The sequence below is a fragment of the Balaenoptera ricei genome, chromosome 15, assembly GCF_028023285.1.
Source record: "Balaenoptera ricei isolate mBalRic1 chromosome 15, mBalRic1.hap2, whole genome shotgun sequence".
Classification (NCBI taxonomy): Eukaryota; Metazoa; Chordata; class Mammalia; order Artiodactyla; family Balaenopteridae; genus Balaenoptera; species Balaenoptera ricei.
The window spans coordinates 69619985-69741880 of NC_082653.1; the positions used below are offsets into that span (position 1 = coordinate 69619985).

A 121896-nucleotide genomic window follows, 5' to 3' on the forward strand; every position below is an offset into this window, starting at 1 on the left:
AAAGGAAGAAAAATATTGTACTTAAAAGAGCACCAACACCCACTTTTACAATGTTGGCAAAACAAAAATGAAGGAAAATGAAAGAAGAAGCAAATGAAAATACATACCCTGTTCATCAAGAAGAAGATTTAATGGTGTAAAGATGCATATTCTCCCTAAATTAACCTTTATTTTTAACTTTATATCAATAAAAATACATTATGAGTTTTTTTTGGAAGTAGACTCACTGAGTCTAAAGTTCAAATGGAAAAATAAACAAGTGATGCTAGCCAGGAAAATTCTGAAGAAGAAAAGTAATAAAGAAGGATTAACCCTAGTATGCACTGAAGCATATTATAAAGCTGCTTTTATGAAAAAAGTTTGGTACTGGTACATAAAAAGAAAGGCAGATTAACGAAACAGGTTAGAATTCAGAAATAGACCTAAGTACATTTGAGAAGCTAGTATATGGTAAAGCTGTATTTCAAATCAGGGAGAAAAGAAATAAAATCATACAATGCAGTAATCAGTACTGGGGTATTGGCTAGCCATTTGAGAAAATATAACTTAAAGCTGGGTGCTTATCTGACTTCTTACACCAAATAAATTCCAGACGAATAAACAATTTAAATGTAAATAAGTGACACAAAAAATAAGAAAACATGAACATGTGTACACACGCATATAATTTTGAACTGAAGAAAATCTTTCTAAGCAAGCCACAAAACTCAGAAGCTGAACAGGAATGAATGGCAACATAAAAATGAAAATAACTGCATAGTATAAAAACAGCATAGACTAAGTTAAAAGATAGATAACATGCTAGAAAAAAAGTGTTTACAATTCAGACTACAAAAAAACAATTTCTTTAATATACAAAGAGCTCATAAATAAAAAGGAAAATATGAATAGCTTTAAAATTGGACAAAGGATATGAAGATGTAGTTCACAAAAAAGAAATCCAAATTGCTTTTAAACACATAAAAAGTTTCTCAACCTTGCTAGTGACTAAAGAAATATAAATTAAAATGAGATAACAGATTGGCAAAGATAAAAGTGTTTAATAGTGTCCAAAAGGAGTGAGAGGAAATAAATGCTTTCATAAACTGTTGGCCAGGGTATAAATTGGCACAATCTCTTTGAAAGGCAATTTGGTGATACTTACCGCACTTAAAGATGTTCATAACCTTTGACCCAGTTAGTCCACTTCTATGAATCTGTTCCACAGATATCTCAAATACATTAACAAAGTTGTAAATAGAAGAATTCTTTTTTAACAATCACAAATTAACAGAAAAGTTGGAAGTACAGAAAAAGAACTTTTTTCCCCCTGAACCATTTGAGAGTAAATTGCTGACGCAACCTGAAAATAGACCCAAATCCATGCCACATCACCCTGGAATAAATTAGTGCATATTTCCTACGAGCTAAGAAACTCTCCTGCATAACATTAATACAATGATTGAAATCCAGAAATTAACATTGATATCATCTAATCCTCAAACCCTTTTCAGGTCCATAATTATCTGAATGATGTCTTTGTAGGGAAAGGATCCAGTTCAGAATCAAGCATTGTTTTTGTTTGCCATATCTCTTTAATCTCCTTCAGCCAGTCTTTCCTTGATTTTCATAACCTTAACACTTAAAAAAATTACAAGCCAGTTATTTTGAAGAATGCCCCACAATTTAGTTGGTCTGAGGTTTCCTCATGATCAGGTTCAAGTAATGCATCTTTGACAGGAACAGCACAAAATGATGCTGCTGTGTTCTTCTCATTGCATCCTACCGGGTGGTGCTAGATTTAGAAGTATCCGTCTCTTGATGATGTTCACTTTGATCACTCGACTGAGGGGGTGTCTGTCAGGCTTCTCCAATGTAAAGTTACTTGTTTTCCTTTTACATTTTTGAGTATTTTGTGGGAGGTGTTTTGAAATTATGTAAATATCCTGTTCCTTGCCAAGCTTTTTTTGGGGGTGGGGAACAGCTTTATTGACTCACATATTTAAAGTGTATAATTTGATAAGTTTTGACATATGTATACAGCTGTGAAACCATCACCACAATCAAAATAGTAAACATATCCATCACCCCCAAAAGTTTTCTCTTGCCTTTTTGTAATCTTTCCCTCTTGTCTTTCCCTGAATCTTCCCCATCCCCTGGCAAGCACTGATCTACTTTCTATTACTATAAAATAAGCTGTATTTTCTAGAATTTTATATAAACTGAACCATACAATTTGTACTAATTTTGGTCTGAGTTCATCCATGTTGTATATATCAATAGCTCATTTCTTTTAAGTGCTGAAGAATATTCCACCATATAGATTTATACCAGTTTGTTTATCCATTCCTCTGTTGATGGACAATTGGGTTGTTTCTAGTTTTGAAGTGTTACAAATGAAACTTCTATGAACATTCATGCACAAGTCTTTGTATGGACAAATGCACTCATATCACTTGGGTAAGAATCTGGGAATGTAATCGCAAGGTTAAAAGGTAGGTGTGTGCTTATCTTTTTAAAAAAACTATCAAAATGGTTTTCCAAAATAATCGAATAATTTTACATTCCCACCAGCAGTGTATGAGAACTACAGTTGCTTCACATCCTTACCAACAATAGTAAAATGAGTCTTTTTAATTTTGGACATTTTTTATAGGTGAGTAGTGGTATCTTATTGTGGTTTTAATTTGCATTTCTCTAATTACTAAAGCTTTCGAGCATGTATATATCTTATTTACTGAAGGTCTGTTCAAATCTTTGGCCCATTTTAAAAAAATAGGTTGCTTTCTTATTGAGTTTTGTGACTCCTTTATGTATTCTGGATATAAATTCTTTATGTGATTTGCAAATATTTTCTCCCAGTCTGTGGTTTTTCATTCTCTGAACAGCATCTTTTAAAGAGTGGAAATGTTTAATTCTGATACCTTATGGACTGTGTTTTTGGTGACTATGAAATCATTGCCTAACCCAAGTTCACAAAGATTTCTCCTATATTTACTTCCAAAAGTAGTTGAGTTTTTTTTTCAAAGTTTTTTAGTTTTTGTTTTCATATTTAGGTATATGGTCTATTTTGAGTTAATTTTTGTATATGATATGAGGTAAGGGTTGAGGTACTATTTTTTGCATATAAATATCCAGCAAAATTTATTGAAAAGATTATCTTCACTCCACTGAATTGTCTTTGCACCCTTTGCTGAAAATAGATTGACCATATGTGTATAGGTTTATTTCTGGACTCTCTGTTCCGTTACATTGATCCATTTGTCTATCTTGATAACTGCTGCTTTCTAGTAAGTCTTGAAGTTGGGTTGTCTACATCCACCAATTGTTTGGTCTTTTTCAAGGTTATTTTTGCTATTATATGTCCTCTACAGTTCTAGATGAGATTTAGAATCAACTTGTCGATTTTCACCAAACCGCCCCCCCAAAAAACACCTGATGGGATTTTGATTATCATTACATTAAATCTATACATCAAATTGGAAGAACTGACATCCGAATAATACTGAGTCTTCCGATTGATAAACACCATATATCTCTGTTTATTTAGGTACACTTTAATTTCTCTCAGTAATATTTTGTAGTTATCAGGGTATAGGTTTTGCACATGTTCTGTCAGATTTATCCCTAAGCATTTCATATTTTTGATGCCATTGAAAATGGTTGTGATTTTTAATTCCAAATTCCTATTGATCATTGCTATTGTATAGAAATATAAGTGATTTTTGTATGTTGCTTTTGTATCCTACAGCCTTACTAAACCTACTTATTAATTCTAGTAGCATTTTTTAGATTCCATCGAACACTCTGCATAGAAAGTGAATAAAGACAGTTGTACTTCTTCATTTCCACTTTTTTGCATTGACTGGAACTTCCAGAACAATGTTGAATAGAAGACGTTCGAGCAGGCATCTTTGTCTTATTCCTGATATTAGAGGAAAAATATTCAGTATTCCATCATTAAGTACAATGTTAATTGTAGAATTTTTATAGATACCCTTTATCATGTTGAGGAAATTCCCTTCTATTCCTAGTTTGCTATGAGGTTTTTTTTGTTTAAATAAGGAATAAATATTGGATTTTGTCCAAAGCTTTCTCTGCATCTATGAGATGACTATGTGGTTTTTCTTTTATAGTTTTATAATATGATGAATTACATTGATTTCATTTCTGGGATAAATACCACTTGGTTGTGCAATATATATATGTCTTTTTATGTATGGTTGGGTTTGTTTTGCAAAAAAAATTTTAAATTCATGCATTTGTGTTCATTAGAGATGTTGGTCTGTAGTTTTCTTTTCTTGTAATATCTTAGCCTTTGTTACTGGAGTAATTTTGATTTCCTAGAAGGAAATAGGAAATAGTTCCTCCTCTTCAATTTTATGGAAGAGTTTGGTAGATTTTTATATTATTTATTTCTTAAATATTTGCTAGAATAAATGAAGAAACCTTAACCTGGAGTTTTCTTCATGGGACGGTTTTTAACTATAAAGTTAAATTTTTAAATAGATAAAGGACCATGCAGGTCATCTCTTTCTTCTTGAGTGAGTTTTTGTAGTTTGTCTTTCGAGGAATCTGACCATTTTATGTAAGTTGCTGAATTTTTGGCATAAACTGGTTCACAATATTCCCTTATTATCATTTTAATATCTATTGAATTCATAGTGTTATCACCTCACTCATTTCTGATATTACTACTTTGTGTCTTCTATCTTTTTTTCTGGCTAAACATTTATGAATTTTATTGATAAAACTAGTTTATCAAAGAACTAGTTTTTTGCCTCATTGATTTCTCTCTCTCTCTCTCTCTTTTTTTTTTTTTCTGTTTCACTTATTACCACCCTGATCTTTATTATTTCCTTTCTTATTATTTTGGGTTTCATTTGCTTTTCTTTTTCTGATGTCTTAAGTTAGAAACTGAGGTCATTGATTTGAGACCTTATTTTCTAATATAGATATTTAGTGTGCCATAAATGTCCCTCTAAGTACTGCATTAGCTACATTCTACAAATTTTGGTATATTTTCATTTTCATTTTTCATACTTTATGACTTCCTTTTTGATCTCTCCTTTGACCCTTGGGTTATTTAGAAGTGTGTTATTTTGTTTCCAAATATTTGGGGATTTCTCAGATCTTTTTCTGTTATCAATTTCTAATTTTATTCTGTTGAGTATGATAACATGCCATGTATGATTGGAATTCTCTTTAATTTATTGAGACTTTTATGACTAAGGATATTGTTTATCTTCGTAAGCATTCTGCATGCAATTGAAAAGGATGTGTATTCTGCTGTTATTGTGTAGAGTATTCTGTATATGTGAATTAAGTCAAGTGGTTGATAATATTGTTCACTTGTTCTATGTTCTTACTGATTTTCTGTCTACTTGTTCTATCAATTATTGAGCGAGAGGTGTTGAAATCTTTGGATACAATTGTGGATTTGTCTTTTTCTCCTTTCAGTTATGTCAATTTTTGCTGTGTTTTGAAGCCCTCCTAGCAGCTGCATAAACTTAGGATTGTTATGCCCTCCTGATGAAGTGACCCATTATCATTACAAAAGAATCATCTTTTTCCCTGGTAATAGTCTTTGCTCTAAAATCTACTTTGTCTGGTATTAATATAACCACTTCAGCTTTCTTTGGATTGGTGTTAGCCTAGTTTATTTTTTCCATCCTTTTGCATTTGACTTGTTTGTGTCTTAGTATTTAAAGGGGGTTTCTTGTACGCAGCATACAGTTGGATCCTTCTTTTTTATCCATTCTATTTCTGCCTTTAATTGAGATGCTTAGACAACTTACATCTGATGTGACCTGGTAGATTTAAATTTTACATTTTGGCTATTTGTTTTCTGTTTGTCCTGTTTGTTCTTTCTTTCCATTTTCCTTTTTTTTTTTTTCCTGTATACTTTTAGTTCTGTAATTTTTATGACTTCATTTTACTACTTTGTAGGATGCCAAGAACTTTTAATGGTTGGAGGACAGTCTTTTAACAAATGGCGATGGGAAAACTGGATATCCACCTGCAAAAGAATAAAGTTGAACCCTTACTTTACACCTTTTTACTCCTCTGTTGGCTTCTTAGCCATAACTATTTATTGTATTATTTTAGCAGTTGCTTCAGGGTTTACATTTACAGTCTTAACTTATCATAGTCTACCTTTAAGCAATAGTATACATCTTAGTAAACAGACATTACAACAATACACCCATTTCTCCCCTCCCAGATTTTGTGTTACTTGTCTTACATTTTATTTCAACATATGTTGTCAACCCCATAGTATGTTTTTCTCATTTTTGTTTTAAACAATTATCTTCTAATGATATTTAAATAATAAGAAAAATATTTTTCATATTTATCTATGATTTACCTATGTAGGTACCATTTGCAGTGCGCTTTATCATTTATGTAATCTGGATTTCTATCTCGCTCATTTTCCTTCTGTTTGAGGACTTCATTTTACCACTTTTTTTTTTTTTTTGTAGTACAGATCTGCTGGTGACAATTATTTCAGATTTTCTAAGCTTGAAAAGTCTTTGTTTTAAAAGACTTTTAAAAGTATTTTTGCAGGTAATAGGATTCTAGGTTGACCAAATTTTTTTCTTTTATTGCTTGATATATGTTGTTCCATGTCTTCTTGCTTGCATTGTTTCTAACAAGAAGTCTGTTGTTATCTGACTCTATTCCTCTAATCCTTCCAATAGTTCCCAGTCTTGAATTATTTCATGACATGAAGGCACTATTCAGTTCTCAGCTAAAGACCCAAACATGACCCTCTGCAGATCTCCAGAGCCCTCCATGTGTGTGGTTCTCTGCTTTCTGGGGCTCTGACCTGTCAATCTAGCCACCTTGACTGCTCCAGACTCTCAGCTACATTGTCTCAATTCAGGGAGTCCACTCTGCTTGGGTTCCCCCTCCCTGTACCACTGTACCATTGCCTGGAAACTATCCTCAAACAGTAGTCTAGGGCAATCATAGGGCGCACCTCATTTGTTTCCCCTCCCTCAGGGATCACCCTCATTCACTCCTTGATGTTCAATATCTTAAAAACTGTTGTTTCATAAATTTTGTTTGTATTTTTAGCTTTTTCAGAAGGGAGGGTAAATAGTTTTGGTTGCTCCACCTTGGTTGGAAGTGGATGAGGAAGCCCTATTCCTCACCTAATGTTTAATGAATGAATGAATGATATACATTTGTGTCTACGCAGATATATAGTTTCCTATTTTATTGAGAGGGTTGTAATCCCTTACTATCTTTATTTATTTTAGTGTTAAAATTACCCTAAATTTGGTCAGTGGGTATAAAAAAATTTAAACATAAAAATGCTCAATGCAGCATTTCTTCATCAAAATTAATGGACTGAGAGTAAAGGAGATTTGCCCTCAAGGCAAAGCAGGTGCCATTATCACTTGTTCAATTCAGAGAAAAAGGGCAACAATAACTGATTACTTTAGCAGTAAATGTTGAGGGACCTAGTAAGAGGTAGATGTACCTACTTTATCCTCAACAAAACAGTGAAGGTGCCTGGTGGATCTGGTGAAAAACAAAAGCATTATGAAAGAATGTTGCTTGCATCTGTAAGATAAAGCAAAACCCAGCAGATCTAAGAAAGTAAGCAGATGTCTAGGAGAATCTATTTCTTGCTGGTAGTCAAGGTGGTCACAAGCAGGTACCTGGGAGAACAATGATGCTCCTTGACACACCTGGTGGGACTGCTTGGAAGAAAGACAACATTCATTCTTCATCATTCAACAAATATTAATTCAACGTTTGATACCCCTGGGCACCACTCTAGGTACTGGGAATACAACTCTGAACATCACAGACAAGTCCCCACTCTTATGGACCTTACATGGCAGCAGTGACTGGAAAAAATGAGTTATCTCATGAGAACATGTAAGATTCCAGCCCTAAATGCTCAAGGGGTCCTTTCTAGGGGGGCTGAGTTTCCACCTGAATAGGAAGGGAAAACAATCAGTGAAGTCTAGGTTAGTTCTGATACATGAATCCCATCTATATTAGTATGAGGTCCAGAGAACCTCAGCGAAGGTTTATTAAAGTAGGAAACATTTGAGCTGGGATTTGAAGTAGAAGTTTATGTTAAGTATACATAATAGGAGAGATGTTCCACCTAGAAGAAATAACATGTTTAAGTCAGAGAGGCTTTGGAAAACATGAGAAAGTAGCAATAACTCAGTGTCACTGGAACACAAAATAGGAATTCTAAGAAATAGGGTAGGTTCTGTAGTAAGAGTTCTTGAAGAAAGGTTCTTTTATGCTAAGCAAGGGGGTTCAGTTAATATTCTATAGAGTACAGAGATCTCTTTAAGAATTTTTAGGTCCTTCAGCTCCAGTACGCTACCCCTCTGCTCTGTTGGAACCTGTGCTCAACATCCTTAATTACAGCCACTTGGGCTCTGGGGGAAATTGTGGAAAACTAGACAAGTAAAGTCAAAGTGAGTTTCAGATACATTAGAAGGGTGGTTCAGCCGTGTGGCTGACAGGGTCTTGGTGAATCGGCCAGGTGTCAGGCCTGAGCCTCTGAGGTGGGAGAGCTGAGTTCAGGACATTGGTCCACCAGAGACCTCCCAGTCCCACATAATATCAAATAGCAAAAGCTCTCCAAGAGATCTCCATCTCAACGCTAAGACCCAGCTCCACTCAATGACCAGGAAGCTACAGTGCTGGACACCCTATGCCAAACAACTAGCAAGACAGGAACACAACCCCATGCATTAGCAGAGAGGCTGCCTAAAATCATAATAAGTTCACAGACACCCCAAAACACACCACCAGACGTGGTCCTGCCCACCAGAAAGACAAGATCCAGCCTCATCCACCAGAACACAGGCACCAGTCCCCTCCACCAGGAAGCCTACACAACCCACTGAACCAACCTTACCCACTGGTAGCAGACACCAAAAACAACAGGAACTATGAACCTGCAGCCTGCAAAAAGCAGACCCCAAACACAGTAAGTTAAGCAAAATGAGAAGACAGAGAAATATGCAGCAGATAAAGGAGCAAGGTAAAAACCTACCAGACCAAACAAATGAAGAGGAAATAGGCAGTCTACCTGAAAAAGAATACAGAGTAATGATAGTAAAGATGATCCAAAATCTTGGAAATAGAGAAAATACAAGAAAATTTAATGAGGACCTAGAAGAACTAAAGAGCAAACAGGGCTTCCCTGGTGGCACAGTGGTTAAGAATCCTCCTGCCAATGCAGGGGACACGGGTTCGAGCCCTGGTCCAGGAAGATCCCACATGCCGCGGAGCAACTAAGCCCATGCGCCACAACTACTGAGCCTGCGCTCTAGAGCCCGCGAGCCACAACTACTGAACCCATGTTCTGCAACTATTGAAGCCCCTGCTCCTAGAGCCCATGCTCCACAACAAGAGAAGCCACCTCAATGAGAAGCTCATGCACCGCAGTGAAGAGTAGTCCCCGCTCGCCACAACTAGAGAAAGCCCACATGCAGCAACGAAGACCCAACACAGCCAAAATAAATGAATAAATAAAATTAATAAAGAGAAAAAAAATAAAGAGCAAACAAACAATGATGAACAACACAATAAATGAAATTTAAAATTCTCTAGAAGGAATCAATAGCAGAATAAATGAGGCAGAAGAATCGTAAGTGACCTGGAAGATAAAATAGTGGAAATAACTACTGCAGAGCAGAATAAAGAAAAAAGAATGAAAAGAACTGAGGACAGTCTCAGAGAACTCTGGGACAACATTAAACGCATCAACATTCGAATTATAGGGGTCCCAGAAGAAGAAGAGAAAAAAAAAAGGGACTGAGAAAATATTTGAAGAGAGTATAGTTGAAAACTTCCCTAATATGGAAAAGGAAATAGTCAAGTCCAGAAAGTGCAGAGAGTCCCATACAGGATAAACCCAAGGAGAAACACACCAAGACACATATTAATCAAACTATCAAAAATTAAATACAAAGAAAAAATATTAAAAGCAGCAAGGGAAAAACAACAAATAACATATAAAGGAATCCCCATAAAGTTAACAGCTGATCTTTCAGCAGAAACTCTGCAAGCCAGAAGGGAGTGGCAGGACATATTTAAAGTGATGAAAGGGAAAAACCTACAACCAAGATTACTCTACCCAGCAAGGATCTCATTCAGATTCGATGGAGAAATTAAAACCTTTACAGACAGCAAAAGCTAAGAGAATTCAGCACCACTAAACCAGCATAACAATAAATGCTAAAGGAATTTCTCTCGGCAGGAAACACAAGAGAAGGAAAAGACCTACAATAACAAACCCAAAACAATTAAGAAAATGGTAATAGGAACATACATATCGATAATTACCTTAAATGTAACTGGATTAAATGCTCCAATCAAAAGACAGAGACTGGGCTTCTCTGGTGGCGCAGTGGTTGAGAATCTGCCTGCCAATGCAGGGGACACGGGTTCGAGCCCTGGTCTGGGAGGATCCCACATGCCGCGGAGAAACTAGGCCCGTGAGCCAAAATTACTGAGCCTGCGCGTCTGGAGCCTGTGCTCCGCAACAAGAGAGGCCACGATAACGAGAGGCCTGCGCACCGCAGTGAAGAGTGGCCCCCACTTGCCGCAACTAGAGAAAGCCCTCGCACAGAAACGAAGACCCAACACAGCCATAAATAAATAAATAAATAAACCCAAAGTTTAAAAAGAAATAAATAAAAAAAAAAAAAAAGACGGAGACTGGATGAATGGATACAAAAACAAGACCCGTATATATGCTGTCTACAAGAGACCCACTTCAGACCTAGGGACACATACAGACTGAAAGTGAGAGGATGGAAAAAGATATTCCATGCAAATGGAAATCAAAAGAAAGCTGGAGTAGCAAGTCTCATATCAGACAAAATAGACTTTAAAATAAAGACTATTACAAGAGACAAAGAAGGACACTACATAATGATCAAGGGATCAATCCAAGAAGAAGATATAACAATTGTAAATATTTATGCACCCAACATAGGAGCACCTCAATACATAAGGCAAATGCTAACAGCCATAAAAGGGGAAATTGACAGTAACACAATCATAGTAGGGGACTTTTAACACCCCACTTTCACCAATGGACAGATCATCCAAAATGAAAATAAATAAGGAAACACAAGCTTTAAATGATACATTAAACAAGATTGACTAATTGATACTTATAGGATATTCCATCCAAAAACAACAGAATACACTTTCTTCTCAAGTGCTCATGGAACATTCTCTGGGATAGATCATATCTTGGGTCACAAATCGAGCCTTGGTAAATTTAAGGAAATTGAAATCACATCAAGTATCTTTTCAGACCACAACACTATGAGAGTAGATATCAATTACAGGGGAAAAAAATCTGTAAAAAATACAAACACATGGAGGATAAACAATACACTACTAAATAACCAAGAGATCACTGAAGAACTAAAAGAGGAAATCAAAAAATACCTAGAAACAAATGATAATGAAAACACGATGATCCAAAACCTACGGGATGCAGCAAAAGCAGTTCTAAGAGGGAAGTTTATAGCAATACAATCCTACCTCAGGAAACAAGAAACATCTCAAATAAACAACCTAACCTTATACCTACTGCAATTAGAGAAAGAAGAACAGAAGACCCCCAAAGTTAGCAGAAGGAAAGAAATCATAAAGCTCAGAACAGAAATAAATGAAAATGAAATGAAGGAAATGATAGTAAAGATCAGTAAAACTAAAAGCTGGTTCTTTGAGAAGATAAACAAAATTGATAAACCATTAGCCAGACTCATCAAGAAAAAAAGGGAGAAAACTCAAATCAATAGAATTAGAAATGAAAAAGGAGAAGTAACAACTGACACTGCAGAAATACCAAGGGTCATGAGAGATTACTACAAGCAACTCCATGACAATAAAATGGACAACCTGGAAGAAATGGACAAATTCTTAGAAAAGCACAACCTTCCGAGACTGAACTGGGAAGAAATAGAAAATATAAAGAGACCAATCACAAGCACTGAAATTGAAACTGTGATTAAAAATCTTCCAACAAACAAAAGCCCAGGACCAGATGGCTTCACAGGTGAATTCTATCAAACATTTAGAGAAGAGCTAACACCTATCCTTCTCAAACTCTTCCAAAATATAGCAGAGGGAGGAACACTCCCAAACTCATTCTACAAGGCCACCATCACCCTGATACCAAAACCAAAGACGTCACAAAAAAAGAAAACTACAGACCAATATCACTGATGAACATAGATACAAAAGTCCTCAACAAAATACTAGCAAACAGAATCCAACAGCACATTAAAAGGATCATACACCATGATCAAGTGGGGTTTATCCCAGGAATGCAAGGATTCTTCAGTATATGCAAATCAATCAATGTGATATACCACATTAACAAATTGAAGAATAAAAACCACATGATCATCTCAATAGATGCAGAAAAAACTTTCGACAAAATTCAACACCCATTTATGATAAAATCCCTCCAGAAAGTAGGCATAGAGGAAACTTACCTCAACATAATAAAGACCATATATGACAAACCCACAGCCAACATCATTCTCAATGGTGAAAAACTGAAACCATTTCCACTAAGATCAGGAACAAGACAAGGTTGCCCACTCTCACCACTATTATTCAACATAGTTTTGGAAGTTTTAGCCACAGCAATCAGGAAAGAAAAAGAAATACAAGAAATCCAAATCAGAAAAGAAGAAGCAAAACTGTCACTGTTTGCAGATGACATGATACTATACATAGAGAATCCTAAAGATGCTACCAGAGAACTACTAGAGCTAATCAATGAATTTGGTAAAGTAGCAGGATACAAAATTAATGCACAGAAATCTCTTGCATTCCTATACACTAACAACGAAAAATCTGAAAGAGAAGTTAAGGAAACAGTCCCATTTACCATTGCAACAAAAAGAATAAAATACTTAGGAATAAACCTACCTAAGGAGACAAAAGACCTGTATGCAGAAAACTATAAGACACTGATGAAAGAAATTAAAGATGATACAAGCAGATGGAGAGATATATCATGTTCTTGGATTGGAAGAATCAACATTGTGAAAATGACTATACTACCCAAAGCCATCTACAGATTCAATGCAATCCCTATCAAACTACCAATGGCATTTTTCACAGAACTAGAACAAAAAATTTCACAATTTGTATGGAAACACAAAAGACCCTGAATAGCCAGAGCAATCTTGAGAAAGAAAAATGGAGCTGGAGGAATCAGGATCCCAGACTTCAGACGATACTACAAAGCTACAGTCATCAAGACAGTATGGTACTGGCACAGAAACAGAAATATAGATCAATGGAACAGGATAGAAAGCCCAAAGGTAAACCCACACACATATGGTCACCTTATCTTTGATAAAGGAGGCAAGAATATACAATGGAGAAAAGACAGCCTCTTCAATAAGTGGTGCTGGGAAAACTGGACAGCTACATGTAAAAGAATGAAATTAGAACACTCCCTAACACCATACACAAAAATAAACTCAAAATGGATTAAAGACCTAAATGTAAGGCCAGACACTATAAAACTCTTAGAGGAAAACATAGGCAGAACACTCTATGACATAAATCACAGCAAGATCCTTTTTGACCCACCTCCTACGGAAATAGAAATAAAAACAAAAATAAACAAATGAGACCTAATGAAACTTAAAAGCTTTTGCACAGCAAAGAAAACCATAGACAAGACGAAAAGACAACCCTCGGAATGGGAGAAAATACTTGCAAACGAAGCAACTGACAAAGGATTAATCTCCAAAATATATAAGCAGCTCATCCAGCTCAATATCAAAAAAAAAACAAACAACCCAATCCAAAAATGGGCAGAAGACCTAAATAGACATTTCTCCAAAGAAGATATACAGATTGCCAAAAGAAACATGAAAGGATGCTCAACATAGCTAATCATTAGAGAATTGCAAATCAAAACTACAATGAGGTATCACCTCACACCAGTCAGAATGGCCATCATGAAAAAATCTACAAACAATAAATGCTGGAGAGGGTGTGGAGAAAAGGGAACCCTCTTGCACTGTTGGTGGGAATGTAAATTGATACAGCCACTGTGGAGAACAGTATGGAGGTTCCTTAAAAAACTACAAATAGAACTACCATATGACCCAGCAATCCCACTACTGGGCATATAACCTGAGAAAACCATAATTCAAAAAGAGTCATGTACCACAATGTTCATTGCAGCTCTATTTACAATAGCCAGGACACGGAAGCAACATAAATGTTCATCGACAGATGAATGGATAAAGAAGATGTGGCACATATATACAATGGAATATTACTCAGCCATAAAAAGAAACGAACTTGAGTTATTTGTAATGAAGTGGATGGACCTAGAGACTGTCATACAGAGTGAAGTAAGTCAGAAAGAGAAAAACAAATACCGTATGCTAACACATATATATGGAATCTAAAAAAAAGAAAAAACATGGTTATGCAGAACCTAGGGGCAGGACAGGAATAAAGATGCAGACGTAGAGAATGGACTTGAGGACACGGGGAGGGGGAAAGGTAAGCTGGGACGAAGTGAGAGAGTGGCATGGACATATATACACTACCAAATGTAAAATAGATAGCTAGTGGGAAGCAGCCGCATAGCACAGAGAGATCAGCTCGGTGCCTTGTGTCCACCTAGAGGGGTGGGATAGGGAGGGTGGGAGGGAGACGGAAGAGGGAGGAGATATGGGGATATATGTATATGCATAGCTGATTCACTTTGTTATAAAGGAGCAACTAACACACCATTGTAAAGCAATTATACGCCAATAAAGATGTTAAAAAAAAAAAAGACTTTTTAGCAGCAGCAGCACCTGATGAGGCTTACTTGTTAGGAAACCAGTTTGGTAGCAGTGTGGATATTTGGATAGGGGGAGGTAAGCAAGCATGGAAGAATCATTCCTTCATCCAATAAATTTTATTAAGGGCCTAATATGTACTAGGCAACGTGCTAGATGCAAAAGATATAGTGAGAACAAGGTAGTTATTGTCCTTGCTCTCCTGGAGCTTATAAAGAATCTGGAGAGGGCTTCCCTGGTGGCACAGTGGTTGAGAGTCTGCCTGCCAATGCAGGGGACACGGGCTCGAGCCCTGGTCTGGGAAGATCCCACATGCCACGGAGCAACTGGGCCCGTGAGCCACAATTACTGAGCCTGCGCGTCTGGAGCCTGTGCTCCGCAACAAGAAAGGCCGTGATAGTGAGAGGCCCGCGCACCGCGATGAAGAGTGGCCCCCGCTCGCTGCAACTGGAGAAAGCCCTCGCACAGAAACGAAGACCCAACACAGCCAAAAATAAATAAACAAATTAAAAAAAAAAAAAGAATCTGGAGAATCAAAAATTAAACAAATAATGATGGAAGTACTACATTACAAATGTGATCATGCCAGAAAGCAGAAGTAGAGGATGCCGTTAGAATATGTCATTGGGAGACCTAATAAAGTCAAGGCGGGTGGTGGTCAAAAAGTCTATCCTGAGGAAGTGACATGTGGTTGAGAGCTGAAGGATGGTAAGGCTGGGTGTAGAACTGGACACGTTTTAGAAAACGAAAGAAAAGCCCTTTGGAGAGTTCTCTGGTGGTCCAGGGGTTAGGACTTGGCACTTTCATGGCTGTGGACCGGGTTCAGCCCCTGGCTGGGGAACTAAGATCCTGCAAGCCATGTGACATGGCCAAAAAAAACCCCAAAAGCCCTTGGATTGAATTGTCTGGAGCAAGGAGAGAGGGGTGGTGGCTGGAGATAACACTGGGAGACCTTGCAGACCATGTTAAAGATACTAGGCTTTGAATCAAGAGCCCTGGAAAGCCTTTGAATGATTTTAATAAGTTCAGGAGTAAGATGATCAAGTTTTCAATTTAAGAAAAATCACTGAGGCTGCTGAATGGAGAATGATTTCATGTGAACGTGTATAAAGCTGGTGAGGATGTGGCGCACCAGAGCCCCTCCTGGGATTGGAAATGTAACCTGGTGTAACCACTTCAGAAACACTGTACAGCTTCTTATGTAGTTAAGAATGAACTTATTCTGTGATTCAGTATTTCTATTCCTAGCTGTTTATCCAAGAGAGATAGAAACATATGTCTACTGTCCACAAAAAAAGAAAAAAGAAAGAAAAAAAAAAGACTTGTACAAGAATTCAGCTTTATTCATAGCAGCTTTATTCATAATAACCTCAAACTGGAAACAAGTGTCAATCAACAGGAGGATGGTAAACAAACCGTGGTACATTCATTTAATGGGGTAATTCTCAGTAACAAAAAGGAATGAACTTCTGACACATGCAACAATATGAATGACTAGGATATATTCAGCAAGAGAAGTTAGGCACAAAAGTATACATATACGCATACTATACGACTCCATCTATATGAAGTTCCAGAACAGACAGTACTAACCCATGGTGATATAAATCAGAAAAGTGGTTTCTTGGTGTCAGGTGTGTGTTGGGGGCCAGGGGCGGGGGAGATCAGGTGAGTGATGAAAAGGGGCTCAAGGGAATTTTCAGGGCTGACCAACTGTTCTATATAGTGATTTTGGTTACACTGATTTTGGTATTTATTTTGACAAATAACTACACGGGTGTATTTATTTGTCAAAACTCATCAATTTTTTTTTACTTCAAATGTGTGCATTTTATTGTATGTAAACTATACCACAACAAAAAGAGAGGGGAAGAAAAGTGAATCGGTGGCGTTTTCAGGATATACCATGGGGGCTGGCAGTGGAGAAATAGGGGAAGGGAAAAATAAGAGAAGTTTGGAAACAAAGTAACAGTGATACATTGGATGAGTGGGAGGGAAAAGTCAAAACTGACTCAGGTTTCTGGCTGGGGCAGCTTAGTGCGGGGTATTACTGCTACTTGGGGGAAATTGTCTCTTTGGGGACAGGTTTGTGTGTGGTGGGGGGAATGGGACAGAGAAGGAATAAGGCTAAATTCTTTAATTTTTTATTTTATTTAATTTTTGGCTGCATTGGGTTTTCGTTGCTGCGCGTGGGCTTTCTCTAGTTGCCGCGAGCGGGGCTACTCTTTGTTGCGGTTCGCGGGCTTCTCATTGTGGTGGCTTCTCGTGTTGCAGAGCACGGGCTCTAGGTGCGCGGGCTTCAGAAGTTGCAGCACACAGGCTCGGTAGTTGTGGCTCACGGGCTCTAGAGCGCAGGCTCAGTAGTTGTGGCGCACAAGGTTAGTTACTCCGCGGTATGTGGGATCTTCCCGGACCAGGGCTCGAAACCGTGTCCCCTGCATTGGCAGGTGGATTCTTAACCACTGCGCCAGCAGGGAAGTCCGGAATAAGGCTAAATTCTGACACATCAATCTGAGAAGCGTCATTTGTCCCCATTATAGTACCCTTAATCCTGTTAATCGTGCCTTGCTAGGTTGTCACTGGAGTAGCATTCCTCTGCTCTTTCCTCAATCCACAGCAATGGTTCTCCATAGAGTAATATTTCACCTCCACTCCTCAGAGGGGTGGGGGAAAGTGCTGAAGGGGTTTGGCTTGTCACAAAGAGGTGGGATTCAGTGGAGAGGGGCTGGACAGGGACAGTCCCACAAAATGTGGGACCCCCCGACCCCGGACATTCTCATGAGTGAAAGCATGTTTATAATTATCCGAGGACCTAACTCTTTACTTTTTTCAGTGTTACTATACACTTAAATTTTCAGTAATTCAATGTTCCCCTAAATTGAAAGAGAATTGTTCTCTAGTTGTTCAGAACTTGACTGAGAGTTGTTCTGTCTTCCAGATAAATTACATCTCCAGCATCACTACAGTTCTTGGTGTATGAGTAGTTATTTCAGCACTGCTGCATTTGTAGGAGTGATTCAACACATAGGTGCCAGAATCTGCCTACTTTACTGAGTCTTCCAGTGTAGACCATTACTGAGTATTTACATAGTGAAAGACATTTTAGTTTATTTACTTTTCTTTGACTTTATTTCAGATATGTCATTTTATGTGATTTTAAAATTATATGTTAGGTAGCTTATACTATCTATGATGATCATTTAGGGATAGAAAGGGTGGTGTTACAAAATATTTCTTATCAAAGGGAGCTGCGGGGTCTAATTCAGTTGAGAAAAACAGATCTACAATGTAGTGGTTAGTGATCCAGGCTCGGAAGCCAAATTGCTTGATTTTTACCCCTTATTATTTAGGTGACTCTGGGCAAGTTAATTATCCTCATCTGTAAAATGGGGATAACATCATTGGGCTGTGTGAGGACAATGATAATGATCAGTTAATATTTTTAAAGCACTTAGAACAATGCATAATTGGCATGTATTAAGTACCAAATAGATTTTAATTAAATAAAATAACTGTGCTCTTTCCAGGAAATCTCATTTGTGTTCATGTTTTCAATATCCATTTATACATTATTGTGAAAATTTTTCTAAATTTAAAAATATTTTGAGTGAGTTTTGTCTAAATATATATATATATATTTCACGATGGTATTTGGTAGAGACTTGGGAGAAAAAATAATCCTTTCAAGTACATAATTTTTCAAGTATTAGGCTAGTCATTTACCCTTCTTAGATAAGGAAGAGAGGGTTGAAGAATACTTAAGCTCTGGTAACCTCAGAAACCAAAGGAACAAAAAACCCAAGGAAGAAAGACAAATGGAGAAGAGATCTTATTTACGTTTAATTTTGTACAGCCTCTGTTTCTTACTATGCTCACTAAGAAGAAGCAAGAAGCTTCCTGAGATAGTTACAGATTCTTCCAGAGCTATTCCATAAAAAGCTACGGTAGGAAAGTCATTTAATGTTATATACAAATTCTCAAACTGGAAACTTCAACCATAAGGCATGCAACATATTATAATTTCACTTAATCTAGAGAATATGCTTGTTGTAGGAAATGGCATTTGCTTACTTAAACCAGCTATGTTAGTGAAACCCATTACTCTGTAAAAACCTTGTTTCTGGTTTTGTCCCTAGTTGTTTATACAAGTAAGTAAAAATGGTGGCACCAGTGGATTTAAAGCTAAATACAATACGAAGCCTGTTTTCATCCACAATAAGGACCCACAGTTTAAGCCTCCAGCCTGAGACCCTTCCTCTGCTGTTCCCTAGGTGCTGGGTTGGCTGCCCCTTATCTTTCAGCTCTCAGATGAAGCTTTACATTTTCAAAGAAACCTTCTTTGACCACACAATCTATGTAATGTTCCTTTGTTTCATGCTTAGCACAACATTTCTTTCCTTCTGTGCACTTGTCATAGTTTATAATTATACACTTTATAGTTTGCTTTAAAAAGAAAAAATCTGTCTGCCTCTTAAGACTTAATGCACAGGAGTAGTTGCTCCTGTATTGCTGAGAACTGGGCCCTAGCACGGTACTTAGCACATGTATTTGTTGCCCAGACAGACTGGCATTTTAGCATTCTGGGGTACACAGGTGAGATATGGGCTAAAAATATGAATTTGAGAGTCATCTACATTTAAATAGTATTTAAATACAAGAGAAAGGATGGAATTACTTATCCCAAGGAGAAAGTTGAGAGACAGGGGGAAGAGTCTGGAACAAAGCCTTGGGGTTCTCCAACATTTCTTTGGTACAAAGCAAGAGATGATGGCAAAGGATACAAAAACAAGAAATGGCTAGAGAGGTAAAAACAAACCCAAGAGAATGTGCTGCCAAGACATTCTGGAAAAGAAGCCTCTTAAGAAGGCAGGACTGGTCAGCTGTGGCAAATACCGCTAAGAAGTAAATCAGGGGCTTCCCTGGTGGCGCAGTGGTTAAGAATCTGCCTGCCAATGCAGGGGACATGGGTTCCAGCCCTGGTCCAGGAAGATCCCACATGCCGCGGAGCAACTAAGCCCATGTGCTGCAACTACTGAGCCTGCAAGCTGCACCTACTGAAGCCCACGTGCCTAGAGCCCGTGCTCCGCAACAAGAGAAGCCACCGCAATGAGAAGCCTGCGCACCACAACGAAGAGTAGCCCCCGCTCGCCACAACTAGAGAAAGCCCGTGTGCAGCAATGAAGACCCAAGGCAGCCAAAAAAAAAAAAAAGAAGTAAATCAAGAGCAGGATAGAAATGTTACTATTGAGTTTGAGAGCTTCAAGGTCATTTCTGACTTTGATAAGAGCTATTTGGGGGGAGGAGTGGGGATGTCAGGTTAGAGTGGGCTGGGAAAGGAGGTGAGCAACTGGAAGCATCTGGTATAGAACACCTTTTCAAGAAGTTTTTCTGGGAAAGAGAGAAAAAAAAAGAAAAGAAATGAAGCTGGAGAGGAATGAGGCATCCATGGAGTTGTTTTTTGTTTTGTTTGCATTTTTTTCTTATTGTGGAAGTTACTAGAATATGTTTGTATGATGATGGGAAATATTCAATAGAGAGACTAATTATTAATAAAGAGAAAGAATAATAAGAGAAGACCCCTTAGTAGGCTTCTTTTCTTTTTCTTTTTTTTTGGCCACACCATGCAGCATGTGGAACTTCCCCAACCAGGGATTGAACCCATGGCCCCCTGTATTGGAAGCATGGAGTCTTAACCACTGGACCACCAGGGAAGTCCAGTAGGTTTCTGATAAGGAATCAGTGCTGGTTTTCTGTTGTCATTCTTCTTTGACCTACCCCTATGCACCAAGTTTAAGATATAATCAAAAAGTGATTAGCATGACTTCATAATGCAGCCCTGGAGAAGTCATATGTGATTGTGTCAAACCACTCTGAAAAGATCTTCAAGAAATTATATCTTCTCAGCTTCCCTGGAGCTGAGAATTAGTTCCAGGGTTTCTCAACCTTGGGTGCTATTGGTATTTTGGTTCAGATACTCTCACGCTGGGGGGGAGTGGGGCTGTGCTGTGCACTGTAGGATGTTTAGCAGAATCCCTGGCCTCTACCCACTAGGTACCAGTAGCATCCAGTTGTGACCATCAGAAACCAGAAATTGCTAAATCTTTGTGTGAGGGTTAGGGAGCCAAATTGCCCCAAATGAGAATCAATGATTTATTCAAACCTAAGAAAGTCTAATTTTTTAAAAAAAATCAGTTAATCTTAACAGCTGTGTAAATGTTGATAAATATTACATTGCTTTATGCTCTTGTGGAAAACTATTCACAAACCTGGTATGAAAGCATACTGTTCTATATATACATGTTCATTTTTTTAACTCCTAAAGAAATGCTGTAATGTAATTTTTAATGCTTTAAGTAGAAAGAACAATAAAAGAAAACAAACCCAAATATATGCATGGATGAATCAAACTTAGGGATATGGCAAGAAAAGTAAAGTCACTAGCATTTATTTGGTGCCCCCTACATTTTACATTTTGTAAACCAGATTTAAAAAAAAATTTTTTTTTACATGCTCATTGTATAAAAATGAAAAAAAAAAAAGCCAGATACATTAAGAGAAGGAAATCAAAAACTTAACTATATCATCAGTTAACATTTGTGTACATATGCTTTAGGACTTTCTGTGCATCCATTCATTCCTTTATTCATTAACTTATTACCCATCTCCCTGAGAGAGGACAGGAACTGGACAGTCAAGGGAGGTTTTGTTTTCTTTTTAATGGGAGAGATTTGGGCATGTTTTAAAGGCAATGAAAGGATCAAAGCCAGTAGAAAGAGGAAAATGGGATGATCCGTAAAGTGAGGTTCCTGAGAAGGAATGGATTGCAAGCACAGAGTTGGAATCATCTTTAGGGGGAAGAAAGCGTTGTGAGGGACTTCCCTGGTGGCGCAGTGGTTAAGAATCCGCCTGCCAATGCAGGGGACACGGGTTTGAGCACTGGTCCGGGAAGATCCCACATGCTGCAGAGCAACTAAGCCCATGCGCCACAACTACTGAGCCTGCGTGCCATAACTACTGAAGCTCATGTGACTAGAGCCCGTGCTCTGCAACAAGAGAAGCCACTACAATGAGAAGCCCGCACACGGTAACGAAGAGTAGCCCCCGCTCTCAGCAACTAGAGAAAGCCCATGCAGCTACGAAGATCCAATGCAGCCAAAAATAAAGAAAGAAAAGAAAAAAAAGAAAAAGCGTTTTGAGAGGATGGAAAGAATACACACATACGCACAGGAATATATGTATCTTATTGTATATACAGGTATGTATATTGCTGTATCTACCCGTAGGTATGTATCTTGTATCTACATGTAGGTATATATTTTTACTTTATGTACACATATGTATCTTACTGTCTTCATATATAAGTATCTTACTGTATCTACCTGCTTTCACAGTGTGAGCTACTTAAGAACTTGCTTTTTTACTTATTCTATTGTAACCATTTTCCGCTGTGCCATTACTCTTCCTCTCCAGCATTTTTATAGTATCCTAACGCATGCAGTAGTTCAGTTTTTTTTTTAATAGATCTTTATTGGAGTATAATTGCTTCACAATACTGTGTTTCTGTTGCACAACAAAGCAAATCAGCCATATGCATACACATGTCCCCATATCCCCTCTCTCTTGAGCCTCCCTCCCATCCTCTTTATCCCACCCCTCTAGGTCATGGCAAAGCGAGGAGACGATCTCCCTGTGCTATGCTGCTGCTTCCCAGCAGCGAACTATTTCACATTCGGTAGTGTATATATGTCGATGCTACTCTCACTTCACCCCAGCTTCGCCTTCCCACCCCATGTCCTCAAGTCCATTTTCTATGTCTACCTCTTTAATCCTGAACTAGGTTCATCGGTACCATTTTTGTTTTTAAGATACCATATATATGCGTTAGCATACGATATTTGTTTTTCTCTGACTCACTCTGTATGACAGACGCTAGGTCCATCCACCTCACTACAAATAACTCAATTTCATTTCTTTTTATGGCTGAGCAATATTCCAGTGTATGTATGTGCCACATCTTCTTTATCCATTCATCTGTCGATGGACATTTAGGTTGGTTCCATGTCCTGGCTATTGTAAACAGTGCTGCAATGAACAACCACTATGGAGAACAGTATGGAGCTTCCTTAAAAAACTAAAAATAGAACTACCATATGACCCAGCAATCCCACTACTGGGCATATACCCTGAGAAAACCATAATTCAAAAAGAGACATTTACCACAAAGTTCATTGCAGCACTATTTACAGGAGTTCAGTTTTTAAAACCACGTCGTAATGTTGGACATTTTGGCCGTTCACAATTTTTCACCACCATCAACGCAGGACTTAATATCACGACGGTGACATTATCTGTAGCTATCTAGGATTATTTTTTGAACAGAAGTTCATGCAAGTGGAATTGCTGAGTCAAATGGTCTGCCAAATTCGAAGGATAAAAATCGCTTTTAAACCTCACTGTCATCCTCAGGTATGCATTCTTATCTGAGGAGGAAACAGAGAAGCAGAGAGGTTAAATAATTGGCCCAAGGTCAAAAATAATTAGAAGTGGCGGATTTCAAAAGCAGCGCGGGATCATCATGCTGCGGCTGGGGTAGAATTTGCGGTTTAGGCGATTTTTTTTTTTTTTTCTGGTGTGTTTTGGTGGGGGAGGGGCCGGGCAGCAGGGAAGGAAACTTGTGTCGCAGCAAAGAAGGAGGAGGAGAGGGACTCAAGTCAGAATCCGAGGCGGCCGTGCCAAGAAAGGCTGGGCTCGGAGTTCGGCGAGGCCCCCTGCCGCTGTGCGGGGCGCCTCGGAGGCTGTGACCCCCCACCCCCCATCCCCCCAGGGAGGTCCAGCCGGGGGCCGCGCCGCGCCGGGGCGGTTGCCAAGGGCCTACCCCGTCTGCGGCTCTAGTTGCTAGGACCTCCATCTTGAGGCCGGTGGCCGCGGCACCCCCGGAAGGGGTTGCCGAGTGGGGCATTCACTTCCGGTTTGGGGCCTGCAGCGGCGGCGGTGGCGGCGGCGGCGGCGGCGGCAGCGGGTCGGTGTAGAAAATGGCGCTGGTGCAGCGGCTCGGGCCTCTCCCCGCGGCGCTACGGAGGGCTTGAGGCTCGCGAGCCTCACTCGCCGCGCCCCACTTGCTCGTGCACTTTACACACATGAGGTGAGCGGGGCGGGGGCCTCCCTCCGGGCGGGAGGAGCCTCGGGCGCTGCCGCAGGGCCCGCGACCGCGGGCTGCAGCGGCGGCGCCGGGCGTCCCCGAGACCTCGGGCCTCGGCGCGAGGGAAGCCGGCTGCGCTGCTGCGGAGGCCGGACGGGAGGCCCGGAGGGGCCGCGCTGCGCCGCTGGGGCCGGGCCGGGGGCTGCGGCTCGCCCGCGCCGCCTGACCGCAGTCGGGGTTGCAGCCCCGCAGCTTTGTGAGCCCCCACGGGCTCCCCTCCCCCTCCCCCTCCGGCCCCGGCGCGAGCCTCTGCCGCAGCAGCTCCGTTTTCATGCGCATCTCTCTCTCTCTCTCTCTCTCCCTTTTTCTTTTCTGTTCCAGAGAATTGGAAGCTAAAGCTACCAAAGACGTAGAAAGAAATCTTAGCAGGTAAGATGGGCGAGCTTACCGCCTCTCGACCTATTAATCTTGTATTTCCACTCTGGCTCGCCCTTGCTGGGTTTAGAAGTTACCCGGTGTCATTTTCTTTTGCACGCAGGGAGCAGACACGGAGAAGAGGCCGGAGGGAATACTGGATGGAGGGATTGCGGGGAGATGCGTAATTACGCGTGTGTTCCTTTCTTTGGGGGGGGGGGGAACCACAACGAAAAGCAATTCTTGTAAACTTAGTTAAAGCATTCTCACCCTTTTAGAATTTAATTAGGGGACTTGTGCATTAATTACTATTGTAAATGGTTGCAGGCATTGTGTGACTCATGATTGAGGCGGCCCTTATGGCGGGCTGTCAAACTGTTTTGGCTTCCCCGTTATTACTTTGTAACTCAAATTGTTGCCTTTATAAAAAGATACTATGTGTTCGCATTTTTTTTCAACACATTGTAGTCAGGCGGATTCTGTTGCACTGGAAACAGTTTTGCCCTTGAACTTTACCAAGCATAAGCTGCGTTTTGTTTTCTTTTGAAAATACATTTTTATCTACGTTCGGTGTGTGCTCTTTTTATCAGCTGGTAAAATAATTAAAAATCTGTTCCCAGTAAGTGGTTCTCATTCCTCTTGGACCTGAGTGCTTTTGCACTGGTAATTTAAATCATCACCACAAAGGGGTTTTTTGGTTTTTTTAAACGATGCCTTTATGGAAATGTTGAGCTTTATTGAGCTGTAATTGCTTAAGCATCAGGGCATTGCACCGTATTTAACTCTTTTTCACATTCATTTTCTGTCTTACAGTCTTTTCCTTTCTTATTCGCCGTTTTCTTTTGCATCGTATTGGGACACTCAGAGAAACTTCTAGATAAACCTAATCAGTGAGCAGCTTTCTTTCACTTGAACAGAATAAAATAAAATTTCTCTGTCTCAGATCTTAATGTAGTTTGTGCTTGGTGATTGTAAGTTTTATGCTTATGTTGAGGTTCTTAACATTCACAGTTCAAATCATCTGAATATTTTTCAGCATATAGAATAATTTCAAGCTGCTAGTCTTTTGAGTTTTATAGATATTAATTTGTTAAAGTGATCATTAAAGAATCTGTTCAGTCGGTGAAGGATGGACGTCATCGTCTTACCAAATAAGAGATTTTCTGTTATTCAAAATAATTACAGGATCATTTAAAGGAAATTAAACCCGATGTCACTGACTAAATAACTGTTGGATATTTAAATAAGTTTTGTCAAAAGCTATTAAAGAAATGTTAAGATATGAAACCGTTAAATAAAACAGGTTGAGTTTTTAAGGTGTAATTTCAGAAAGGAGCTTGGAGGTGTCAGTCTCTCTTTCTGTTTTTGCTTTGTCAGGTAACTATATCAGTGTAATTCCTATGGAGGTTTTCTGGGACTATAAATTAAAAATGGTCTGTACCACAGGTATAATTTTTATATGCTATTACAGTTGGATAGAACTTGGAGTCGCTGTATCAGCTATGTATCAGAGTCTGAATCCCAGCTTTGGCACTTACAATATGACCTTGACTCTTGGCAAATCACTTAGCCTCTCTGTTCCTAATCTATAAAACAAGAGGTTTGGGCCAGCTAGTTGCTAAGGTCTGTTAGGTCCCTAGGGTTTTATAAAAAGGAATCAAGTGTTGTCCCTGGCCACAGAGAGCATGTGCAATCTAGGAGGGGGACTGTCATGGGTACATAAATAACTAATACAAGGTAGATGATGTAAGAGTCAAAAGAAGATACCATTCCATTCATATACTTAAGGCTCTTCAGTTGGTCAGAAGAAATGAAAAGGAAAAACAACAGGGCACTGTGTACTAAGGACCCTGTGAGAGGGGAACATTTCCTAAAGGTTAAAAGTTTCCTGAGGAGGGAGAGAGATGATTAGGTGGGTAAATGCTTCCTTTCAACTCCATCCTTAGCTCTGTGCTTCCTTTTTCACAAATAAGGAGAGTATATCTTTACCCATTTGTGCTCTCCCCAGGAAGGCATTATCCTATATTCATTCAGTAAACATTTCTTGAGCATCTTATATGTTCCAAATGGAAGACTAGGCACTAGGGAAGGGAAGAATGGAAGTAGCTGAATTTATTGAATGTTTTTTCTGTCTGCCTGGCACACTTTTCTGAAGGTCTTATATTGACTCATCTGATCCTGGAACACTGTGAGGTAGGTACTTTTACTGTTCCTGTTTTATAGGTGAAGACTTTGATGTACAGAGAGGTTAAGTAGCTTTCAGGAGGCCACACCACTGGTATGCTTTGGACTGTATTGTGTTGCTTCACAAGAGGCATGGTTCTTCACCTTGAAAAATTTGAAAAAATCTTTGGGGAGGCACAACCCACACATATAAGCAACACTTCTAGATCAGAATTTCTCAACCTGGGCACTGTTGACATTTTGACCAGATCATTTATTATTTTGAATTCTGCCCTGTGCATTGTGGGATGTTCAGCAGCATCTACCAGAAATACTCAGATGTGACAATCAAAAATGTCTTCAGATACTGCCAGAGGTCCCCTGGAGGGCAAAATCACCCACACTGTTGTAGATCTTCATGTTTCACGAAGATAACCAAACATTTGGATTTTTAACGTTAAATCTTTAAATGTTAGATATGTTTTAATACCATGGAACTCCAAATTCCCATTGTGTAGACCCCGTGTTTGGAAACTCTAGTCTCTGAATGAATGACAAAGTTATATTGCCATTCTCCTTTCCCTTTGCTGAACTGCAAACCCTCAAGACAGCATGCCAGGTAGCCCGTGCCAGTTAAACAAAATTGGCACAATAGATAAGTTTAGTTGCCCACACGAGGTAAACTATCTTAATTTACTGTTGGCCATTAAAATTGTCACTTTTTGTCGGTATCCTGGGCATTCAAAAGAGAACTGTAATGTCTAGATCTGCGAGATTGCCATTGGAACTAAATTTTAAAGAATGGAATCAGTTTTGAAAGGCAGAGAAAAAGGCAATGTAGGAACAACAGCAGAAATGAAGGCACAAAATCCAGAAAGTATAGGGAATTTTGAAATAGCAGTAAGTAGTTCAGTTGGAGTGGCATATAAGGGTGGGGGCAGGTGTAGAGTTTCTTGAATATCAGGTTGAGGACTTTTTGCATAAATCTTACATTGTGGGAAGCTACTAGGTGCTTTTAGGTAGAGTGGTGATAGGATAGAAAAATGATAACTAGTGATCTGGGCAAGAGGTGTGATGAAGACCTGAATTAAAATGGTAGTAGAAAAGAGGGGAGAGTGTGAGATACTGAAGATGTGCAATCTGGGGTTTGGCAGCTACTTAGTCTGTGATTAGTTGTCTAAATGCACGGGGTCTCTATCTTGGCTGAATGGGAGATTGACCCAGCCTCTGAACAGAATAGATGTGAGAACAGAAATAGGAGTTTGGAGAGAGAAGATGGTAAGTTACAGTTTATAGTTGTAAAAAATCTCTTGTAACTCAACTTATCTAACTTAAAATATATATATATATATATATATATATATCCAAAGTGATAGAATCATTGAATATTTAGATTTAGACTATGATCCCAGCCAACATTCTTATCCCTTCATTTTACAGATGAGAAAGCTATGGTCAAGGTTATAGTCTCTAACAAGTGACAGAGCTGGGATTCAAACAGGCCTTTTTGACTCTCACTATAGGGTTCTTACAGCTAGGCAGTGTTTTATATTGCACAATAGAAGAAAGATAACTTTGGTTTCCCTTTTTTTTTCTGAAAATGTGAGAACAATTCCCTCAATATATTTCATGACCATTTTACTAATTTACTATAATGTAGGGTGTGTTGTCTAAAGTAGAACTACATGCTTCATGTTATGCTGATTTTTTTTCTCCCTAAACCAACCATTAAACGCCATCATTTAAGAGAAGTCGTTAAAGATGCTATGTACCGTATAATGTAGCATCTAAATTGGAACGTTTTTATCTGAGACACCTTTACTTGGGACATGCTAAATAAGAAAAGACTAGGGACAGCAGGAGTAAACCAGGGCATTAGGTCTTCCTAGATAAGGTGGACCCTGCTCTTGGAATTCACCAAACTTTATCCGGAAAAAAAAAAAAATCACCTTATGATTTTGTTAAGCTTTTCTGTTGCTTTCCTGTGATGTAGTTTGTAGGCCAGCAATTTCATATTAGTAGGTTTCTTTCTAGCTTTATTTGGTAGCTATGTGGTATATCAGTTGGTAGAATAAATGAATCACAAACTGTAAGCTTAATTTTAAAATGTGTAACAACCCTCTGGAAATTTTAAATATAAACATCATTAAAAAATCTGAGTACCATTCTGTAACTCTTGGGAGTTTTGGCATCTGAAGTAAGTGTGCAAGTATAAAATACAGTCCTTTACAGTTCTGTTTTATGACAACCTCAGAAGTATTGCCCATAATTGGAAAGACTAAAATAGATATGGCTGTATATATTCTTGTCAGACTGACTTATGACGTCTCTCACTCAAAATCAAGAAAATGTCCTCTCATTTACAAAATTAAAAAAATCATTCTAATCTTCAGCAAAGTAGCAAGAATAGTTCAGTGAACACCTGTATCTCCACCTAGGTTTACCAGTTACTAATATTTTGCTAAATTTGTTTTATCATGCCCTCTCACCCCTAAATAAGACAACATGTATCTTCCAAGAACAAGGGCATTCTACATAACAGCAATCAAATTATCACAGTCGGGGAAGTTTAACTTTGTTACAGTACTATTTGGTCCATATTCAAATTTTCCCAGTTGTCGTAATAATGTCTTTTATTTTTTATTTATTTATGGACATTTTTTGGGGGGGGTCGGGTAGCTATTTAATTTTTTTTTTAATTTATTTTATTTTTGGCTGCGTTGGGTCTTGGTTGTTGCGCGCAGGCTTTCTTTAGTTGGGGCGAGCTGGGGCTACTCTTCGTTTTGGTGCGCAGGCTTCTCATCACGGTGGCTTCTCTCGTTGCGGAGCACGGGCTCTAGGCGCGCGGGCTTCAGTAGTTTTGGCTCACGGGCTTAGTTGCTCTGCAGCGTGTGGGATCTTCCCGGACCAGGGCTCGAACCCGTGTCTCCTGCATTGGCAGGCGGATTTTTTTTTTTTTTTAAATTAATTAATTAATTATTTTATTTTTGGCTGTGTTGGGTCTTCGTTTCTGTGCGAGGGCTTTCTCTAGTTGTGGCAAGTGGGGGCCACTCTTCATCGCGGTGCGCGGGCCTCTCACTATCGCGGCCTCTCTTGTTGCGGAGCACAGGCTCCAGACGCGCAGGCTCAGTAGTTGTGGCTCACGGGCCCAGTCACTCCGCGGCATGTGGGATCTTCCCAGACCAAGGCTCGAACCTGTGTCCCCTGCATTGGCAGGCGGATTCTCAACCACTGCGCCACCAGGGAAGCCCGGCAGGCGGATTCTTAACCACTGCGCCACCAGGAAAACCCCTAATAGTATCTTTTAAAATGTAGTTTGTTCTTTTCTCTCAGTTCCTTAATCCAGGGTTGCATTTAGTCATCTGTAATTTCCTTCCATCAGGAGCAGATCCTTATGCATTTCTTCCCCTTTCATGACATGGACATTTTGGAATAGTCCAGACAAGTTGTTTTTGCAGGCTTCCATTTGGATTTGTCTGGTTGTTTCTGTATGATTAGATTCAGGTTAAACCTTTTTGGCAGGAATATCACATAGGTGACGTGTTTGTTCTTAGTGCATCACATCAGGCTGTCTCCCTGACCCCTTTGAAGGAAATTAGCTAAAAGTTTGCCCAGTACTTTTACCTTTACACTAGCTCAGTGTTTCTTCCATTTTAGGATATGCCAAACAATTAGTTGAAACTGAGGTATAATTTTAAATAGTTGAGGTTACAGTAATTACAATCTTTTTTAAATTGGCCAACTATAATGATTGCAGCTTTTTGAAGGGTTATTCTGAAGGTAGCTCTTCTATTGTTAGACATAAAAGTTGCGTGTTTTTGGCTTTCACCAGTAGTAAACTGAACCCTGGTAAGAAAATGAAACATAGGACTGGGCTTGTGATATGCATTCTTCAGAAGAATACCCCAATGAAATTAGAGTGGCATTGTGCCACCAGAACAGGGTTTCTCATCCTGGATTCCACAGAGGGACCACAGGTGGTATGAGGTAGTTTGAAAAACTGAATGTGTGCTTTAAAAAAAAAAAAAAAAAGAAAAAGATGATCCTCAGCATTTATCAGATTTCAAAGGCTCATGGCTCCCCAAATATTAAGAAACATTGTGTTATAGGGAGGATGTTAGAGGAGCTGAATAATGTCAGTAAAAGGGAGATTTTAAGATTTAAAAGAGAGAAAGTAAAATTCGACTAAGGCATAGGTTCTCTAAAAAAAAAACAAACCCAAAAGACCAACAACATGAAAATACAGTTGTCCCTCAGTATCTGAGGGGGATTGGTTCCAGAACCCGCACCCCAGCCCATAGCAAAATCCAAGGATGCTTGAATCCCTTATATAAAGTGGTATAGTATTTGCATATAACCTGTACACATTCTCCTGTGTACTTTAAATCATCTTTAGTTTACTTATAATACCTGATACAATGTAAATACTATGTAAATAGTTGTAAATACAATGTAAATGTTATGTAAACAGTTGCCCATGTATGGCAAATTCAGGTTATGCTTTTTGGAACTTTCTAGAATTTTTTTTGATCCTTGGTTGATTGAATCTGTGGATTTGGAACCTGGGATATGGAGGGCCAACTGTATAGTTTAAATGTCATATTAAGGTGGTCTTATTTTTAAAATGAATTGCATACTCTGTGTGAGCTGGTTATGAAGCAGAAATCCTAACATTTCTACTCTTGTAACTAGGGAAAAGCATTTTGAATTTTAGGCAGTAGTATGTTGTGTGACCATGACTCAGCTGACTTCCCGTTTCAGATGGAATGTTCAAAACAGATTGAAACTTGGTTAAGGAATTTTATACTTTGAACCTTACAAGATATTTTCTGCAAACAGTAATTGATTGGATTTTGTATAATAACAAACAAGATTAAACCAAGTCACTTGTTTTGCTATTCTTACTAGTGGTTTTGAGTCAGCCAGCATTTATTGAACAGCTTGCTGCAGTGATATTGAATATTTTTATAATTTCGGCATCTGTGTTTTGTTGACTTGGGTCCCTTCTTTCTCTTATTCTTTTGGAGTATCCCCCTAAAACACAAGGAAATAGTGCTGTGTGGTGTGAAATATGCACTAATTTAAAATGTATTTTTAAGCATTACTTTGATAATTGACCATACAAAGGCTGTCAGAGAAATATGTTTTACTTAATATTCTTCTTGTGAATTCCTAGGTGATGTGAGGCATATAAGTGAGAATCTTACCATGTAAAAATAGAAAGGGACATAAAATGTGCATTCTCTACACTGCTGCAAGTTAATCATGCTCAAGCCACAGTTCTGAGCCTGTCACTAACTATTTCTTAGAAACCTCTGCTGCCTCCCTAGTGACTCTGGAATTGAAGACCAGACTCTTGTCTGTGCTAAGCTTATCTGTTTAGCTTTATCCCTTCTACCTTTTGCCCTGTCCTCAGTTCCTCGTTCTCTGAATGTCTCCTTCAATTTCTCCCTCAATTTTTTTTTCTAACAGCTTTATTGAGATTAAATTCACATACCATAAAGTTCACTCTTTTAAAGTACATGATTCAGTGGTTTCGTATATTTACAGAATTGTGCAATCATCACAACTACCTAATTCCAGAACATTTTTTTATAGCCCCCCCCCCCAAAAAAAAAAACCCATACCTGTTAGCAATCACTCCCCATTCACTCCATCCCCTGGCAACCACTAATCTATACTCTGTATGGATTTGCCTATTCTGGACATTTCATATAAATAGAATCGTATAATATGTGGCCTTTTGTCTTGCTTGTTTCACTTAGCATATTTTCACAGTTCATACATGTTGTATCACATACTTAATTCTTTTTATGGGCAAAAAACATTCCATTGTATAGCTGTACCACATTTTGTTTATCCATTCATCAGTTGATGGGCATTAAGGTTGCTTTCACTTTTGGGCTATTATGAATAGTGATACTGTGAACATTCGTGTGCAAGTTTTTGTGTGGACGTACATTTTCAGTTCTCTTGGGTATATACTTTGGGGTTGAATTGCTGGGCATATGGTAATTCTATGTTTAACTTTTTGAGGAACTGCCAAACTATTTCCAAAGCATCTGCACCCATTTTACATTTTCACCAGTGGTGCATGAGTATTCCATTTTCTCCACATCCTCACCCATACTTGTCATTGTTCTTTCTGATTATGGTCATTTTAGTGGTTGTGAAGTGATATCTTACTGTGGTTTTGATTTGCATTTCCCTAATGACCGATACTGCTGAGCGTCCTTTCACGTGCTTACTGGCCATTTGTGTATTTGATTTGGAGAAATGTCTATTCAAATCCTCTGCCCATTTTACATTTGGTTATATTTTTAGTGTTGAGTTGTAAAAGTTCTTTATATGTTCTAGGTACAAGTCCTTTATTAGATACATGATTTACAAATATTTTCTTCTATTCTGTGGGTTGCCTTTTCACTTTCTTGATGTCCTTTGAAGCACAAAAATTTAAAATTTTGGTATGGCCAATTTGCTGTCTTAACCATTTTTGAGTGTACATTTCAGTGAAATTAAGCACATTCACAATGTTGTGCAACTGTCACTACCAGTGACTCTTCTTCTTGCAAAACTGAGACTCTGTACCTATTAAACAATAACTCCCCATTCTCTCCTCCCCTCTACCCCTGGGAACCACCATTCTACTTTCTGTCTCTATGAATTTGTTATAGGAACCTCTCTTGAGTGGTTCCTAGAACCACTCGTAATATTTGTCCTTTTGTCACTGGCTTATTTCACTTAGCATAACATTCTCAAGGTTCATACATGTTTTAGCACATTAGCCAATTGATTTTTGTATGTTGATCCTGTATCCTGCAGCTGTGCTGAACTGTGTGTGTGTGTGTGTGTGTGTGTGTGTGTATTCCTTAGGACTTGTATATATAGGACCATATTAACTGTGAATAAAGAAAAGTTTTATAATTTCCTTTCCAATCTTGGTGCCTTTTATTTCTTTTTCTTGCCTAATTTTCCTGACTAGAACCTATAGTAAAATGTTGAATAGGAATGGCAAGAGTGAACATCCCTGTCTTGTTTCTAATCTTAGAGGAAGAGCATTCAGTCTTAACCATTAAGTATAATGTGAACTGTGGGCTTTCTGTAGATGGCCTTTATCAGATTAAGGAAGTTTCCTTCTATTCCTAGTTTGAATGTTTTTGTCTTGTCATGAAAGGGTGTTGGATTTTGTCAAATGCTTTTTCTGTGTCTATTGAGATCATGTTGGTTTATCCTTTGTTCTATTAATGTTGTATTACATTGATTTTCATATGTTAAACCAACTTTGCATTCCTGGGATAAATCCCTCTTGGGCAAGGCATATAGTCCTTATTATATGTTGCTAGATTCAATTTATTAGTCTTCTGTTAAGGATTTTTGAGTCTGTGGTCACAAGGGTTATTGATCTGTAGTTTTCCTTTCTTGTGATATCTTTGTCTTTTGGTGCTGGGTATGGTCTGGTTTGGAATCTAGAATCTGGGGTCTTGAGCTGTTTGGTTTGGCATCTACCTCATTCTGCATTGTGCATTAATAATTGTTTTTACATATCCAGTTCCATTTTTTCTTTTTAATTTTTTCCCACTTTATTAAGGTATGATTAACAAAATCAATTCCATTTTCTTTTTCCCCCCAGCAGTTAGTGCATTGCCCCTGTATGTGTGTGTGTTTTATTGAGATATAATTGACATCTAACTTTGTGCAAGTTTAAGGTGTACAGCTTGCTGATTTGAAATATTTGTATGCGTGTTTACCCTTGAACAACATGGGTTTGAACTGTGTGGATTTTTATATGTGGATTTTTTTTTTCCCACTAAATACATATTATAGTACTACACAATCTGTGGTTGGTTGAATCGGTAGATGTGGAACTGTGGGTTTGGAGGGCCAACTGTAAAGTTATATGCAGATTTTTGACTGCATGTGATCAGTGCCTCTAACCCCTGCATTGTTCAAGGGTCTACAGTATTCCAATATGATTACCACTGAAGCATTAGCTAACACCTCTATCATGTCACATAATTATCATTTCTTTTTTGTGGTGAGAACATTTAAAATCCAGTCTCTGAGCAACTTTGAAGCATATAACATAGTATTGTTGACTATAATCACTATTCTGTTCATTAGATTTCCAGAACTTATTCCCCTTAGTTTCAGGAGTTGCAGGTTTGTACTATTTAACAACATCTCCTCAATTCTCCTATCCCCCAGCCCCTGGTAACTGCAAGTTCAGGTTTTTTAGAGTCCGCATATAAGTGATAATCATATAGTATTTGTCCTTCTCTGTCTGACTTACTTTACTCATCATAATGCCCTTAAGGTTCGTCCATGTTGTTGTAAATGGCAGAATTTTCTTCTTTCTCCAGGCTGAATATTATTCCTTTGTATGTGTATACAACACCTTCTTCATTCATTGATGGACACTTAGGTTGTTTCTATATCTTGTGAATAATGCTGCAGTAAACATGGGAGTGCAGATATCTTTTTGATATCCTGTTTTCATTTCTCTTGGATATATACCCAGAAGTGGGATTGCTGGGCCATTAGTAGTTGTATTTTTAGTTTTTTAAGGAACCTCCATACTGTTTTCCATAGTGGCTGCACCAATTTACATTCCCACCAATGGTGCACAAAGGTTCCCTTTTCTGCATGTCCTCACCAACACTTGTTACACTTGTTACCTCTTGTCTTCTTGATGACAGCCATTCTAAGAGGTGTGTCAATTCCGTTTTCTACCGTATCCTCTCCTTTCTTTGGTCGCGGTCTTCTTTGTGTCCTAATGTTAGTTTAGTGCCATATTTTGTACCTAGTTTCTTGTAGCTAATGTTTAGTGTACACTTATGTGCATCTCTTAAGCACTTCCTCTGCATTACCTAATTTAATCTTCACAACAACCCTCTCAGGGAGGTGCAGTTTAAGACCTCTTATAAACGAGGAGATGGAGGCTTTAGAGAAATTAAACAAGTTGCTTACACAAGTCGGTAGTGGAGTTGAGATTTAAGCCCACACCTCTTTGGGATCAGAGCCAGAGCTCTTAACCTCATGCTGTGCTGCCCAGGAAATGCTTGTTTGAATAGATTGGATTTAAACTGGTCCTTAAAGAAGTAGAATGTGGGTAGAAGAAAGAGTGACAGGAGTGCATGTGTGGTGGTGGATGGGGTTAGAGTGTTAGTAACAGCAGGGAAGAAGGAATTGGTATTAAATTGGAGTACTAACATAAGTAGAACTGGTTTTTGTCCCCAGAACAGTAATTAGTTCTATTTGGAAGAGTGAGATTAACATCTGAAATAATTAGAAAATGAGCATTGTTTAATCAGAGGTCAAGGGTGAGTTCTGTATGAGTTGGAAAGAATTATGAAGGAACTAGTAATTGTTAAGCCTCAAAAGAGGAGCAGATTTAGGAGAGTAGTTTAGCAAACCAGATTTGGGGTCAGCCTTTACCATTGTCTTACACTATACAGGTCACTTAGAGCTTCCAATCCTTGGTTTCTTTTAGTGTCAAATGGGAATAACATAAATTCTGTGTTTTGGCATTGTGGGTTCAAAATGGATGATCTCTTCAGAGCACCTTGTAAACTGTACAGTGCTCCTGTTACTACAGTGGGGGGTTCCAGTTCTTTTAAAATTCTAATATCACTATCCTCGACCTGAGCTTTTTATTTGAAAATAATTTCAGTCTGAGAGAAATTTTACAAGAATAGACAAAAAATTCCTGAATAGCCTCCATCTGTGTTCCTCAAATGGTGATATTTAACCACCTTTGCTTTCTCATTCTCTTTTACATGCGTACTGGGTTTTTTCCTGAACCATTTAAGAGTAACTTAGAGACATGATGTCCCTTTACCCCTAAAAACTTATTTATTTCCTAACATACTCAGCCATAAAAAAAGAATGAAATAATGCCATTTGCAGCAACATGGGTGGACCTATGTTGCTGCAAACATAGGTTATCATACTAAGTGAAGTAAGTCAGAGAAAGACAAACATTATATGATATCGCTTATATATGTAATCTAAAAAAATAATACACATCAACTCATTTACAAAACAAACAGACTCAGACATAGAAAACAAACCTATGGTTACTGAAGGGGAGGGGAGGGAGGGATAAATTAGGGATTTGGGATTAGCAGATACACACTACTATATATAAAATAAACAACAAGGACCTGCTGTATAGCACAGGGAACTATATTCAATATCTTATAGTAACCTATAATGGAAAAGAATCTGAAAAAGAATGTGTGTGTGTGTGTTTGTGTATAAACTGAATCACTGCTGGACACCTGAAATATTGTAAATCAACTATATTTCAATTTAAAAATAAAATAAATATTTCCTAAATTCAAAGACATTTTCTTAGTAACTACAGTGCCATTATCAAAATTGGAAAAGTACTATTCAGTACAGTCTTAATAGCAAATCTGCAGATCTTACTCAGATTTTGCCAGTTGTCTTAGTAATACCTTTTAGAGCAAATTTAAAAAAACAAAACTTCTTTCTGGTCAGAGATTCGATCTAGGAATACAGGCTGCATTTAGTTTTCAAGTTTGTTTAGTCACCTGTATTCTCGAACAGTTTCTCAGTCTGTCTTTGTTTTTGAAGACCTTGATATTTTTTAAAGAGTACAGGTTAGTTATTTGGTAGAATGTCCCTCAATCTATATTTGTCTGATGTTTCTTCTTGACTAGATTTACATTATGTGTTTTTGGCAGGAATAGCACAGGGCTGATGTTGTTTTGCTTAGTGCCTCACATAAGGAGGTGCATCATGTCCATTCATCTCATTGTTGGCGATGGTAACTTACACTACTTGGGTAAGTTGAATACCAACTACTTGGTATATGTCAGGTTTCACCACTGTAAAGTTAGTACTTTCTCTTTGTAATTAATAATTATATTGTTGGGAGTACTTTGAGACTATGTAAATATATTATTTCTCATCAAGATTCTTGCCTGAGTCAATGGATTGCTAAATAGTGATTTTCTAAGTCCATTATTTTTGCTACATTAGTTGACATTCTACTGTATGATCTGTCCCTTTACCCTGTTAATTCATCCATTTATTCATATCAGTAGGGACGCATGGATTCTTCATTTATTCAGTGGGTTGTAATCCTTTACTAGCATTATTTTATTGCTTAGTTTATGAGGCCAGTAGAAGCCCCCTTCAAGCTCAGCCTCCTACTTTTTGAGGAGATCCAGACTGTGTATCATCTGTATCTTCACTGCTATCTCATCATATCCTATTTTCTTATTTTCTCTTCATTCTTAAGATGAAGATATGCTGACTTCACTACCACCTATGCTTCACTACCTGCCTATGCTTTATGGTTCAAAATCAAATGCTATCTAGAAATACACAGTGTTGCTGCCACCCTGTCTTTTGTCCTCTTTTCTCCACATATTTCTATCACAAATAGGTATTTTTATTAGTTTCTGTATGTGTGTGCTTCTAGAATTCCTTTACGCAAATACAAGCATATGGGGGATATATATTCCTATCTCTTCCCCACTTTTAACACAAAAGATAGTATACTGAACCTTAGTGTTTTCCCCAGTTAACTATATACCTTTCAGATCCTTTCATATCAGAATATGGAGGCCTTCCTTATCTGTTTTACAGCAGCGTAGTTATTCCGTTTTATGGATGTATCAATTTTATTTGACTACTTTAGCATTTGCAGGTATGAACTACCTGTGACTGTAAACAAGCTTCTCTTGTGTTACCCCATTTATTATCACCTTCTCTGATACCTTTATTCCTTAACCCCTTTTCTACTTCCAAATAAGTACTAGTCTTCCTTATTTTAAAAAAAAAACTTCAGTTTTATCCTGTTTTTTTTTTTTTCATATCATGGCTAAATTTTTGAAAATCTGATCACTCTTAACCTCTCTTGCAGCAGTTTGGTTTCCATCTTTACTATCTAGTGAAATTATAGCTTTGAAGGTTACCAGTGACTTCCTGTTGTGTGGTGCTAGACTGGCTTTGGTGATTAATTTAGGCATAGGAGGACAAGAAGGAGGAAAAAAGAGGCTGACAAGCAGATAGGAAAAGGGGAAGCAGGAAGGCTGGGAGAATACAGAATAAAGTGTAAGGGAAAAAGTAGGTGAACATTTTTTGGCAGAAGATGTGAAATTATTTTCAAAACTAGCTTGTAACATACAGTTGGCTTCTGTGTGAAGGTGAGCTGACTTATGGTAAGTTGTGACTGATAGGCTAGTTGGGCCCTGTGGAAAGTAACCCCCTATTTTCTATTATCATTTCTTTTTTTTTTTTTTTTTTCCTTTTTAAAATTAATTAATTAATTTATTTTTGGCTGTGTTGGGTCTTCGTTTCTGTGCGAGGGCTCTCTCTAGTTGTGGCAAGTGGGGGCCACTCTTCATCGCGGTGCGCGGGCCTCTCACTGTCGCGGCCTCTCTTGTTGCGGAGCACAGGCTCCAGACGCGGAGGCTCAGTAGTCGTGGCTCACGGGCCTAGTTGCTCCGTGGCATGTGGGATCTTCCCGGACCAGGGCTCGAACCCGTGTCCCCTGCCTTAGCAGGCAGATTCTCAACCACTGCGCCACCAGGGAAGCCCCTCTATTATCATTTCTAACAGCAGCGCCTCCATTTAAAAATTTTCGCTTTCTACAGTCTGGAGTTGTCATTAACCTGTCTCTCTTTTGTCATTCTTATTAATATTGTCAACTATTCCAATTTCTTGTGATTATCTTGGATTTATTCTTTGCTATTCATTTCCACTTGCCACCACCATGGTTCAGGACATAGCAGTTTTACTTGGATTACTGCAACAGTCTTCTCACCCTATTTAGCAAATTTATTTCCTACTTTTACCCAGTGCTTTTCCTCCCTTTTCTATCCCAGTCAACACTGGCCCCTGAAATTGCCATGCTAACAGGTCTCCATGCTTTGCTGGTGTCCATGCCCTTTTGTGCTCCCTTGCTTGAAAAAGCCCACCTCTCTTTAGAAATCCTGCCTCTTCTTTAAGACCCAGATCAACTTCTTACTGCTCCATGAAGCTTTGCTTAGCTGTGACAGCTCATATGCATGTCTTATTTTCCTGAACTTGCTTATGGCCTCTACCAAATGATTTCCTGTTTCCATATTGCGGGTGTGTTCAGTTGTTGTTCCTACAAAATTGTAGTTTAAAACCATGTATTCTACTTGGGTTCTCCCAGTACACAGCAGACTGCTTGACTTTAGGAATCCCCAGGCACATTCTTATTGATTTATTGATTAAACATTGTGTAGGTTATTATTAAATGATTTGGATGCAGAGTCAGATCATCCAGGTACCTTGAGGATCTGCTTCCTTGCTATCCTGTGGATGTGTACTTTTTTTAATGGGATTTTGTTTTTGTTTTTCTAACAAATGATATACTGATCTGGACCTTGACCTTTTTTCAACTCAGCAGTGTGTCTTAGAGATCTTTTCTGTAAGGCCACATTTGGGGGGGTTCCCCAAGACCACCCTCAGGTTTGATGATTCACTAGGAAGGCTCACAGGATTCAGCATGTAGTCATACTCATGGCTGCGAATCATTACAGTGAAAGTATACAAAACAAAATCCGTAAAGGGAAAAGACACATTGGACAAAATCCAGAGGAAACTAGGTGTAAGCTCCCAAGATTTCTGTCCCTGTGATGTCACACAGGATGTGCTTAATTTCTCTGGCATCAAATTATGATAACATATGTAAACTGTCTACCAGGAAAGCTCATTAGAAATTCAGTGCCTAGGGGTTTTCTTAGGGGCTGGTTGTGTAGGTACCCTCTGCCTAACGTGTACCAAAATTCCCAACTGCCATAAAAAAAAGTAGGCTTTCAGCATAACTGTACTGTTTGTACTAAGCTTACCCATATCAGTTAGGGATTGGTGGGAACCTCCCTGAAATCCAGGTTCCTTGACACCAGCCAGTGGCCAACCTTGCAGTCCTTTCTTAGAATCACAGTCTCAAACCTGCTGTGTTAATAACTCCTTTCTGCACATCATGGAAATCTATAACTCCCCTCCTTTTTTTTTTTTTTTTTAAACTAATGCATAGTATTTCATGGTATGAGTACATTATGATTTGTTTAATTTTTCCCTATTGATTGGCTTTTAGGCTGTTATTTCACAGTATCTATTTTTGTACATTTCCTTTTGTAGACACTTAGATTGAAATTGATGGGTCATAAACATAGTGACATTTAAAAGTTTAGTATTAATAGATACTTCTAAGTTGCTCACCAGAGGTCCTTGCTAGTCCATATCCAACAGCAGTTTACAAGAGTATCCTTTGGAAGTGATTGCTTTTAATGATACTCCTTTTGGGAATGTAGGGGAAAACTGACCAAGCATCAGGAAGAGCAGTTCCAGGATGGGCTTTCTAGATCCCAGGTCTGTCTTGCTGCCATTATGGACACTTGTCTTACCCATTCTCTTCCTGTTCCCAAGACACTTGGTTCACACAGTTATCTGCTTCATCTATCTCTAATCTCCCACCTTGTTGCCTTTAATCATTTGGGTGGAGGCTTGTGATCATTTTTGTCTTTTATTATGGAAAATTTCAAACATACACAAAAATAGAACAGAATAAAGAACTTTCATATACCTATTACCCAGTTTCAGCAATTGTCAACATTTTGTCAATCTTGTTTCATTTTTCTGTTTTCCTTTTTTGGGAAGATAGGGTGGGGCCTGGAGTAGTAAAAGCAAATCCTAGACGTGATGTTTTTAAAAAACATTTTTTTGGTACTAATTTACAAAAATAATGCATGTTTACCATAACATTTTCCATGGGGATATGCTTTTTAAAAAAGTCACAATTTCCCCGAACAGTTGGTTCAGTTGTGAGGTTACTCTGATGTCCTAGTTCAGGAGGGTATTTCCTCATGTCTTTCCTTAAATTTGTATAAGGTTATACAAATATACAGACAACTTTAAAAAAATATGGGCTAACACTGTTCACAGTTCTGCAAATTGCTTTTTTTTCATTTAACAATGTTAGGGACATTCCTTCAAATCAATAAACAGATCAACTTCTTTTCAATACAATATGCTATGCTATTATAAAGCCATTTCTTTGTTGATGGACATTCAACTTTTCTGCTTTTCAGCTCTTGTGAACCTTGCAGTGAACCTTCATACGCATATGGCCTTGTGTACTAGTGCTTTATTTCTGTAAGACACATTCTGAAGCATGGGGTGGCTGGTTAGGTTATGTCTTCCTTCCTTCCTTCCTTCCTCCCTCCCTCCCTCCCTCCCTTCCCCCCCCCCCCCCCACGTCCCACCCGCACCACGAGGTATCTTAGTTCCCCAGCCAGGGATTGAACCAGTGCCCCCTGCAGTGGAAGTGCGGATTCTTACCCACTGGACCACCAGGGAAGTCTCAGATTATGTGTAACTTTAATTTTTAAAACTGTTACCACAATACTTTCCAAAAGGTTATAGTAGTTTTCTACCAGTAATATAAACAAGAACCTCTTAACTTTCATTTTTGCCAGCACTGGATATTGTTATTCTTGAACATTTTTGCCAATGAAATTAGCATAAAAAAATAGTGTAGCATTATAGTTTTTTGCCTTTATTAGAAAGAAAACTCAGCAATTTATTTTAAAAAATAATATATTGAATTGGCTTTATACTAGGAAGTACAAAGCTTGGTTCAATACTAGAAAATCCGTCGATAGAGTTAATCTTATCAGTGATCAAAAGACAAAAATTCTGTAACCATTTCAATAGATACAGAAAAGAAATCTAACAGAATATAGCATGCATTCATGACTGAATCTCCGAGCAAACCAGAAACAGAACAGCCTTTTACTTTTTTTTTTTGCCTGCGTTGGGTCTTCGTTGCTGCGCATGGGCTTTCCTCTAGTTGTGGCAAGCGGGGGCTACCCTTTGTTGCGGTGCGTGGGCTTCTCATTGCGGTGGCTTCTCTTGTTGCAGAGCACAGGCTCTAGGCGCGCGGGCTTCAGTAGTTGTGGCACTCGGACTCAGTAGTTGTGGCTCGCGGGCTCTAGAGCACAGGCTCAGTAGTTGTGGTGCACGGGCTTAGCTGCTCCGTGGCATGTGGGATCTTCCCGGACCAGGGCTCGAACCCGTGTCCCCTGCATTGGCAGGCAGATTCTTAACCACTGCGCCACCAGGGAAGCCCTAGCCTTTTACTTTTTAAATATTAAAATTTAATATTAATACTGGAAAAATTTTAATATTTAAGTTTTTGAATACTTACATGGCTCAGAAACTAAAATACTGTATGAAAAGGTTTATACAGTGAGATCTCCCTTCCTCTCGGGCCCCAGATGCCTAGTTCCTTCTGGTTCCTCCCCCACAATTACTGTTAGTTTCTTAGGTGTTCTTTTAGAGTCATTTTAGACACATACAGATGAATATGAATACATAGGCTCTCTCGCTTTATACACAAATGATAGAATACTATATACTCTGTCATGCAGCTTGCATTTTTCATGAGTGTTTTTTTTAAAAAGACAGGCATTTTTGCTCACTTCTGATAGCCTTTTAGCTACTCTCCTACTTCTCTCTCTTCTTAAACAAACAAAAAACCCCCACAAAAATATTGAACTCCTCAAATATGGACCTTACAACTATTCACTAGTTGTGGTCGAGTTGTTTCTCCCACATTGTCCTCCCACAAACATTCATAAAATAAATACTGAAATTGCTGTCTTAAATATCACCAATGCCTGGTCCCCTCTTGTTAAAACCAGTGGTTGTTTAGTCTTTGTCTTTGAGTCTTCTGCAGTTCTTGCTCCTGATTATACACCCCATGGTTTTTGGAACTCCAGTACTTTGTATTTCCTGTAGTACATTGTTCTCAAGTGTTCTTATAAAAGGTGGAAGGAAATAAGAAAAGGATTGTGGAGGCACACAGTCTGGAGAAAAGATAAAAGTGAGAAGATCTATCACTTAACCTATCTAAAGGAAAAGGATTATTCTCTGTGGCTTCTGAAAAGAGAGCTAGTACTTTGGGAGGTATTATGGTGTAGGGGAAAGGAAGGACCATGACTTTGGGAACCAAGATTTGAATCCTTACTCCACTGTATACTAGCCATATGACCTTGGACAAGTCACTTAACCTTTCTGAGCTTCAGTTTCTTCATCTATAGAAGGGAAACCTGTCCCTATCATTTAAAAAAAGTGACAAATGGGAAAATAAACTGCCCAGCATAGTCACTGTAACATTTTAATCACTCAGAGGTTTGTTCTCATTCCTAGATCCAGAACTTGCATATTTGAGATATTTTGCTACTAACTTTCAAGGGATGAATGATTGCTGACTGGAATGTTGTCTTTGTGGAGCATGTGCAACTTAGCATGTACAACATGGACAACTTAGACCTATCAAATCCATCAACCCTTATTCCTTTTGATAGGTATGGTGAAAGATAGAATTAAATATCTTAAATGACTCTCTACTAGCATTTAAATTCTGAAAGTCGAAGTGTTTGGGTATATTTATATATTTTTTTCCAGTTGGCTTTCTGAAGGAGATGTGGGAAAAGTGTGGTTAGTTGGTGGTGATGACGGTGTTGAAGAAGAGAACTTTTTTCTCTTATGCTTCTGGTATCAACTGATACTATAATATTTCCTTGAGGAAATATGGTTCATCTTTTAAGTACTAAAGAGACCAGTTTTAGTCAGGAAAACATTTGCTAATGTCATCAAAAAGTCTTCAAAATGAAGTTTGAGAAGGGAGAAAAAAATTCCGGGTAAATAGTAAAGGAACATCCCGTAGAGTAAAATTATAGTGATGTAGAACAAGGTTAGAAAAGGACTTGTCTGTAATTCACAGGCAAACACAAAGAACAAATGCTAAAGATTCCTGAGTTTCTGCATAATAAGTGACCCTAAATATCTTGACAAAAGTAGAGTGAGTACACTCTTAGAGATGCCACTGAGAATTGGTGAGAGGGGCTCCTGACTAGCCATTTGAGTTGCTTACTCAAATGTCTTAAGTAAGCATTCTTCATTTAAACCTTACAAAAATGCTAGGAAGTAGATGCATACGGTAATTTATCCCCAGTTTTGATGACGAAACTGAGGCTGAAGGAGTTTAGGTATTTGGAGCTAGTAAACAGCTTTGGTTGAGTAACATGACAATGATGTCACTTATTTGCTTTTGTTTACGAATTTACTCTTTCTGTCACATGCTGTGGCTGTCTCAGCCTTGGCTTCCAGGATTACAGTGAGTGAGCTTGCTCACTCTCATTACCTCCCTCACACAGAACGCTAGAGAATGAGTCATGGTTACAGTTGGCTTGAATCTGTTTTGCTACTCCATTAGCCACATGACAGTGCTGCTTTGAACAAAACGGAATGAAATACAGCAACAGTTACCATCCTCTTCTTCCAACTTCTGATTTTAGCAGTTGTATACTTTACTAAATTATCATCAATTTACATAATGTCACTCATTTTGTTTTTCATGGTCTCCCTGCGTCTCCTCTCAGTTTCTTCCATCAGCAAAGCCAACTTAAGTTTTGTGTAATCTCAGTGGAATGCACCTATAGCACCCCTTCTAGTTTTGTATGTATTTGTCTGTGTTTCCCATGTTATCTTCTACTGCATCCCCACTGCCATATGCATTCCAGCCTTAATGAATTATTTACAGTTTCCCAAGTGTCTAGTTCATGTCCCTTGAACCTTCTCTGCCTGGTGTTCATAATGTCCCCTCTGGAAAGCTTCCTCAGGGCAGAGTTAGGTACTTTTTCTTTGTGTATTGATTTTCTTTAAGTATCTCGTGATTTTTGGTTGTCTGTTGATACTATGAATGAAGGTTTAGGTTCTAGACTCTAGGGTAATTAATGTAGGTAACTTGAGTGTGTTTCCTCCAACTTTGTGTAGATTTCATTACCCAGTAGCCCCCTACCTTGAAAGGGCTGGGGGGATGCTGATGGGGAGCCCTGTGTATGTGAAGGGTGTTGATCGTTAGGCTTCACTTGAGAGTTGTTTTTTTGGTTTTAGGCTGGATTTAAATGCATTTGCTACCTGTGGCCATGTAGCCATATAGGAATGGAAAGTGGATGGAAAGAGCTGAGTAGTTGTGGCCTTTCTATTCCTTATGCAGTCTTTGCTCTGTGCCTATTTCTGCTCAACCAGCTCTAATCTTGGAGCCTCTCTGGAGCTCTACCAGAGGATGGCACATACAGCCGTTTAAGACTTCTCTTGTGTTTATTCTTAGGTTGCAGCTTCCTTTGCTCTTGTTTATTCATCAGCTCTGAATAGATTTAGTACCCTTTTCCCTATCATTTCAGTGAGGGAGAGTAGAAAGGAGAAGACAAATACATTTGCCCATTCGTTTTGAAATCCTGAGCCAGAGGTTCTGTTGACAAATTTGAACATTTCTGATTTTAAGAATTGAAACAAACTTATATATGTTAGTGCATTATGGATTGTTTCCCAAGTATTGATAGAATAGTTTAGAATGTTTATAGGATATGAAATTAGTATAATGCTAAAATACAAGTCATCTATTTATGAATAAGTTGTGTTCTAAAAATAGGTATAAAGCTTTTTAGAGCAAGGAGAGCTGAAGATACCCCAGATACCTGGTCAGGAGAGGATTGTGGGGAAAGTTCCAGGCATTGCCGTTAGCTACTAATTGATAATTGGGGCCAGAAGCAAGGTAACTCTGCTCATGAGATGTTGTTTACATTCTAGAATTGGAGGAAGTTGCTTGTTTCCCAGTGTAAAATTTGCTAACTTTAGGTTGTCTTCCTTGATATAACATTAAGATAAAAGCTCTACTACTTGTGGCTTACTAAAGAAAAGTACTGTGCAGTGGCTGTATAGTTAGACTGAGGTTGCAAGTTGTGTTTTATTTCAATGAATGATAAAAGAATAATTTGCCATGTCTTTACTTCTAATAAGAGTGAAAATGAATCTATATGCAACATTACTGTTATTAATTCATTTTGGGAAAGTTAATTGCAACTGTGTGGTTCAGGGATTTAGTGCAAGAAGAAGAACAGTTGATGGAAGAAAAGAAAAAGAAAAAAGACGACAAGAAAAAGAAGGAAGCTGCTCAAAAGAAGGTAGTATATGTATAAACTAATTATTTATATTAAGCAGTTTAAACATAGATTAAAAAAGAAAATTACTCTTATCGGATTATTTAAAGCATCTGATTTAATGTTTTAACTTCAGTGGAGATTCATTTTAATATTTAATGTCTTTGAATATGCATTAATAGTAACTTGTTAAGTGTGTACAATTTAATGCATAGTTATTTGATTTTGCCAATAATTTTTTTCAAAGGTAAGTGCTTTGCATAGGTCTTTATTTTTCGATTAGGTGTTCCTAGGTTTTCATAATACATCATTTTATAGTGAGAAGAGCATGGAATTTGTAGCTGCATAGAGAGGCTTTGAAATCGGGCTCTCCCACATAGCATACAGAACAGTGTGGCCTTCAACTTTATTTAGCCTCTCTGGGCCTTAGTTTCCTTATGTTTTGTAAAATGAGAGTTGAATAAAATAAGTTAATGTAATACATACACATAATAGAAAATAAAGTAATAAAGGAAATAGTAATAAACAATAGGAAACAAAGTGTCAATTTCCTTTTCTCTTTTTATTTAGTACCTGGGCTGATTTTTTTAATTTGCAGATTATGTTAGGATATTTAAAAATAAGCCAAAGACATAATTGCTGCAAAAGATCTTTAACCAATACATTAATCAAAAACTGTAATCAAAGCAACACAAATTGCAGAAAAATAAAACATGCCTGTAAAGATTTTTCCAAATTAATACTAGAGGCTGATGTCAGTTAACCGAGTTAGGCACTCATCTCCTACTACATCAACGTTTCAAGGACCTTAAAAATGTTCCAGAAGACCCAGTGACGTTACTGTTCCATTTCTGTATTCTAATGAAAAGTTATGATTTTAATTTTTAATATATACCTTTTTTGTGCTAGGAACTGGATATAGACTAGAGCAACATAGTTATCTCCACACTATTTAGTAGAGAAAAACAGGATACAAAACTATGGCAGGTAGGGATCTGTTGAAGCACAGAGAGAAGTGCTTAACTCAGCCTGAAATGGGGTAGAGGGACAGGGAAATTTTCTTAGAATAGAAATTAGCCAAGTGAATAAGGAGCAGAATGGAAAATGATTCCAGCAGTATAAACTGAGAATTAAGTGTCTATAGCCTGTATGTGTTAAAGTATGGGTTTTGATTGCAGGGGGTGGTGGTGGGAAGGAGCCAAGTGTAGAAATGTCGCGATGAGACTGGAGGGGTTGGTCATAGCTGTTGGCACTTGTCCCATTTTGGCCATCGGGTGTTGGGGAAAACACCAAAGACATTTTAGTAGAGTGACATAAAAATTTGTATTTTAGAATTGTATTTAGAACCTTGGCCAATTGTGGAATTGGATTGGAAGGGGTAGAAACCAGAGGCTGAGTTATTGGTGAAGGGACTATTAAAAGAATCCATAGAACTTGTTGAAAGGATATGAAGGGAGAGTAACCTAGATTGACTTTTAGGTTCCAGAGTGAGTGGCTGAGTACATTTTGGGAGCAGTTAACCAGGCTAGGGGATACACAGAAAGGGGAAAAGAAATATAATTCAGTTCTGAACTTGCAGAGTTTAGGGTGTGATGAAGCAAGTAAACAGGGGAAGAGCAGAGTACAGAGCACTGTGGAGGATTAAGAGTGATGAGGATGAGTTGATTTAATAGGTGACCCTTGTTGTCGGCCTTTTGTTTACTCAGGAGTGATGGGAAGAGATTCATTGGTAATTGTCATAGGGTTTGGAATAGATTCCTAGTATAGAGTTTTGGCATTGATGATGCCTTAGGCCGTTGTCAGAGGCCTGTTGGTGGTATAGGATGGTCTTTGCAATTTGATCAATCTTTGCTTAGGATTTGTTATGAAAAAGTTGTGTCCTCTAAGTCTAAGGTTGGGAGGAAGGCTTATCAGACTCTTGTTCCGTGTGTGAAGGCCAGTTACTTAATGAAAAGAGCCTCTAAGAAACTTGAGATATATTGAGGAAGATGCTTGAGTATACTTTGTGTAGAATCATTAGTTTGGCAAGCATCTGAGTGATGCATTAGGCCATGTTGATCCCTGCTTCTAAGGAGTTCAAGATTTAGCTGGTAAGTCAGGATGTATGTGAAATGACTAGAGAAGAGGCCTTAAGTTATTATATAATGAAGCATGTTTATTTGGAATTTACTCTGTTTACTGAGGAAATTCTAAGAAAGAGAGGAGTCCCTCGAATGATTTCTTTAGTGTGTTTTTTTTTTAATTGAGGTATAACTGGCATATACAACATTTTAATAGTTTCATTTGTACAACATAATGATTCAATATTTGTGTATGTATTGTGAAATGATCACCCCAGTAAATCTGGTTAATCGTATCCATACTTAATTGGAGAATTTTTTTTCCTGTAATGAGAACTTTAAAAATTTTAAATATTGTATTTTTAAATATGTAATGTGAGTATAATTTTTAAGTTGTAACATATATAAATAAATGACTCTAATTGTAAAGTTTACCTTATTCTTTATAACCAAATCTAAATCACCAAGGCAGTGTCTTTAACACACGAATGATGATTTTCATGGCATTTGGCCCCTCACAAAATCTGAAGTGAGTTCTTCATACTGTTTACCACTCCATCCCTGCCTCACTGAGGGTTCCAGACTCTCACCCCAACTATGTCCCACTGGAACCATCATCAGAGGTGTGGTTCCATAACCATTAGAGAGATGGGGAGGGTTTTTTTTTTTCCCCTTTCTTTTGTCAGATCTTCAGCATTGATAGGGATTCCTATGTATCCTATAGAAAAAGTAATATCTAGTGATTGAACACAATATAAAGGAATATATAATATCTCTAATAAATGTTAAGCTTAGTAGACTAATGCCACTGTAAATAAGACTGTTCTCTAGTTAACCAGCTTACAACTGAATTTGAATACAACCCATTGGTGAAATGAGGACAGCTGGTATTTCTGTAGGCTGTTACCACATAGCTCTTTAAAAACAAAATAAAAGGAAAACTATCCCAGGTTGGCACACTTATAGCCCATATGAAAGATTGTGAGTCACAGGAGTTTTAAGATAAGTTTCCTGGAGCTTGTCTTTTGTCTGTAGTAGGAGCCAGCAGGTGTATCCAGGTAGGTGACAGAGATCTCCATAAGCTAGGGAGACAGGCCCATTTATATAAATGTTGAAACATGAATTCACTATGGTAAAAACAATCTGTTTGTTTTATGTAATCTATGCACACTTTGAAAAAAACTATATATTTTTGTTTCTGAAAAAGACTTCAGATACTATCTGTTTTAATCCATTCATTTTATGTATAAGGAGCACAAGCATTAAAATGAGTTAAGTGTCACCATCAGCGTGACAGAACAGGAATAGAATTGAAATCTTCTAATTCCCCCAGGTTTTCCAAAACTCGGTGCTATGGCTTTATCCTTTTGGTACAGAACATTATCTTATACTCTTACTTTATTTTTCACCAACTAAAGGTGAACTTTAAAGCTGGAAATAATATGGTGGTTTTTATAAGGCATTTAATAAGTCTTTATGCCATGAATACAGAAAACAGATTTAACAGTCCCTAACTGTGGTCTTTTAAAGAAATTTAAATTCAGACCAGAGTTAATTTAATTTCTATTTTAAATAAAAAACTAGATACACAACTCCTTACATAAACAATTAGACACCAAACAAAGCTCAGTGCACTATTTGTACTATGATAGTTTTTCTAATTTTGTTAGTTAGTTAAATATCAATTTAAATATTTAAATTCCTTTAAAATTTTTTGACACAAAATACATGGTTTTTATTTTATTTCAGTTCCATACATCTCTAGTTAATAATAGAAATCAATGGATGATTTTTTATTTTTTATTTTTTGAAAAGCCTTCTGTTTCACATCTAAGAATTATGGCTATTTGCTTATCTTCTGATTCTAGGCTCAGAAAATAATTTGATATAGCTCAGGAATGTAGTTTCTGTACTTAAGAAAAGGGTAACAATAGTAGTAGTAGGTTGTTACCATGGATTTATCTCTAGGTTCTGTTTTTAGAAGAAATTTCTAGATGGAATCTTGAGGGAAATGTAGTGAGGAGGAAAAAGGAGGATGAGAAATAGGTTAATTATAGAGGGATCATTTAGTATAAACTTTACTTTAAACATGTAATTGTAGTTCCTAGAAAGCATATAATGGTTGAGGGTTGGAAGGAGGCACCAACACAAATTGGGACCTTTCGGTTGAGAATGTTTAAAAGTCAGTGTTCATGGATATTTTTGTTATTGTGTTAAAAGCTTGAAGGGATTTTTATAAAAGGCTTTGTGGATCTAAATGTACTCATTTCGAGCTTAAATTAGACTTTCGTTGTAGAAAACTTCCAGTTTCATTCCTCCTTTTTGGAAATTTTAGTATTTACTAGTTATGTCTCCCAAAGGCTGTTTTGTTCTGAGACTAGAGATCATATTCAGCAGTCTAAGTAGCAAATTTTCTCAGTAACCTAAGTGGTAATATAACCAGGCCTGGAGCATTGCACTCATCAAGGGCAGTTAGGTATTGTCTTTACAGTCCTGGCCCTTATTTAAGCTTACTCTTCTCTTTTATTTTTTTAAAAAAATCATTCAGCAGACCTGAGTTCTAGACAGCATGCTGCTTGCTGAGAAATCACAGAAAAGATCTCTAACCAGGAATTATCTCATTTAAAATAAGTGAATCAAACTATTAATTCTTTATTCCTTGTTTTAGTTTCTAATACCTGGCACTGTTAAGACATTTTAGATGATTAGAAAAAGAGGAAAAAAGTAAGACCTGGGAGCTGGGAGTGAGTTTGAGTCAAGTTTGTGAGAGAAAGGAGCCAAAGCACGGGCGAAAGCCGAAGCATAACTCAGATTCAGGGCACTAGGGAATATCTGTTGAACGCTTTCTGTATGTTAGGCACTGTCCTAAGCGTGCTCTCTCTTTTTTTTTTCCCCTAAGCTCTTTATATGAGTTCAATCCTTTTAGCCTCACAACAACTCTGAGGTAGGTGTTTTTGTTGCCTGTCTTTTAGGTGAGGAAACCGAGCTTTAGAGAAGTTAACTAATTTTGACCAAGGTCGCACTGTAAATGGTGGAGCCAGGAGTCAAAGCCAGGCAGTCTGGCTTCAGACTCTGAGCTCTTAACCACTGAGGTATACTTAGGGGTCGAGGAGCTGGGATAAGTGGTGCAGAGCCTGACAGAAACAAAGCACCTGGCATGGACCTGGCACGGGTGTGTCTGCCACTTGTCTGATGCCTTCACTAATAAACTGAGGCAATTGTGTTAATTGCTTGTGGAATCACAGCTCAGGTTTTTTTGTTTGTTTTTAAGAAAAAAATATTCAAAATAGAAATATTTTTGCTTCTCAGTTTCCCAGAATCCCTTAATTCTGTTGTACAAGATCCACAATGATACCTCACGTTTGAATAGTATTATTTATCCAGAAAAGATCTTTTTATATTTTACTTGAGCCCTATAATAGCCCTGGAAAGGTAAGCAGAACAGGTTTTTTTTCTCTTCCTCCATTTGAGGGATTAGGAAACTGAGACCCAGAGGGTTTAAATGACAAGGTCATTTAAAAGTAAGACAAAACAAACCAAAAAAAGTTGAAGTTAATTTTAATATATTTTATATAACCCAATATATCCAAAATATTACTATTTCAACATGTAATCAGTATAAAATATTATCAGTGAAATTATTTACCTTTTTAAAAAATACTAAATAATAGAAATCTGGTATGTATTTTGTGCATATCACTTCACACTAGCTCTGTTTCAGTGGTCAGTAAACACATGGGGATAGTGGCCACCTTTTAGAACAGTGCAGACAAATATTCTTAAAATCACTGACCCCACTTGGAAAATTCTCTTTTTAATAGTTTGAGTAATACACAGGTTCCCTGGACCAACCAACAAAACCTATTTGAACAAAATGGAACTCTTTCAGTTCCGTTTCCTCCTAATCAGGAGCTCTTGGGTTCTATTACTTACATTCTTTCACTAGATCAGTTGGTGTTCTGATGGGCAGACTCCTTTGAGTGTCCCCTTGGTGCTGTTCTCTGTAGATGACACAGTACTGAATGAGGTTGATCATTGTTCTCAAGCAACATGGAGGTTTTCTTCCCAAAGGGGTTGGCATAGTAGATATCCTTCATGTTGTAAGGCCTAGAAGAGCAACACTGTATATCTTGGGGTTTAGTAATGTGGTCATGGTTTCTATGTACTGTAGCCTAGTTTCCTTTGGAAGTAAACCGTGGAAGAGACCAGGTGAGTTAAACAAAAAAACAAAACAACGCACAGAACAACACATAAAATCTGTCTTCAACATGCAGAATAATTTCCGTGTTTATTTTTTGGGTTTCAGAAAATTATGTTATCTTACAGTTTGATGTGATGCTTGTAATACTTGGAGGTATTCAGATACTGAGTTCTCTCTAATAAGACTATTTTTCTATTACCAGATTTTAAAAACAATTTCTTCCAGAAATAAATTAAGTGTTCAAGCTAGTTGACTGGTCTTCTGCCATTGTCCTTCCATCAATTTTTTTTTTTTTTTTAATTTTCGATCCATATAAAGTAAAAGATGGGCCTCCATTATTTTATGTGTCACTAGTGCTCTAAAACTTGGTAAAGTGCTTCAGTGCGTAGATTGACTCTCTGGCTTTCCGGGGATAGATTAATGTTTGGTGTGGCTTCAGTATTATGGTAATTGCCATATAGTTCTTTGCCATATAGTTCTATAATGATATAATTTTTAAAATGGTGTTTTTGGTAACAATTTAATATGACTAAGCAAAATGAATTATCCTGCCCTATGACAGTTAAGAAAAGCTTTATCTTCATTTAGAAACAATTCCTGGTTATTCAGTTAGTAATTATTCAATCTTCCCTCACCTCCCTGCCTATCCTTGTATCTTTTTTTTTTTAGGATTCCCACACAGTTGGGCATAATCAAAAAGTTGATTTTCACTTGTGGCCTTTGTCTGTAATCAGTTCTTTTTGAGGCCCTTGAAGTTTGAGCCAGACACCTTGAGGCAGGCCTACTGTCCTCAAGCCCCTCTCCCTGTTGTGTCAGAGACAGTGGAAGTAGGGGCAGGCATGGGAAGCAGGGCCCATGTCAGTTTAACTTCAGAAGACCGTAATTTTAATTGAATTGTCAGATGTGTCAGAAGTGACAAATGTTTCAAAAATTTTCCCACCCAAAAATACTTAAACGTTCACCATGCTTAACTGTAGCAGCCTAACTTCCAGGAGTTAAATGTATTACTAATTTGGCCGAAGAAGCTTTATGCAGCTTTTCTTCCAGAAAACTTAATTCATGTTTTATCATGTGAAACAAGAAAATTTGAAGCCCTTTAAACATTTGCAAAACTCATTAGATCCATTAAAAGGTAAAGGTGACAGTTATATAATTTTAAAGCTAAATGATGAGAGAAGTGAAGTTCCATTTATCATTATTATTATTATATACTGTCGTACAGTGGTGTCTCTTCTGCTTTGTGCCTAAAGCATTTCAAGAATTTTTTTTTTTTACTAATAAACATTGTGTCAGGGACAATGGGGCACATCTGTGGGAAAAGCATGCTTTCTTTGCATATCTTTTCCTATGCAGTTCATCTAAATGACAAATTCCTTATTTAATAAAAATGTATATGTCTTATGTAATAGTAATATATGAGCATTTTATCATAACAATCCATTTCTTTCAGTTTCATAATTACATTGTTTTTTGTTTGTTTGTTTTTATTTTAGGCCACTGAACAAAAAATCAAAGGTACGTTGTTTAAAGCTATTTTTTATTCTTTTTTCATTAAAGGAAGGTTGTTGATATGCATTTTTATTCACCTCCAGGATGGGAGAGAGAAGAGCATGAAAGGAACAGAGGGTGGGGACAGACTTCTTCAGTGACATCACCGTGGAGTCATCTTTTGGGGTTTATGATTTACTGTAGTATATATTACCACCTTAAAAATATACTGTTTCGAGACCTACCTTACATTTATCTCCTAGAATAAACACCACCTCCTAACATACTTCCTTGATTGGAGTCTGAGCACATGTGCCTTTCCTTCAGTCTTCCATCTAAAAGTCTTCTTGTCTGGAGCTACCTTTAGGACTTTATTTCTTGTTCTCTGTATAATATTGTCCCCCACTCCTTCCTGTAGGCAGACAGTGACATCCATTCTATATTATCACTGAGAATAGTAGATTGCTAACCTTATGGTCAGGTTGAACAGCCCCCAGTACATGCCAAGCAAAAGACTTCAGGGTGGTAAGGAAACAGGAACCTAATTCCTCTCACATCCTGAATCAGGAGTTCTTCACCTTCCCAGGAGTTGACTACCTGTAATGAAAGGTGTAGGGCTCTCTGATGCTGAACTTGTTAGGCCGAAAGATTCTGAATTTTTACGTAAGCTATACCAAAAGTATAATCTCTGCATTTGGCTGATACGTGCAGTCAAAACTGCTTGCTTTTATTAGAGGTTAAGGTAAGGCATTGCTTTTTTTTAAATAAATTTATTTATTTATATTTTTATTCTTGGCTGCATTGGGTCTTCGTTGCTGCGCGCGGGCTTTCTCTAGTTGCGGCGAGCGGGGGCTACTCTTCGTTGCGGTGGCTTCTCTTGTTGTGGAGCACGGGCTCTAGGTGCGTGGGCTTTAGTAGTTGTGATGTGCGGGCTCAGTAGTTGTGGCTCGCGGGCTCTAGAGCGCAGGTTCAGTAGTTGTGGCGCACGGACTTAGTTGCTCTGCGGCATGTGGGATCTTCCCGGACCAGGGCTCAAACCCGTGTCCCTTGCATTGGGAGGCAGATTCTTAACCACTGCGCCACCAGGGAAGTCCAAGGCATTGCTTAAGGTAACATTTTTAGGTGCAGCTGTATGAGAGTGAACAAGAACAGATAAGGAAGACCTTTTTGAGGTTGTGAGTCTTAAAGATGAGACAGCCGGTCAAAGAAAGAATGAAATGGCAGAGGGATCTGCATGATTGAAGGCACAGAGACAAGACATAATGTGATGTTATGTGCATTGGTGGTATTCCAAGAGCATTAAATACCTAGTGATAAGTGGTCAGGGTTGAAGGGTTTTTCTGAAGGAGGTAGGCAGGGACCAGGTCAGAGAGGGCCTTATATGCTAAATGTACTCAAGGAGCCACTGAAGAGCTTAAGAAGAGGGTGACATCATTTGTTTTTTCATTCTTTTAAATCTAGCAATCACTTACATGGAAAGTTTTAGTTGAAAGATGGGCAGGGATTTGAAAGATGGAGCTAACAGAAAAAAGACACTGGGCAGAAGAGGCAGGTGGACAAGAAGAGGGAATTCAGAGAACGAGTGTAAGGGTGTTAAAGGGAGGGGGCCGAATATAGGCATAGAGGTAGGGGGAACTAGAGGACTTCGTGCTGCTTAAAGAGTGGAGAGCTAGCAAAGGTTCTTGCATTTAGAGGTCATGGTCGTAAGCTATGCTTTAAGAACATTTCTTTGTCAGTTGTGTCTAGTGTCACCAAAAAGGAGCAGTACCAGAGAGAGAAGAGAAGGAATAGAGAGGGTAATGAGGATTTGAACTGAGGTCTTGACAGTAGAGGTAGGAGTTGGATGACAGATGTTTGAGATATAATTGACAGGATTGGCAACTGGTGAGATCAGAAGAGGACCTGAAGGTGATATTGCGGCTTTGAATTTGGATGTCTAAGAAAGTTACAGGGATGTGGAATGATGTAGGGAGTAGCACTGCCAAATTAATTTAGTAGGAACATGGGAAATTCCCTGGCCGTCCAGTGGTTAGGACTCTGAGCTTCCAGTGCAGGGGGCACAGGTTCCATCCCTGGTTGGGGAACTAAGGTCCCACAAGCCTTGCGGCGTGGCCTCCAGAAAAATAAATTTTAGTAGGAACACGACCAAATTAATTTTCTTAAAACTCCACTTTTCTCACACCACTCGCCTGGATAGGAATGTTAAGTTGTTCCTTGTTGCTTTGCTTCAAAACCAAACTCCTGGTTGACTTTCAAGTCCCTCTTTAATCTGACCTCCCATGATCTAACCAACTTGTTTCCCATCACTCCTTTATACTTTTCAGATCATTCTTATCTTTTTCATGTTCATTCCTGTTTGTTTCTTTTTGATCCCATTTCTTAGCCAAGGATGCCTTTCAGCTTTTCTAACCCTCTCAGAACTCATCTTCTAATGGATCCCTCTAACTGCCCTTGATCCTTCCCTTTCCAGTTTCTTAGGATGTTGTGATGTGTATTAAGCTTGGGGCATTCACTTATATTCTATCTTAGATTTTTAACGGGTCCATGGATATTTGTTTCTTCAGACATGATCTTTGAGTACCTACTGTTTATATCCTTTCCAAATGTAAGTCATTCTTTTGCATCCATACATAAAACATGAACATATTTGAATCTTTTTTTTAGATTTTCCACAATCCTGAGAATGTTAGGCTGAGTATATGAAAGTCACTTCAAAATGCTTTATATGTTGTTTTGCCCACTATTTTACTCACTTCATCCTTCTTTTGGTGGCAGCTCCCTTCATACTTGGTCACGCTTATTCTGATTCATGAAAATGTATTTATTTTTGTGGTGTGTACAATATATGGTGTTTATGGCAGTGATTAGATTATAAATTGGAGGCTTGTGGTATATGGGTTTGGCTCACACAGTTGTTTTTTTTACTAAACTTTATTGGAATAATTTATGATTTACTGAAAAGTTGAAGATAGTACAGAGAGTTTCCATATAGACCTCACCCAGTTCCCCATTATTAACATCTTACATTTCTGTGGTACATTTGTCAAAACTAAGAAACGGGCATATGTTGATATTACTGAACTCCAGACTGTATTTAGATTTCACCAGTTCTTCCATTAACTTTTCTGTTCTAGGATCCAATGCAAGATAATTTGTTTAGTTGTCATTTCTCCCTGATCTCCTCTGGTCTCCACACAGTGTTTTTATTGTTACCCTTTAAATTTTTAATTGATTGCCAACATTTGAAAATCAGGAGAATTCACCTAATTCAGGATTATAGTTTATACTGTCAGCATCATTTCTGTCTTTCTGTATTATAGAGTCTATATAAAGCCCAGGTTTAGTCACATGTGGCTATTAAGTACTTGAAATGTGGCTAATGTGACTGAGGAACTGAATTTTAAATTTTATTGGACCACATAGCTCTAGAGCCTTCTTGGTTGTTAAGAGTCAAGATTTTAGTGCTCAGACTGAGCATAACTGGTTAGGCCCGGCACTCCCTGTAGACTTCTGCCTTAATGAGCTATTTCCTTTTCTAAGGCTACTGCCGTTCCCGACTAAATAATACCTACTGATGCTGCTCTCATTCAGTGGTGAAACTGTATAAAAGCTGGATTTTTGTAAGGTGTCATAAATTAAATTCTTGACCAGCTTTCTTATATGAAAACAATATGATGTTTATTTCTTGGTGCAGTGGACTCATGCGTCATCTTATTCATAAAAATGTGGTGGACCATTATAATGAGTGACATCATGAAATTTCTGAAAATTTTATTCTTACCTTGTGACTTGAACTTTGAAAAACTGTAAGGAGCATAGCTATTTGAACGTTTGAATATTTGAAATTCCTTTCTAAAATATGTATATGATGAGTATCTCTTTGAAACAGCAGGGGAATGAAGTGCTAAAAAAATTATGGTGAGGTATAGGAACGGATGGGTATCCTGTGGACCTATACATTGTAAAGACAGGGAAGGACTGGGAACTCTGTCAAGAATAAACGTCATTTTTTAAAAACAGCTTTCCAGCTCTGACACTGGCTTGTTTTAGAAGCATACTGATTGTACATTCCTTGCAAAAGAATAAGCACTGTTAATTTTTGACAGCTAATATTTATTTTTCTGTCTGTCTGTCTATATCATGCCAGTGCTTTCTTCAAGTGGTTTCATAAGCAAGCTAATTACAGAGAATAACAAACCCTAGAGCTCCTAAAGGAGATGAGGGGAGCCTGGGATGGAAGCAGGAATAGAGAAAATTTGATACAGATTTTTTGTTTTCTGGTGATCACATAGGGAAGCATAGTTTATTGTGGCTATTCTCTTTCCGGATTAATTAAAAACTCATGAGAATTGAATCAGCATTTAAAACACATTTTTGTTCCTGCCATAGTTGGAAACCATTATTTGTATTCAATTCTAGCCTGTTTTTCTATCAAACACAATTTCATTACTTAAATCCATTGATCTAGGGAGTGATCAAAATATTCAAGAGCTGTTAAATCAGCTGCATGTCACATCATATTGGAGGCGTCCTGATAGCTAACTCTGAGCACTTACTCTGTAGCATGCACTGTGCTTTATGTTTATATTGTGCTTGATTATATTTCATTTAGTCAAGGTGAGATTCTAAATATTTAATTACGAATAGTGAATGGGCACCAGTGGTTCATAACACTGTACTGGAGCAGACCTAAGATCTTAATGTGCTAAGAGTAACCCTTAGCTATTGAATTTTGGGAAGTGTCTGGGACCCAGCGAAGGGACTGGGGCAGCAGCCTGGGAACTGTGAGATTTAATGCAGTGGATATTTAAAAACTAATACAGGAATAGGGCTTCATCAGTGTATACTAGCACAATATAAGCCTGCTTTTAATCGCTTCAACAGCCCTATGAGAGTGGATAGTATTATCACCATTTACAGGTAAAATCAAGACTAAGAAAGGTTAAGTAACTTGCCTGTTGGTTATGCAGCTGATTGGTGTCTGAGTAAGGGTTGGACTACTAACCCTACTGGGCTGTACTGCTTCTTTTTCTTTGAAAATATCCCTGTAGTTAGTTACATGGAAGACAGAACAGGAGAGCTACACCATTGCCCATGCTTTAATAATATGCAACGAATGAACTAAAACAATGCATCTTTTAAAAATATTACAGAAAGATCTTCCAGCAGATTTTATAGTATTTCCCTGTTGACTGAGCACAAAGAAATAAATAAAAAATTGTATTACCAGCAAAATTTTTTGAATCAGAGAGGTTTCGACAGTTTTGTGATGTGTGAAGTGGTTGACTTTCCAGGAATCATTTAACATTCATGAAATACTTACTGTGTGCCCACCCTGTTTCATGCACTGTTGTGGTCACTGTTGTGCATGAAACAAAACAAACTCCAAGTCCTTGACCCCGCTGTGTTTCCATTCTCATCTTTGTTTTAAATGTTTTTACCTGTGATCTCAGCTTAGCACTCTGTTTTCCCATGAGATCATAAGTTTCTCAATCACAAAGCCACCTACGATAATGAAATTCAGGAACTTTGGTGGCCTGACAAAGGATCACTGTACTGCATAAATTTTCAGAGGAGAAAATTGAGACCCAAATAGATTGTGACTTGAAGCACATTGCCTGACCTTGTTCACATAATGGCACATGTAGAAAATGACATTGGTGGGGCTATTGTAAACAGCAGAGGCTGCTCTCAGCTGAGGATGACGATCCTAGAGAGTCTGGTCCCCTGGCCTCTGAAGTGCTGCTCCCCTCAGCATCCCTGTAACCGATTCCTGTCACACAGGTTGGAAAGGTCTGCTGTTAGAATCGGGGTTCAGTTCAGTGTTTCTCTGCACAGTATGCATGGTAGAAACATGACTTTGTACTACAGGCAGGTACTAGGTAATATTCGGAAGACCAGGTTCTGATTCCGAATGTGCCATGATAGTACTTTGGCTCTATGAGAGATTTTGAAGGCAAATGGGTACTGACCTCTTTGAAGAAGAAGAGGTTGTTACTGATTAAGAATTTACTAATGAAAAAAAAAAAAAAAAAAAGAATTTACTAATGGTGAATGTGTTTCTATGAAGATGTCTTTGAGCTGTGTAACAAGAAGATTTCTAACTCTGCACTAACAGGAAGGGGGGAAATGGGCGTCTACTCCCATGGGAGTCAATAAAAAGTACTGTTTTTAGGTATATCAGAGTCACCATTTTTCCTTTTCTCCTATTGAGAAAGAAAAATGATTTATATAGATTTATACATGTAAATCTAGATTTATGTACTCAGGAGGTTATGAAGAATGCTAAGGACCCCTTTTTGTTTTAGGTAAGAACCATTTTATTTCTACCAAATGTAGATGTGTTTGCTTATAAATACTAATAAATTATTAAAATAAGTAGAAATTAAAGATTTTGGTGAATTCAGATGTCTGATGAGACTGGAGCAGGACAAAGGAGACAGGAAATAGATATGAGAAAAGCAGAGATTACTGCAGTTAACAAAGTAAACTATTGTCAAAAACTAGATTCAGAGACTAATGAGCCCATAGTTGTTGGAGGCATCGTATGGTTGTGTCCTGATCCCTGAGATACTCTGCCTGGGCAACAATTAGGTCTTCAATTTCAAAGAAAACAAATCAGGAGTCTTCTGGTTTAAATTTTGGAGTAGAAGTCGGGATGGATTAGCAAGAATAGCTTTATCAGTTATAACCAGGTAAAAGAAAGCTCCAGACTAGGAAAAAACACATTATATATCATAATTTTCACTTTTATATACTTGTAGTTCTAATTAGAATAGTAGCTGTGCTTCAGAATGCTTACTAAGAGCTCTCTCTCTCAGTGCCAGTAGCCTTAGTGAAAGTAGGCCTGATAAAATGTTACTTAAAGGCAGCATTTTGCCAGAAGCAAAAAGTATTGATTCATCTAATAAGATAATCCTGGAATTTTTTCGTAAACCAGGCATAGTGGTTAAAAGTCCAGTCTTCTGAGTCAGATAAACTTGGATTTGAATACTGCCTTTGTAGTTCTTATCTCTGTGACCTTGAGTAAGTACTGTAACCTCTAAACTTCGGTTTGACTCTGTTAAAAGGAGATAATCCAGGTTACTTAATGTGGGAATGAAATGATACATAATATAGAACATAAGTCACTGGAGGGTAGTTAATGCTGAGTGTGTAATAGATAACTTATTATTGTAAACGCTGGTTAGAAAATTTTGATTTGTAGCTTTCGAAGTCATTAAGCCAGAATTAGTCATTCCTTTATTTTTGGAGAGTTTGATTTTGCTCTTATAAGTAAGATGAAAATGTATACTGGGAGGAACATTAGTTGGGAGGTCAGATTTGGTTTTAAATTTTAGCTTCGCCATTTACTAGACGTTTAGTCATGGGCAGCCTTCTTCTGCCCTTAGTTGCCTTATCGGTAAAATGGAAGTAATAATTCAAATGCATAGAATCATGGTGAGGATAAAGAGATATTAGATAAATTGTGTGGCATCCAACTGATACTTGGTAAATTGTAGCTCCCACAACTATGGTTTTGCAGTATCCTAGCAACCTTTTAGTCCCTTGAAACATCATACTAGCAGTTTCCCCAGTCATTTCAGAGTTCCTCCTCACCCAGACGATGACTTGCTTTTTCCTCTCATTAAAGTAGAACCCAACCCAGCATGGGTGAATCACAGTGCAGTGTCTCTGCCATAGTGCAAGGAATATGTCTTGCAACATAAGAATGGGATATATTATCTTTATAAATTTGTCAGGCCAAAATTGGTATTTTATTGCTTTGATTTAAATATAAATCAATTTGTTTATTGATAAAATGGAGTATCATATGTTTAATTGTTTGTACTTTTTTGCTCTTATGAATTGCCCATCCTCTACCCGTTTACCTCTTGGGCCTAGAGTTTTTGTTATCTATTTACATGAGCTCTCTGTATAAGAAGCTCATTAACATTACATTTAATGTGTTTGATGCAAAAATTTCTAAGATTATGGACTGTATTATATGTTTGAGGTTGTTCTGAGGATGAGATACCTGGTAGAAATATCTAAGTATCAGACCCCATAGGGGGTACATATGCAGAAGATGCAAATATATGTTTAGAAGAAGGAAAGCAAAATTAAATAGCATTTATATTCTTAGTTTAAGACTCCGGTCCTAAACTCTAGTGACTCTGTTGAATGCTTTCCTATGTTAGGTTTAGCAGCCTTAAACCAAAACAGTACCTTTTCCCCTTTGGTTAGGGAAAATTGGGGTGGGCAGTGGGAGGGGAGGGAATGGATCCCTTTAACTTGTTCCAAAGGACAAATATTTTCCAGTTTGCCTTTTAGTTTGGAATAAATATATACACACAGACACCTTTGAAAAAATAAAATATACTGCATAATTTTATTTGCTCAAACTTAACCAATTTTTACTCTTTGATTTCTTGACTCATTTTTATGCTGAGAAAACCCACCGTTTATCCAGATTTTAGGAAAAGCTTTGCCTGTGTTTTCTGAAAGCTTTTAAAAAATTTAGCATTGTATAGTATAACTGTTTAATTTATCTGAACTTCATTTTTATATATATTTGGGACCATTTTTTCTAATTAAAAAAATCAAATTAAGCAAAAATTAAATTTAAAAACTCCTTTATTATATAACTTTGGCAAACTTTTTTTTTCCCCCAATGTGTTTGGGACTTTTTTTGTTGTTCCTGTCACTAACTTGTAGTTGAATTGTTAGGTATTATCTTTTGTTTTGTTTTGTTTTGTTTTGTTTTGGACTCACAGATGGAAGTCAAAAGCTCTATAGATGTTGCTACAGTATCTAGTAGAACAGTTTTCCAAATTTACTCAGAAATGAGAAACATGTGATATGTGCTTTTAAAAATACAGATTCTGATTTAGTATATCTGTGAGGCTTGAAAAACCTGTTTTTGTTTTAAACACATGCCCCATAGCACTTTTAATTAAATAAATTTGGGGATCACTTCTAGAATTGTTAGTTATGAAAGAGAGACTTGAGGGCAATCTGACTTTTTTAATTTAATTTTTATTTTATATTGGAGTATAGTTGATTTACAGTGTTGTGTTAGTTTCAGGTGTACAGCAAAGTGATTCAGTTATACATATAGCCATTCTTTTTCAGATTCTTTTCCCATATAGGTTATTATAGAATACTGAGTAGAGTTCCCTGTGCTATACAGTAGATGACATTTTTTTTTTAAAGCACGTGCCTCTGCCTGAAAAATAAATCTTTCATCATCCCCCTTTTCTGCATCTCACATATTTGGACAAAATTTGATGGACAGATTAACCAATATCTTGGAAATACCATATTGTGAATATTGTATGGGTATCCTCTAGCTCTTAAAGAAGATCTGTACGTTAGAACAGATGTACCTTGCCTAAGGTATTTTGCTGAAGAGCAGAATTTGTTAATAGGGTCGTTTCATCCAGAAATTCATTAATGAAGCTCGGTGGAAGAATTTATTCAGTCAGCTAAACCTAGAGGATTGTAGGACAAATCAGCTATGTTCCTCTTTGTGTTGGTAATTTAAGATGGGAAATTTTGGGTAGGAAGGTAAGAGTTCCTTGAAGAAGCAGAGCTAAGACCCAGGCAAAGGTATATTTCTGATTTCTCTAGGATTTTTGAACATGCCATTTGCTGTTCTTGGTGCTGGGAACACCAAGTGGAAAAAGGAAGAAGAAGTAAGAAACCTGCACTTACAGAACACATGTAGTGTAAGGCAGGGGTCCCCAACCCCCGGACCTGTTAGGAACCAGGCCGCACAGCAGGAGGTGAGTGGCAGGCCAGGGAGCAAAGCTTCACGTGCTGCTCCCCATCTCTCGCATTACTGCCTGAACCACACCACCCCACCCCCGTCTGTGGAAAATTGTCTTCCACGAAACCAGTCCCTGGTGCCAAAAAGGTTGGGGACTTCTGGTGTAAGGAATGCCTAAGAGTTTTATGGGAGTGCGGAGGGGATGTTGTCATAAAATACCTCTAAGATTAGCTGAATAGGGGGGTAGTGGGGGGTGATTAGTTGTTTCCTAGGAAAGGTGGTAGACAGAAAGATTTTCAAGGAAGGAATGTCATGAAAGAGCATGATGCCTTTCAGAGAATTGGAGGTATTTGATGCAGAAGAGGAGATGTGTGTGGATGTAGCAGGATATGAATCTGGAAAAGTGGTAGATAGGGGCTGTGCTAAGGACTTTGTGTTAATTCTGAGAGCACTTTAATAATATAGATAATGTGGGGCAGAGAGATGATAGATTTGGGGAGAGTGAAAAGGGGGTGGGATGGGATCAACACTTAAGCCAAGGAGACCAATTAGGTTTTTGCAAGATGAAATTGATAAGGGCCTAAATCACAGCAGTGACATTGGAGTTACAAGGATGCATTTGGATTGTATCAAGGAGATAATTAATCTGTTGGACCTTTAGACTGACTGGACCTAAAGGGATAGGGAGAATTTGAGGAAGATGTCCCTGCTTTAGTAATTAGATAGATAGTTTAGTAAACGTTTACTAAAATAAACAACAGCGCTCCTACTTCCCTGGCAGTTGTAACTTATTCTTGCCATGACTTCTCTTCTTCTGTCTGCTATTTAAACCTATTCTTTAGGTCTTGCCATTTCTTATTTTACAACTTCATAACTTCTTTTTCTACCTGTATGCTGAATCCTAAATCCATATTTTTAGTTCAAACTTTTACTAAATTCTAGAACCATATATTCAGTAGCATTCTTATAGCAGTGGTTTTCATAGTTTACCCGAGGACACCTGAGAGGCTTCCTGAAGCTTTCATGAGATCCACAAGGTTAAAACTATTTTCATAATGATAGTAGAAAGACTTTGTCTAGCCACTTATTCTCTCATGAGTATATAGTGGAGTTTTCTAGAGGGTACATAATGTGCAAGTCACAACAAATTGGATGCAGAAGTAGATGTGAGAATCCACCTGCCTTCTGTTAAGCCAGATGTTAAAGGGATTTGCAAAAATGTAAAACAATGCATACTTTACTTTTTTTGTTTTGGAAAATTTTTTTAAAAAAACATTTTAATATATAAAGGACTTTCTTAATGAGTCAATAAATATTTTAAAATTTTCTTTGTTTAAATTCCTAGTATGATAAACATCTATAGATGTAACCCACATAAACAAAAGATTTTTGGTGTTCTCAGTAATTTTTTAAAGTGTAAAGGGGTCTTGAGACCAAAAAGTTTGAGAATGGCTGTCCAATAGTAATAACAAACCTAACAATTAAAAAAACAAACAAAAAAAAACTAAACTCATTCTCACATACTTCCCAAATTTAATTTTTGTCTTCCATTTCATATCTTAGTAAATGGTACTGCTGTCTACTTGGATTCCAGGCCAGAAACCTGAGGTTCATCCTAATTCCTCCTCCCTTTTTTTACCCAGATGGTAATAGTAATCACTAACATTTATTGAGTACTAACTATGTGCCAGGTACTGTTTTTAGTTCTTTACGTCTATTATCTTGTTAAAACCTCACAAAAACCTGATGGGTGTACGTACTAATACTTAACTCTGTTTTGCAGATGAGGAAACAGGTACAGAGGGGATAAGTACTTTGCCCATGGTCATGTAGCTAGTAAGTTGGAGAGCCAAAATTTGAATCCAGCCAGTCTTTTGAACCTTTACTTCTTTGTTCTGGAACAGTTTATGTAAGATTGATATTATATATGCTTCTTGAGGATTTTATTTACATACTCCCTGTAAAGTCATCTGAGCCAGGTGCTCGTTAGGGAGGTAAATCTTGCAGGATCTTTCAGTGTCCTCTGCTGTCATTATTCCATAGGATCTTCTACTCCTCTGTGAGCTCATTTTGGTAAATTACATTTTACAGAGCAGAGGCTGGAAAACTACAGCCTGCAGGCCAGATCTGGCCCACTGCCTGTTTTTTTTTATGTGAAGTTTTGTTGGAACACAATCATATCCATTCATTTACGTGCTGTCTATGGCTGTTTTTTTTGTGCTACAGCAGCAAGTTGAGTAGTCGCAACAGAGACTGTATGGCCTGCAGAACCTAAAATGTTTACTCTCTGGCCCTTTACAGGAAAGATTTGCCAAGCCATGTTGTAGAACACTCAGTTTAGCTGGGTTTTCTGTTTTATTGGTATAGATTATAGTATTTTCTTGTCTTTACAGAATCTCTGTATTTGAAGTTATGTCCTTTTTTCCCCAGTACTATTTATATTTCTTCTTTTATTTCCCCCATTGTTTAGGATTACGAAAATCTTGTCTGATTTATTTGTAACAGTGTTAATGTTGGTATCCCATCTTATGCTGTGCCCTATAACAATTTAAATAGCATTTGATTTAGAGATAAATATTTCTTAAAAGTATGCTAGTTAAAAAAAAAATGAAGCAGTATGCATGGTAGTATTGATCAAACTATGTGATCCTGATTGATGATTTCATAAATTTCTCCACTTCTTCTATACTAATTAATCTATTTTTTTCTGCCTCTTCTGGGATCAGTGTTAAATAATTCCCTCCTCCAGTTTTTCCAATTATTTATTGAGTGGAGCCTTAAGAAATATCTTAATTTTAGAAAATCATTTCTTATTTTTTTTCCATTTTCTTTTTTAAAAATTAGGTTAATTCGTAGTTTACTTTTTTCATAGAACCATGCCTTGGATTTATTGGTTCTCTTATTTGCATTCCAAAAAACTTTTATTGAATCAACAATGTAAAATATTCCAGAGATCAAAATGTAAAATTATAGCATATATTGTTTATACTCCTTTTTTATATTTGTGTCATATATTTATTCAAATCTTTATTTGCTATTGGTTCACTTTTAAAGTAATTGATTTCTACTTTTATTTTTACTGATTCCTTCTTACTGCTTCCTTTAGTTCAATTTTTAACTTGAGTTGGTTGCTTCACATTCATTCTCATTTGTTGAAAATAATTAAGTCTATGGTATCTTAAAATTTATTATGTATATTGTTTTCACTATTTTTTTTTAATATCTAATTCTACAGTTTTGGTATTTATTTCCTCTTCAACTCAAAATTTATTTAAGTAAGGCATTGTATTTGCTAGTGTTTCTAGTGTGATGCCATTGTAATCCAGAAATACCATCTGTATTATTCCTACTTCTTGTAATTTATTGATGTTTTCTTTAGTGCTGAATAGTTTGTGTGTGCACTTCATGACTGTTTCTTGGGTACTTGTCAAAAAAGGTGTTACCTCATTTCAAGATATATGGTTTTGCTTTTTCTCAGTTTTTCTTTTCTGTCCCCACTTGGTTTACATGTTTTGATACTAAGATTTGGTATATAAAGGTTCTTAGCTGTTTATTTCTTTTTAGTTGTTTTCTTTTATCAATATGCAAAATCTTTATAATGCTTTCTCTTTGAACTTTAAAAGTCTGATATTAGTGTTGCTTTCATCTAAGTTTTGTTAGCATTTCTTGTTAGTATATCTGTCTCTGTACTTTTTTCCACCAATTTTCCTGCATTGTTTCGTTTCAGGAGTGATTTTTGATAAGTATATTCCTTAAGTTTGTTTTTTCTTTTCTTAACCCTGTTTAAGGTCTTTTATTAACTAGTTAATTTAACCCACTCACATTTTTATTGTGATTACAGATATTTTGAGTCTTACGCTTGACATTTCATTTTGTATTTCATGTTAACCACAATTTAAAAGTAATTCTCTTTATTGCATTTTCTGTGTCTGTTGAATGGATCGTTTTGTCATTTTTCCCCCTTCCAATGGTTTAGATATTTACTGACATAATTAACCTAAATTTTAACTACACATATACAGTAGCGAAAATTATTCAGTATTTATATCTGTTACCCAGCAGCTCCACCCTTACCCTGGCACACCTGCACGCACTGTTAGCTTCTCCTTTACTCTTTACGACTACATCCCATGTTTACATCTGAGATTTTACTTTAGATTATTTAGTTTAGTTTTATAATCAGTAGTTATGTGTCTTAATGCTTTTACTGGTGTCAGTGAAGTTTTCTGGCCCTAGAAACTAGTATCTATTTCAGCCTTATTTTCCCCATGGGGCTTTATTGATTAGAAATACAGGAGTTCTTTGAATTTTTGAGGTAGGTGTGGGGTTGCTGGGTGACCGATGTAAATACTGCTTCTGAGTTCCTAGTCACTTCTGAAGTAGTGTTAGGGTTCTTATACATGTCTTCATGTAGGTTATTCACAGTGTTTGCATGAAGGATATCTTCTAATTCCTTGAATGTATTAAACAACACTTTACTGTCTCACATAAATAACATCTTGTTTGGGTATTAAATTGTTGTCACAATCTTTTCCCTTTAGTAATGAAGTGGCGGGCAAATTTGTATTTTAGCAGTGGGTAACTGTACCACTTTAAGGTTACATTCAATTGCCAAATACCATACTGAGCCCAATACTAGGCATGTAAAAGCTGAGTTAGAGTTTTTATGTGCTGTATAATTTCATAGTTACATATACGTGATCTTCTTTTGGTTTCAGAGGTACTTTAGAATATTCTAGTTCCTTATTTTCCTCATGACAGAGGAATATACATTATTGTTACATTCTGGGAGCATAAAATTGTCTAGGAGACAGAATTTTCTACATAAAGTAATTAGACCTAGAATGCACTTGGCCCAAATGCTAATAAGAGGCTTTTCGGTTGCCTTCAAGAATGGAAGGAATTCCAAGCAATAGATGTAATGTTTGTGATTTTTCAGTGTAATTCCTCCTGAAATACAATTTCTTTGTATTACTTTAGAAAAATCACAATCAGATTTTTAAAAATAAGAGGTCAAGATCATATATTAAAAAGTATCAGTATTAGTGATATAGACTAAATCCACCAGTTCAGAGAAAGAAGACAATAGTGAGGCTAGACTGTTAAATGAAAGGTGGCTCTAGATCTGAGGATTTGTAAGAGGAAGTTGGGTGGCTATTGGAAACAACCCGTGTGACCAACACTTTATCACAGAATCGTATACATTTTAGGCATTTGATAAATATTTCTTTTATTTGGGCCACAGCAATAGCTTTTGTTTACTGAGTGTTTACATTACGCTGGGTACTAGATCAAGACTGTCTATACCATATAGACAAGGGAAAAGACACAGATATAGCGTAGCTAGTGAGTGGTGGGGTTGGAGCTCTTAACTCTTGAACAGTTTTCTCTGAGTGTCCTCACCGATCACATGGAGACGAATCACTTTATTTATCTGACAGTGACATCTGTGAAGATGCATCAAAATCTCAGAGAAACATTAAACTGCTACAAAAGTACAAAGTGGTATTATGCCAATCATTAAAAAATAGGCACTCTACAGGCATACCTCAGAGATATTGTGGGTTCGGTTCCAGGCCACCGGAGTAAAGTGAATATATATTTTTATTTTAAAAACTAATAACTTAAAACTGCCACACACAAAATGATAAAGTGAATATCACAATAAAGCGAGTCACAAATTTTTTTGTTTCCCAGTGCATATAAAAGTTATGTTTGCACTATCCTGTAGTCTGTTAAGTGTTTAATAGTATTATGTCTTAAAAAATGTACATACCTTAATTTAAAAATACTTTATTGCTAAAAAATGCTAACCATTATCTGAGCTTTCTGTGGATCGTAATCTCTTTGCAGCGGTAACATCAAAGATCACCGGTCATAGATCACCATAACTAATAATAATGAAAAAGTTTGAAACATGGCGAGAATTACCAAAATGTGAAACAGGGACACAAAGTGAGCAGGTGCTGTTGGAAAATATGGCGCCGATAGACTTGCTCGGTGCAGGGTTGCCACAAACCTTCCATTTGTTAAAAAAAAAAAAAAAAAAAAAACCACCACCGTATCTTCTAAGTGCAGTAAAGCGAAGCACAATAAACCAGAGTATGCGTGTATAGCCTTGTGTTTGGTGCTCTGTAAACATAAATATATTTAACCTTAGGATAGCTCTGCAAGCAATAGGTGTTATCCCTCTTTTACAGAGGAGACCACAGGCTTGGGTTTTTACAACTTGTCCAAAGACACAAGGCTTACTAAAGGCAGAGCTGGAATTGAAACCTGGGTCCATCTGGCACCAAAAGTTCATACACCACGCTGCCTCCCTGTAGTTTTAGAGATGGGGTATATTTTCACTGGTTTAGAGCATTTCCATCAGTTTATTTACTTATTTAATCTCTTTTAGGAGTCCAGAAATTCACTGTAGTCTCTGACTGTTCATACAGTAGACAGATAGCTATTTTTCAGACTCGCTTAAGACAGGGTATCCAAGTTATTTCTCTAGTTTTGGTTAGTCTCATAGATTTCAGTCTATGATCTTTTTATTTACATCCCAATTCTGAATTTGTCTTATTTGATTCAGGCTTTATATTTTAATAACAAAAAACAATGTTAACTTTGCTGTTTTGTAAGGGAACTAGCAGGATTATTTTCTACCCTTACTATTGTGTTGTCTTTCAAAGATGAAAAATAGGGACCAAACACATTAAACATGAGGCAGATTAAGAGCAGTTACTGGGGAGTTGAGGATTCTTTTGGGATTACCAAAACTTGATTTGTCACCTTTGTTCTTTTAGTTATTGTGAGTTCCAGCGTTGTGTAATCAGTGCTTGTTCTCTAATTGGAGATAATATGGGAAAGAGATGGTGAGCATGAACTGTCAGCCAGGACAGGGAATGCTGACTGGTGTCCATCCCCTTACCGGATAGGTAGTTAGCAGAAGTAAAATTTGACACTTGGCAGTGATCCTTCTCAAGAAAACTGGAGCCCGTGAATGAGGATACCCCTGCACACGTAAAGCTTCTGTTCCTTTAGGATTGTTTTTCTTAGTGCCTTTTTACTTAGATGGCTTGCAATGGAGGTGCACTTTCCTGGCTAATCTTTTCCACCCCTTTTCTTTTGTTGGGATTAGTGCCAGAACAGATAAAGCCCAGTGTAAGCCAGCCTCAGCCTGCCAACTCTAATAACGGCACTTCCACAGCAACGAGCACTAATAATAATGCCAAGCGAGCCACAGCCAACAATCAGCAGCCGCCGCCGCAGCCGCCGCCGCAGCCACAGCAGCCGCCGCAGCCGCAGCCACCACAGGCCTTGCCTCGGTATCCGCGCGAAGTTCCACCTCGATTTCGCCACCAGGAACATAAGCAGCTTCTAAAGAGGGGTCAGCATTTTCCTGTCATAGCAGCAAACCTGGGATCTGCTGTTAAAGTGTTAAGCAGCCAGTCAGAGAGCAGTGCTTTAACAAATCAACAGCCACAAAATAACGGAGAGGTGCAGATCAGCAAAAACCAGTCAGGTGAGAGAAGGCATTTCTTACGAGACTCCAACTGTCATCATTAGCAGTGTAGCAAGTTTATAAATTCATGCCTGTTTGGTGATGTATTTGTATTCATCAATATCTGTGTTGTAAAAATAAGAATTCTATACAGAAGTTATGAATGGGGAATCTGAAAATGTTTCCTGTAGGTTAACTAGAGCTCTCCCTCCAGATCTTACCCATTTTAATATACAGCTTATAGCTAAAATTGAGCACCCCCTCTAAGTTACGTGCTAAGCAACTGTGCACGTTATTGCATTTAATCCTCAACAACCCTGAGAGGTGTAAGCTGTTCTTAATCTCCGCTTTTCAGTAGAGGAAACTGAGGCACCAAGACAAAAATGGCTTGAGATCAGTTACCACGTGCAGTAAAGAGACTACCACCCATGAAGATTCTATTCAGAGCACATGCATTTCAGTTATTGCCTCAGAATGGCTTTTCTCAGCTCAGTAATGATTGTGAGGCAGAAGATATATCCAGTATGTGATTACAATTTTCTCAAAGCCCAGTTTGTTTTGATACGTTCTGACGACTGGTTCGTCCATTCACTTATTGAACTATTTTGACACTTTTACCACAAGTCATATAGAGAATTGAGGATAATCAGGGTTCCCACACATGAAAACAGTAGCAGACTGGTAATGAACAGAGTCTCTAGAGCCAGATGGACCTGGTTTTGAAGTCCTAGCTCCACCATATACCAGCATGTGTGACCTTCGCAGGTTACTTAATTGTTCCGTGTGTTCGAGTCTCGTTTGAGCAGCCTTTCCTAACTATCCCAGGTAGAATATTCACTTTCTACCTCTATGCTCTCTTATATATACCAGGAACTACTCTACATTGTAATATGGTATTTCACAGCTAATAAGTAGCAGAGCCTGCACTCACATCGAGATCTGTCTGACTCCAAAGCTATGTTCATAACAACCGTGCTTTGCTTTGGCAGCATATTGGTAGTGATAGGTAAGGAGGAAGAGGACACAGATGTGATTTTTCTAGCATAGGTAATCAGAGAAGCACATTATTGGAAAGGATGCAAACTTAAATTATCAGCCCAAGTTAATACTTACTTCTACTCCCCTACACACTTTCTTGCATAAGCTTGGCCAAATCACTTAACTTATCTGACTGTCTTTGCTAATCTGTAAAGCGTAGTACCCAGTCTGTAAGGTTGCTTTGAGGATGATTTTATGTGACATGTTAAAGCAGCTAGTTTAGTGCCTAATATTTAGGCACTGAATGAATTAACTTCCCTGAAACTTTTACCGAAGGACCTGCACTTTTCAGGAGGAAGAGTCTGGTTTAGACATGTTAGATCTAATGCCAAGCAATTAATAATTTGGTTTGAAGTTCCTCTGGGAAGTCAGGTTGGAAGCAAAGCAGATGTACTGAGTCATCAGCATCATTGTGGTTAAAACCTAGGAGAGGTTATTTATACAACAAATGCTTGAGTACCTACTGCAAGCTAAGTAATAGTGGTATGATAATTAACAAACAGGAAAGTGGGATAGTAAATTTAGAAAATATATGTTGAATATGCTTTTTCAATTTGGGAAATGAAAAAGCAAAGCTGTTTTTGAAATGGAAACGATGGGAGTATAAGAATCTTATTTCTCAAAAATTGATATGGGTCAAGAAACCCAAAAGTGTTATGGGTATACATTCAGATGAAAAGAAAGCCTAAGATGTGGGCATAGGAAGAAGTCTTCAAAACAAGGCTGAGAAGGAAAAATATCCCACCTGTTTCTAAAACAACTTTACAAAGGTGGACTGAGTGAATGTGGAGGTTAAGATGGCAATAAGGAGGGTGCAGCAATCTGACTGAGGCTTAAAATTAAATCCCCACACAGCTAGAGACTGCAGAGGATGAAGGCAAAGCATTCTGCAGAAGAACCAGACTTGTGCTTTTGTCTTTTTTTAAACTTTTATGAATCCCCCTTTAACAGCATAGTCACATATTTACCTTAAAATATTTTTTAGGTGCTACTAGAAATGATAATAGAAACACCAGTCACATAATAGAGCATTGGGTGTCTGTGAATTAGGGAGGACTTCTTAGGTCTGTCCTGGCTCCCGAAGGGCTAATAATAATATAACAACAACAATAATAATAATAATATAGTGACTAACCCTTATGGGGTGCTTATGACCCACACACTGTATTAACATGTTTAATTTTCATTTTGCAGATTAGAGAGTAGCCTAGCAATCAATGAAGAGCAGCGTACTGGACAGTACAAACAGCATGAACAATAGCCCAGAAACCCAAAAATTGCATGTTGTGAATTATATGTAGTTCAGAAATGTGGGAACATAATCTTAACTGTTTTGTCTGTTTGTACTTGTGTTTGGTTTTTTTGTTTCCTGAACAGAGATAGGTAATGGAATAGATTTGACATTTAAATCAATACATGCAATACATACATAGACATTTACTTAAAAGTTTGCATGGTAAAGATGACGAGTGCTGGATGCACTTCCCTTGTACTCACAGGATGCATTTCTTGTTCATTCACTGCAATCAAGGAAGAGGGATAGTACCTAGATGACATTAGGTATTTTCTAAATTAGAGGTCACACAAACTAAATGCCTTCATAGGCTAGCAGGTAAGTGGAGTAAAGGATGAAAAGAAGTAATGGGAACTGTGGTAAATGTATTAATTTTGTACCCTGCCTGACTACCTTTACATTCTCATTTTAAGTTTTTAGAACCCTGTGCTGGTCAAACCACACAACTCTGCAGGCTGAGCTGCCAGTTTGTGGCTGTGCCTCAAACACTTAGTGATGGTTTCAGTCATCACTGAAGGACCTCTCTTTTGCAGTTGATTTCTTAGAGCCTTAAGGTATCAGGCCCTGCTACTCCCACAAAAAACCCTTGAATTTGGGGGGCCTGAAGGCTATGTGATAAAGGATTTGGGGGGACTTAATGCTTAACAGGGCTGGCAGCAGTATTGTTCTTATGGGCCAGAGTGTTCCAACCCACATTTTTATCATCCAACTGACATGACACATACAGAAAAGTTAAACAAATAGATTCAAATCCATCCGTTACTAGTACATTATATATAGATACATATGCACACGTGTGCACAGATGTTCATTGCACTTCACCTTTAATACTTCCACAGGTAATTTCTTAAAGAATAAGGATAGTCTTCTATACAACCATGATACCACAGTCACCGTTAAGCAGAAGAGGGATATTTTCAGCAATATCCTGTGATACGTAGTTCATGTTCACATTTTTGCAGATGGTACCAAGAATGTCTTTTTGTTTATAGTGTGATATCATTTATATAAAATACAAAGCTTGCAAAACAACGTATTTTGCTTATGAATAAACTCAAATATAGCATTTTATGTGGTTACCACTCAGTTACTTACTGTAGAAGAAAGGAGATGTAATCAAGAGAGGGGTACACAGGAGTTTTCTATTATATTAGTAGTATATTTCTTAAGGTGAGGGGTGTGTGAGTGTTTTTTATATTACGCTATAGATTTTCCTACATTTCGATTTTTTTAAGAAACTTAAAGTTTCCAGAGATGTTTAAAGATTAAAATACTGTCCATCCACCTATGCTCTTAGCTGTCTTTTCAGTATAATACACGTCCTCGCTGTCCTGGAACTTCCACTTCTTGCTCTCAGCTTGTCCCATGGTCTGTAAACATATTCAGGTCTTTATAATCTTTAAAATAAATTCCTTTAAACTCCTATTCTCTTGGGGCTATTGTAGAATTTCTCTCTACTTTTAGAGTTCTTAAAAAAATAATCTATACTTGGAATCTCTAATACATTACTTCATTCCTCTGTAACCTGGCTCCTGCTCACTTGGTTCAAGTGGCTCTTACTAAGGGCACTGATCTTCTGTATGCCAGATCCAGACTTTTTTTATTTTTAATTGTGGTTAAAAAACGGACTTTTTCATTCTTATCTTAATATATATCTACATTTTTTATCATTGACCATTTCCTCCTTTTTAAAGCTCTTTCATTCTTTCATTTTTCTTTGACCAGTTTTCAGATTTTATTCCCTCCCATGGCTTTGTTTCATCTCTTTCCCCAGTTTTAGGTTCCATGTCTTCTGGATGTCTTCAGCTGATGTTGGGCCCTTCAAACTCAGCATGTCCAGAATCGAACTCATTATCTTGCCACATACCAGTTTCTCCTTCTGGATCCCATTGTTCAAAAGGTCGGCAACCCCATTCATCCAGTCACCCATCTAGAACTCTTAAAATCATGCTTAACTCTCCTTCTTCTTCATGTCTACAGGCCACTGGTTTATCATGCCCTGCTGATCTTAACTCCAGAACATCTCTCAGCTTTCCTCTCTCCTCTGCACTGCTGCCACCATTGACCTGGTTCAGACACTCACCACCTGGTCTAGAGCAACAACGCTATGAATGTCTTCTGTAGTCGTCTCCCCACAGTCCCTACCCCAGAAACCAGTCATGATCCATACATTGCATTTGGTTGTGGTATTGCATTTGTCTTCTCTAACCTGCCATGCCCGTTCATTTACATGGTATCTATGGCTGCTTTCCTAGCTACTATGGTAAGTAGTTGCCACAGAGGCCATCTGGCTGGCAAAACCTAAAATATTTTCTAATTGGACCTTTACAGAAAACGTTTGCCAGCCCCTGGACTAGAGGCTAGAATAACTAAGGATACATTTTTTTTTTTTTTAATTTTTTTTGGCTGCATTGGGTCTTCGTTGCTGCGCACAGGCTTTCTCTATTTGCGGTGAGCGGGGGCTACTTTTCGCTGCGGTGCGCGGGCTTCTCATTGTGGTGGCTTCTCTTGTTGTGGGGCGCAGGCTCTAGGCGCGTGGGCTTCAGTAGTTGTGGCTCGTGGGCCCTAGAGCACAGGCTCAGTAGTTGTGGCGCACGGGTTTAGTTCCTCTGCGGCATGTGGGATCTTCCCGGACCAGGGCTCAAACCTGCATTGGCAGGCGGATTCTTAACCACTGCGCCACCAGAGAAGTCCCTAAGGAAAGATTTTTAACTTTCTCACTCAAATACTATTTGAAATTGTGCCTCTAAGGTTCTCATATTCCCAATGATAACAGTTCATACTTCCTGGAAATACTATAAAACCTAAATACTCTTAACTTCTGAAGGTCTTTCTTTTTGGTGAGATTGGAAGTCTTTAAGGCAGAAAGCACATATTTAGCCATTTTGTTACATGATACATATTTAATTAGAAAATTGTATGAATTTTCCTGGATCTAAATTCTTCCTGAATGAATTACGCAATTCCCTTGAATTATCACCAGTCTTTGCTCTACCCCACATATCTTCTTTCTGAATAGGTGCTACGTAATGCAGTGCTATGTTCTTTTTTTTTCTTCCTTTGGCCATGCCTCATGGCTTGCGGGATCTTAGTTCCTCGACCAGGAATTGAACCAGGGCCCTCGGCAGTGAAAGCGCAGAGTCCTAACCACTGGACCGCCAGGGAATTCCTTTTTTTTTTTTAATATTCTTTTTGAGGTATGGTACTAGAGCTGCCCTCAGTCCTGCTAAGGCAATTTTGTATGAGAGTAGGATGCTGATGATATTTTGGATTTCAGATGTTTCTCAGTGCAGTCTTCCAAATCTTAGTTTAAAATTTGTATTTTGCATTACACTCAGTAATATTGAACTGTCCCCTTTCCTCCCATTTCCTGGAAAAGTGTAATTATCATCTTCTACTTCATGATGTTTCTATATGTTTGTCTTCCAGATCATTTGTAATGTTGGCTTTTGGCTTCCTTATGTGTAAGGGAAATATATTATTTGACGTCTTCCAGTTCTGAAGTGGTCTCCGGCGGGGAAATGTTTTAGTCGTGGTTGCTGAGGAGTCCTGCACTTTTTATAGTTTTAGTCAGGCTAGTAATCTCCCCACCCCCACCCCGACTCCCTACCCCACTCCCCTACTCTTAGATTTTTATTTTTCTGTCTAAGCTGCAGTGTTTTTCATAACAAAAATGTCTTTGTGATCCAGCCTTGGTAAATGCAGGTTTTGAGATAGCCTTTTTTTTTTTTTTTTTTTTTAATAAATTTATTTATTTTTGGCTGTGTTGGGTCTTTGTTTCTGTGCGAGGGCTTTCTCTAGTTGCAGCGAGCGGGGGCCACTCTTCATCGCAGTGCGCGGGCCTCTCACTATCGCGGCCTCTCTTGTTGCGGAGCACGGGCTCCAGATGCGCAGGCTCAGTAGCTGTGGCTCACGGGCCCAGTTGCTCCACGGCACGTGGGATCTTCCCAGACCAGGGCTCGAACCCGTGTCCCCTGCATCGGCAGGCGGACTCTCAACCGCTGCACCACCAGAGAAGCCCGAGATACCTTTTAATTTAGGTTTTTGGGAAAGTGTCGAGTAGATTCCAGATTAAAAATGGAATTTTAGCTAATAATTACTGATGGCATCTCTTATTTTCCTAAAATGCATGGGAGTACACGGCAAAAGGCAAATTTAGAACATTACCACCTCCAAACTAGGTCATGACCAGATTGTGAGAGAAGGTTTCACTAACATTAAAGGTGATAGAATTGGTTTGCAAAGTGTATTTTGCTGTTTTCTGGGGCTTTTTGCTTTTGATGTATTTGGGCATTAAAAAAAAAAAACAAACTTGTAAGTAGTCAAATCTCTGTTTTTTTAATTGTTTCTTTCTTTGCTTTTATGTATAAAAAATTCTCATTCACAAATAACTTCTTGGTTTCGTCTTAACACTGAATCATTTGGAATTGTTTTTGATAGATTGTCCATTTAAAAAAATCTTTATAAAGTATTGAATATTCCTTTTCTTTTGCTGATTTAAAATGCTAACTGTTGACATATAACCTTAGATAATATACTTGGGTCTGTTTCTGGATTACTTTTTCTGTTCAATTGAAGTTCTTATGTACTCTGGTAGTACAGTGCTATTTAACTGTTACATGATAACAAGAGTTTTTTTAATCCTCTTACTTGTTTTACGTGAACTTTTAAATCACTTTAATCAAATTACAGACTCTTGTTAGTAATTTTTTTATAATTGAATTAAACTTAAAAGGAACATTGTTATATCTTCCTATTGAGGAACAAGTTTCTATACTTAATCAAGTTGTCTGCTATGGCCTGCAGTAAAGTTTAATCATATATGACTTTTTAAGTATTTATGTTAGCTTTATTCCAACTTCCTTTATAGTTTTTTATTTTTTGGCTGTGTTGGGTCTTCATTGCTGCGTGTGGGCTTTCTCTGGTTGCGGCGAGGGGGGCTGCTCTTTGTTGTGGTGTGCGGATTTCTCATTGTGGTGGCTTCTCTTGTTGAGGATCACGGGCTCTAGGCGCACGGGCTTCAGTAGTTGCAGCACGCAGGCTCAGTAGTTGTGGTGCACGGGCTTAGTTGCTCCGTGGCACGTGGGATCTTCCGGGACCAGGGCTTGAACCTGTGTCCCCTGCATTGGCAGGCAGATTTTTAACCACGGCGCCAGAAAGGAAGTCCACCAACTTCCTTTATAGTTTTTGTGGCCATTACAATTAGGATCTTTTTTCATCCCATTTTGCTGTAGTCCATGAGATGATGATGGTGATGGCTTGCTTGTTTTAGATTTGGAGAAAAGTGGATGGATTTGGGACTTCGTGATGTTTTGGACAGGAAGGAATCAAGGATAAATGTTAGGTTTTAGGAAACTTACTGAGATGAGGAAAACTAGTAAAGAAGCATGATTGTTTTTTTCCTATGGGAGGAGGCACCTGTAGGGATATAATCTAGGAGCTGGCATCCTTTCTGAGATATCTAAATGGAGATTTAAAGTAAGCAATTTCTTATATGATTTCTAATTTTGTTCTTCATGAGGGAGGCATGGTGGAATGACGTGCTTTAGAGATAGGACTGAAAAATAATGATAATCACTGATACACATTAATTAGTGAAAATAATGGTCCTCATTTATTAAGTACCTAATCTGGATCAGATATGGTTCAAAGCACTTTTAATTATTAATCATTTAATCCTCACAGCTGTGTGAGATAGGTACTGTTACTATTCCCACTTTACAGATGAAGAAACTAAGGCACAGAAAGATTGAGGATCTTACCTGTGGTCACATAGCTGGTAAATGGCAGAGCGGCTTTTAAACCCAAGCAGGCTGGCTTCAGAGTTTTGCTCTTAATCACTACACCAAACTGCCCTTCATGGAGCACTTACTTGAAACCGGCACTGAGCTACATACTTCGCGTATGACAGTAGGTTAACTAAACAACCAGGTAAAGAAGTACGTACGTACTGTTTGTATCCGCATTTTGCAGGTTTGGTCATACAGCTACTGCATAGAGTCCAGACTTGCACCTGGGTATCTCTAGAGTTCCAGCCATGTTCTGGGCCACCTTGCTTTTTTACCTAATGATGATTCTTGCCTTTCTTACCTTATTTTCTACCACCTTTGAGCCTCGATTTCCTCATCTGTAAAGTGAAGGTAATGCCTGTGCTCTAGGGTTGTTTCAAGGATTCTGTGACAACATTGCACATAAAGCACGTGCTCCAGCGTGTCAAATGGTGTTGCTGGCAGTGCAGTGCTGGTCTGTTGATTTGCTTTTACCCAGTGAGACTGAGTGACATTTTAGTGTCCTTTATTTCATGAGAAGAATCCTCCTCATGGGCACTGAAAGATGAAAAGCTTTACTTGGCAGCTTAAAACTGCCAAATGATTCTTAATCAGAGAGCAGAAGTCAGAGTCACAGAACTTTAAAATGTATATCTATATATCTATATCTGTATATCTATATTTGGTGAATTATGTATACATTTTTGGTCTCTGTCTGGTCCTTTTTTTTGCTACTCTGTCTAGCGCATCACCTTTTGCTGCTTAACAATTGTGCTTTGAGAGAAAATGATGCAAGATGAACCTGATTTTCCATATTAGCAATACCCTTATAGTGAGTGACACTTACTTTCTGGGCTTACAATGCCTGGTGGTTGGTTCATTGCATCTGGGACATGACTTGAGCATATGTATTACTTAGAAACACTACATATGATTCTGGTTACTACTGTAGTAGAGAACTACAATATGAGCAACCCGCTAGGGACAGTCTAAATGCAAACATCTTATGCAGGTTAATATCTCTGAGGAGTTCTAACTACCAGATCCTTAAACTGAATGAGAGTAATGAATTTGGGAAAGCATTAGAAGCACTAAAACTGCCTGCCCTACATGCAGTACAATAACTAGATGATAACATCAGTACATAGCAGTAAGTCTAAGATAGGATTATGTGACTAGTCATTAATGTCTTCAAATGTCAGCAGTTGATTTTTTAATCATAATAACTTTGATCTTCAGCATATCAGCCATTTTTCTGTTGTCTTCTAATAAACATGGCTATTAAGACATTTTTATGAAGGAGAGTAGAACTAAAATTATTTTTACTTGCATGCAGTATTTTTCAGATTGAATATGAACACTAATGAAATGGAAATATAATGGAAAAGGCTTTATAATTCTTATAAACTTGTAATACCCAAAACAGTTGTGTGAAAAAGCTATTCTAAAAAAGTATGGATAGAAAAGGATTCCTAATATATTTCTAATACATTTTATCAAGTTTGGCCTGTTCACTTGTCCTTAACCATTTATATCCCAGCCCCTTCTTTCCCATGTTGGGCCTCCAAGCCTGGGTTGCTCCATTATCCTAATACATCATTACTACCTTGTCCTTCCTGACTCCAAATTCTTTACTTGCTGATATGTTAACAATTCACTCATTCAAATATTTATTGAGGAACTCTTATGTTCCAGGTACTGCTCTAGGCTCTTGGAATAACATCCATGAACAAAGCAGCAAAATTCCCTGCCTATGTGGAATTAATTATTGGATATGGAAAATTGGTGGCTGAGATACAACCAATGCCCTTGTAATTACACTGCCAAGTATTATATCTTGTTGATGTTGAGGAGCCACGTACATTTATAATATATTCGTCAGTTTTCCAAACATTTCATACATTTCTGTGCTTCTCCTTTATTCTAGATATAAACCACAATACTTCAGGATCCCATTATGAAAATTCGCAGCGGGGACCTGTGTCTTCTACAGGTGACTCTAGCACAAACTGTAAGAATGCTGTTGTAAACGACTCGCCTGAAAAAGAAGCATGGCCCTCAGTCCCTGGCAGTGATCCAGAGTTGGCCTCAGAATGTGTGGACGCTGATTCTGCCTCCAGTTCTGAATCAGAGAGAAACGTCACTATCATGGCTTCAGGGAGCACAGGTGGTGAAAATGATGGCCTTCGGAATAGCACTGGACTTGGATCCCAAAACAAGTTTGTGGTTGGTAGCAGCAGCAATAATGTGGGCCATGGAAGTAGTACTGGGCCATGGGGTTTTTCCCATGGAGCCATAATAAGCACATGTCAGGTCTCTGTGGATGCTCCTGAAAGCAAATCAGAAAGTAGCAACAATAGAATGAATGCTTGGGGCACTGTAAGTTCTTCATCAAATGGAGGGTTAAATCCAAGCACTTTGAATTCAGCTAGCAACCATGGTGCCTGGCCAGTGTTAGAGAACAACGGACTTGCCCTAAAAGGGCCTGTAGGGAGTGGTAGTTCTGGCATCAATATTCAGTGCAGTACCTTAGGCCAGATGCCTAACAATCAGAGTATTAACTCTAAAGTGGGTGGTTCTTCTACCCATGGTACCTGGGGAAGCCTTCAGGAAACTTGTGAATCTGAAGTAAGTGGTACACAGAAGGTTTCATTCAGTGGTCAACCTCAAAATATTACCACTGAAATGACTGGACCAAATAACACTACTAACTTTGTGACCTCTAGTTTACCAAACTCCGGTTCAGTACAGAATAACGAACTGCCTAGTAATACAGGGGCCTGGCGTGTGAGCACAATGAATCATCCTCAGATACAGGCTCCGTCGGTTGTAAATGGCACTTCCCTTTCTCACCTTAGCAATGGAGAGTCAAAAAGTGGAGGCTCTTACGGTACTACATGGGGTGCCTATGGTTCTAATTACTCTGGAGACAAATGTTCAAGCCCTAATGGCCAAGCTAATGGTGACACTGTGAATGCAACTCTAATGCAGCCTGGCATGAACGGGCCTATGGGCACTAACTTTCAAGTTAACACAAATAAAGGAGGAGGTGTGTGGGAGTCTGGGGCAGTGAATTCCCAGAGTGCATCATGGGGAAATGGTGCAAATTCTGGAGGAAGTCGAAGAGGATGGGGAACTCCTGCACAAAACACTGGCACTAATATACCCAGCGTGGAATGGAGCAAACTGCCTAGCAATCAGCATTCCAGTGACAGTGCAAATGGCAATGGTAAGAAGTTTACAAACGGATGGAAATCTACTGAGGAAGAGGATCAGGGTTCTGCCACATCTCAGACAAATGAGCAAAACAGTGTGTGGGCCAAAACGGGAGGTACAGTGGAGAGTGAAGGTAGTACAGAAAGCACTGGACGCCTTGAGGAAAAAGTAACTGGGGAAAATCAGAGTAGAGATAGACGAAAAATTGATCAGCACACATTACTCCAAAGCATTGTAAACAGAACTGACTTAGATCCACGTGTCCTATCCAACTCTGGTTGGGGACAGACTCCTATTAAGCAGAATACTGCCTGGGATACCGAAACATCACCTAGAGGGGAAAGAAAGACTGACAATGGGACAGAGGCCTGGGGAAGCTCTGCAACACAGACTTTTAACTCAGGGGCATGTACAGATAAGACTAGCCCTAGTAGTAATGATACCTCATCTGTATCGGGGTGGGGAGATCCCAAACCTACTCTGAGGTGGGGAGATTCCAAAGGCTCAAACTGCCAGGGGGGATGGGAAGATGATTCTGCTGCTACAGGAATGGCCAAGAGCAATCAGTGGGGGAATTGCAAAGAAGAGAAGTCTGCATGGAATGATTCGCAAAAGAACAAACAGGGATGGGGTGATGGACAAAAATCAAACCAAGGTTGGTCCGTTTCTGCCAGTGATAACTGGGGAGAAACTTCAAGGAGTAACCATTGGGGTGAGGCTAATAAGAAATCTAGCTCAGGAGGTAGTGACAGTGATAGGTCCGTTTCTGGTTGGAACGAACTTGGTAAAACTAGTTCTTTTACTTGGGGAAATAACATAAATCCAAATAATTCATCAGGATGGGATGAATCTTCTAAACCGAATCCTTCCCAGGGATGGGGAGATCCTCCAAAGTCTAATCAGTCTCTAGGTTGGGGAGATTCGTCAAAGCCAGTCAGTTCTCCAGACTGGAACAAGCAACAAGATGTTGGATCTTGGGGAATCCCATCAGCTACAGGCAAACCTCCTGGTACAGGCTGGCTGGGAGGACCTATACCAGCCCCGACAAAAGAAGAAGAGCCCACAGGCTGGGAGGAACCATCCCCAGAATCCATACGTCGCAAAATGGAGATCGACGACGGGACTTCAGCTTGGGGCGATCCAAGCAAGTACAGCTACAAAAACGTGAACATGTGGACCAAAAACGTCCCAAATGGCAGCAGCCGTTCAGACCAGCAAGCACAGGCACATCAGTTGCTGCCATCTGCAAGTGCCGTCTCAAACAAAGAGGCAAGCAGTGGCTCTGGTAAGTTTTTATTTTATGGAGTCTGTGTTACAAAGTACTTCGCAGTATTGTGAACCTTGTTTCAAGTTACTGTTATTATAAGATCTGTTTAACGAAGTATTTGGATGTGCACACAAAGCTTTTTTTTAACTCTAATCCAGGAGAAGTTTATAGGGAAGAAAATTATGCGGAAGGTGTTTACCATCAGGGAACAGGGCTCTGCCTTTGGCAGTGTTGGCTGTGAATCCCACATACTCCATTCTCTGTTAGGAATGCTGTAGAAGGCAGAATTGGAAAAGTGATGTCAAGCTGGAATGCTGTACACTTTTTTCAGTTCTTCTGAGTCAAGCCATCACGTTTTGGTTTTATTATTTGACTAAAATATCCCCAGAAATAAAACAAGTATCTAATAAGCACAGTGCTCTCTAAAAAACTAGGTACTATATTTGGCCTTAGAAGGAATTTACTTAAGCGTGAAATCTAAGTCTATTGGATATAGCGTGTATGTATGTTTGCTTAAAACATTTAATAATATCTTTCTAGTATATTCCACTTTCGTCTTATAGCAAGGAACTAATTCCTATCCTCTGCAAATTATCTTGACAAGGACATTTTTCATTAGTTGTCATTGAGATGTGTTGTCTTTGTTAATGGAGGTTTTATTGAATAATAATCCCATTGGATGTAGAGACAGAAGTGTTTTCATGAACTAACCTTTCAGCACCTAATTTTTTTTCTGAGTATTATTAATTTAGATATAATTCTTAGAAAAAACAGGTAATGTGTCTAAGGGAAAGGCTGTTTTGGTTCTTTTAAACAATGTGTTTATGGCTTGGCTTTGCCTTGCTTTGGACAACCTAATAAAAAATTTTTAAGAAGCATTGTTCAGCATGTATAAAAGTAGGATGCCTACCTATTATTAGTCTTATAGTAAATTGCTTTTTCCAGAACAGTGATGTTGAAAGGTTGTACGTATAGTAAAAATTTTATACACATACTGTACCCAGCTTGATCACCTGCTTTAATTCACTAGGTTTGACTCAGAATGACTTGACTTTTCCAGGAGTTAAATTCATCTTCAAAGGAGGATGACTTGCCATAATTAAGGTTATTCAAAAGAATCTGCTGTACACCCAGAGGGCAATTCTGAAAGAAGAGGTGAAAAAAAAATTCATACCATATAGTTAAATTACAATAATGGGAAATTATTTGTCTTCTTTACATAAAACAGATGCCATCCTTTCTGCCTATCACAACATTATTATTTAATACATAAATGTGAAGGTCTTCTTCTTTTTGTTCCCTAAGTATTCCTTATTGCCCCTACCATGTGCTGATGACTTCTTTTCCCACACTTTCTAAAGGCTGGGGTGAGCCCTGGGGTGAGACTTCTACTCCAGCCACAACTGTGGATAATGGTACTTCGGCATGGGGTAAACCCGTAGACAGTGGTCCCAGCTGGGGCGAACCCATTGCTGCGGCATCCAGCACGTCCACGTGGGGCTCCAGCTCTGTTGGTCCACAAGCATTAAGCAAATCTGGTAAGTTATTGATAATTCCTGGTTTCCGTTTTGTAGCAGTGGTGATCTCATTGACTATAATTAAGTAATTGGATAACGCTTACGTCATTGATAATGTATCTGTGTATTATCATACTAGAAGATTTCACTATCTGTTTGGCTCTTTGAACTTGTTAACGTGGTTTGCTTTATTACCTTTCTGAATTTCCTATCTTTTCTTTTTCTTAGAAGTGTATAACTATTAATGATTTGCATGTACTTCACCAAATCTAAATTATATTTTACCAAATTGGATTATTTAGAAATAGTCAAGCAACTTTCATGCTATCCAGCACGAGAGGCTGAGTATAATAGTCATGGGGACACATGTCCAAACTGTCTGGCTCAGGTTCCAGATAATTCCCTGAGTATTACACAGAAAATGAACAGAGTTCAGGAAGGACCCTCAGTATTCAGATGAACATTGTCACTATTCCCATAGGAATTCCAAAGGCCGAGTATAGAGATGAAATACTTTCTGCTTTTGACTTGCTGTACTTCTGGGCCATTCTCCTTAAAAATATGTATTAAAATTAATTTTTAAAAATTCTGTTCATCCTCTTGGCCCTGTGCGTCACCATGCAGCTTGCTAAGCAAGTACGAACAAGAATGCCACCGATGTCCCATGTTTAGGAACCCTCTGATTTGTAAAAGCATGGCAGGTGTTTTATTGAAAATTTTAATGAAAATAAATTCTTGTTTAATGTAGCTTGTAGCTCAGCATATAACATACGTTTTTGCCATGCAGATCTGGTAAGGGAGATAAAAGAGGGTTTTTTAGGTTCTCCCCCAGCTCTGCCTGCCTAATGAATGCTCAGCCTCCAGAGAGAATTGTTTGATTAAAGCATGTTTCTCTTTATCACAAATCCACAATCAGGGCCAAAATCTATGCAAGATGGCTGGTGTGGTGATGATATGCCATTACCTGGAAATCGCCCCACTGGCTGGGAAGAGGAAGAGGATGTAGAGATTGGAATGTGGAATAGTAATTCATCTCAAGAGCTTAATTCATCTTTAAATTGGCCACCATATACAAAGAAAATGTCATCGAAGGTAAACATTTCAAGGGCAAAGCCCTTGAAACTTTAAATTCCAAAGGTAGTTTACCCACGGAAAACTAATGTCCTGCCTACCCGTTTATGGCAATCAGTATAGTCTATGCAGTCCCCAACTTAGGTAGAACCTCTTGTATGGGCAGCCACCTAGAAAAACACGAGACTACAGGAACTTCCTTTCTCCCCACTGCTACAGCTTGGGATTTCTCTCCTCCTCCCCCTCCACCAGTGCTGCCTGGGACAACCCCTCGCCCCAGGGTGGTGCCTGCAGTGCCGAGGATGAAGAGAAGGGCAAATCTCCATGTCGACTCTTTCCATCCCACTGCCAGTTCGTCTCCCATTCCACCTCCTCAGCTGGAGTCCCCGACCTCCCCATTACCCAGAGTTACCATCCTCCTCATTCATCCCCCATCTTTGTCCCTTCTCCACCCTGAAAGGTCCTGTGACAAAAATCCCTAGGAATGAATAGAGTTTTGTTTTGCTTTTAAATGTGGACAGATCTTATCCCAAACCTGGCTGTTCATCAGAATTGTATGGCATTTGTTTAAAAAGTATAATTTCCTATACCCTAGGCTACTGTTGTTTTGGAAATTGGACCAAGTTTCTTGTCCTGAACAAGCTCTCTGAATGTTTCTGATGCAGAGCCAGGTTTGAGAACACTGGTGTCAGATTTTCTTGGGGACCGTTTCGAAAATATGTGCCTAGTCCCCCAGGTGATTCTGATATATCCTCTCCACCCTATTTGAGAACAATTTCTTTTTGAGGGACCTTAGAAGTCAAATACCCAGTAGCTCACTGCCAGGGTCCCTCCCTTTTTATCCTGGGATTCTAAGTCTAGGACCTGCCATTTTCATTTTTAAAATTTTTCATTTGGCTGAATTTGCCTATTGCCTCACCATATAGCTTATGAAGTGCTTTCCCATATTTTACATAAATCATTTGATCCTCATAACCTTCTGAGATAGAATACTGATGAGGAATTTGAGACTGGAAAAAGTGGTGACTTGCCCAAAGTTGCATAACTAGTAAGTGACAGAGCAAGGACTTAAGTTTAGGTCTTCCAATTCCAAACCCTGTGTTCTTCCCACTGGACCATGCTGTTTTGTGACTTTGTCTTTCCTTACAGGGTCTGAGTGGCAAAAAAAGGAGAAGGGAAAGGGTGTGTAGCCTTTTTACTCTTTCTCCTTTGTTTCTACTAGTAAAAATCTTTTAGAAAGCAACTGCAAATATTTATTTAGCCTCTGCTGTGTGCCAGGTACTGTGCTTGGTGCTGGGGGTTCAGAAACACTAGGATAAGAGCATACCTTCAAGGAGCTCAGGGTCTAGTATGGGGCATTAAGAGTTGCTCTAAGGAGTGTTAGCTTGAATTTGGAAGATGCCTGGGAGTGGGGTGTGTTAGGGAAAGTGTTAGCCTGATGTTACTAAAATACAGAATTTTAGGGAAGAGGTGACAGTCTAATCTGTAGTTAGATTAGGGGCAGATACCAAAGTGTTTTCAGTAACATGCCAGAGAATTTGAGCTTTATTTTGTTTAAAATATGGAGCCAATCAAATTGAATAGAAGGCAACATCAGTTTGGTTTTTAAAATTAATTTCTTTAAAGAAAGCTAACGAGTGATAGTATGAAAGATAAATTGGAACAGAGGAGAGACCAGAGTTAGTGATCTTAGTTAGGAAGCTTCTGCATTCATTCTGGTTAGAAAGGACAGCCTGAATTGGGAAGCAAGAATAAATATTTAGTAGAAGGGATTGTTGTGAGAGACATTTGGAATAAAAGAGACAGGTCTTGGCAACCAGTTAGGCATGGGGTGGGGGTGAAAAAGGAAAAGGAATCAAAGCCTACTTCAGAAACCTTGGAAAGGGTTAGATGCTTGCTTCAGAGACCTGCAATTAGGGGGAAATTACGAAGCTGTGTTCTGTTCCACAGTCAGAAGGAATAGGTAGTAGCAATGGGAAAGGGAAATGAAGGCAACAAACTGAGAATGGTTCTGTGATCCTCACGTTAATGGGAGGCCTTGGTCTCTATGGCTTCCAGCCTCCCCATCTACCAGACTGCTAATCATGGACCATTTATTCTCTCAAGTCATGTCTCCAAGTAGTTTCCGTACCTCCCATACCCTAAGCAGCCACAGAAAGCCAACACCAAGTAGGAGGAATCCCAGCTTTAGTTGCTGCTGGGGATATTGTGTTCTTGGCAGCATAAATTGGAATTTTAAAATACTCTTTCATATGGAAACATATGGTGTTTTTTCAGTACAGTGCACATAGCATAATTAAATTATGGGTTTAATTGGTTTCTTTGGACTAACCTGAAACCTGGTGACTCTTCTTACTTTGGTTTTGTGTGAGAATTCTACAAATCCAAATTATGATTAATCTTGTAGGACACAGTTCATTTATAAATTGGAAACTGTCGGATGAATAGTTCTCCATTATCCAGAGGACCTTTTTACTTTTTGTGGGTCATCAAGGCCCTTTGCTTCTGTCTTTTCCTTCTGACTGCTTGCCTTTAGAGATTTCTCTGTGCATTACAGCTATACCAGAGGACTGGAGCAAAGGAAGTTGAAAATCAAATAAGTTGATTTTTAATTATGAACAACTCTGTGAGAAGAGTTGGTTGGAGGAGAAATTTATTGGCTAAAAATGAGAGTTGGGAATTGTCTTGAAGTTTTATTAATCCATCACTATACCCAGATAAATAGAGATGGCCATGGCATCTTTCTACTCTTTTATTTTACAAAGGGAATGATGAAAGGTGGAAACAAACAGGAAGAAGCATGGATAAATCCATTTGTCAAACAGTTTTCAAATATCAGTTTTTCGGTAAGTATGTTTTCTTGGCGACCTCCTCCCCTTTTAATGGTGATCCATAAACTTACCCTAATTTCATTTTTTTGTTTTCTTAACAAATAATTCTTTTGAGTCCTTATGAATATGCTGAGGTTAGAATAAAATTTTCCATGAGGTCTTTTTCTTTTCTTTTCTTTTTTTTTTTTTTTTTTGGCTTTGAGGTCTTCTTTATTTTTATACTTTTAGCTAAAAACATTGATCACGTATCTTTTTTTTTTCACGTCTTATTTTTAAAATTTTTTTTTATCATATTAGTGAAAAATGAAGTTTTATGAGCCACTTAAATTTCACAGATAAGGAAATAAAGTAAAATTCTTCACTTTTAATTTATTTTCATTGATAAATTAAGGTCTACTAACATGCTACTTTTTCCTTCTTCAGAGAGACTCACCAGAAGAAAATGTACAGAGCAATAAGATGGACCTTTCTGGAGGTAAGAAAAAATTAAATCAGTTTGAGTTTTATATTCATCATTGATGGAGAAACTTATCTGTGACATGATCCTACTAAAAGAGCACTGACCTTGACCAGGAGAGGGAGACCTGGGTTTCTGTTTCAGTGTTCCTATTCTCTCTAGCATACATTAGAATGTGGGGATTTTATGAGTTAGTGTGCCTTTTAAAGTGTAAGTCACTGTGCAGATCTAAGGTAGCGGTACTGTTAGTCTTTGGTTACCTCAAATTTAGTCCTGTCAAGAATAAGTTATCCAGGTTGAGTGATATAGTCTTCTTAATTTAGGGAACAGTGTGTACAAAGACCCAGATACATGATAGAGCTATCTTAAACCATACTGGAGAAATAACAAGTAGTTCCACGTAATGGAAGAAGAAATATAAATTGGTTGAGGTGGTGGGAGTGTGGTGACGGTAAAAGCTTTACCTAGGTGAGGTTGCTAGAAAACTAGGTAGGTGCTAAATCATGAGGAGCTTGGGTGTCTGAGCTTTATTCTGAAAGTATGGGATTAAAGAATTTTAAGCCAGGAGAATGAAATGATTTGGTTTTATGTTTTACAAAAATAATCATGGCTGTAGATTGAAAATATCTTGGGGCAGAAAACATTGGCAGCAGAGGAAGACTAAAAGATACTAAACATAGCAAAACCAGTTAGAGATTTGTTGCTGTAGCCGGTGAGAATTTTCAAAGCTCTAAACTAAGACAGTTGGTGGGAAGAATCTTAATTCAGTGGAGATATAGGAATTAGAATCAATACAAGTTGATAACTGGCTTGAATCGATTTGCTATGGAGGATGAGGGTGAGGGTGTGGTAAAAGATAATTCCCAGCTTTCTTGCCTGGACAGTTTAGTATGTGGTACTGTTGCTGTTGCATTAGTCTGAGTCCAGGCAGAAGAGAGAAACTACATAGTAATTTGAACAGGGAAAGTTTAATACAAATGTAAAGAATCACTATTAGACTAATGAGGGATTGGCTAGGAAGAGGTAATAACGAGACTCCTCAAGAATATATGAATATATGAATAGCAGGTATAAGAAGTAACCTAAAGACTAAATTGTAAAATCAACAGCTTAAACAGCTGTTCAACAGCTTAAAAAGTGAAAAAAGGGAAGAGAAAAGAAAATGGCCTATACAGATAAGCAATAGATAACATGCAAAACTACTGCCATCCTTATTTCTGTAATTGGTCACAAGCTCTCGTTGGTAACTTTGGCTTCCTTCTTTTACTACCCATTCCATACTTCCCCACTGTCAGCCAGCACCTCAGCTGCTCTGGGTGCTTTTGCTGATGGAGTGACCCAAACCTTCATTCCTGCAGGGTCTGAGCCCTCAGTCCATCTTGCCTTTTTTGGTTGTTATAGTTTTTTCATTAACCTTTACTACTGGGCATGGAATTACTAAGAAGCACCCCCAGAAGCGCACACCCACCCCCTGCCCACCTGCCCGGATTCCAGAGTCTTCGCTGCCTTCATTTTGTAGCAGGAAACCAGGTCCCCCTTGGTAATCAGAGTCAGTCACTCCAGCCAGCAGGTGACCCCCCCGCCCCCTTGCCAGCTGGTTCAGTGACATCGGTTCTTAACTGCATCCTGTAGGACAGAAGCCCATCCTTTTAGGATGTTGTCTTTCAGCTTGCTTTGTAACTGGGTCTTCAGGAACCACTTGTACCTATCAGTTTGGCTAGCTACTTTTGGGTGATGATATATGTGGTAAGACCAGTTAGTTAAGCCCATTACTCTACTACTTCCTTTACTATGAAATGCGTTCCTTGATCACGTCCTCACAGTGCTGTGAGGAGTGATGGATAAGGCCTTTTGTGAGATCATGGATGGCAGGGGAAAAAAGTCCGTATCCAGAATATGTGTCTATTCCTGTGATGACAAGGCTCTGCCTCCTCCATGGCTCACTGAATGGCAGAGAGGTTGCTGTGCTGCTGTGCTGTTGGAACTTGCTGGAAATCTACCCTTCTAGGGTGCTGGGAAAAGCTGTTCATGGAGAGATGTCTCACCTTAGACACTCTGCTACAAAGCTGCTTGGAGGTACGTGGGAATGCTGGGAGAAGGTGGCCTCCGAGCGAGGCTGACCACCCTGCACTGCAAGTGTAGGGCACAGGAGAAGCTGGAAGCACTGCCAAAGCCGCCAAGGGCACGTAGGCAAAACCGCCGCCTGCAGTGTCTCTCCGGCGCCCTCTAGTGACAAAGCCTCAGTGCCAACTGGCGAAGGAAAGAAATGGAGAGCCCAGATATTTTCACAGAGCAGTCAAAAAGTGTGCATTTGGAGCTGAGAGACAATAAATCAATAACTGGCCATTATTTGAGATAGGAAATATAGTAGGAGAAACAGGTTTGATAGACAAGGTTACTGAGTTTAAAGTTGCTATGACAACCATGTGGTGATGTCCAGTAAGCAGTAGAAAATCTGGATGTGGAGCTTAGAAGAGATAGGGCTGGAGATAGTAAGTGTAACTAGACACTGATGATAGTACAGCCTCAAAAATAGGTTGACTAGGGAATTCCCTGGTCGTCCAGTGGTTAGGACTCCACGCTTTCACGGCCAAAGACCTGGGTTCGATCCCTGGTCGGGGAACTAAGATCCTACAAGCTGCGCCAGCACGGCCAGGAAAAAAAAAAGGTAAAAAAGTTTAACAAAAAAAGAAGGTTGGCTGGAGGCTTATAGAGTAATGGACCAAAGACAAACTCTAGGGGGAATAATGACATTTAAGGAAAGATCTGAGGAGAAATGGAACAAGTTAGAGTAGACTAGAGTAATTTTTCAGTAGTCAGATGAGAATAGAGATTTGAGAAGAGGAAAGTGATTGTCTTGGAATGGATTTGATCCTGGGGGTTAGGACAAGTCATTGGTAACTTTAGCCAAGGGCCTTCTTAAAGGATTGGTCAAGGGGCGGCTGCCACATTTGGCACTCAGATGGTTTTTAAAGTGATGCGGGGACTTCCCTGGTGGCCCAGTGGTTAAGAATCTGCCTGCCAATTCAGGGGACACGAGTTCAAGCCCTGGTCCGGGAAGATCCCACATGCCGCGGAGCGGCTCAGCTTGTGCACCACAACTACTGAGCCTGTGCTCTAGAGCCCACAAGCCACAGCTTCTGAGCTTGTGTGCCACAACTACTGAAGCCCGTGTGCCTAGAGCCCATGCTCCGCAACAAGGGAAGCCACCGCAGTGAGAAGCCCACGCACCGCAACGAAGAGTAGCCCCCACTCGCCGCAACTAGAGAAAAGCCTGCGCGCAGCAACAAAGACCCAACGCAGCCAAAACTAAATAAATGAATGAATGACTGAATGAATAAAGTGACGCGGAATGGTTGGAGGAGTGGTTTGGAGAGAGGATGTATCGTGCCACTTTTTGAAAAGATTTTATTTAGGTAGGCAAAAATAATGTGGATTGTTAGGAAAGAACAGCTTGGAGAGAGACTTGGAAGAAGAGTTGGTTGGGTTTGGTTACAAGATTAGATGTGGAGAGTGAGGAAAAGAGTTCAAGATGGCTAGCTTGGGTGCGTCAGTGAATGGTGACACCGTTAACGGGCGAAAGAGAACAGAGGAGAGGTTGTTGCAAAAGTTCGTTGCCAAAAAAAAAAAAAAAGTTCGTTGCCATTTAAGGGAGAGCTCTTAATTACAAGTGCTGAAAGGTGGGTTATTCACATATCTGGACCAGTACTTCTGGAAAGCAGCAGCATTTGAAAATTGTACCTATTTTAAGAATACTTTCCTTTTGTTAAAAATTTTTCTTTTCCACTTGCCTAGGATGAGGGTAGTAGGGGTGAGTGTTGTGGTGGCTGCAGCAGCAGGCATGTCAAAGAAGGACAGCAGTTGCAAAGAGATTATGGGTGAGATCTGAGGACTGAGAAAATGTGGAGACTGAGGAACTGGGAAATGGGAGGAGAAGGTATTTTCGCAAGGTAAAAACCAAGGTCTCAAGGCTGTGTGACTAGGAGAATGAAGATGCCACTTTTGAGTCCCATGAGGATCTAGGGGCGATATCATGTGCTTGGTTTCGCCTGTCAAAAGTGACAAAGGGGCATTCAAGTGGCTGTGCTTAGCAGGCAGTTAAAGATGTGCGACTGAGCACAGGAGTGAAGTCAGAGTAGGCATTTGTGTTTGAGGGTCACCTTGGTAGTGAATAAGCCTGAGGGAGGCCAGTTTGAGAGAGAGAGAATTGAAAGAGTGAGACCTTGAACATACTGAGTACATACCAGCATCGAAGAAACACAAAGAAGTGAGCTCAGCTATGGAAAGAGGAGGAGAAAGAGAACCCAGAACGGGTATAATAAGATAAGGATGTGAAGTTAAGAGATTTGTTTAAGTAGGATTGTAGCCTGGGAGCTGGCTATTTTGAGTAAAGATTTTTTGCCGGACAGGGGCTTTCCATGAGAGGAGGTCATATTTATTGCAGCTTAGTCAGAATGAGGAGAGCGGAGCAAGCCCTGAGAAAAGAGGAAGACCTTTCCCTGTCTGCTAAATGGGGGTGATGATAGTAGAGTTATTAGCATTAAATGAGAATGCACGTTCAGAACGGTGCCTGGCACTTTGTAAGCATCTGCTAGATGATGGCTTGTCTTGGTGCTATTTCTGTTGTTTGTTATTGCAAACTATGTTGTTATTTTAAAATTAAGCAGATTATAGATGAACAAAGATGTCTTAACCGTCTATTTCCTAGTCTATTTTCAAGTTAATTTGGTTCAATGAAATAACAGTATTCGCTAAACCCAACTTGTGAGGAATGCAAGATTTATTAAATGCTAGTGCATTCTTCACATGTCCTGGTCAAGGCAGAAGTCATTTTGGTTTGGAAGTGAGTATTTTTCTTTCTCCTGTACATTTATCTGAAACCATCTAGGTTAATTATCTTCCTACTTGATAACGTAGTCTCCTGCATTTATTAGGAATGTTACAAGACAAACGAATGGAGATAGATAAACATAGCCTAAATATTGGTGATTACAATCGAACGGTCGGGAAAGGCCCTGGTTCTCGGCCTCAGATTTCCAAAGAGTCTTCCATGGAGCGCAGTCCTTATTTTGATAAGGTAAGTTGTTCGTTTGTTTTTTGTTTGTTTTACCCTGTGGCTAAGAAAGCAATACACTTAATAGCATAATTTTCTCATTAACAATTTAGAACATTTAATATAATATAAAGTGTTATAACCCAGTGCCAAATATTACTGGACTTGTAGTTCATTGTCCTTTTATGTCTCGATTTATCATAGGGGTTGCATTTATATTTTCCTCTTAATCCCATAAAGTATGTTTGGTTCTTTTTATGTACTCTAGAATTAACACTAATCCGATCTCTTCTGTTTTCTGCCTGTTTCCTGTTGATGCTGGAATGTCATATGACTTCTCTTCTGTTCCTGCAATGATTTCTCCCTTCCACTTGTTTGCTTGGCTGGTGTTGCACATCTTTCTGTCTGTCCAATCAGGATGGCATTGTAGCAGATGAATCCCAAAACATGCAGTTTATGTCCAGTCAAAGCATGAAGCTTCCCCCTTCAAATAGTGCACTGCCTAACCAGGCCCTTGGCGCCATAGCAGGGCTGGGTATGCAAACCTTGAGTTCTGTTAGACAGGTGAGTCCTCATGAGTATCTTAGGCTCTCTGTTGATTTGTATAAGTAATAAGATCTCTCTTACATGTAGTTGCTGTGTTTAAATCGATATTTCAGTGTGGTAATGAGGTGTTTATCCCTAAAGAATCCCAGTGTTACTTGGTGGCGGTTGTTTGTTTTCGTAGAATGGCAATCCCAGTATGTTTGGTGTTGGAAACACAGCAGCACAACCCCGGGGCATGCAGCAGCCTCCAGCACAACCTCTCAGTTCATCTCAGCCTCATCTCCGTGCTCAAGTGCCTCCTCCATTACTCTCCCCTCAGGTCAATAAATTCCCACTATATTCTCTACTCTTTATCTGGAAAAGAGCCTTGAATACATCTATATTTGAATGAGATGACTAGTTGATCATCATAGTATTTATTGGCAACTTGGAGATGAAACTAATTCTGAATTAGTTGGGATTATTACAGAGGGATGTGGGTAGGGTGAAGAAAATGAGTCAAAGATAATTTAAATCTAAATTTTATCATTCTCTTTCATGAAATACCTTGAGGGGAGGAAGACAATAGCAAAGTAAATTGACTGGCTTAAGATTCATCTCTGTCGCTGTATACTTAACACGTGAAAATATATGTGAACAATAAATTAGTGAAGTCAAGAAAGACAATTATTAGAACACAATCCCCCCCCCCCCCAGTAATAGTCCACAAATTTTAATTGCTCTACTGATAATTTAAAATACACAGTACATTTTGTTTAGCTTGAGTTACGAGTTACTTTTATTTACTGTTATTATTAACCTACCATTGTGATCCTAAGGTTCCAGTTTCATTGCTGAAGTATGCACCAAACAACGGTGGCCTGAATCCGCTCTTTGGCCCTCAGCAGGTAGCCATGCTGAACCAGCTATCCCAACTAAACCAGCTTTCTCAGATCTCCCAGTTACAGGTGAGTAGAATAATAGCCTTACTCAGTATACATTTATTGAGTGTCTACTGTGTGCTAAACACTAGAATGTGCCCAGGAAGTGTTGCAGGAAACAAAACGGGCATAGTCATGGCCTTCAGGGAGCGTACAGTCCATGTGTGAAGACAGATGGTGAACTCGAAGGGCAGGGTGCTCTGAGCAAGGCCAGCCAAGTCTGGGCTGGTGGTCGGGGTATGATGATCAGGAGAAATTTCCCTGGTGAAGTGGAAGTTTAGATTGAGCAAAAGACTGAATTCAACAGAATGGCTGGAGGCCAGAGAGTCCAAACAAGAGATATTAGATGAGGCAGGGCATGTGGGCATTGACTAGATGAAACCATGCCTTTGTAGGTCCCTCTGCCACCGTCACTCTAGGGCACGCTAGTCTATGATGACGTGATACTGATGACCTTTTTGCAATCTTCCCTCCAGCGATTGTTAGCGCAGCAGCAAAGGGCGCAGAGTCAGAGAAGCGTGCCTTCTGGGAACCGGCAGCAGCAAGACCAGCAGGTAGATCTGATCCTTCCCCTTGCTTTGCTTGTTCTCAACTTATATCAATTCCATCGTAAGAGGACAGTCGAAATGCCTTTATTAAACTATAATGGAAAAGGTTGTTTATTAAGTCTTCTGTCTGCCCAGAAGTCTTATTAACTGGTATATAGTGATTCTTCACCTTCCTGCTGAGAAGGAAGTGAATTCAAAAATGAAGGGGAATGAAGGTGTCTGTAAAGACTTTTCTCCACAATTTTTCACAGTCATCTTGTCGTTTTAAGGGTCGACCTCTTAGTGTGCAGCAGCAGATGATGCAACCATCTCGTCAACTTGATCCAAACCTGTTGGTGAAGCAACAGACTCCGCCGTCTCAGCAGCAGTCACTCCATCAGCCAGCCATGAAATCTTTCCTTGAAAATGTCATGCCCCACACTACACCTGAGCTGCAAAAAGGGCCATCACCAATAAATGCTTTCAGCAACTTCCCCATAGGTGGGTTTCTCCTTGGCCAAAGCATTCGGCTGGTGCTTCATGACCACAAGTTAACATCCTGCTCTCTTACCTGTCCAGATGTTCTCTTGTGAGTGCCACGCTGATCTCTAGCTGTTCCCTCTCAGAGAGTGGCCGTGCCCCTTCTAGCGTTAGCCTCTTCATGCTTCAGGAAGGCCCTTCTCCATTCGAGAAAATCACACTATTTAAAAAATCCCATGCTCTTTTGAAATGAGTTAGTGTGAAGATATTATTTCTTTTTAACACTCAGATATCTTAATTGTAGGATATGAATTGGAGGGGAGGACTGAAATTATTAGAGCACGCCAGAGAAATTTTGAGCAGTGCTGCTTTGAGGAAACAACTGGGAACAGTCACATCTGAAATTTTAATTACTGTTTAAATATTTATAAATGATTACTGGCATAAATGTAGCAAATAGGGGTGAGAGAAGGGATTGCCTTTATTCCTTTTGCCGTAGCTCCCCCCCTCCTCTCCTTTTTGATGATGTCTCCAGGCGTTTTATTCCCTCTGGGAATTTCAGGCTTACATGTCTTCTCCTTCCTTAGGTCCCTTTTCTTCTTGTGCCTTTGAATATATTTTGACCTTTGATTGTTCACACCCTATTCATTTTACTTTTGCTTTCTCTCTTGTAAACCAGCTTTGTTGGTTACCAGGCCCAGTTTTGTTGAAGACAGTCAGTTAACTAGCACGTTCTGGGCGGTGGGCAGGAGTTGGGCCTGCTGTTGCCCCTGGTGCCGTTTCACTTTGGCTGAACCTGATACATGATTTGGCTCTCCCTGGTATTGCCATGGACTCTCAGCTAGGACATACGTGGAACTTTGAGTTTTAGGGGTTGTTAGCAATCTCTTTACATTCCCTTGTCAGTTACCACTGTAGGTGAATACCAGAGAAGCCGGGTCATCCCAGAGACAACAGTATAGTGGTAAAAGAATACCCAAGTGTACACTGAGAGGTTTTGGTCTCACTAGTGAAAGGAAGTGACTCTCACTGATTACATACTGGACATATAAATTGGGCCAATGAGGAGATAAGTTTCTAAGTAAGGGGTTTCCTAGCCTCGCTGCCCTTACAGCAAGAGACATTTTCTTGATTAAGAAAGTCTGCTTAGTGGCTTCCCTGGTGGCGCAGTGGTTAAGAATCCGCCTGCCAGTGCAGGGGACACGGGTTCGAGCTCTGGTCTGGGAAGATCCCACATGCCACGGAGCAACTAAGCCTCTGCGCCACAACTACTGAGCCTGCGCTCTAGAGCCCGCGAGCCACAACTACTGAGCCCATGTGCCACAACTACTGAAGCCTACGCGCCTAGAGCCCGTGCTGCGCAACAAGAGAAGCCATCGCGATGAGAAGCCCGCGCGCCGCAACGAAGAGTAGCCCCCGCTCGCTGCAACTAGAGAAAGCCCGCGCACAGCAACGAAGACCCAACAGAGCCATAAATAAATAAATTAAATAAATAAATAAATAAATAAATAAATACATTTATTTAAAAAAAAAAAAAAAGGAAGTCTGCTTAACCCAGGCAAGCACCAGTATGGTTGTCTAAATCAGGCATTGGCAAACTACAGCCCATTGGTCAGATTTGGCCAGCTGCCTGATTTTATAAATAAAATTTTATTGGAACACAGCCATGCTCTTTTGTTAATGTATTTCCTATGGCTGCTTTTGTGCTGTAACAACAGAGTTGCATAGAGACACTGAGACCATGTGACCCATAGAGCCTAAGATATTTACTATCTAAGCCTTCACAGAAAAAACTTGCCAAGTATTGGGTCTAATTAATGAGTCCGGAGAGCAGCACATTTAATTACTCTCTCCAAATAGGGGTGATATTAGAGAATTTATATTATTAAAGTTTTAAACTTGACCTGGTATCACAGGGACTCATCAGACCCAAGTATCTAAAAAACATTTGTTTCGAAACTTAAGATTAAGAACCACCTTGATGTGTGTTAAACAAAGATTCTGGCTCCCACTGAAAAGTTTTCTTTTTTTCTTTTTTTTTTGGTCGTGCCACATGGCATGCAGGATCTTAGTGTGAGTTTCAGCACTGAGAAGATTGAAGCAAGAAAGTAATAGAACCTGACTTACTTTTTAAGAACTCATCCTGACTTTTCGTTGTGTGCCCATTTATATACTTTTATTTTTTTTATTATTTTTTTTAAACTGTATTTTTAAAATAAATTTATTTATTTTATTTATTTATTTTTGGCTGCGTTGGGTCTTCATTGCTGCTCCCGGGCTCTCTCTAGCTGTGGTGCGCAGGCTTCTCATTGCGGTGGCTTCTCTTGTTATGGAGCACGGGCTCTAGGCCTGCACGCTTCAGTAGTTGTGGCACGAGGGCTCAGTAGTTGTGGCACGAGGGCTCAGTAATTGTGGCTTGTGGGCTCTAGAACGCAGGCTCAGTAGTTGTGGCACGTGGGATCTTCCTGGACCAGGGATCGAACCTGTGTCCCCTGCATTGGCAGGTGGATTCTTAACCATTGCGCCACCAGGGAAGTCCCTATACTTGTAATTTCTTACCCTGTGCATACTTCAGTTTAAGAAAACATCTATCATCAATTCTTTTCGGGGGGCGGGGGTGGGACACGCTGCACGGCTTTTGGGATCTTAGTTCCCCGACCAGGGATCGAATCCATGCCGCCTGCAGTGGAAGCAGGGAATTCCAAAAAGTTCTCATTTTTAACAAGCATCTCAGATTATTCTGTTGATGTTGGTCCCCACGATCACACTTTAAGAAACACTGGCTTAATGGTCAGTTTTCTGACTATAGTATCTAAGATAGAAATTTCCATCTTTGTTCCAAGAGAATATCTAAGTCTGATGTGTGTCATCAGCAAAGTTCAGGTAAGTTGCACCTTGGGATACGGGAGTCTTGCCCTAAGGTACAATTGTTAGAGCAAGACATTTTTATTTTTAAATGATAATATCCTTTGGCGGGTGAAGCAGTTGAAAATTGTTTATAAGCAAAAGTTAGCAACTGAAAGTGATCATATGTAATTCTTCTCTTGGGAAGTACCTAAAAGGTATATTTTAATAGATAAAGTTTAATATTTGGCTGTCGTAGAATTTTCTGTTATTTTGCCAAGGAATTTAAAAATAATCAAAATTATATGGAGTAGTTTCCCACAGTTAATGCAATTATAGTACGAACAGTTTTATGGTACTAACAGTTTTGAAAATGTTATATTAATGAGTGTTAGACAAGCTATTTAGGATTTCTGTGTGTTGCTTTCTTTGATAATCTAGCCGTGGCTCTTTCTTCTGACGTTGTTTCTGCGTGGCATCGGCCAGGAGTCCAGAGTGTCTGTCCTGCCTGCCTTGCCTTTGTCTGTAATCATTTGGCTGTGCCACATTTGCAGGATGATATTTATTAAGGAACATTAGAATTGAAAACATTAGATTAGCTACATATGTTTTTCTAGAAAATGAAAGGTGTGGTACCAGAAGGAAAATATGCTATATTTTATAAAGTGGTTTTTTAAAATTATTACCTTATTTTTAGGCTTGAACTCAAACTTGAATGTAAATATGGATATGAACAGTATTAAAGAGCCACAGTCAAGACTAAGGAAGTGGACTACAGTGGACAGCATTTCTGTGAACACATCTTTGGATCAAAACTCCAGCAAACATGGTATAAAATACATTCTTATATTTTGACTTTAAAAAAAAACCTGTAGAATACTAAATTTAGGCTTTATTTTATTTTAAATATATATTTTCATAGCTAAATTCTCTTAAGAACCTTTTCTCATTATTAAAAAGTGCTTTATTAGTTATTAAGTCTTAGTTAAAACCAAAAAAATTGACCTTTATTGTGCTATTGTGAAAAACAGATCAGATTACACATTTATTCTTTAATTATTCCCTCTTTAGATGGTCATTTAGTTTTTTGCTATTATTTTATTGTTTTAGTGTTCTACTTAACATTTACTCAATTTAATCTGATATAAGGGATTAATAAAAACTTCCACCATAATTTGATTTCTAACAGTTTCTTTCCATTCATCTAGTAATTGTTAATGGAGTATTTTCTGCTTTCCAAGAACTGTGCTAGGCCACCTGGAATATACATAGATACATATGTACATACATGCACACAATTGACTGTATGTAAGCAAGTAAAAATACTTGCCCTGAAGAAGCTCATTGGTAGCAAAAATAAACGTGTAAACAGCTTTACTACACTGTGATAGGTGCTATAAAAGTTAATACATACAATAGGATAAATAGTATAAGAATGTGAAATCTAATGGAGAAGTGAGTCAGGAATAACAAACCATGGGTCTGAACTGAGTCTTCAAGTTTACCAAAGGAGTGGAGAAAGAACACCATGGAGAGGATAGCATGTGAAACGTTCAAAGACAGGACCTCCTGGTGAGTTCTGCTAGGTGGGCATGTCTGGGGGTGAAGGTACAAGTGAGAGAAAGGAGGAAGGTGTAGCTGCAATAGTAGGTATTGAGCAATCATGGAAAACTTTTGTGCCAAAAAAATCACCTTAAACAGGAAAATGGTGGATATCTAAAGGCACCTAAGGCTTAAAGGAGTCGTAAGTGAGAAAGAGGGCAACGGACAGGAGAAGACGGAGTGCATTGAAGAGAGTGTTAGAATTAAGGACAAAAGAGCTTGGTAACTAACTTAATTCATTCTGCAAATATATGATTATCTGTGATGTGCCTCCTGTGCTTCTTGCCTTCCCCAGTCCAACCCTATACCTTACCCTGGGCTCAAGAGTCATTTCCAAGAAGCCTCCTCCAGGCTTTGTGTTCGAATAGCACCTCTTATGTGTATCTGTCTTGTGTAAGTATCCATTTAGGCCTGTTTCTGTCACAGGACATAAATTCCTGGAGGAGAGAGTCCACGCTTTGTTTACCTGTAGCCCCACTGAGCACATTGCAGCACTCGGGGGACATTTGCTAGGTGAAAGGATGAGTGGACGGTAATGCAGTTAATGGTAGAGTAAATGTAGGAATTGAAGCAGACCTGCTGGGACAGGTAATGGATGGATTTTAGACTTGTTGAGTGTGGTATTTTAAGGATAGCTCAACGTGGAAAAGCCCAGTAAGAAATTAGAATTAGAGGCCTGGTACTCAGAAGAAAAATCTGGGCAAGAGTAAGATTTTGTGTTCATCAGAATGTTGATGTCGTCGACATGGACAAGGTTGCCCAGAGAGACGGTGCATAGAAGGGAATAAGGACACACAATCCTAGAGCCAGTAGTAGTAAAGAAACCTGGAGAAGAATGGGTAGAGAGATAGGACGTGGAGACCCAGAAAAATGTTTCTGCCGTATGGTTTTCTGTCTCCTCTGATTAAAATGAATTTTTCCATGTCTGTTTTGCATGTCTGACCCTCAGTTTCTTTGTAAAAATGTTTCCTTCCTCTCACTGCTGTTTTAGGTGTAATGTATATCATATATTCTCAAGTGCTCGGCATACTTACCTAGGGCATACTGGTATATAGTATGCGTTATATAAATGGCATGTCATCATGCAGCATAGGTTTTGAGGGCAGATAGACTGGGGATTTGATCCCAGTTCTTAACCTTTTTAAGCCACAGTGTTTGCATCTGTAAAGTGGAAACGATACATCATAGAACTGTTGAGGATTGAATGAGATAATAACTATTAAGCTCCTATCTCATTGCCTGGCATGTGACATGCAGGTAGTGGGTGGTGGTGTCTTCTTATAAGCAGCCTATTATCATAAGTTTGTTTTTCATTCAATTCAATTAGTAATTTTATATTTTAATTTTTAATTTTGTATTTTATCTTCTCTCTTTTTTTAAACTTAGTATCTGTTTTTTATCATTTTTTTCATCAAGCATTTTATTGTTTGATTTTGCATAAACCTGGAATGTGAGCAGTGAGTTTTTGTTTTTTAGTAATTAGCTTAAACAATAGTTTTATTCCTGTATACATAGCAATCTAATGAACATATTCTAGTAACGTTCTCTTCTTCAGAATAAGGAGGTTGATGCTCTTCCTCCTTTCCTTCAGTGTGGGTTCCTGTTATTCTTTTTTTTAATTAAAATATAGTTGATGTACGATATTATATAAGTTACAGGTGTACAATATAGTGATTCACAGTTTTTAAAGGTTATACTCCATTTGTAGTTATTGTAAAATATTGGCTAAATTCCTTGTGTTGTACAGTATATCCTTATAGCTTATTTTATGCCTAATAGTTTGTGCCTCTTAATCCCCTATCCTTATCTTGCCCCTTTCCCCACTGGTAACTACTAGTTCTCTATATCTGAATCTGTTTCTTTTTTGTTATATTCACTAGTTTGTTGTATTTTTTTAGATTCCACATATAGATGATATACAGTATTTTTCCTTCTCTGTCTGACATATTTTACTCAGCATAATGCCCTTAAGGTTCGTCCATGTTGTTGTAAATGGCAGAATTTTCTTCTTTCTCCAGGCTGAATATTATTCCTTTGTATGTGTATACAACACCTTCTTCATTCATTGATGGACACTTAGGTTGTTTCTATATCTTGTGAAAAATGCTGCAATAAACATGGGAGTGCAGATATCTTTTTTTAATTTATTTATTTTTGGCTGTGTTGGGTCTTCGTTTCTGTGTGAGGGCTTTCTCTAGTTGCGGCAAGTGGGGACCACTCTTCATCGCGGTGCGCGGGCCTCTCACTATGGTGGCCTCTCTTGTTGCAGAGCACAGGCTCCAGACACGCAGGCTCAGTAGTTGTGGCTCACGGGCCCAGTTGCTCCGCGGCATGTGGGATCTTCCCAGACCAGGGCTCGAACCCGTGTCCCCTGCATTGGCAGGCAGATTCTCAACCACTGCGCCACCAGGGAAGACCCAGATATCTTTTTGATATCTTGTTTTCATTTCTCTTGGATATATACCCAGAAGTGGGATTGCTGGGTCATTAGTAGTTGTATTTTTAATTTTTTGAGAAACCTCCATACTGTTTTCCACAGTGGCTGCGCCAATTTACATTCCCACCAACAGTGTACAATGTTCCCTTTTCTCCACATCCTCATCAGTATTTGTTGTTTGTGGTCTTTTTGATGATAGCCATTCTGACAGTGAGAGGTGGTATCTCATTGTGGTTTTGATTTGCATTTCCCTGATGATTAGCGATGTTGAGCATCTTGTCATGCGCCTGTTGGCCATCTGCATGTCCTCTTTGCAAAACTGTTCAGGTCTTCCGCTCATTTTTAAATTGGGTGTTGTTTTTTTTTTATATGTTGAGTTGTATGAGCTGTTATATATTCTGGATATTAACCCCTTATCAGTCATATCATTTGCAAATATTTTTTCCCATTCATTAGGTTGTCTTTTCATTGTCAGTGGTTTCCTTTGCTGTGCAAAAGCTCTTAAGTTTAATTCGGTCCCATTTGTTTATTTATTTATTTTTTTAAAAAATAAATTTATTTATTTTATTTATTTATTTTTGGCTGTGTCGGGTCTTCATTGCTGCACACGGGCTTTTCTATAGTTGTGGCAGGCAGGGTCTACTCTTCGTTGCGGTGTGCAGGCTTCTCATTGCAGTGGCTTCTCTTGTTGCGGAGCATAGGCTCTAGGTGCGTGGGCTTCAGTAATTGTGGCACACGGGCTCAGTAGTTGTGGTTCACGGGCTCTAGAGCGCAGGCTCAGTAGTTGTGGCTCACAGGCTTAGTTGCTCTGCGGCATGTGGGGTCTTCCTGGACCAGGGCTCGAACCCGTCTCCCCTGCATTGACAGGCAGATTCTTAACCAGTGCACCACCAGGGAAGCCCCATTTTTTAATTTTTGCTTTTATTTCCTTTGCTTTAGGAGACGGATCCAAAAAAATACTGCTACAATTTATGTCAAAGAGTGTTCTGCCTATGTTTTCCTCTAGGAGTTTTATGGTTTCTGGTCTTACATTTAGATCTTTAATCAATTTTTAATTTATTTTTGTATACGGTGTTAGAGAATGTTCTAGTTTCATTTTTTTACATGCAGCTGTCCAGTCTTCCCAGCACCACTTATTGAAGAGGCTGTCTTTTCTCCATTGTATGTTCTTGCCTCCTTTGTCGTAGATTAATTGACCATAAGTGCGTGAGTTTATTCTACTATTCTTTATTTACTTGAAATCTTGAAACTGTCATTTTTTTCTTTTTTAAAATTATTTTTGTATTGTTAATACAAATTAAATTTTTATATGCTTCCCCACCCCCAAAATGTTCTCATTTACTTTAGCAGGCCCTGTAACTAATCTGAACCAGCCCAAGACTAGTAGTCTTCCCTTCATGGATATTATTTTGAGATCTCCAGGCTTTTACTTTATCCCCTTAAAAATCAAGAATGTTTGATAGAATTTCTCCTCTATGGTTGCTTTTATTCTTTCTTCATTGTTGTATTTTTTCCTTCCTTGTAAAAATGACTTCAGAAATATACCTTGACCTGTTGTGGTTTTGGTCTTCATCTCTAGAAAGAAAGACCAGGTTAGTTTTATATCTGTATATAAGAACCCTCTAAATTTCAAGTCTTAAAAGGTTGGGGTTTTGTTTTTGGGGGTTTTTTTTTAAGCTTTTCAGTCTGTTTAAAGACAGTGCTTTTTCTTATCATAATAATTCTCTAATTGTTTATACTATCATTTTCTCCCAGAAGTGCTCCTCTTTGCTCTGTGGTTCTTTTCCTTCTCTTACTATCTCTCTTTCTCCTGGTAGAGACTTAGAATCTTCTTCTCAGGCACAGTCTTTTTATTTGTTTGCTTTGTTTTCAGTTTTCCTTATATTAAAAAAATAGAGAAATGTTAATCATCTTATTTCCATTATTATTTTGGTGCAGTTTGTTCTTTTGTCCTTATAAAGATAAAATTGGCATCTAACTTTGTATTCTAGAAGAGATCCCAAAACTGCTAGTCTGTGTGTTATGTTTTGTTAGACACTATTTTGAAAATAATTTTTTTGAACCAACATCTGTTTAAACATTCAGGAAATTTCATGTACAGATTCAGATTTCTGGCATCTCTGTAGAAATGTGAAGATCTGCCAGCACCAAGCTCGAGAGCAGTCACCACCCAGAGTTGAGTGGCTCCTGCCCATGTGCTTACTGGCTCATTCTTCCCATTCCCCTCACACCTGTACCTTCCCTTCCATTGGTGGAGAAATATTTTTCTGTACCCCCTAACCAGAGAAATATTTCCCTGTAGTCATGTTTCTATCTGAGGAGGGACCATGGGATTTTTTTTCTGTAGGCAACTTGCTTCACTTGTATATAAAACCTGATTGGCCTCATTGGCATTTGTATTATTTCCATGTTGTAGGAAACGGGGGTTGTTTTTCCATAGTACCAGAGTAGTGTAGAGATCATTTTTTAAGGGGGAATGATCTGATAGCAGTAGTCAGGCTGGGCTGAGACGGGCTGAGCCTGGAGACAGGAGAGGCCTGTGGGGACGCTTGGCTGGCTCTGATCTTTTGCATCACAGTTTTATGTGGGTTCTATTTTTATCCCCATCTAGTGAAGCTTAGAGGGCTAGTAAGATAGTTGTGGAGCAGAGAAGAAAGGGCAAATTCAAGAGAATCTTCCGTGTCAGAGGTCCCCAAGGACACTGGTTTCCTAGAAGAACTCACAGAACTCAGACAAACAGTAATACTCATGGTTATGGTTTATTACAGCAAAAGAATACAGATTAAAATCAACAAAGGAAAAAGGCACACAGAACAGAGTCCAGGAGAAACCAGGAGAAGCTTTTTGTTGTCATCTCGCAGTGCAGTTTCTCAGACTTAACTCTCCCAGCAACAGTGTGTGAGAACGTGCACAAAGTATTGCCAGCCAGAGAAGCTTACCCAAGCCTTAGTGTCCTCAGTTTTTTGTCAGGGGTCAGTTGTATAGACATGGAGCACACCTGCTTGTCAATCTCCAACCCCCTGCAGCCCCTTCAGAGTTCAGACAAAAACAGCATGACCCAGGCCCCATGCAAACAAAAACAGATGTTCACCATAAATCACATTGTTATCATGAACTCTCTGGCGTGGCCATGACCCAGTGTATGCAGAGGAACTCTTATCTGGCATGCTATTCTGTGAGTTACAGGAGCCCAGGAGCCATCAAGGGCTAGTCCCTGAAGCTGTTTGCCATGTGCAGTCTAGCCCTGTGCTAACCCTTTACTGCACACCTTCCAGAGTCAAAAAACGAGATTCATTAAGGGAAGTAGAGTAGAGTGGAGGCAAGGCCGTTTAACAGGGGAATTGTGGGTCAAGTGAGGTTTGGACTGGGGAATTTGTGATACTTTATGGTCCTAAGATTCTGTGACTTACCAGAGTTTATAAAATCCCTTTCCCCTCCTCATTGCCCAGAGAAAAGTACAATGTTCAGGAGCTGGAATACATTTATTTTAGTCTTAGAGTTAGTTGAGGGCAATTGGGAATGGTTTCCAGGAGGCCTGTGATCCCTTAAGCTGAGATATGAAAGATAAACAGGCATTAGCCAGGCAGAGGTGGAAGGAGGGGAAAACCATAAGGCGTGAGTAGAGGCTAGAGTTTTAAGAGCCTTACAAACTATTGAAGAGTTTGAATTTTACTCCTCTGTAATGGAGAACTGTTGAAGAGTTTTAAGCTGGAAAGTGACATGATCAGATTGGCATTTTTGAAGAGGCAGTGCGAAGAACTGGGGAGTTGAAGTGGACAGAGAGATTAGTTAGGAAACGTCTGCCTAATCCAGAGCGTGGCCAAACGAGAGATCACAGTAGTCTGATCTCATGTGTCGTTATTCAAAAGCTATATGATCATTTCACAATATATACAAGTAGCAAATCATTATGTTGTACACTTGAAACTAATATGTTGTATGTCAATTATATCTCAAAGTATTCTAAAAAGAAATGAAGATTAAATGTGTAAGTTATAAAGATACCCACTAAACAAAAACTGTAAGCCTTCCACAGTTTCAGAAAAGATAAATCAATATTTTCAAAGAGTTTTTAAAGAATCTATAAAGAAATGAAAAGAAATTCATATTGAACCATAAAGCAAAATCTGACTCTATTCTGTGTACCGGGGGACCCAGAACAAAATAATTCAGAAATCTTTGCAATCACAGGAGGAGAAAAAAGAGCTAGGTAGGCAGCAGGATTGACAGGACTTAGTGATTTTAAAATAATAGGGAAGAGCCAGGAGAAACTCTTGTTTTCTGACTTAAGTAACACCAAATCATTGTTCCTCTGATTAGTATTAAAAGGATATTTTGTTACATTCATTCCTTCCCTTTTCATTGGATTTTATCTTGAAACTTTGACTAAACTTGGCTTAAAGGTCAGTTTGCTGGTTTGTAGACATTGGACTGATGATTATCAGAAATTAAAGGTGAAATTGTCATGTAATTGAAGGAACATTGGAACATGAAATCAAGCAGCCCTGAATTCTAAGCTAATTTGCCAGGCGGTGGTATATCACATTTGGAATTTTCCTTAAGAGAGGGACTGGGAGCTGAGACAATGGCAAAATGTCAAAATAAATATGGACCCTAGAATTGACACCTACCTCCGCTACTAATTAGCTCTGCTGTTTATTAGCTACTGGCAAGTAACTTAACCTTTCTGAACTTCGGTCCCTCATCTGCTAAATGGGAGTAATAATAGTACCCCTTGTGATGTTTTGAGGATTGAGAAGGCAATAACTCTGAAGCACCTGAGCACTAGAATAGGGTTAGACACATACGGTGCCAGTGGGTCTCAGCCTTCAGCATTATTGTTATTGCCATCATTGTCATCTCATGAGTGCCCTGCCTCTAAGACAGCACCATTTCTCCAGTGTAAATCCAGCTCTGTTTGCTTAAACTAAACCTACCACATAAATTTTTACATTTCATTTTTCTGATGCTCTCCCATGCAGTGTCTAATAGAATGTAATTGGATCGTGGCTGCTGCTTAAGTTATGTCTATTGTCCTTTTTAATAAAATGAAGTTTGAATAAGTAGATATTGTTTCTTGTTAAAAACGGGGGCAGATGCTTTTATCATTGCTGGTTCTTGCGTAAGAATTAATCACTTAAAATTTGGCAATTATGCTTACTTACTGTATTACTTGCAACTACTACTTTATATATCCCACTTTATTTCCAAGTGGGGTTTTTTTAAATTATTATTTATTTATTTATTTATGGCTGTGTTGGGTCTTCGTTTCTGTGCGAGGGCTTTCTCTAGTTGCAGTGAGCAGGGGCTACTCTTTGTTGTGGTGCGCGGGCTTCTCATTGCGGTGGCTTCTCTTGTTGCAGAGCACAGGCTCTAGGCGCGCGGGCTTGAGTAGTTGCGGCATGCAGGCTCAGTAGTTGTGGCTCGCAGGCTCTAGAGTGCAGGCTCAGTAGTTGTGGCGCACGGGCTTAGTTGCTCCATGGCATGTTGGATCTTCCCAGACCAGGGCTCGAACCCGTGTCCCCTGCATTGGCAGGCGGATTCTTAACCACTGTGCCACCAGGGAAGCCCCACACAATCAACTTCTGAACATTTTCCTTACCCTAGAAGAACCCCTTAGGTGTCGTTCCTCCCACCTCCATTTTCCCATCTCTCTAGCCATAAGTAAAAACTAATATTTTTGTTTTCTACAGATTTGTCTGTACTGGACATTTCATAAAAGTGGAAGCATATAATATCTTGTCTTTTATGACTGGCATTTTTGGCTTAGCGTAATGTTTTCGAGGTTCATCCGTGTTGTAGCATGCACATGTATTTCACTCCTTTTTATAGTTGAATTGGATAATATATACCACATTTTGTTTATGCAGGTTCATCGGTTGATGGATATTTGGGCCTAAGAGATGTTCTTGATTTCTTCCTTCCTCCAATCTGCACATTGAGTCCATCTGTGAATAGTACCCATTCTGCTTCCCAAATACATAGTTTATGCATCTGTTGTGTTTCCTAATGGTCTCCCTGCTTCTATGCTAGCCTTCCTTCCATTTTCCACGCTGCAGCAAATGGGACCTCAAAACAAATGGGATTGTATTACTTCCCTTCCTAAAACCCCTCAGTATAAAGAACTCCTTGCCAAGTCCTACAAAGCCCTGTCTGAGGGTGTTGTAAATTCTGATGCCTTTGGGGAACAGGCAGGGCATAGGCCAGTCTGGAGCGGTAGGGCCTGGGACAGCTAGAGTGTGCACACCCCACCTCAGGACCTTTGAATTCCAAGCATTTTAAACAAAATGTACTTGGTCATCCCTGCCCTTCAAGATCAGGGCCCCACTCCTTCATGTTGTTCTCTCTCCCGTTTACTGTTTTTCAGGCAAAATGATCTTTCAGTTCCTCAAATGTGCCGAACAGTTTTTCTCCTCAAGTCTTTGTGCAGGCCGCACCCACTGGCTAGAATCTTTTCCCCCAGACTCTTTCCATGCGGTCCCTGCCCCCTCCTTGACACACATTCTCTCCTTCTGCCCTCTGTCCATTTACTTGGCTTTTTGTGAGAATATACTGTCATTGTGGGCAAGGACCTCATTCATATCAGAGACTAGAAGTGATTGAAGCCTGGAAGAAAGTACAGGGCTTTCTTTCCTCCTCACATCTTCACATAATCTACAGAAGAGTTTGGAACCCACAGATCTAATAAAAAGTTGTCTTACTATATTTGACAAACTACAAGAAATAAATGTGATACTATATTTTGCTCACAGTTCCCTTCCGTTTTCTCTTTGTAGGTGCTATTTCAAGTGGTTTCAGGCTGGAAGAGTCTCCGTTTGTTCCCTATGACTTTATGAACAGCAGTGCTTCACCAGCCAGCCCTCCGGGTTCCGTAGGGGACGGCTGGCCACGTGCCAAATCGCCCAGCGGCTCTAGCAGTGTTAATTGGCCACCAGGTAAGATGCCGACATCTTCTTTTATGAGAGTTTGTGCCCATTAAGATGTCGATACCTCTAGATATACTAATGATTTGGCCCCGATTCTGTGTGATTGGACTGAACTACGTGAAGGATGAGCAAGAACACAGAAATGTGAATGGGAAGTTGAGCCCAGGTCTTGGGCTGATGAGTGACCTGGCCCATTACCAGTGCCTTTATGCTCCAATCTGTGAAGGTGGGATTAGTCCCACAGAGGGATTAGGCCAGTGCGAAGAATGATATAAACCTTCGTTCATTGTTCTTCTCTAGCTGTGTCTGGGGACAGAGGTGACAGCATTTCCATTTACTGAGGAATCACCAGAAATGCACCTATGACCTGTTTCATCCTATCCAAGTTGCTGTGGCTTTGTGATTTGTAATAAAGCACTTTAAAATGTTACTTTTAAGAATATATAAACCCAGAAAAAATTTGCAAGTTATTCATAAAAAACAGTTTATATTAATTGTGGTGTTGAGTCAGCCTGTTAGGGTATTGGAAAATAATTTGAGAGTATTGGAAGATATTTGATAATTGCATAGACTTTAGGAATAAAACTTTTGGGTAGTGACTGATGGATTTTCAGATGATGATTAAGCCTGAACAAATTTTAAATTTTTATTTCCAGAATTTCGCCCTGGTGAACCATGGAAAGGTTATCCAAACATTGACCCTGAAACTGACCCTTATGTCACTCCTGGCAGTGTCATAAACAATCTTTCAATTAATACTGTGCGGGAAGTCGACCACCTCAGGGACAGGAACAGTGGTATGTAGGCGGATACAACTCAGGATTTCTGAATGATGCAGGCCAGTGGCTCAAAGTAGATGTGAAACTTTGAGCAGCGAGAGTCACTCCAGCACAACACAGCGCCTGACCTCCAAGGGGCTCGTGACAGTGATAACAGAATTCTCGATTTCCCGTAGGTGACTCTTCAGCCACTTTTAAAATGATGAGGATTTATTATCACTTGATATGGTAAACGCAAAGGACCAACAAACATTTGCTTTCCAGTAACTGTATTAACAACTGAAGGTTGTTACCCATTTTATAACAAGTTTCTGTACTGTGGTTATTAAGAAATGGGTGTTTCTTAAGGAAGATGTTATATTATTTGTTTATACACTCTGGATGTTAAAGAACTTTCATTTGCAGAAGGAATTGGCTTTCTTTGTCTCACAGAGAGTGAAAATAAGAAAAATTTAAGGGTCCCTACAGTCCAGGTGCACTTTTTAATGGGTTATCAAATAAAATCTTCCTCCTACCTACCACATGGTTATTTTTTCACCCCAGGCATATACAAGTATTCCATGCATGCAGTAGAAGAAAGGTGAATGAAATGAATGACGGTATCTTCTCTTTCTGTAACATACAGCCTCACAGCTCTCCCTTTAAACAGTTTGTAATAAAGAAAATATAAAACAGTCAACACTTTCTGTTAAATACATAATTTGTTAACAGGTGTTTGCCAGATCACAGTGGTAAGATAAGAATCCTCATCATTCTAAAATGACTGAATTTAGCAGACAACTATGTATAGAAATAGTTAAAGCCACTACTTTCACAGGAGAACGTGGGGACAGAGCCAACAATAAAACCTCACAGCCTGGTAGTTAATGAAAGAATCTGGCAGCAGGAGCTGTTGCAGTGATCCACATAATGGTCGGGTCTGGAGCTAAACTAGGGTAGTGGTCAAGGGGGTTTTTTAAAAAATAGGAAGAAAGGCTAGGTTTTCGAGACTGAACATGGGGCACGATGGGAGAGGACAAAGGCCTGGCTCGCTGGTAGTGCCAGTGCCAGGGCACCTTGGTGAGCTGCCCAATAAGAAGTCATTAGAGTTCAGAGACAGGTTGGGAGCTCCAGTGGAGCCCACTACTGAGAAGCAGGGCTGGTGTTGTCTCTTGCTGGATCCCACTGTTGGGGTGCGTTCTCACAGACAGTTATGAGAAGACCGGAATGGGAGGGATACCTCTTTTGAGCCACGGTGGAAACAGTGAGCAAGCTCTCCACATGCTGTTTTGAAGGCAGGAAGGAAGCCACAGTCATGGGCGCCGTTCCCATGGCCCTGAACATGGCTGCTTCCTTTCTGTGGCATACTGTTAAGTTGCAGGTTCACTGGGTGCTTTTGCTTCTTCTCTAATGCCGTGTCCCCTGCTCTGGGGATGACTGATTGTGCTCTTTCCCCGTGTAGGGTCATCCTCATCCTTGAACACCACGCTGCCTTCAACTAGTGCCTGGTCATCCATTCGTGCCTCCAACTACAACGTTCCCCTCAGCAGTACAGCACAAAGCACTTCAGGTGGGCCTTGTCCTGAGTTTGCCAAGGCTCTGGCAGAGGAAGGGGCAGAACCTGGGGCCAGGGCCGTTGTGTTTACCTGTTCTTTTGATTCAGTCTTCTTTTCAGGGAGCTGGGAGAGTATATTTCTGAGCCTGGGAAGATATTTTTAACACCGTTTGCCCCCTTTTAAAATGTACTGTATCCAGTAGTCATTTACTAAAATAATCAGGTTTCACTGAATAGCCACTCTCATCTGAGAGCTGTCTCAGCTTAAATGTAATTCAGTTCTAAGCAGTAGTCCTCAACAGTCTGTAGTGAAGGACCTTTTATTTTTTTAGTGCCCAATCCTTTGCAGACTGATAACTTGTAAAATATAGTAAACCTGAACTTGGAATTGCTAAAGTACACACGGGAGTTACAGCAGCGTCATATTGCTGTTAGAGTTTACAAACGCTCACTCTGAATTTCTGTATTTGTACTGTCACAGACCAGTAATAAACTGTGTTGTGACCAGTCTTCCCATCACACTTTGAGATGTGCTGACTTAAAGACATGCTCCTTATGAGCAGGTAGAAAAAATAATTGATGGTGACAGAAGGTATAAAATTTTCTATCCCCTTCTGCTCTCTCGTTTTTTTTAGTATTATTTTGATTTAGTTTTCTGTGTTCCTGGCTGTGCGCTGGACCCCTGGGCAAGTTGCTTAACCTCTCTGAACCTCAGTAGAATGTGTGTGAGGATTAGAGGTGGCGTACGCCAAGTGCCCAGCAGCCCAGCGCTCAGCACAGAGCAGCCCCCGGCGAATGTCTGCTCTGAAGACTCCCTGAGTTAGGGCTGCTTTTGTAGTCCTTTTTTCATGAATGAATAACACAATGCTGAAATCTCACGGCCTAAGTGTTGGTCTTGAGCAACTCATTATGGTTGTTAAGGTATGGAGTTCCCACTTGCTACTTTAGAGCAGCTCAAAGCAGTGTTCAGTGTAGTTGTATACGCTGGACTAAGGGTCTCACAGGTCTTAAAACTATTAATAAGAGACAGTCTGTTTTGAGGCAAGGGAGCAGTTTCCTTTTGGCTTTTTGTTTTTCTTCTGCAGTTTAGTTTGATTTGGGGTTTTAAAGTTTTTTTGTTTGTTTGATTCGCTTTTAGTGGGGGAATGGGTGTTGTCATTATTTAAATTTCCTCTTTTCTGAAAGCATTTGTCTCCCCTCTTTCCCACTTTGTTTTCTTCCTTTGAGTAGCCAGAAATAGTGATTCCAAATTGACATGGTCTCCTGGTTCAGTTACAAACACGTCTCTGGCTCATGAGCTGTGGAAGGTCCCTTTGCCACCTAAAAACATCACTGCTCCGTCCCGCCCACCTCCGGGACTGACTGGTCAGAAGCCACCCTTGTCTACGTGGGATAATTCTCCCCTTCGTGTAGGTGGAGGATGGGGAAATTCTGACGCCAGGTACACCCCAGGTGAGACGACATGCGTAAGGTGGTTTCATGTGGCTTATTTGCTGAACACTAACCAGTACCAACAGTCTAGTTTAACAGAGACCTAAATAGCAGACTGTTGCATTATCCTCTATAAAGTAAGATTAGAACTTAACTAAACATAAGATTCCTAGTTCATTGCTATCTTCTGCAATTGCCATGCTTTTGAGAGTCTTAAATTTTATTTTAAATTTTGCCCAGTTTACTTACATGTCCCCAAAGACACACACCTGTCAGTGACAAAGTTAATGGAATGGGGATCTCCTTTCTTTCAGAAGTTCCTCAAGGGCTCATCTTATTAGGTATAGTAACTTCCTGCTCATGGCAGGCTTGTCATAATACCGTGTCACATGGAGCAGAAGTGTCATGTGACAGGCCTGGGGAGGTGGGAGCAGCCCATCTGGGCCTTGAAGAATGGGGTCTGTTTGGGTGAAAGCTTGGCCTGTACTTAGGATGATCATAAAATTTATTGATTGAACAGGGACGTTTGAGAGTGAAAAGGGGTGCTGTTAATTAACTGTACAGGCCTAAACCAGACTGTCCCAGGAAAACTGGGACAGATGGTTCCCTTACCTCTCTACACCTTCCGTAAATGACTAGCGCTGGATTTGTACTGGCATCATGTCCCCGCCCGCCTCCCCCCAACACACACAACACACACGACACACACCACACACACAGCCACAAACACAACTCAGAGCTCGTCTACCAGTTCATCCATTCTACCCTGCCCCCCAAATGCACCACACTTTCTCATCTCCAGGCTGAAAATTGTAGTAAAACCTCATTAATAATTTTCTGATCTTAGGACAGGTGATTGGCTGAAATAAAACTTGCAGTGTTTCCTTTGGGGGAAAGTTTTAATTGTGTGAAAAAAGCACATGAGTCTGTTCCAAGCTACTGAATGCAAGTTAGTGTAATTGGTGTCATGTGTAAGTGGTTCTTTCAGGCCACAGACGTCTTTTGGGTGCCAGCTAAGTGCCTGGTGGCACCCTCCCCCTCAGGAGGGTTGGTGGAGTTGAATGGGCTCAGGAAGCCTGTAAGAGTCAGCCAGGCCAGCAGAGGGAGCAGCATGTGCCAGGCGCAGAGACCTGGGAAAGCACAAGCGTTTCCTGTTGGAATTATTGGAGCTTGTCACGGGCTGTGTCACGCAGCCATCTTCCTAAGCCACCTGGAGTGTTTCTGAGGCACTTTTTTTTTTTTTTTTCTTCACACACACACACACACTGTATTTTATTTTTACAAGAGATGAAGAGACTGACACCAAGCATTGTAAATGGATGACCACAACAAAAGCAACAGTGATTGCAATTACCAAACACGAAACACACTCATACTATGTCATAATATTGACATTCAGTCCAGTAATCCTCCACTGTAACAGCTCCTTTACTTTACAGTGAAGATTGATGTGTATATTTTTTGCCTCTGAGTCCTGTGGGATTTTTTTTTTTTTTTATTCAAACAGAAAGTCACAAAAATTATAATCATCCTCATCAGGTCTGAGGCACTTTTGAATAGTTGTAGACAGAAGTGACTTGATCATGTCTTAAACCTCTGCTGCTGGGAGGGAGAGACGATGCTGTGGGGCTGGGCAGGAGGGCCAGATGTGGAGCCCCTGTGGTAGCCCAGACTAAAACGAGCAATGTCTGGACGACTGCCAGCTCTTAAATCCCCTCGAACTCCACACCCTGTGGGACGTGCATGCAGAGTCATCACTTGCTAACCTGAGATCATCGTGAGCTGAGGCTGTTCCCCAAAGGCTACCATTCTGCGACAGTTTTAGCTTTATAAATGGGAAGACCCCAAAGGCATCTGGCCTTTGGTTCACTAGCCCACCGTGTGATGAGCTGGCAGCCCTCTGAGCCCCCACCCCCCAGAGGCAGAGCCCCGTGCCCCAGAAATTAACACCTGGTCAGAGCTGGAGTGAGCTGGCATCCTGGGCCCACAGAGAAGATACCCCACGTAGACGCACAGGTGAGTAAGAAGGAAGAGAAGGACGCCACGCGCCCAGATGATCCTCCTGAATGTCTGCAGTGTGACTGGAGCATGTTTGTCCTGAACAGTCATTCAGGCCACAACCTTGGAAAACTGACTTGTCCTTTTTCTTCCTCGTTTAGGTTCCAGCTGGGGTGAGAGCAGCTCAGGGAGAATAACAAATTGGCTTGTTCTGAAAAACCTTACACCTCAGGTAAGAACATCAGGTGTCCTGGCTTACGTGGATACGCCAGGCAGCATGGAAGCAAAGGTTTCCCTTCTGGTTTAAGTCTGAGACGCGGACTGCCCAGGCCTTCCAAGTGGTGCTGAGTAGGTGTCAGGGCCGGGCAGAGGAAATAGCAGGGAATGGTCGTTAGATGCCTCAGGCGGGCTGGTGGTCTGATCCAGTGGTTTTTACACTAAAATGCACGGGAGCTGACCAAAAATACGGAGTCCTAGACCTCACCCCACAGACTCTCATTTAGTATATCTGGGCTACGGTCAGGGATGTGCATTGCTATAAGGGCATTCAGATGAATTTGATGCAGGTGGTCCTTGTACTGCACTTTGAGAAAACTTGTCTGCCCTTTTAGATGAGAACGTTTTCTTAGTCCCTGGACTGCCCCCTCCTCTGCAGGCTGGGTGTTAAGAGCCCACCCCCCTCCTCCCCAGGGAGCAGTGCCTTGCTGCATCCTGTCCTCAGGGCAGGGAAGAGAGAAGACATGAAGCCACAGCAGGGGCAGTGACTAACTAAGGAGTTGGGGATCTGGGGAATGCCCGGGAGTCTAGAGGCCACGGAGGTATGGCTCTGGGACCAGTGGAGGTGGGGAGGGGGGCACTGTACCCTGTCACAGCAGTGAGTCCCAGTGAAGAGTGGCACCAGGAGTGCAGAGCCTTGGGCAAGAGAGAAAGGACCAGAGTCCCAGCCTGGGACAACCTACCTGGACAGTCTTCACGGCGGTGCATCTAATTGGCAGTTGCCGCGCTCTGTCTCCTAGATCGATGGCTCGACTCTGCGCACTCTGTGCATGCAGCATGGCCCACTGATAACATTCCACCTGAACCTCCCACATGGAAATGCTTTGGTCCGTTACAGTTCAAAAGAAGAGGTAGTGAAGGCACAAAAGTCTCTGCACATGTAAGTTGGCCATTCTGCGCATGGCACCTGGAAAATGCCCTTGGGATTGCAAGTTTGGAATTCTCTCGTTAGGGCTCCCTTGTGTGTATGAAAACGCAGCTGGTGGCTCTGTGTGCCACCTCGGGGCCAGCACTCGGGGTCCCGCGGTGAGCGCTTCCTAAAAGCTGCAGCCTCGCTGTGTCTTGGGCTCCGAGGGCAGTGCTCAGAAGGGCGTGCGTCACACCAGATCCAAATGGCCCTAGAAAATCCCTTAAATTGCCTGGTAGGAGACAAGAGGACATGATCTTGATGCCACAACAGCACCGGGTGGCACGGCTGGGCCCGGAGAGCCCGGGGCGCTGTGCCCCCGCCGTGTGCAGCCTCCGGGGCACACGCTGGCTGGAAGGGAGGGCACGCTGGGTCCTTGTGTGCGCCGCCCTCTCCCTCTCGCCCTCCATTGCTTTTGTAGCAGAGACAGTGTCACCCTCACTTTGACTCACACCCCTCAGCTAGCCCGCTTGTGTCTCTCTCCTCCAGGTGTGTACTGGGGAACACTACTATTCTTGCTGAGTTTGCCAGTGAAGAGGAGATCAGTCGTTTCTTTGCACAAAGTCAGTCTCTGACCCCTTCTCCCAGCTGGCAGTCTCTCGGGTCCAGCCAGAGCCGGCTGGGCTCCCTCGACTGTTCCCACTCATTCTCCAGCCGGACCGATCTCAATCACTGGAATGGTGCTGGGCTGTCGGGAACTAACTGTGGAGACCTTCATGGCACTTCCCTCTGGGGGACCCCACATTATTCCACAAGCTTGTGGGGTCCTCCAAGCAGCAGCGACCCCCGGGGAATTAGCAGCCCATCCCCCATTAACGCTTTTCTTTCTGTTGACCACCTGGGTGGGGGTGGAGAGTCCATGTAACAGTGTAGACTCGACTCAGAACTGCGACCTCAAGACGCGAAAGAAAGGAGCACTAAGTTGGGCTCGCCGCCTGCAGCCAGGGCCACCTGTGGGAACAGCTATTCTCTGCACATTTTCCACTTTGTTTTCCCTGAAACATATCAGTTTGAATACTTGAATCATGCAGGCCAATATTATAATGTGAAAAGGTATCTATCTATTTACACTCCCAAATAGCGCCATACATGCTACACCGTATAGAATGAGCTCACTTGTGTATATTCATCATGTTTAGCCTTTGGGTTCTTTTTTTTTCCCCTTTCTACCCCGCCCCTCCCCCCCCCCCCCCCCCCGCCCCATTCATTCTTTTTCTCTTCTTTTCTTTTTTTCTTTTTGCAAAACCATTTTTTGGGCTGATAATGTATGAGCTTTTAACTTTGCACTGAATGATGTTCTCTCCGTCTAATCGGCAATATGGGGGGGCAGCTGTTCCAGTGTAAATGTTTACTCAAGGATGTTCTTAAAAGGTGTGCGCTCTCTACTATGCCTTGATGTTTGCCTACCTTATTGTGGTATCGTGGAGTTTAAAAGATCAAGTTATGATACTGACTTAGGACTATAAATGAAAGTATTGCACCAGTTTTTTCATGTTATAAAACTAAAGAATTTCGCTCTGCAGTTTGAAAAACTGTGGCCACAGCTGTGACTTGCAGCCCACCTGCCACCCAGGACGGGCCCTGCACTTTGAATAGGCTTTCCATTTTGTTTTGAAGGTTCCCACGTTGAACCTTCTTGTTTACAGATTTTTTTGTTTGTTTTTTGAGAAAAAAATGTTTACTCTTCCATCATTTAAAAAAAAAATTAAAAGACAAAAAAAAAAAATGGAGGATGATTTAAAAGATGCTTTCTATCTCTGGGAAAAAGGAGCAGCATTTGGCCATGTTCTTTTGTTTTTCTATTCCTGTCCTAAATCAAAGAGCATGGTTCTCAGGAAAACCAGTTCCCCAGTTTAAAAAAAAAAAAAAAACAACAACAAAAAAAAAACCTCCTTGTAGTTTCTTATAGGAAAAAACGAAAAACCCCAACTTTTAGCACTGATACTACATATTGCTCTGTTAAAGAATTTTCTCTGCCAAAAAGAAAAAAAAACAAAAAAACGCTTAAAGCTGGAGTTTGAGATTCTGCTTTCAGATGCTGTCTTTTTATTAGTGAGTGATGATGGTTTGCTAATTATCAGTAGGTAATAATTTTTTGTAACCCCATCAAGTGGCTCTATATGTTTCTGCTCTCTTGTGACTGTGTTAATGTTTAACTGTTGTACCTTAAAGCCGAAATCAGTAACTATGCATACTGTAACCAAGGTATTGGGCTTACAGGATTGTTCGTTGTATAAAGAAAATTTTAAATGTTGTTGCAAACTAACGAGTTACACCATTTTTAAAATTTCTTTCTCTCCTTTCCCCTTTTTTTGCCCACAAATGGTATTATAATGCTTGCTTAGTCAAAGAAGAGAGACTAAACAAGGGTAAAAATTTTAACAGTACAGAATTTGCCATCATTTCATTGCCTTGATTCTAACTGTTTGTGTCCTAAGATGCAAAAGAAGTCAGTGGCTTTTAACTGTTTACAAATAGAATGTGATTGTAAAATGTACAGTTTGGTTGTGTTTGAATTATGAAATTTCTTCAGATATAATAAACCATGACTTTTTGGCTGCTCAACATTAATTGTCTCTTTTTTGTGAATTTATTTGTACGCTCTTTTTTATAATGAAAGTTTCAAAGTTGCTATGTATGAGGGTTCTCATAGAGCAACCGGTAAAAATCTAAGCAAATATTTGAATATTTTATCCGAACTTATACACAATTTCACCCTGAAATAATGTGAGGACAATGGGAAACTGTCGCTTGCTCCTTCCTGCCCTCTTTGAGCATCTTTGGGATCTTGTTGCTCAAAACTCTTCTGTGACTTCATCTTCCCCACCATTTGTGCCCATCTCAAGCCTCAGCAAGAGACCATTTGGAACATGAAGCTTAATGACTTGACAGTGTTCTAGTGTTAAACTCTCATACCTCTGTTACACAATGAGAAATGCCACAGCCTGGACTGGCCTTTTTCCTCCCCCTTCACGGCCCTCCTCGCTCCTCACTGCAGGAGCTCCGGGGCAGAACCTGTGTACGTATTTCAGTGTATGACTTCAAATCATGCTCCAACTTGCCAGGTGTAAGCTAATGTTGTTGGACACCTTAATATAAGCAAATGTTGTTCAATGCATTCAATGTATATTGACTTCCATACTGGTTTTTCCAAAAACCAAAGGTAGCTTTGAAAAACCACGTCTGGAAATGTTTGGAACGTTAAGCTGATTGACCTTTTGGGGCTTTGAGTAGTATATAATTGACTTCATAACTGCGTTAATTGTATTGTTAAAGTGTTTGGGAGTTTTTTGCGCTTGTTATGTGAAAATAAAGTGTTTGATTTAAAAAATTAAAAAGTGGTTTGGTGTTTGCCTAGTCCTTACATACAACAGTTCTGGTCCCTAAGCGACTGTGTTCCTCCTAAATCTTTCTTAATCTCTCCCAACTGCCCGTCCCTCAGTCCTTAGTCCAGGCCATTAGTTTGACCACGACATTCCCCTGGCTCTGTGACCTCAAGTCACTAACAGCCTGTAAGAGTTGATCTAAACATTTTAACACGTCCAGTCACGCATCTCCAAATACAGCTCGCAAGGGCCACACAGCTCCTGTGCCCCTGGACGTGTGTTAGCTCTGGACATCCTGAGCTGCTGTGCCTTGCTGCTCTG

The 121896-nt window shown here is 39.3% G+C and overlaps 1 protein-coding gene across 8 annotated transcripts; it reads left to right on the forward strand.

Moving 5' to 3' along the window:
- The first annotated feature begins 23792 nt into the window (after positions 1 to 23792).
- On the forward strand, positions 23793 to 121587 carry TNRC6A (trinucleotide repeat containing adaptor 6A). Of its 8 annotated transcripts, none has more exons than XR_009497721.1 (26): positions 23793 to 23955; positions 24334 to 24381; positions 24491 to 24550; positions 46478 to 46565; positions 54296 to 54317; positions 71168 to 71551; positions 81558 to 84131; positions 85475 to 85651; positions 86547 to 86722; positions 87851 to 87883; positions 89467 to 89547; positions 89956 to 90007; positions 94924 to 95066; positions 95460 to 95606; positions 95770 to 95907; positions 96407 to 96535; positions 96985 to 97062; positions 97326 to 97536; positions 101057 to 101188; positions 111175 to 111333; positions 111981 to 112121; positions 113545 to 113652; positions 114868 to 115089; positions 117228 to 117298; positions 117757 to 117884; positions 118083 to 118170. XR_009497721.1 is itself a non-coding variant. In XM_059898307.1 (26 exons), exons 1-26 carry the CDS (start codon positions 23951 to 23953, stop codon positions 119112 to 119114), a joined length of 5895 nt encoding a protein of 1964 aa, XP_059754290.1. In that variant the 5' UTR covers positions 23793 to 23950; the 3' UTR covers positions 119115 to 121587. The 8 variants fall into 8 exon arrangements, 7 of the variants coding, with proteins under 7 accessions (XP_059754290.1, XP_059754294.1, XP_059754295.1 ...); XM_059898307.1 differs by lacking the exon at positions 117757 to 117884 and adding an exon at positions 118739 to 121587 and having other exon boundaries at positions 118083 to 118222; XM_059898311.1 differs by lacking the exons at positions 95770 to 95907; positions 117757 to 117884 and adding an exon at positions 118739 to 121587 and having other exon boundaries at positions 118083 to 118222.
- Positions 121588 to 121896: the final 309 nt, after the last annotated feature.

What these genes read in the sequence shown, in the direction of transcription:
- TNRC6A (XM_059898307.1), top strand. An exon ending in TAAGATGGACCTTTCTGGAG is followed by an intron (nt 90,008 to 94,923) that starts GTAAGAAAAAAT and finishes TGCATTTATTAG; the next exon opens with GAATGTTACAAGACAAACGA. An exon ending in GGCAGCAGCAAGACCAGCAG is followed by an intron (nt 97,063 to 97,325) that starts GTAGATCTGATC and finishes TGTCGTTTTAAG; the next exon opens with GGTCGACCTCTTAGTGTGCA.